This window comes from Molossus molossus, unplaced genomic scaffold (assembly GCF_014108415.1).
Source record: "Molossus molossus isolate mMolMol1 unplaced genomic scaffold, mMolMol1.p scaffold_m16_p_17, whole genome shotgun sequence".
NCBI classification, from domain to species: Eukaryota; Metazoa; Chordata; class Mammalia; order Chiroptera; family Molossidae; genus Molossus; species Molossus molossus.
The window spans coordinates 60,961,029-61,105,207 of NW_023425352.1; the positions used below are offsets into that span (position 1 = coordinate 60,961,029).

Consider the following 144,179-nt stretch of genomic DNA (forward strand, 5'->3'; position numbering starts at 1 on the left):
GACCCAAATAAACAAAATCAGAAAAGAAAGAGAAATAACAACTGACATCACAGAAATACAAAGGGTTATTAAAACATACTATGAACAATTATATGCCAACAAATTGGACAATCTGAGTGAAATGGAAAAATTTCTAGAAATACATAGTCTCCCAAAACTGATCCGGGAAGAGATAAAAAACTTAAACAGACCAATAACAACTAAAGAAATTGAAGATGTAATCAAGAAACTTTTCACAAGCTTCACAGGGAAGTTTTACCAAACATTCAAAGATATAACACCCATTCTCCTCAAACTATTAAAAAAAAAAAAAATCCAAGATGATGGAAGAATTCTAAACTCATTTTATGAGGCCAACATAATTCTAATTCCAAAACCAGAAAAAGACACTACAAAGAAAACTACAAGCCAATATCCCTGATGAACATAGATGCCAAAATTCTTAACAATATATTAGCACATTGGATCCAGCAATACATCAAAAAAATATTCATCATGACCAAGTGGGATTCATCCCAGGGATGTAAGGCTGGTACAATATTCACAAATCAATAAATGTGATATACCACATAAACAAAATGAAAGATAAAAACCATATGATCATATCAATAGATGCTGAAAAAGCATTTGACAAAATCCAGCATCCATTTCTGATAAAAATGCTCAGCAATGTGGGAATAGAGAGATCATATCTTAACATAATAAAGGCAATATATAAAAAAAACCTACAGCCAATATTATACTCAGTGGCAAAAACTACAAGTATTTTCTTAAGAACAGGAACCAGACAGGGATGTCCATTTTTCCCCACTGTTACTTAACATAGTACTAGAATTCTTAGCCACAGCAATTAGACATTAAAAAAATAAATAAAAGGGATCCAAAAGAGGAAGTAAAACTATCATTATTTGCAGATGACATGATACTGTACATAGAAAACCCTAAAGACTCTATCAAAAATTTACTAGATTTAATAAATGAATTTGACAAAGTTGCAGGATACTAAATTAACATCAAGTAATTGATGGTATTCTTATACACCAATAATGAACTCACAGCGAGAAACTACAAAACAACCCCAGTTACCACTGCAGCATAAAGATTTAAGATACCTAGAAATAAACTTAACCAATGAAGTAAAAGATCTATTCATAGGAAACAACAACAGGATATTGAAAAAAGAAATAGAGGGAGGTGTAAAAAAGTGGAAGCATATACCTTGTTCTTGGATTGGAAGAATTAACATCATTAAAATGTCCATACTACCCAAAACAATCTATAATCCAATGCAATCCCCATTAAAATCACCAATGCCCTATTTCAAAGAACTAGAAAAAATACTTCAAAAGTTTATATGGAACCAAAAGAGACCTAGAATAGCCAGAGCAATCTTGAAAAAGAAGAACAAAGTAGGAGGGATCACAATACCAGATATCAGGCCATACTACAAAGCAATAATAATCAAAACAACCTGGTACTGGCACAAGAACAGGCAAATAGATCAATGGAACAGAACAGAAAACCCCAGAAATTGACCCAAGTCATTATGCTCAATTAATATTTGAGAAATGAGTCAAGAGCATACAGTGAATAAAGATAACCTCTTCAATAAAGGGTGTTGGGAGAATTGAACAACTACATGCAAAAATATGAAGCGAGACCACCCAACTTACACCATACATGAGAATAAACTCAAAATGGATAAAAAACTTAAATGTGACTCATGAATTCATAAAAATCCAAGAAGAACATGTAGGCAACAAAAATTTCAGACATCACATACAGCAGAATTTTTACAGATACAATGTCTAAGGCAACAGAAACAAAGGAAAAAATGAACATATGGGACTACATCAAACTAACAAGCTTCTGCACAGCAAATAAAACAACAACAACAAAGAAAAAAAAAAAAAACAACCATCAAAATGGAAAGGGAACCCACTATATGGGAGAGCATAATTGCCCATGATACATCTGATAAAGGGTTAATTTCTTATACAACTCAGCAAAAGGAAGACAAAGAACCCAATTAAAAAATGGGCAGAGGACCTAAATAGACACCTCTCCAAACAGGACATACAAATGGCCGAAAGACATATGAAAAAAATGCTCAACATCATTAATGATTAGAGAGATGCAAATTAAAATGACTGAGGTATCACCTCACACCTGCCAGAATGGCTGCTATCAACAAATCATCAAACAACAAGTGCTGGCGAGGGTGTGGAGAAAAGGGGACTCTAGTGCACTGCTGGTGGGGATGTAGACTGGTGCAGCCACTATGAAAAACAATATGGTATTTCCTCAAAAAATTTAAAATTGATTTGCCATTTGACCCAGTGATCCCACTTATAGGAATATATTCTAAACGTCCTGAAACAGAAAGAATATATATACCTCTATGTTCATAGCAGCACTATTTACAATAGCTAAGATCTGGAAACAGCCCAAGTGTCCATCAATAGATGAGTGGATAAAAAAGCCGTGATATATATTTACAATGGAATACTATGCAGCTATAAGAAAGATCTCTTATCCTTTCAGATGACATGGAGGGACCTGGAGAGTATTAACCCAAGTGAAACAAGTGAATCAGAGAAAGACAAATATCACATGATCTCACTTATTTGTGGAATATAATGAGCAAAGCAAGCTGATGAACAAAATAGACCCAGAGACATAGAAGTAGGGTAAAGATTGACAAACTCAGAAGAAGGGTTGGGGGGAGGGAAGAGATAAACACAGAACTTATATGCATGTACAATATGTGTAAACATGGACGTAGAGAATAATGCTGGGGTGGGGACTGGGAGGAGGGTGTCAATGGGGAAAAAAGGAGAAACATGTAAATAAATAAATAAATTTTAAAAAGATAATGATGAGCCCTATTGATTTATGTGCCAATTAGTCATTAAAGTTTGATGATTATTTGGAAAATTGGTTAATCTCCGAAAATATAAGTAGGTTGCAATATTGAGCAAATAGAGAAAAATTTTACCCATAAAGAAATAAAGGAGATACCACCTATCATGGGAGATTGGACTATCGAGTAAACCAGCTCTTGGGGTGCTTTCTAGCTATAACTTTATATCTTTGCCTGACCCACAGGGACTTTTACTTAAAAGGTGCAGCAGTGATGGTATAGTGTACATAACTGTCATGGTACCCCAAGATCATCAATAGTCTTGAGGAAGAAAAACTAGATTAAATTATAATCTAAATTTTCCCCAACTGTGTGGCTTTAAGGAAATTAACCTCTATTAGTATGAGCTTTCTTATATAAAAATAGAATAGTAATTATATAAAAAAACCCTTAAGTTTAAATAATGTGATTTATGTGACTGGAGATGTATTCAGTGCACAGCCTGGAATGGAAACATTGTAAAAACAGAATCACAAGCTAAATGGATAGAGAAGTTTAAAATTGCTGAGGGAATGACCTTAAGCACATACCTGCTTATTGGGAAATCATTTGGTGGTCGGGCATTTCTTATCATGAAATGTGCAGTTCTTGAGAAGAACGTTTCCCAGGTTTCCTTCCATTATTATCGGTTCCATGGAGTTGGGTTTTACCTCAATTCACAGCACCAGCTGTCTTGCATGGCAACAATACCTTGATGGGCCTCTAGTCTCCACTAGCTCTGAGGATTTCTTTAGAAAAAGACTATGTCTTATTTATGTATTTATTATTATTTTTTAATTCTCAAGACTTGGCACACAGATTCTTTTTTTTTTAATTCTCACTAGAGGATATTTTTACATTTGTCTTCAGACAGAGTGGGAGGGAGAGAGCGAGAGAGAGAAATATTGATGTGAGAGAGAAACATCGATTGGTTGCCACCCACATGACCCTAACTGGGGCTGGGGACTAACCACAATCGAGGTGCGTGCCCTTGGCTAGAATTGAATCCGGGACTCTTTGGTCCGTAGGTCAATGCTCTAACTACTGAGCCAAACTGGCCAGGGTGGCACATAGATTCTTCATTATTTGAGAAAGAAATAAATATTGGAAAATTTAAAAATAAGCTCTTATTCTTGGAGCTAACCCACCTATACATTTTCATTAGTCTAGAGGGCATGCAATAATTGCTCAATTAAAAAAGAAAGAAATGAAATGGATGGCAGGCAAAAAATATAAATATTTCCATAGAAACATGTCACTGTACTTAGTGACCTTGAACTGAGTCTAATGATGTGGGATTTAATCAATGCAGATAAATAAACCCTTTATAAAGCCTTGTGCCATAAGGGTTTTTTAATAGATATGCACATTGACCAGGGAAAGGGACTTCCCCTAGTAATTAACCTAAGCTCTGGATTTTGTTGGTGCAAACACTTTGCAGTTGTTAATGAATTTTTAGGCTGAGGGGGGATATATAGGGAGCAGATGAGAGGCCCTGGCTCTTGGTGATAAACATTAATAACAGACATGAGAATCTGGTGGAGTGATATAAGTCCTTCTTCAATCTAAACTTGGTAATTAAATGTGGACTACCTTAACTGCTTAAACAGAATGTTACTAAATGCCAGATAATCATTTAATTCATTTAAAAAAGTAAATTACATCAACAACAAAATCTTCTCCTTGCATGAGAAACTGAAAAGGGCCAAGGTTAACTATTAATGAATGCACACATTATGTGCTCAGTAAACATTGAATTGGCATTTTCTTCGGTCTTGTTTCCTGGGGAAGTGGGCCAGGTAATACAGCTGTCAGTGAAGTGAAGGGAACTGAGAAAGAGACTTCTACTGTTTTATTTTTTTCTCCCAAATATGTTATTTTGATAAGAACATTAGTTCTTCAGAATGCTCTTCCAAACTATTTCCCAGGTTCAAAGAAGTTTGGAGAATATTTAGTACTAAAACTGTCCTTTTATAATGTCCTATGGATTTTATTTTTGTAAAATAATTATTATAAAAGCAATACTGGCTCATTTTTGGAAGAACCAAGAGGCTTCTGATCTTCAAAAGACTTCAATTTCTTCCTAACTGATGAATGGCCCTCAAGAACAGAAAACAGCTAGGCCTGGCAGGCATGGTTCAGTTGGTTGGGTGTCCTGAGCACTGGAAAGTTGCCAGTTCAGTTCTGGTCAGGGCACATGCCTAGGGCTCAGTACCTGGTGGGAGTTGTGCAAGAGGCAGCCTATGGATCTGTGGATGCTTCCCTCTCACATCAATATTTCTCTCTCTAAAAAAAAAAAAAAAAAAAAATTAGAAAACAGCTATCAACAGCCACACTAGGTTTTTTTATATTTCAGATACAAACCAAAATACAGTAGTTTGGCCGATAGCACAAGTGTGGAGTCAGTCAACCTGCAGCAAATCCTGGCTCTTCCACTTTCTGTGAGACTTTAGATAAGTTGAAAGACAATTAACCTCTCTGTAACTCAGTATCCTTATTAGTAAAGTCGGGAAAATAATAACACCAATTTTATAGAGCATTGTGAAAATTAAATAAAATAAGTAAAGGTCTTTAAAATATTTAATATATAATGGACCTATTTTTGTGATAGTACATATATATTTATTTTATTGGTTGTAACAGTTACATAAAACTTAATTTTATGACATACTGTAATAGTCTAGTGATTTTTAAAATATAATCTGAAGTGGAATAGGTCTTTTAAAGCATGGCATGAAACTCATGCAGCATCAAAGAAATAACTGCTAAATTTGACTACATACAAATTAATATTTGTGAACAAGAACAAACCACAAGAACAATGTTTGAAGACAAATGGCAAAATAAGAAGAAAATTGTAATTTATAGTAAAAGACCTAACTTGTTTAAAATATAAAGAACTTTTTAAAATAAGTGAGATTAACCTGATTTAAAAATTAGTAAATACTAAGACCTTCTGAAATATATAGACACACACATTGTCAATTTACAAATGAGAACTATAGGCACTATCCCTTTCCTATAAAATTAGCAATATTAGAAGTTTGTTAATATACAGGGTCAATGAGTATGTATAAGAAGATGAAAATATTAATGCACTCTTTGTAGATGTAAGTTGGTTTAATTTTTGTTGAAGTGCAGAATGTGAATTTGAATTAAAATGAGCATGCCCTTCCAATGAAGAATTCCACTTTGGGGACTCTACTGATTTAATTACATGTTTGGCCACATGAACAAAGGTTATGTGTAAGCATGTTGTAGTGGTTTTTGTGCTCTGAAAGAACTGGACATGGCCCATGTAAATTCTGAAAGGTTTTGTAGTAAAATAACAAAACAAAACAAAAACCTTTAATTTTTTATTTTTTTTAACTGGAATTTACTAAATGTTAGCCTGTTGTGGCAGAAATTCAGTGGGTGGGAAGAGACAGACTGCACGCATTTGGAGGACTAGACAAGGACTGTTTAATGCACACTGGTGCTGGCCCAGAGGACTCACCTCCAAAGGCTGAGCCCTGAGCTCGGGTTCCAACCCCATTTATACATGATAAGCCTCTGGGTATTTGGGGCTTTCTAGTTCCTCTGTAGTTTAGGCGGTTGGTGGATATAAGGAAATTACAAAAGCTAGGGTGGGGTCTCTGCACTGCCTTAGAGGCTGTACCTGGCTTGCCTTCTCATTCCCCCCTCTTGATTCTCAAGCTGCACCTAGCAGACTTAGAGAATATCTTGGACAGAGAGCTTCCTTAGTGCCATGTGAAGAAGAGGGGCAATGATCTCTCTGACTGCTTCCTGCTGAAATAGGGGCATTGAAGGGGAGGGATGCAGAAACTAAAGTTCTTCACTGTTCAGAGGCGAGTAGTTGGGGATTATTTGAAGCATCATGTGGAGCTGTATTGTTTCTAAGTGAGAGGAAATGAAACAGGTTAGCATGTTGAGAATACAAGGGCCAAGCAAAAGCTCTATAAAAATTATTAAAAGAGGACCAGCTAATGGGAGTAACCAAGATAGCCAGTATTTGTTCCTTTAACTGCTGGGCCATGTCTCTAGCTATCTCTAACTGTATAACATAAAAGCAACATTCCCGTTTAAGAAGAGGCATATTACTCCCTTTTCAGGAATTGGCAGGTCTAACCCCCTTCTATTTTGTAATACTACTGCTGCTAAGGATTCTAAGGCTACTAAGGATAGAGTCCAGTGCTGGGATCAATCCAGCAGGTGATGATCACCCATTGTTCTGGCAGAGTCCTCATGTGCTTGCCATAGACTGATTCGTAGGTTTCACTGTCATCTTAAGGGTGACCTGCAGAGGATTGTTTTGGCTGATGGTCACTCTCCAGGCAGGTTGGTTGTCATGTGGCAGGTGAGCTGCCTTCACCCATAAGTGGTGGATCCAGGTATTCAGACCTGCAACCTTGAGAGCTGTGGGAGTATAACTAAATAGGGCCCTCTCCAGGTTGGTTTGAGGGGTTCCCTTTACCGGTCTTTTATCCAGACTCGGTCCTCTGGTCTGTGGGTATACAGTTATTCCCAGGGAAATGGGTATTCTATCAGTTACCCACTTATGTACCTCAAGAATAGTTTTTCCTAGTCCTTGTAGTTGTTTTTGGATTTCCAAATTTCCCAGTTCTTTCATATCCCCTTTGAATTTGATCAGTGGGGGACGTCTCTCATCTAAGATTTCAAGGGGAGAACTTGATCTTTGTCTGAAGAATACAACATACTCTCAGGAGACCTAGGGGCAGTATATCAGGCCAGGGCAGTTGGTTTCTTGACATAGTTTTGCCATGGTACGGGTCCAATTCATGAATTCTACTTTCTCTGAGCTCTGCAGCTGGTAGGCCTTGTGCAAATTCTACTGGACACTTAGAGTTTTAGCTACCTGCTGTACTATTTCTGCTACGAAGCCTGGGCCATTGTCTGATCCTATAGTCAATGGCATTCCATACCCCAGGATGATGTCTCTCAGTAGAGCTTTGGTTACTTCTCTTGCCTTTTCCATATGTGCGGGGTAAGCTTCAACCCAGCCCAAGAAAGTACAGATGAAAACCAGGAGATATTTATTTTCTCTACTGGGTCTTATTTTCAAGAAGTCTACCTTTAGATCTTCAAAGGGTGCTTGGCTATAGCACTGGATTCTAGTGAGCCTGGTGGGGACTTGTCTGGTGTTGTTTTGAGCACAGAGGAGACAGCATTGGGAGATTGAGGCACAAAGAGATGATAATCAAGCAATCAGGTAGTACCAGCTTAATAAGTCTTCTAGGGCAGTTTTTCCCAGATGGGTGAGTTCATGTTGTTGGAGGACTAACCAGTGGGCTAATTATTCTGGCACATAGATTCTGTGGTCTGGGAATATCCACTATCCTTCCTTCATTGTATTTTCTTCCTCCTGTTGTGCCCATACTTCTTCCCGGGCCATGTGCAGTCCCAGGAGGAGAACTGGACACGCCTCCAGAGCTTCAAAAGCAGTCACTCCAGAATCCCCAAGGGCCCCAGCCTGTGGGATCTGAAGTCCTGGAGCTGGTCCACATGGAGGCAGCGGCCACCCATGCAGGCTTGTGAAGGCCCACACGGGGTGTCATTGGCCCACAGTGAATGCTTGGTCTGGCACATGGCATGACCATTGAGATGCCCAGAGCACCAGAGGGCAGCACAGGGTGGCAGCAGCTTTGGACAGTGGTGTGAGTGAAGCCCAAAGGTCAGCTGGCACTGGTGGTCTGTGTCATAGTCTTTGCCAGGGAAGTGACATGCAGGGGAGCCTCTGGCTTGTCTAAGAGACAGTGCTCATAGCCATTGTAAGCAGGCACTGCAGGGGGACCAGGGCTCCTTGGGATCCACATGAGCCATCACAGGAGCCGTGACATGACTAGAGGCACTCCCAGGCCTGTTCAGACCAACAGAGGATTTGAACTGTCTGATTAGAGCCCGTAGCACAGCTCTGAGCCAGGTCACACACAGTGCGCTCATCAGCCATGCCCGGGGTGTCACAGGTAGAGACCCCACACAGGTCTTGATGGGTAAACAGAATGGCTGGGTCCAAGTCCTTAGGGGTGTTGAGTCCTTACTGCCAGGCACAGAAGCTGTGCAGGGTCTGGGCGGCACTGGGTCCCACCTGGGGCCCTCCCTCTCCTGGTCCTAGAACCACTAGCAGAGTCACCATCAAGCTGACAGGGTTGCGGATGCTCGGGTGCTTGAAGGCCTTGGCTGTGGCTGCCATGACTGTGAGCAGGTGGCGCTTTGGTCCTGCGCCATGAAATGCTGCCATCTTGTCCTCTGCCACCACCAGGGTCTCCACAAATCTACTCAGGGAAGCAAAGCACTTGGCTCTTGGGAGGTTAGACCTGGAGTTCCCAGGAGGAGTCTTGACACTGCACATGGGACCTGGGCTGCTGGTGCGACTCTTCCGGCATAGGTTATGAACCCAGGCCCCCAGCAGAGTAAGGGGTGGTGCCTCCCTCCAGTGGCTGGATGTGGAGTTTGCTCTCCCAATACTGCAGCACCCCTAACAGGGCTCTCTCGACCCAGTGCAGAGATACCACTGTCTCTGGATCTCTGTTGTTGGTACCAGTGAGGTAGGTGCCCGGCTCCGCCCCACCCCGCAGCTCAGATGCCTGGCCCAGGTACTACACTGTCAGCCCCTCGACCCACACGGGTCTTGCTCCAGCTCTAGCAACAGTGTCTCCCCAAAGGCAGGCAAACGGTACCACAGCCTAGCCTGGATGTCCAAACCAGGCAGGATGCCACCGTTGAGTTTCTTGGGAAATACAATCTCCTCCTTCTGGGGGAGGGGGCCAGTCAGTCTCCCACAACCAGGTCAATTTGCTTTGAAAGATAAGCTACCAGTTTCTGCCAAGGCCCAAATTCCTGGGTTAGGACTCCCAGGGACATCCAGGACTCCTAAGGCTGGTGCCTCCATGACCTTGGTAAATGCTTTTTCAATCGGGGCCCCAGACGAGGGGTGCCTGTTCTTCTCCTTTTAGGGTGTTATATAAGGGTTTTGCCAGTTCTGAAAATCCGGGTATCCATTCAACAGAACCCTGCTGCTCCCAGGAATTTGCGAATCTGCCCACGGGAAGGGGAACCAGAATAGCGCAGGCTGCGTTCCTTTCAGCCCCTAGCATTCGTTTGCCTGGGGTGATCTTGAAATCTAAGTCTTGCCTCGAGTGGCTGGGTGGAGCAAAAGTTCCTGGTTTTCCTCGCTGGTGGTTTAGGGTACTCACTTTTCTGCCTCCTGCATGCCTCCCACTGGGGATTGGGCCCACAACCTGGACATGTGCCCTGGCCAGGAATTGAACTTCTTGGTGCGTGGGGTGATGCTAAACCACTGAACCACACCAGCCCAGGGAAGGTCACAGTGGGGAACAGCAGATGCGATTGGGCTCCCCACAGTCAGCTGCCTATCCAGGCCCTCCTGGGATGTGGGTCCAGCTGGGACATGGCAGGGTGCTAAGCTGGGAGAGATTGAGGATATCTGGGCATCATGTCCTTCGCACCCTGGCTTTGTGGAAAGCTCCTCTCTGCAGCCTGGGGCTCAGACTAGTGCCAGAGTCAGGGGCAGAGTTTCAGAGGGGCTGGGGACCTTCAGACGAGATGGAGAAAACTTGCCCTTGGCTTGGGAGAGGTGCCTAGTGGCCCGGCTCCTGCACACCCTCCTCTCCTGCATCTTTGTGTCTCCCTGCTGCTGTCTCCCTCAGCTCCTCTGGCCTCTCTCTGTCTGCCCCAAACTCTGGCTTTGCCTCTGTGCCTTTGTCTCTCCTGCCTTCTCCCCTGTCTCTGTGTCTGCAGGTCTCCCTGAGAGTTCCTCATCAGGTAACGCTTCTCATGCCCAGGCTTCTATGTCTAGATGTCCAGCTGGTGCCTGGGTCTGGAGCCACTTTCTGGCTTCTGTGATAATCCACTGCAGTCGACCCAGTCTGGAAGACTGCTACCCCCTCTAATGGGGTCCCATCAAGGCTCATTCTCTGTGGACCCCTTGTTTCTTGCAGTGGTAATTGCATTACTGCCAGGGGTTTTGGTCTCTGAGTCACTGACCTGAGACATCTTCCCACTGGCTGCAGTGGCTGGTTGTGGGGGTGAGATGGATGGAGGTGGGCTGTCTGGCAGGTGAGGTTCCCCATTCTTAGGTAGTGGGGCATATGACAGTGGCAGTGGAGGGGCCTCTTCCGAATCCCCTTGTAATATAGAAGGTCGTTAAATTCGCCGTGAAGTCTTCCTTTAACTTTGCACCGTGAGGACCTTACACTGTCCCTGACTAGTAACACAGAATTGGACCCAAGGAGGCCTGATTTGGGCTATTTCCAACCACTGGTTTATGTATGGCTACTGGTCGGATAGCTAGAGTCTCAGGTGACTACCCCATACATGGCCTGGACTGTGGGGACATCACGGGTGCCTTCAGAGGGCATTCACACCAAAGGTGGGCCATTCTAATTCACAGAGGGTGCGCAATTTAATTGGGGTCAATTTGACCCCATAATCTCTTGAAAACCCCATTAAGATTCTTTATCATACATTCCAGAACAGTGGGTTTAGAGGAACTTCCCCCCATAATGATATCTAAGATGGTTAAGCAAACCTCCCAGGGAACTGTGTCATGAGACAAACAAAAGGAAACCCTTATTTTGTCTGCCTGGCCACTCCCCTTGTGGGGATTTAGGTGCCTCTTGGCATTGGCAGGTCAGTATAAACCCCTGACTCGGATCAGGTTCACTGGTGGGGACAAATGTCCCTGAGAACTTGATACTTCCCTTAGCCATATAAGGTCATCATGGATGCACAAGTTGGGACTCATGCAGGCTCCATAACAGTTGTTATAGAGCACGGTCACTCACATACACACACAGAATTTAAACTTCCACCTAGGAATTCCCTATCCTGTGTGGTGTCTGTGCCACCGGAGAGGTGATCAGATTTTTCTTCTGCCTTAGAGGTGAACCTGAACTCGGTCCTGGGTCCCTGGGGGACATTTACTGATCTGATGTCCTGGTAGGCTTTTCTATCCTCACCGGAGTTTGTTCGAGCACAGTGGTGGCCGACTACAGTTGGCTTGGTGAGGGTCAGGGTCCAGTGAAATCACTGGTGATGCACCTTCCTTTCCATCGTGGGGCCCCAAAATAGTTGCTCCTTCCACCGGCTTCTGACAGCAGTAGCTCAAGGGGCCAGCATGGCTGTCAGCTTCCCAGCCAACGCACCAAGATGTGACAGAAATTTGGTCAGCGAGAAGAGACAGGCTGCCTGCACTCGGAGGATTAGAAATGGACTGTTTAATGTGCACTGGTGCTGCCTCAGTGGAGTCACCTCCAAAGGCTGAGCCCTGAGCCTGGGACCCAGCTGCCTTTTATTCAAGATAAGCTTCCGGGTATTTGGGGCTTTCTAGTTCTGCTGTAGTTTAGGCAGTTGTCAGATGTAAGGGAATAGCAAAAGCCAGGGGTGGGGGTCTCTGCACTAAGTGGCTGCACCTGGCCTGCCTTCTCAGGCCAATAAATCCTCATTTAGGCATACTACTCATTACAGTCCATTAGGAAGTAGAATTCTGTAAAACACATTTTAGAAAATGGGGCTTTTATAATGAAAATTCCTCAACAATGACCACATGCTGTGATTTTGAGAGTTATACTCAGGAATGTACTCTAAGAGGCTGGGACTCAGCCTGGAGGCACCCATTGGTGCTATCTCTGTTTCTGGAGGAAGTTCTGCTCATGGAAGAAAGAAAGAAGAAATTTTTTATTGAGCTGTGGTGTGGGTACAGGAGATGTGTGTATGTGTATCTTTTGGCATAATCCTTGGGTTTGGAAGTTAGTGATTCTGTGGATGGTTGTCCATTGGCCCCAAGAAGTCTGATAGGAGAAGGTAGGGCCCAGACAAGGGAGAGTGCTGTGTTTGGAAATCCTGGTAAGAATACAGCCATATATACCAGTCTTCGTGGGAAAGAGTACAGAGGAAACTACTCTAGCAGGGACTATATATTAGACCTCTCACAGAGGAGTATAAGAACCAGGGACTAATCAGTTTCTACCGCTTGAGTCTGAGAAAAAAAATCTAGGCTGAACTAGCATTCTTTACGTTCCCTGGGGGTAGGAATATAGGGCTTGGGGCAAGTGAGACCGCTGAGGATTTAAGTGCCTGCCACAGGGTAGGAGGAAGAAGACAAAGCTGTGTGAAGAGCCAAGCAGGCCTTGCAGACTTTGGGCTTGCACAACAACCTCTGAATAATGTTTTTCTTTTGGAAACTAGTAGCTTTCATACTTCCTATTTTACTTGCATTGCTGAAATTATGTTCTCTGCTAGATATGGATACCTATCAATAACGGCCGATGCGGTGGGTTATAATTGGGTGCGTTCAGCATTTAAATGGTCTCTTTTCAGTTCTGTTATTCTACCTTTTTGGAAATTTCCCTGTATAGGCAGGGCTTTCCCCTGTGCTTCCCATGGGGATGAACTTGTAGATCACACTCAACCTTGAAGGCAGAGAAACAAGGTGCTGCAGATTCTACTCAGGTGCTGTTTGTTTAGGAACTGGCTACACTCACCACTGCAGAACTATCTCCTGTTTGCGGGGGATTCATCCCCTTGGCTCTCACTTCTTTGCAGATTCAAATGGACAGTTCAAACAGACTGCTTGCAGAATTTAGGCCCTTGTTTCTGACTCCAAATTTGATGATCTAATTGCTGCATCACAGATTTTAAATATGAATGTTTCCAGATATACATGATTAAAATTCAAAACACATGCAAATATCATATTAATCAAGACAATGAAGCTTTTTCTTTGAAAGATAAAAAAGCAGATATATTCTGTGTGTTTCTCATGGTTGCAATAATAGCTATACTAATGTTTATGTCAAATCTCAAAGGAGAACAAATAGTCTAGCTAATGGCGTGTAACAAAGAATCTCCCAGTGTGAAATACAATAGGACTTGTTAGTTCATAATGTAGGGCACCTGGGGAAAAATGGATTTGCATTATCTGCGATGAGCTGAGCTGCTATCTTTTAAATAGCCATAGCATAGCAGTTGCTTTGAAGTGAACATGCTTTAAAACCAATACCCTATAAAGTTTTATTTTGTGGATGTAAAGTTTCTGTAATGAGAAGACAGTTTGGTGTATTTATAACCTCCAATTGCAACAGATCAATTTGATGTGTGAGTATACCCTATATGCCAGTGTGTTATGTGTATGAAATTGAGAAGGGAGTAGTTTTCACCTGATTGGATAATTAAATTGAGTCAAATCATGAAACTTTATTTCCAGACTCTAGGTATTTCAAAGTCACCATTTTAAATTTGAAAATTTAACTTCAGAGATCTTGTAAAAATCATTTAATAGATTCATTTGATCTTGAATAATGGCATATGAGTGGTTTTATTTTCTTTGAATCACATTTAAAAAGGCCAAAATGATGAAACATTAAAATAAAAAATATCACTCTTATTTCCTTACTTGGGATGATCTTGGTGACATAAAGCTGGACTCAAAAAAAAACTAACTACAGTGCTATTGTTAACAGATCAGGAAAGGCTTCTGTATGACATACACTTTTTTTTTTTTTTTTTTTGTATTCAGCACCTAGATCAGCACACACTGATCCTTACTTGAAATGATACCTCATATATGTAGAGACAGAAAACAGTCCTTTTCTTTGTTATGGTTTTTCTACCATTTATGAGAAGCACCTGATAATTAAACAGAGCTTGCTTGTTCCTCTGCTCTACACACAGATTAGGGATGTGCTCAAGGCTGCATTCTCTCCCACCCCCTTTTTGCTGCTGTTTTAACTACTGGATGATTGCACCAAAGAGTATCTAATTAATAGAAAGTTTCCTTCCCCCACCCCTTCAGACAAGCCTTTCCCTTTTGAACGCTTTGTAACTTTTGCTCTAAGCATGTTTTTCAGGCTGGAGAAATAGACACCTCCTTAGGACAGCTGCCTGCTGTCTCCTAGAAAGCAAACAAACTGTAACTTCTTAAAAACCACTGGCATCTGGTCAACTTCAACACAATCCCCCTTCCTGCCACAGCTGCTGTTTACTCCCTAAAACCCTAGTTAAAAGAGCAGCTCTCCCTATCTTTGTTACCCTTATACTGCCAATCAATGGATGGGTCCTTTTCTTCCTTTGGAAAGTAAAATAAATTTTCTCTCTTTCTACTCTTAATTGTGAATTCTTTCACAAGCTTATGTCACTGGAAAATCCTAACAATATGCATTCCTTAAAATTTATTTATGATAACTGAATTTAGTTCATGAATAAAATCCAAAGTTTCGCTCCTGGATGAACTTTGATAAGATAATGCAATGGGTTTTTATCTCTCCAGAATTTTTTTTTTTTTTTAACTTTTGATTCTTTTTTTTTTTTTTTTTTATTGATTACTTTTTGTTACAAATGATTCTCCTTTTTTCCCTCAGTGATTCCCCCCTCCCCCTTCCCTCCCTGCCCCTTCCCCCGATTGTTGTCCATGTCCACTGTTCATGCCTACATGCATATAAATTCTGTTGTTCATCCCTCTCTCAGCTCCCCACTCCTTAGGGGATTGTCCTCAAACTGTTATGTTCATTATATTCCAGAAATCAGTGAGATCATATGAAATTTGTCTTTCTCTGCTTGGCTTGTTTCACTTAGGATGATACTTTCCAGGTCCCTCCATGTAGTCTCAAAGGATAAGAGATCTTTCTTTCTTACCGCTGCGTAGTACTCCATTGTGTATATGTACCACAGCTTTTTAATCCATTCGTCTACTGATGGGCACTTGGGCTGTTTCCAGATCTTAGCGATTGTAAATAGTGCTGCTACAAAGATGGGGGTACATATATTCTTTCTGATTGGTGTTTCAGGCTTCTTAGGGTATATTCCTAGAAGTGGGATCACTGGGTCAAATGGGAGTTCAATTTTTAATTTTTTGAGGTGACACCATATTGTTTTCCATAGTGGCTGCACAGTCTGCATTTCCACCAACAGTGTACTAGAGTCCCCTTTTCTCCACACCCTCGCCAACACTTGTTATTTGATGATTTGTTGATGGCGGCCATTCTGACCAGTGTGAGGTGATACCTCATTGTTGTTTTGATTTGCATCTCTCTGATGATTAGTGATGATGAACATTTCTTCATATGTCTCTTAGCCATTTGTATGTCCTGTTTGGAGAGGTGTCTATTTAGTTCCTCTGCCCATTTTTTAATTGGACTCTTTGTCTTCCTTTTGTGGAGTTGTATGAGCACTCTATATGTATTGGAAATTAACCCCTTATCTGATATATCATTGGCAATTATGCTCTCCCATACAGTGGGTAGCCTTTCCGTTTAGATGATTGTATCTTTCGCTGTGCAGAAGCTTTTGAGTTTGATGTAGTCCCATGTGTTCATATTCTCCTTTGTTTCTATTGCCTTAGGTGATGTGTCAGTAAAAATTCTGCTGCGTATGATGTCTGAGATTTTGTTTCCCACAGTCTCCTCTAGGATTTTTATGGATTCATGAGTTACATTTAAGTCTTTTATCCATTTTGAGTTTATTTTGGTGTAGGGTGTAAGTTGATGGTCTAGTTTCATTTTTCGGCAAGTAGCTGTCCAATTTTCCCAGCACCATTTATTAAAGAGGCTGTCCTTACTCCACTGTATGCTCTTGCCACCTTTGTCAAATATTAATTGAGCATATTGCCTAGGGTCCATTTCTGGGTTCTCTATTCTGTTCCACTGGTCTATATACCTGTTCTTGTGCCAGTACCAGGCTGTTTTGATTATGGTGGCTTTGTAGTATAACCTGAAATCTGGTATTGTGATCCCTCCAACTTTGTTCTTCCTTTTCAAGATTGCTGTGGCTATTCGAGGCCTTTTTTGGTTCCATATGAACTTTTGAAGTAATTGTTCTAATTCTTTGAAGTATGCCGTTGGTATTTTGATGGGGATTGCGTTGAATCTATAGATTTGCTTTGGGTAATATGGACATTTTAATGATGTTAATTCTCCCAATCCATGAACAGGGTATGTTCTTCCACTTTTTTATATCTTGCTCTATTTCATTTTTCAAAGACCTGTAGTTTTCTGCGAATAGGTCCTTTATCTCTTGGTTAAGTTTATTCCTAGGTATCTTAATTTTTTTGCCGCAATGGTAAATGGGATTGTTTGCCTAGTTTCTCTTTCTGTGAGTTCATCATTGGTGTATAAGAATGCCATCGATTTCTTGACGTTAATTTTGTATCCTGCTACTTTGCCAAATTCATTTATTAAGTCTAGTAAGCTTTTGGTGGAGTCTTTGGGATTTTCTATGTACAGTATCATGTCATCTGCAAATAATGACAATTTCACTTCCTCCTTTCCAATTTGGATCCCTTTTATTTTTTCTTCCTGTCTGATTGCTGTGGCTAAGACTTCCAGTACTGTGTTAAATAGGAGTGGCGAAAGTGGGCATCCTTGCCTTGTTCCTGTTCTTAAGGGAAATGCTTTTAGTTTTTGCCCATTGAGTATGATGTTGGCTGTAGGTCTTTCATATATGGCCTTTATTATGTCTAGGTATGATCCCTCAATTCCCACACTGCTGAGTGTTTTTATCAGAAATGGATGCTGGATTTTGTCAAAGGCTTTTTTAGCATCTATTGATATGATCATGTGGTTTTTATTCTTCAATTTATTTATGTGGTGTATCACATCTATGGATTTGCGCATATTGTACCAGCCTTGCATCCCTGGGATGAATCCCACCTGGTCATGGTGGATAATTTTTCTGGTGTATTGCTGGATTCGATTTGCTAGTATTTTGTTCAGGATTTTGGCATCTATGTTCATCAGGGATATTGGCCTGTAGTTTTCTTTCTTTGTTGTGTCTTTTTCTGGTTTTGGAATTAGAGTTATGCTGGCTTCATAAAACGAGTTTGGCAGTCTTCCTTCTTCTTGAATTTTTTGAAATAGTTTGAGGAGAATGGGTATTAGTTCTTCTTTGAATGTTCGGTAAAACTCCCCTGTGAAGCCATCTGGGCCTGGGCTTTTGTTTGCTGGAAGAGTCTTGATTACATCTTCAATTTCTTCTGTTGTTATTGGTCTGTTCAAGTTTTCAATCTCTATCTGATCCAATTTTGGGAGGCTATGTGTTTCTAAAAATTTGTCCATTTCGCTTAGATTTTCGAATTTGTTGCCGTATAATTTTTCATCGTAGTTGTTAACGATCTTTTGTATTTCTGTAGGGTCAGTTGTTATCTCTCCTGTTTCATTTCTGATTTTATGTATTTGGGTTCTCTCTCTTTGTTTCTTGGTGAGTCTAGCTAAGGGTCCATCAATCTTGTTTATCTTTTCGAAAAACCAGCTCTTTGTTTTATTGATCCTCTGGATTGTTTTTTTGGTCTCTATGTCGTTTATTTCTGCTCTGATCCTTACTATTTCTTTTCTTCTACTTGCTCTGGGGTTTTCTTTTTGTTTACTCTCTAGTTCTTTAAGTTGTGAGGTTAGGTAGTCTATTAGAGATTTTTCTTCTTTTTTGAGGTAGGCCTGTAGTGCTATAAACTTCCCTCTCAGAACTGCTTTTGCTGCATCCCATAGATTTTGTATTGTTGTGTCCTCATTTTCATTGGTTTCCAGGAAGTTTTTGATTTCTTCCTTGATTTCCTCGGTGACCCATTCATTGTTTAATAACATTCTATTTAGCTTCCATGTGTTAAAATGTCTTTGTATGTTCTTCTTGCAATTGATTTCTAGTTTCATACCATTGTGGTCTGAGAAGATGCTTGTTATAATTTCAATCTTCTTGAACTTGTAGAGACTTAGTTTGTGCCCTAACATGTGGTCTATCTTTGAAAATGTTCCATGTGCACTTGAGAAGAATGTGAATTCTGTAGTTTTGGGGTGTAGTTCTCTGTAGATATCTATTAAATCCATTTGGTCTAGTGCTTCATTTAGAGTCTCTGTTTCCTTGCTAATTTTTTGTCTAGAGGATCTATCCAGTGATGTGAGCGGGGTGTTGAAGTCCCCTGTTATGATTGTATTGCTATCGATTTCTCCTTTGAAGTCCTCCAGAAGATTTTTAATATATTTTGGTGCTCCTATATTGGGTGCATATATGTTTATCAAGGTTATATCTTCCTGTTGGATAGATCCTTTCAATATTATGTAGTGGGCTTCTTTGTCTCTAGTTATGGCCTTCAATCTGAAGTCTATTTTATCAGATATCAGTATTGCTACCCCAGCTTTTTTTTCTTTTCCATTTGCTTGAAAGATTTTTTTCCATCCCTTCACTTTCAATCTATGTGAGTCTTTTGTTGTGAGGTGGGTTTCTTGTAAACAGCATATAGATGAGTCTTGCTTTCTTATCCAATCAGCTACTCTGTGTCTTTTTATGGGATCATTCAGTCCATTTACATTTAAGGTGGTTATTGATATGTACTTATTTATTGCCATTTTTGTTTAGTGTGGTTCTATTTTTCTTCCCATTTCTCCTGGTAATTACAGCAGTCCTTTTAACATTTCTTGCAGTGCTGGTTTGGTGCTAATGTACTCCCTTAGCCTTATTTTGTCTGGGAAGCTCTTTATTTGACCTTCTATTTTGAATGATAGCCTTGCTGGGTAGAGTAGTCTTGGATTCAGATCCTTGTTTTTCATGACCTTGATTACTTCATGCCATTCCCTTCGAGCCTGTAATGTTTCTTGTGAGAAGTCAGCTGAGAGCCTTATGGGGGTTCCTTTGTAGGTAACCTGTTGCTTATCTCTTGCTGCTTTTAGGATTCTCTCTTTGTCTTGAATTTTTGGCAGTTTGATTACTATGTGTCTTGGTGTGGGCCTGTTTGGGTTCTTCTTACTTGGGGCTCTCTGAGCTTCTTGAACTTGAATGCCTTCTTCCTTCACCAAATTAGGGAAGTTTTCTGTCACTATTTCTTTGAATATATTCTCTAGCCCTCGCTTACTTTCTTCTTCTTCAGGGACTCCTATGATACGAATATTATTACGTTTCCAGTTGTCCCACAATTCTCTTAAGCTCTCTTCTTGTTTTTTAATCTTTTTTTCCTTTTGGTTTTCTGATTGGTTGATTTCTTCTAGCCTGTCTTCTAATTCACTGATCCGGTCCTCAGCTTCCCCTACTCTGCTTTTTAGACCTTCCAGTGTGTTTTTCATTTCTGATATGTCATTCTTCATTTCTTCCTGTTGGTTTTTCATTTCCAGATGGTTTATTTTCAACATTTCTATGTCTTTACTCATGTTGCTCATGTCCTTACACATGCTGTTGAGCTTCCGCAACATCATGGCTCTAAATTCTAGTTCTGTTAACTTGCTTAACTGCACCTCATTTATTTCATCTTCTGTAGAGGTCTCTTGATCTTTCATTTGGCTTTTGTTTCTGTTTCTCACCATTTTCGTTATCACAGTGGGCTTTGGAGTCTGCCAAGTTTTCCCAGTGGGTTTTGGTGTTTTGCTGTTTGTGGCTCCCTCTCCTGGGTTTGGATGCACCAGGGAGGACCCACTTTAATCCCGCCAAGTCCCCTGTTCTCCGGGAGTCTGTGTGGCTCCAGCGGAGAGTTTAGCAGGCTATAGCGTTAGGAGGGCCCATGCAGGGTGGCAAGGGAGGCGGTGGGAATAATTTCCCGCCGAGTTCCCTGGTCCCGCCCAGTTCCCTGGGGTCTGCGAGTCTGTGGCTTCAGCGGCTACAGAGTTTCCAGGGCCATGCACGGCAGGGAGGGAGGCGGTAGAATTAACTTTCCGCCGCGTTCCCTGGTCCCACCGAGTTGCCTGGGGTCTGCGAGTCTGTGCGGCTTCAGCGGCTACAGGGTTTCCAGGCCGTGCACGGCGGGGAGGGAGGCGGTAGAATTAATTTTCCTCCGCATTTCCCGGTCCCGCCGAGTTCCCTGGGGGCCAGGAGTCTGTGCGGCTTCAGCGGCTACAGGGCCTTGCACGGCAGGAGGGGAGGCAGTAGAATTAACTTTCCGCCTAGTTCCCCGGTCCCTCCGAGTTCCCTGGTCCCGCCCAGTTCCCTGGGGGCCAGGAGTCTGTGCGGCTTCAGCAGAGAGCCTAGCCTAGCCGGCTACAGGGTTTCCAGGCCGTGCACGGTGGGAAGAAAGACAGTAGAGTTAACTTCCCCTCTAGTTCCCTGGCCCCTGCCCAGGCCGCTGCGGACCCTGGGCTCTTGGTCCCCTCTCCGGTCCTCGCAAGCCTACCAGGACTGAGTGGGTGTTTCTGGTTAAGTGGTCCTCCAAGGTGTCCTTCAGCTGCCCTTTCCTGACGGTTTGCCTTTGTTTTCGTTGTAAATCCAGTTTGGTCTTGGGAGACGGTCTGGGTCCCTCCATTCACTTCGCCGCCATTTTCTCAGTCTCTAACTTTTTTCTCTCCAGAATTTTTGACTGTTCAGGTCCTATAGATTGGTTGAATATGTACTATGAAAGGATTTGGGGGTTAGAAAGACAGTTGAGGAGCACTGATTGGCCTAGTAACACTCTCAATGCCTGTTCATAAATATAACGCTACTACATTTCTTGGTCAGGAAGTAGTTGGGACTGTGCTCACCTAGGAAAAATTTCTAGCACTATATTTGTAAATTTAATCAAGTTGGTAAAAAGCTGGGTATTTAGAAAGATAAGCTTTGGGATAGGCCTGTAATACCCACTGTATTTTTAACAGTTTATTTTATTTATTTTTTATTTATTTTTTATTTTTATCCTCACCCGAGGATATTTTTCCATTTTTTGTACAGATAGAGTGGGAGGGAGAGAGAGGAAGGGAGAGAGAGAGAGAAACATCGACGTGAAGGGACACATCGAGTGGCTGCCACCCGCACGACCAACCAGGGCCGGGGACAAACTGCAACCGAAGTACGTGCCCTTAGCAGGAACCGAACCTGGGTCTCTCCGGACCGCAGGCCGACGCTTTAACCGCTGAGCCAAACTGGCCAGGGCTATTTTTAACAGTTTAAAATAATTTTACTAAGATATATTTTGGAGTTCGTCTATCTGGATCACTTTCTGCAGTTACTACATGCTCTTTCAAGATCTTCTTAAAACTATAAATTTAAATGTTTTATTTCTTTATTTTTCTTTTGATTTTTAGCCACTGGAAGGGGAATGGGGCCCTGGTAATATCCTGAGGCCCCCATTCAATTGATCATAATGGGTTTCTTCTCATCCTCCTCATTTATCCATTCTTTATGTCTAATTTAGAATACTATTGAATCCATTCATAAACTACATTTCAGGGAGAGTGTATTGATCTACTTTGGTATAATTATTCTGCTTATGATGATCCATACCAATTCTAATTTTTTTTTATGTTTGTTTCTTCTCCATGACAGGGGATACATAGAACTTCTGAACCTCAGGTGTAAAGCTATTGATTACAAATTATTTAATGTGGTCTCTAACGTTATTAACCTATGAGAGAGCCATCCCTTTAAAAGAGCATATTCTGGATTGTGCCAATTCCCTTGTCATGGATTAGAAACATGAAGAAGACACAAAATTTGTGTTTATTCCTGAGTGCAGAAACCTTTACTTCTGTTCCTGAGCATGAAGATTCAAAGGGTTTTTACACTTTTGGTATCCAGTGTATGTTTGCTAAAGAATTTTGGTGGACATTCTTTATTGGTTTATGAATGTTTCCTTCTATTTCCAGTCTACTAAATTTTTTTCTTTTTAAAATTTATTTATTTATTTTAACTCATCTTTATTGTTGAATGTATTATAGATGTTCCCCCATTTTTCCCCATTAATTTCCTCCTCCCCAATCTCACCCTCCTCCAGCCTTCCCCACACTATTGTTTGTGTCCATTGGTTATGCATATATGCATAGAAGTTCTTTGGTTCATCTCATCCTTCCCCCTTCCCTTTGAGGTTCATCAGTCTAACAACCAATTTGTACCTCTTAATTCCTTCATCTTTTTTACTCATCCTCCCAGCCCCCGCCCATCTGGCAAACAGCAAAAAGTTCTCAGTATCTATGAGTCTGATTCTGTTCTACATGCTCATTTTGTTTGTAGATTCAATTGTTGATAGATAATTATTAATTGCCATTTTATTGTTTGTATTTTTGTTGTTCTTCTCCTTCAAGAAGACCCTTCAACATTTCATATAATACTGGTTTGGTAGTGATGAACTCTTTTAGTTTCTTCTTGTCTGGGAAACTTTTGCTATGTCCATTGATTCTAAGTGATAGCTTTGTAGGATAGAGTAGTCTTGGTTGTAGGTCGTTGCTTTTCATCACCTTGATTATCTCTTGCCACTCCTTTTCTGGCCTGCAAAATTTCTGTTGAGAAATCAGCTGACAGTCTTATAGGAGCTCCTTTGTAGGTTGCAGGTTGCTTTTCTCTTGCTACTTTTAAGATTCTCCCTTTGTATTTAACCTTTGGCATTTTTATGATGATGTGTCTTGGTGTGGACCTTGTTTGATGATGTGTCTTGGTTCATCTTGTTTGAGACTCTCTGTGCTTCCTAGACTTCTATGTCTGTTTCCTTCACCAAGTTAGGAAAGTTTTCTGTCATTACTGTTTCAAATAGGTTTTTAATTTCTTGTTCTCTCTCTTCTTCTTCTGGCACCTCTATGATGCAAATGTTGGCACACCTGAAGTTGTCCCAGAGGTTCCTTACATTATCCTCATTTTTTTTGGATTCTTTTTTCTGTTCTGATTGGGTGTTTTTTGCTTCCTTATATTCCAAATTGATGGTTTGCTTCTTGGCTTCACCTACTCTACTATTGATTCCCTGTAAATTATTCTTTACAAAGGATGCACTAACTAAAATAAAGAATAATTTACAGAGAATCAATAGTAGAGTAGGTGAAGCCAAGAAGCAAAGTTAGTGCATCCTTTGTTTCTGACTGGTCCTATTATATGTTGTTGATGTTCTCACTAAGTTCCATAGAGGTCTCCTTAAGTTCCTTTAATGTCTCACCAAGTTCCTTGAGCAACCTTATAATCTGTTTTCTGAACTCTGCCTCTGATTACTTATCTCATTTTTTTTTGTTCTTTTCTTTCATTTAGGACATGGTTCTTTGTCCCCTCATTTTGGCTGCTTCCCTGTGATTGTTTCTATGTATTAGATAGAGTTTCTATGTCTCCTAGGCTTCATTGGGTGACCTATTGTTGTAGCTGTCCTGTAGGGTCCAGTGGCACAGCCTCCCTGATCGCCTGATCTGAGTCCTTAAGGTGCACCCTGAGTGTGGATTGTACACCCTTCTGTTGTAATTGAGTCTTGATTGCTGTTGGCACATGGATGGGAGGGATTTACGCAGGCTGCTCAGTTGCAAGGACTGGCTGTGCCCAGTGACCACTGGCCTCTGACTACCTTGGAGGATCAGATGTGTAGGGGCCCACCACACAGAGCAAGGTTTACTTCAGTAGGGTTCTGGTACCCACTGACTCCACTCACTGAGTGTGTCTGTTGTGGAGGTGGTTGGGTGGTGGTGTTTCAATGTGGTCTGAAGCTTTCCACTGGGTGTGCTGGCTCTGGGGCAAGGTCAACCACTGCCTGTGTTCTATCCCGGGGCCACCATGCTTAAGTTACAAAGTGATCTGCCGATGGCTGCTTCTTGTGCTGGGCTTGGAGGTACCCAGGAAAAGCCAAGTTGTGAACCAAGGCTGGCTGCTTCTAGTGCCAGTCCTGGGGCCACTTAATGAGAAGTATGGGGCTCGCTGAGACCAGATGCTGCTTGTTTGAGAGATTTTAGGAAACTCTGAAGCAGGATCCAAGACAGGCCAATCCTATGGTAAAGCCTATGGAAACAACTTGGGTGGGCCCAAAAGCTAGGTGGGGCAGGGCCTCAGGGAATCACCAGGGTGAGACAAACAGTGTGAGCCAGGTTGCTAGAGTTTCAGATATGGAGGCTGTCTGACGCCCCAGGGAAGGGCTCACCAAAGGAACTTGAGTCTCCGCCAGAACGTCTGTCCAGGAGAAGGTCGCCTCTCCAGCCCTCGTCCCCAGGCCAAAGAGCTCAGTCCTTCCCTGTATGTCTCTGGCGCCCATCAAGCTGCCTCCCCTCAAACCTCAGAGGGAGTGAGTCTTAGGAAGTCCATGCACAGGCCCTTTAAGAGGAGCTGCCTGGGGCACCAGCAGCCTCAACCTCCCTTAGCCTCAGTTCCCGCTGGTTTTACAGCCATAAGTGATGGGGACTTCTCTTCCTGGCACTGGAACCCTGAGCTGGACACCTGGTGTGGGACAGGGACCCCTCATTCCTCAGGGAGAACCTTCCCAGCTGAGGTATTCTCCTGATTTTTATCCACCACACAAGGGTGAGGGACCAGCCCGTCCACTTCGGCCCTCCTACCACTCTGAATGTGCTGCTTCTGCTTCTTTAATTTCATAGTTGTAGGACTTTCATTCAGCTCATTGTCAGGCAGTTCTGAATGATGGTTGTGTTGTAGTTTAGTTGTAATTTTGATGTGATTGTGGGAGGAGGTGATACCGCATTTAGCTACGCCGTCACCTTGACTGGAAGTCCTTCTTTTTCTTTTCTTTCTTCCTTCCTTCCTTTTTAAAATATAATTCTCACCCAAGGATATATTTATTGATTTTTAGAGTGAGGAAGTTGGGGAGAGAAACACTGATGTGAGAGAGAAACACTGATTACTTACTGTATATGCCGTGACCAGGGATTGAATCTGCAACCTTTTGGTGTCTGGGACGACATTCTAACCAACTGGCCACCTCAACCAAGGCTAAACATTTCTTTATAATAAAATGCCTGAGGGCTAATTTGTTTGAATAGTCTTTCTTTAGACATGAAGATAATATCATTTTCCTGTTATTTCTTTAATTATATTGATAGATTTTCTAAAGCTAAATCTGCACTCCTGGGATAAAAATTGCTTATGGATATGCCCTATTATAGTTAAAACACATTGCTGGGATCAAGCTATTAATTAATATTTTATGGTACTTGTTTCTAAGTTAAGTTTGGTCTATGGTTATGTTTTATTATTGTCTTCATCAGTTATATTGAGGTTGTATATGAGACTCATAAAACAATTTGGAAAACTTTTTCTTTAATTTTAGATTGTGGAATAATTTTTATAAAATTGTTATTATTTGTACCTTGAAAGGTTAGTGAAATTTTTTGATCCCATGCTTATTCAGTGATAAGGGAGATTTTTATTACCAATTTCATTTTTTCAATAGTTAATAGATTATTGAAGCTTTTATGTTTCTTCTTGAAATATATAATTTTATTTTTATTAAACATTTTATTTCATCTAAGTTTCTAAACTTATTATCATGGAGTTGCTCACTATATTCTTTTTTTCTTTTTTACACCTCAAGTGTATATGTCTAGTTAAGTACTATTTTCCTTCCCAATATACTTTATTTTTTATTTATTTTTTAATTTTTTTTCTTTATTGACTCGAGAGAGAGAGAAAGGGAGAAGGATAGAGAGAGAGGAACATTGATCAGAGAGAACATTGACTAGCTGCCCCCTGCATGCCTCCCACTGGGGACCAGGCCCACTACCTGGGCATGTGCCCTGACCGGGAACTGAACCAGAGACCTCTTGGTGCATGAGTTCAACCACTGAGCCACACCGGCTGGGCTACTTTATTTTTTATTGACATTTTTTATTCATCACACCTGCCAGATATTTATTTTATTATTTTATTTATATTTATTTTATTAGCCTTTTCAATGAACATTTTTCACGTAATTCGGGAGATTCTAATATGGACTGTATATTAAATGATTTATGGAATTATTCTTAATACTTTGGCCATGATGATGGGTATCCTGGTTATGTAGTTGAATGTCTTTATGTCCAGGAGATGCAGGCTTATGTGTTGAATGAAATATCACAATGTATTAGAGAAGGAGAGTCAGAGAGAGAGAAAGGGAGAGGGGGAGAAGAGAGAAAGAGAGAGAGAGAGAGAGAACACAAATGGAGCAAATTTTTATAAGGTTCAATGAAGAATCTAAATTGATATGTATTATATTTGCAAATATCTAATAAACCTCATCTTAAAAATGCCACTGGTACAATATTATATTTATGCCGTCTATAAATGAATAAACTTTAAATATTAATTCAGTGATTCTTTGTCATTAGGGTAATTTTTAGCTGTTAGCAACAATCCCATATAACAGTGATTTTAAGTAAGATACAGAATCATTTCTCATGTAAATGACATCCAGAGGTAAGTAGTTAGGGCTATTCTGATTACTTCACCATCACTTTTATCTTCCTGCTTCATCATTCTAAACATAAACATATATTGGACCATTGCCATGTGGGCTTCAGGAATCACATTAACATTCTAGACAGCAAGAAGAAAAAAGAGGCAAATTCAGATATGCCCTCCTTTTAGGACAACTTCTTGAAGACAATTCTACTTAGATCTCAATGTCCAGTACTTAGTTATATGGCAAACAGTATTACTTAAAAGGAAGGGTGACTAATGTAGTCTTATTCTCAGCTCAAATGTACCAGCTAATAATCAGGTTATATTATTACTAAGGAAGATGATGAAAAATAATACTGAGGCAAAAGTATCAGTTTTTCTTTTAGATTGTTATGATTATTATAAAGATACAGGAACTGTCTTTTACCACTTGCTGTATGTGGTCATATTTCTGGCATTGATAGGAATAAGCCACCTTGTTTTAAGAACTGAAGAGGGACTTTCTCCCATTTGACTACCGGATTTTCCTGAAAATCTTTCTGGTGCACTGATTGTGATCTCTTTCAAATCCTTCCATTTTATAAATCTAGAGTTCACATAAAAACCTTGCTGTTTTGCAAATTGTCGAAAATTGATTATTACAAATAAAAATGTTTTTGATTCCATGAGAAGAAATTTAATTTTCTTTCCATCATTTTCTCTTTGTCTAATTTATTGTTTATTTTACTTTCTTTAATTCCTTTTGTTTCCTCCTTAAAGAGTCTTTTCCAGTCTCCCTTGAATCAATTTTTCCCATTTGCTCCTATAAAGTCTTCCCATATGGGAGTTTATTTCACTATATGGAACATCATAACATGGAATCCATTTGTGCAATGCTTTCTCCTGATTATTGAGATTTGTCAATGTTAGGATCTTTTTTTCTTTTTAATGAAAATTAAGTGTTTCATGTCTTCTTTAAGTCATTAGTTGTTTTTGCACCTCCTAGGATGAAAGTGAATGATTGATGGTGAGGAAAAATATTGATGATTATCAGAATAGCTACTGTACTGTTTTGTTCTCCTCAGAAATAACACATGTAGGTGAGACTCACAGCTGCAGACTGAAACATCTCCCCAAAGATGAGCAGGGATTTAGCAGTTCAGAACTGCAGCGCAGCGTGGCCATTGGTCGTGGGCATTGTTTCAGCATACACCTAGAAATTAGTGGTACTTTAATTGAATAGCCAGGAAAAAGTATGAGAGGACCTGATAACTTTTTAAGGATGTTTCTCAGTGTTTTACTGTAACTCCTGGATTCCTTAGAGTCAATGCACAGGGTAAATTAAAAATTAATTAATTAAATATATTTATTTTTACTAATAGTGAAACAAAAATTTCTATAGCACTATGTTCTTTTCAAAGTGTTTTCATGTCAATTCCTATATTTCATATTTTTATACATTAATGTGTCATTGTCACCATTTGACAAGGAAAACAGCAGCCAAGGAGGTTCAGTGATTTATTGATGGGTGGCTGTCTTAGTTTATGCTTATTTTCCTGGAGTTAGTGTCCCTGTTTACTCTCAGAGGTGCCTAAATCTGGACAGTGAATACGCTAGCCAATGGGATATTTTTGAACTGCTTTCACCCAGTTGCCCTTGTACTAACAAAGGTCTTGAGGAGGCAGTTTCATAAATGCACTAAAGAAAAAACTGATAACCAAGAAACTTGATATGCATAATTCAACATTGAATTTATTAAGCTCAAAATCATGAAGACATATGCTGATTTAGTTTTTATATGTTGTGTTTTTGTTTTTATTTATGCTACTAGAAATTGGATTTGAGGCATTGAGATGAAGAGTAAGAGAAGAGCAACTTGTTATAAAGATTGAGAACACAGCTTATTAATTTTGTTCATTGCTTTGTCTGCAGCAACTAGCTCAGTGTCTGATCTGGCATACAGTAGGCACTTGGTAAATATTTGTTAAATGATTGAATGAGTAAATGAATACAAAATACAAATCTTATTTTGGGTGGAGATTATTTATAATGAGAGGCAAAACAATTACTATGTAAATTAGATGACAACAAATATGAACACTTTAAATTTAGTGAAATATTTGGTCTTGTAAATTTGGTGGAGTATCTGATACTAGACCTCCTTGCTGGTATAAAATATGTCAAATTTTTTTTTTATCCTCACCCGAGGACACTTTTTTGCATTTTTATCTTCGGATAGAGCGGGAAGGAGAGAAGGAGGAAGAGAGAAAGAGAAACATGGATATGAGAGACATATTGAGTGGCTGCCACCCACACAACCCCAACCGAGGCCGGGTACAAACTGCAACTGAGGCACGTGCCCTCAGTGGGAACAGAACCCAGGCCTCTCTGGTCCATGAACCGACCTCTAACCTCTAAGCCAAACCAGCCAGGGCTAAAATATGTCAATCTTTCTACCATATTAATTTCTGATGCTTTCAAAATTGAAATGTGGAACAGTTATTTTCAAGTTGGTATGGTTTAGACATTTGAATAAATAAGATACCAATTTAAATTGCCTATGAATGTTTACAATGCTTGTAAACATGGTACTTTAGTTGGAATTTTGTATGGGCACTATTTATTTTTCAAAGAGAGCTCCAATAGCATGGGCTTTCCTTCAATAACAATGTGTCTCATGATACCACAGACAAAAGCATAGGGAAAGAATGGGATTGAGTAATCATAAAACACTCACAAATTAAATTATTTTGTTATTTTAGGGAAAGCACTGGAGATTATAATTAAAACACTGACCCTAAAAGTGAAAGAGAAAGTAAAACATTTGGTCTGATATTGATGAATGTTTTATCAACCCAGGTAGAAGCTCACTGTATGCGTGAGCTTTTTAAACAGTAAAGGGAATAGAGATATGAATGTCATAGTAGCCTTCATGTATATACATATATTCCCTAATTGTCTCGTGTTTAGTTAGAACTTAGGCATACATTCATTTGCACCTGCTGTTAGAAATGAGAGCAATGATGACAGGAGCCAGGGGATGTTTTTCGCATCATATCTGCATGTTAAAAATGTGCTTAGAGACTATGTAAATAAACTTTCCAGAAGCTTCCCAGAGTATTTCCACTACTGGTGCATGTCCAACTGAATGCTTTTCTTTCCTTTATTAAAAGTTTTGGCAAAAACTTTTGGCTATTATTTCTTTTCTAATGCATATGAATGCATGGATTTAGTGAATGAAGCCACATGTTTTCATTTGGGTAACTTTGATGGAGAAGTATGTTTCTTTCTGCTTTGACTTAGACTTGAGGGCCATTGATGACTTTGAGAAGACACTTCTCACAGCTGGCCTCACAGTTACAGCTTCTTACTGACTTTTGGAAAGACAACCACAGGCTGGCTCATTCACATACATTATCTTCCACATTATCCTCATGAGCTGGACACTGTTGCCCCTGTTTTAAAATTAGGAAGAGATTTCTAGAAGTAAAGTAACTTGACAAAGTCTTTGTAGCTGGTAAGGGGCAACACATGAATTCTTACTCTTTCTTACACTTAAGAATCTTTGAAGAACTTCACAAAACAGCTGGTTTTAAAATTGTGTTAAGAGAATTTGCTTTATATATTTTCTTCCACATAGATGGAGAAGTTCATGGGAGGTGAGAGGCTGCTTTACTCATTTGTACTACACTTTGTGTTCCGACAGTGCATTGGTAGGTATCTGGGGCGGTGGCATGTTCTACGGTGAAGGCATAGAAGGAGTTGCTCCCAGGGCTGGAAGGGAGAGTTCTGTTGTGCACTCCTCTTGATATTCGTCTCATGCACGTTCTCTCCAAGAACTCTAGGTGACCATGAGGTAAGACTGATCTGCAGTCAACCCAGGGCCTGGGAGAGGAAAGTCCCTTCCTGCCCTGATAAAGCCTAAGGGTCTTGTGAATTAGGTCAGCTTTGCAGGGAACATTTAGTGAAGACTATTTAGAACCCTCAATTCTGACTGTAAACATGGTAAGAGTAGGGAGAAGGGTGCCACTGTTAGTGTGAGTGGGGTCATTCATTGCAGAATGTTTAATGGAGGAGCTAAGCTTAATTTTTAAATAACATGTTTATAGCAGTTAGGGCCTTTCCACCCTGTGGGCACTGAGTCTGGGCAAATTGCACGGGATCTCCTGCACTACTTCTACAGCAGGTTCAGACGGAGGTGGGTTCTGGCATCTTGATCTCAGACCACTACTGTTGCAAAAGCCCCATGACTTGTGCTATGAGAAGGGTATTTTTTTTTTTTTTTTCAGGAAAGAGGAGCTTTCCAGAAAGGTAAGGAGAGCAGGAAGAAAGTAACGTGGGCCAAGATGATCCTCATATTTCTGAAGGACACGTGGAATGGGTCTATTGGGAAGTCACAGGACCTGAGGTTGGATAGACAGGGCAGGGCTCCTCTCATTGGAAACATCGTGCATTATCATTGTGCACTTCAGTGTTCCCAGGAATGACACATTCATTGTTCCATGCCCTACTTCTGGAAGGCTAGCATCACCTTATACCTATACAGTGCTTTAAATTGAAGTGGTTTTAAATATACAAAAGTAATGATAATTGCAAAAATGTATAAGGTTCTAGTTGTATATGGAAAGTATCATACTCTGTGCTGTCCATATGTTGTGTAATAAAACCTTGAGAACAACTCTGTGAGTTAGGTAGTGTTATCTTCTTTTATAGAGGAGAAAATTGAACTCCAATTAATATTCACCTCAACATTTGGTTTTCAAAGCATGCATTTTTAGAATGATGCAACAAAGACCTGGCACAGGTAAGATATGGACATAAGTTTCCAGTCTCTAAGTACACTGTTTCCATTGCTACATAAACTCAAACATATTCTGAGGACAAAAAATAGAGGGGCAGATATGAGCTCTGGTTTTTGAGGATCCAGACTTGAATGTCAGATCCACTATTTTCTAGCTGCAGACCTGAGCAAACTAATTCACTTCTCTGAGTCCCAATTCCTCATCTGTTAAAATACAAGTAAGTATAGAACTTTCTCAAAGGGATGGATAGATGAAGTCCTATAGGGCATTTAAAGTGCCTGACACATAGTAGGTACTGAATAAATGTAAGCTCTTTAACATATCATATCATTTTTATTTCTATCTGAGGACAACTTTGAGTCTAATTCAAGATGAAATGAATCTATTTAGGAATGGCTCAAAAAAGACCTGGAAAAGTTTGTTTTGCATTTTCAAGTCTTTTGGAATAATTTATTGATTTTAGTTGTCTCTTTCAACAACAATAGGTTTGTTTATACATTCTTTTAAAAATAAAATTAGTTACACCTAAGGTAAGGTACAATGTTCATGCTTTTCTTATTGTCCAACTCATTTTTGAGATAAAATTTTCAGATGGAAAATTTTGAGAAAATTTTCTCAGATGTGAATTACAAATAATGGCAATCTGAGATACAAAATACAATCTGAGATACAAAATACAGATTTGCCAAATAGGTTGTGAACTAAAAATGTAGGAGTAGTATATTAAGTAAAATGTTATATTTTTGAAATGTATTGAAATACATAGTTGCTGGGGGATTTTAAGGTAGACTGATTAAGATTTCAAAAATGAATAGTCTCTTCTAAGAAAATGCAGTATGTTAGCATTATAAAACAATTAGAAAAATAAAAAGGAAGGAAAATGTGTATGTGTGTTCATGTGTGTAGGTGTGTATTAGTATAACAGATTCAATCTCATTAACTGGGATGTACCAAGAAGTTTAGAATTATTCCTTTGTAACTGTTCATATTTTCTGCATGAGCTCCATCTCATCCCCCACACCAGTGGGTGGGAGGGAGGAGTTAAGATACAGAACACTTGAACTTTGTCTAAATTTATAACATGTGTTCTTTGCAATCACTTAAGTTGTCTTTTAAGGAAAATTAGTCTCTGCTTGGATGACTCGGGCAAATGGTTATTCTCATGCTTGCTTTTTCCAAGGTCACTTCTAGAATTATTGAGGGTAGCTGGATAGTATTTAGATGATATGACTGTGAAGACAGAAGAAGTGGGTTCCTTCAATGTGCACAATATTATTTGGATCATATTATTTGACTACTATGGAATGAGCAACCAGGACTGATCCCTCTCTGGGTGACTCTTGTGTCATAACCAGTTGATCTGACTTTTTGAGGATATTTGATGGAACTACCTACCATACTCAACAGTCATCATTATTTACCCCTGGATGCAAATTCTCCAGATCTTGATGAGTTGTGCCTGAAGCCAGGCTTCTTTGGCCTATCAACACTTTTAGTACCTCGTGCCCCCTCACGGATTAGAGGACACGGCTGGGTCTCTTGCATGTGCATTGAGGCTATAAGGGACCAAGAGTTCTGCCTCAGTTCACCCATCTTCTAGACCGTGGGCTTATACTGGGTTGCATTGTCTACATGCAGGTCTCTTCTTGGGAGACTTAGGGCTGGCCCCTCACAATGTAAATTGGCCTGCTGCTGTCAAACTTCTCCATACTTACTTGGATGTGTTTAAATGCTTCCTCCCAGTCCTCCAACATTTCCTTGCTTGTGTGGTAGGACAGGCGATGCGAAATGACTTCTCACAATTTTTTTCTCTTCCTGTCTGCCTTATCTTTGTAAAATCCAAATGCAATCAAAAGTTATTTTTCTCTTATTTCCCCTTCTTATCTGGTTTTGTCTTCCCCAGGTCACTTCTTCCTTTTTCTAACTGTAGACTAAAAAATAAATGAATGATAAACAAGACATAGGAGAGAAAAGTCTATTAATTAATAATAGAACAGGAAGCATTTAAAAATACCTCACCTGATCTCTCTCTTTCTCTCCGTCTCCCCCTAGGAACAAATATAATAAAAAATGATATGGACCTATATGATAAAAAACAGAACACTAATTCACTTTACAAATAAATCTAGAGAGATTTTATTTTTCTGAATTCTGAAAATGCTGCAATTTTTTGATACAGCCATATTTGACCTCATGCCCCCCCACCAAGAATTATCTATGAATTCCATGTAAAACATAGACCTAATATGCTTATTTACGTGATTTCTCATAATTGTGGAATTTCTAAGCATAAAATTAGAAGAAGAAAGTATATATTTTGCAGAAATTATTAATACATTTGATCATATAAAACTTAATATATCATAAAACACTTTAAATTTGAGACAAACTACAAATTGGCAACATACTGTTATAAAATTTTTGACAAAGAGTTATTTAAAAAATCTCATGCAGAATCTTTATCAACCAATGAAAGACTAAAACCCAGGAAAATTAGTAACAGTCACAAAAGGGAATTAATAAAATTTGAGACACAAATGACAATAAATTAATACAACCTTGTTCATGTCATTAAGATTCAAATAAAATTATATTTATTCTAAGATATTCTAGATTGCAGCGTGTCAAACAGATAGTCTTTACTACAGTGCTGTTCTTCTCTGCTGTAGGGTGTAGACAGTGTCATGACAATATGTTAACCATTGTCTAAACATGCTTTTAACCTTTTTACCGATAATTACACTCCTAAAAAATGTATCTAAGGAAATCATTTGAAATATGTACAACTATATTTCCACATTTCTATTTCTTACAGCATCTAAGAATAATCCCAAACTGGAAATGTCCAAATTATCAAACATCGAGATTGGTTAAGTAAACAGATATATCCATATAATAGAATACCATCTAATCATTAAAAATGCTGTTGTAGAAATGTCAACATACTAACAATATATTGTTTAGGTGAAGAAAATAGGTAATAAAAATATGACATATTGGAAAGATGGGTGTGTGTGCATGTGCTGGTGTATCTCCTATATATTAAAATAGCATCCTACTATGCAGCCGTAAGAAAGAGAGATCTCTTATCCTTTGAGACCACATGGAGGGATCTGGAGAGTGTTATACTGAGCGAAATAAGCCAGTCAGATAAAGACAAGTACCACATGATCTCATTTATAGAACATCATTAACAAAATAAGCTGTTGATTAAAATAGATCAAGAGACAAGGAAGTAGGGAACAGACTGACAAACCTCAGAGGGATGGGGGTTGGAGGGTGGTGGGAAGGGATAAACCAAAGTACTTAATGCATATATGGACACAAACATTAGTTTGGGGAAAGAAGAAGTGGGGTGGGAGTGGGGAGGAGGAGGTCAACGGGGAAAAAAGGAGACATCTAAAATACTTTCAACAATAAAATAAATAAGTAAATAAATGTGAAGAAATAACAACAAAAATAGCATTCTGTTATTCCTCTCCTGACTTGTGTCTGGAGGTTGGTTCCTCCTGTGAGTGTCCTGAAAGTCACACGTGAGCATGGTAACATCAGTATTTTTCATCTGGGTTCCCTGGCACTTCTCTGCACTGGGACTCAGCCTGTACCACTGCTTACAGCCATCCTGTGGGTGCAGCTCCCAGCTCCGCCTGAAGCCAAGTCTTTAGAAGAAGCTCTGAGAGGCGAGTGGCCAGGGCTTTGTTGGATCCCTCCACACCTGTGGGAATGATGGAGAGCCTGTGCCTGGCCTTGATAAGCTCAGAGCTCCGTGCTACCCTCAGTCAATTTATCTCAGCAGTCACCTGGGCAGCCCGCCTCAGACGTGACAGCTAGAGAGAAGCTAGCTGTCATATGGGGCCAACAGATATTTCAGAGGGTGATACTTATGTTGTCCTTTTAGCCCCTGCAAAGAAAAGGGGCAGAGAGTATTTTCTTAAAGCTGAGTAGACTATATGTTAATATCACTGTTAAGCCTCCTTAAATGAACAATCCTTAAAACTATAGTGGATTGAGGGTCCACTATTTAGTGAGAAAGGCGGTATCTTGACCATAATATTTCTTTATTTAAAAACAAAAGTATTTTAAAAACTATAAACCTATTACATTAAAATACCAATGTAAAAATTATTCTGCATTTATTATCAAGAATGTACTTAAAAATTTGGACTTATGTGGTATTATCACCTCTGGTAGCCACTACTTTTTTAATCCTATGGATAAAAGTAAGTGAATTAAGCAAATTCTGAAAATTACAAAATTGTAATAGGGTTTTTTTGTTCGCCTTCTATGTGATTGCTTTTAAATCACAAATTAGGTGGTAATTTTAAGAAGTGCTCTGGAATAGAAAAGCTTAATCAGGAGAGTACTAGTTGTCCCTTAATTGGTGACTCTTGACAACTCAATTTTTCAGGTGTAAGGGACATTTCAGAATAAGAACATATTTGTTGGAAGGACACACTTGTGCATTTAATTACTTAAATTTTAAACTAAATTTTTGAGTTTATTTCCTGCTCTTATCAAAGAGTGCCAGTACTATGGGTAATATGATGGGTCAATTTGCACTGATGCTTTTCTTTTCTTTTTTTTATTGGCACCCAGAGAGAGAGAGAGAAATAAAACCCTGTTTGTTAAGCTAAAAAATTACAAGGAAACTATGTTATGAATTTGAATCTATATTGAAGAACTTCATAATTTTGGACAATTCAGTAAGACCTTAATTTCTTCAATATTTCCTTATTTGCTAAGTGACAGTCTAAAAGAGAAATTAATGAGAAACTTTATCTGAAGTGTTCCATAATGTCTATATTAAATTAGATGCCACTTAAATTCAGAATATGTTTTCCAGTTATTGTTTTTATTATTATTGACTGTAAAAATGATGAAACATAACATCCTTGAATTATAGATGTGTATAATTTAGTTCAGCTTTTTAATAAAAATGCTTGAGCATCTGCTAGGCATCCAACATTTTTTATTTGCTCTAGATAGAGCATGCTATATATAGAGTGCTTAAGTAGGCGTCATTTCTGTTCTAGAGAGACTTATGCTCTAGTAGATAGGACCTTAGAGATTTTTCTATTCCATGGTATAGAGGAGGAAATTATTTGATTCCCTTAGTGAAATATGGCTCAACAAGAGTGTGGGTCTTCCATTATCGCCTGTCAATGAAGGAAGGGGTGTTAGGGTATGGTGAAGAGTGCATCACCAGCCTAGCCATAGAATAAATGACCCATTAAGGATTAGAGAACACCTAAATGGCCATTCATTTTTATCTAATATCCTAACATAATTTCTGGAAAGAAGAAACAATGTGGTCAAGAGAGGAAAGAGGAATCAGAAAGACATTGCTTCAGATTCTTGCTCTGTACTGTACAAGCATTTTATGTTCAGGGCAAATGACTAATGTTTCTGAACATCAGTTGTCTCATCTGTAAAATGGAAATAATGCAAAGAGGATGAAATGAAATAATAAACTAAGAGCAACATCTTAGCTCCTTGTTCTTAGTAGGTGTTCAAGGAGAGAAGCTGAGCTAGGGGGGTTGGAAAGACTGATGTCTGGATACGAGGAGATGAAAAGAACCTTGCTCCTGGGTAAAAGAAAAGAACAAAAGGCCATCAGGTTATCTGTATGGAAGATCATGTGATCAAAGACTAGATCAGAGATAAGAACTCAAAATAAGAAGGATTTCCAGAACCTTCTCACTTCCCTGCATTGGTTTCTATCACCTCTTCATATTCTTCTCCATCTCTTTTTTTTCCAAGGGAACAGCAATGAATGTGTTGAATAATTACATTCTGTGCATTTGTACTTCAAAACAAGGAAGGAGAATGGATTGGTGAAGAGGAAAATATAAAGGAGGCGCTGAGTGTAGAATAAAAGTAAATGTAGCGACTGAGACAGAAAGGAATGTGGCCTGAGGCTTCGAAGCAAGAGGAAGAAAGTGAGCTGAGAGACCAAGAGGCCAGGCCAGTGGCTCTAAGCAGTGGCCTGCTGGGGACCCTGAGGTGGCAGGATTAGAGAAAAAGCTGAAACTTCTCTTCGAGCTCTGACCCCACCTGCAAGGCTTCCATGCCTACATTTCTGAGGAAGCTGAAGGGAAGTGATTCCCATTCCAAAAGTAGAAATGTAATAATCATGTAAAGCTACAGGTCGTATCCAGAGTAGAAGGAGGTATAGAAGTGAAAGAAGCCACCCAGCCTGAAGCTGCCGTAACGGCTGTGGTGTCAGCCTAAAGGTTTCATAGTTTTATCCCGATAAGTGTAATTCTAATCACTAGGCTTTAGTGCAAGTGCAAGAACTCTGCTAAGGTTAATAAACTGCCCCATTTCTATGATACATGTAAAACATTTATAATTTTTACTAATCACCTTAATGTCCAAAGATATATACATGTCACTAGCAGAAGCAGCCCTCAGTATGCTAAATAGATTATGACAATTGCCTTATTTAGATGAGTAAGTGATTCAGATGAAAGGAAGTAGCAGACCAAATTAGAAATTGTTAATTGGTCCATTAGTGGTTTGAGGGAGAAAAAAATGCTTATTCTTGAAACTGTTTTTCTACTTGACTGTAGGAGGAAATTCAATTTCTCTAAAATGGAAAAAAAAAAAAAAAAAAAAAACATTCAAAGTTGTTTAAGTAGAAAAATTAGAAACTGCTTTCTATGTTTTTTGTTTTCTTTTTAGAGGTAGATATGTCTCAAGTTTTTAATCTGATGTAGATATGGATATACTGATTGTTATACTGATTCACATAATCCATTGATCTTTACATTCAGTGCTCTGCTCTCCCCATCCATCCAATGTTCCCAGCTGAACCAGAATAAACCACCTGCCCACACTGGTAGAAGAAAGGGAGAAAGTGTATGCAGGGATTAAGGTTTCAATCCTGAAGATTCAAAGACTGGGTTGAAATTCTGGGCCTGTTGTGTACTTGCTATGTGATCTTATATAAGTTATTGAATCTTTCTAAACCAGTTATTCATAGATAAAATGAGGTAAAATAATAGTGTTGTTGAGGATTATGTGAGATAATACTTGTAAAACACTTACACATTATCTGGTGTTTGATAAGCACTCAGAAATATTTTTGTCTCATTATTAATAATCTTGATGATGATAATTATGTTAATAGTGAAAGGTTAGTGGTAAAATCCAACAATAAGAAAGCAAACAACCCAATTTTAAAAGGGGCAAAAACGATCTGAACAGATAACTCATCAACGAAGATATACAAGTGGCAAATAATGAAAAGAAAGATGCTCTCCACCATGGGACATCAGGGAAACACAATTAAAACAATGACTACACACATATTAGAAGGGTGAAAGTCTGGAGCACTGACAACACCAAACACTGGCAAGGATGTGGAGCAACAGGAAATCTCCTGCTTTGCTTCTGGGAACACAACCTGGTACAGCAACTTTGAAGAGTTTGGTAATTTCTTATAATACAGAACATAAGCTTACCATATGATCCAGCAACTGCAGTTATTGGTATTTACCCAAATGATTTGAAAACTTATGTCCACACAAAAACCTTCACACAAATGTTTATAGCAACTTTATTCATAATTGCCAGTTAGAAGTCATCAAGGTATCTTCAGTAGGTGAGTGAATAAACAAGGCTTGGTACATTCACACGTGGAATGCTATTCAGTGATAAAAGGAAATGAGCTATCATGCCACGAAAAGACAGAGTGGAATCTTAGGTGCATATTACTAAGTGAAAGAAGCCGATCTGAAAGCTACGTACTGTATGATTCCAAGTATATGACATTCTGGAATGAACTAAGCTATGAAGAGATTAAAAATCAGTCATTATCATGGGCTTGGGGAAAGGAAGGGATGAATAGGTGGAGCACAGGGGATTTTTAAGGCAGTGAAACTATTCTGTATGATTGGTGCATAAATATCATCATACATATGTGGAAACCCATAGAATGTACAACAAAAATGAACCCTAATGTAAACTATGGGCCTTAATAAATATAATAATAAAATATCAGTACTGTCTCATCACTTCTAACAAATGTATCTTACTAATGCAAGATGTTAATAAAGTAGGAACTGCGTACATGAGGAAAGGGGTGAGGGAGTATATAAAAACTCTCAACTTTCTCCTCAATTCAAATTTTCTGTAACCCTAAAATATTTTAAAATATAAAGGCATTAATTTAAAAAAATACTAGGGATAAAAACAAACAAATTATAAAAGACACTTGTATTCAAAGTATAAAGAATTTGACTAGTATCTGACTTCTCAAAAACAATGTCATAATGCTTTCAAACTTGAAGGAATATGATTTCAAATGTAGAAATGCATACTGGCCAAACTGTCACCTATATATGGATAGATTAAAATCATTTTGAAGCACAAGACTAAAAAAGATTATTGGTTTTATGATCAAAGTGTGTAAAATATAAAGTGAAGCAAAAAGCAGAACACATTGCTACTTTGGGAGAGATTTGGAACTGCTTGACAGAGAGCCCTTATTCTTGGAAATGAATAGACAACTCACAAATGAGTAAGTGTGGGACATACTGGTCAAAAGGAGTGGAAGGAAAATGACATTAAGAATAAAGACAATTGCTAGAGGGGAGGGGGATTGAGGGGCTAGGTGATAAAAGTGAAGGGATTAAGAAGCACAGATTGGTAGTTACAAAATTGTCACAGGGATGTAAAGTACAGCATCGGAAATATAGTCAGTAATATTGTGGTAACTATGTACGGTGCCAGTTGGGTACTAGACTTATCAGGGGATCACTTTATAAGTTATATAAATGTCTAATCACTGGGTTGTACACCTGAAACTATAATATAATATTGTACATCAACTGTAAAAAATTAAAAAATATTTTTAAAAATGTATGTAAAAAGAAATAAACATTCTGGAAACTACCATTAGTTTCATATGGCTGTGATTTAGAATAGTAATGAGGGGGTGTAGTGAGGATAAAGCTAAGATGTAGAGTGATCCATGCATGAGGACTTGTAGGTCCCGCCAAGCTTCTGAATTCTATCGTTTAGACTAGGGGTTGACAGATTTTCTAATGGCGATATATATATTTGCCTTTGTAAGCTGCCTTTAACTCCTTTCTTCCTCTATTCTAAGTTTTGTTAATTTTTTTATTGCTTTAAAAATAAATTTTGATGATTGTTTTGTTTCGTTAATTTTAGATTTAGGACTATAAAAGTAACTTGTATTCAAAATATAAAGACTCTGACTCATATCAGACTTCTGAAAAACAATGTCATAATGTTTCCAAAATTGAGGGAATAGGATTTTAAATGTAGACAGTGACATCTCCCACTTCAGAAAGTTAGAAAAAAATAGTTCCCCAGCACATTCTTCCTAACCCCCCGCCACCCTCTTCTATGGTGCCACTTATTTACATTAGTAAGTTTTACTTAAAATCAGTTTGATAGCTGTAGTAAATCCTTTTACACGTTGCCTATAACTTGACTCTAAAAGTAAAAATCAATAAAAAGCAGCATTTCAGAATTCTGATGGTGTATAAAGAATTCTTTACTATCTTAGCCCATTTGGAATACTATAACAAAAATCCCAAAGCCTGGATTGCTTGAACAATAAACATTTATTTCTTATAGTGTGGAGGGAGAGCAGGCAAAGATTAAGATGACAACAAACACAGTCCCCTGGGGCCTGCTTCTTGGTTCATAGATGGCCGCCACCCTGCTGTGTCCTCAAGTGGTAAACAGAAGAAAAGTCTCTTGGGTCTCTTTTGTAAGGACACTAATCCCATTTATGTGGGCTCCACATTGAAGACTGAATCACCTCCCAGAGGCACCAACCCCCAAATATTATCACATCAGGGATTAGGCTTCAGCCTATGAATTTTGAGGAGATAAAAACATGCAATCCATTGCAATTACAAACCCAAATAGGATGAAAGATTCAGAAAGAGTGAAACATAAATCTGTACCTTCCCCCATTCAAAGAAAAATGTTGTAAGTGAATTTTCTTTTTATTGAAATATATAAATTGCTTGTTATGTAAAAATCACGCCATATTTCAGTTTCCCTCATATTTGTGCTAAGACTTCATTATATGTACATTTTCTTTTTTCTTTCTAGAGTTTTTATTTGCTTTGTTGTTGTTTTCTAAAAACAACAAAAAATGTATACTTTGCTATATCCCGAATTTATGATCTCTTTCGTTCTTTCTTTTTTTCTAAAAGCAGACTTACACGTGCAGCACCTCATCTGGATGTGTCTGGAGTCTTGGAAGCTTGACTACCCTACATTCTCCTACAAATGGACCTTGTGAGCTTGTTTTGCATGTTCTAGCAGGGGAGCACAGCTACTCTTATACACTTGACAGAAGACTCCCCCCCCCCCCCCCCGGGGGTGAAGGTCATTCTCTTCCACCTAGTGCACAACAGCTTTGGGAGGGATGCACATGGATAGGTGAGGGAGGAGAAGGACACCTGCCTAGCCAGCCAGATCAGCCAAATCAACCCTGGAAATCAATGGGGTGACAAATGTCGGAGCCATATAGCCCTCACATCCTATGATCTGTTTCACAGAATACATTTTCTCCTTGAAAAAATGCTTTCGTCCTGGCCAGTTTGGCTCAGAGGTTAGAGCATCAGCCTGTGGTCCAAAGAGACCCAGGTTTGGTTCCCGCTAAGAGCACGCACCTCAGTTGCAGTCTGTCCCTGGCCCTGGTTGGGTTGTGCAGGTGGCAACCACTTAATGTGTTCCTTTCACGTCAATGTTTCTCTCTCTCTCTCTTTTCCTCTCTTTCCCTCCCACTCTATCTGAACGAGAAACGGAAAAATGTCCTTGGGTGAGGATTAAAAAAAAAAAAAATGCTTTCCATAGCCACCTGATCCCCTTTATATAGTACATGCTGATTCTTCTCGGACTCATGACAAAGCTATCTTCCAGAGACTTTCATTTAATTTCTTCTTGAATTTTGTACCCCACATATTTTTTCACCCTATTTTTAAGCTTATTTTTTCATGTTATTTTTAATAACAGTTGACATTTAATACTATTTTATATTAGTTTCAGGTATACAACGTAATGGTTAGATGGTTATACAATTTAGGAAGTGATCCTCCTAGTAACTCTAGTATCCATCTGGCACCATGCATAGTTATTATAATATTACTGACTGTATCTCCTATGTTGTACTTTACAGCCCCTATTTTGTAATTAACAATTTATACTTGATCCCCACACCTTTTTCACCCAATCCCTCATTCTCCTTCCCATCTGGCAATCTTTGGTTTGTTCTCTGTGTCTATAAGTCTGTTTCTGTTTTGTTTGTTCATTTATTTTGTTTTTTAGATTCCACATATAAGTGAAATCATGTGTTATTTGTCTTTCTTTATATGACTTATTTTACTTAGCATGATACACTCTAAATCCATCCATGATGTAACAACTGGTAATATTTCATTCTTTTTTATGTCTGTCGTATATACATACCATTGTGACTTCTTTATTCACACTTACATTGATGGACACTTGGGTTGTTTCCATATCTAGGTTATTGTAAATAATGCTGCAATAAACATAGGGGTGTACATATCTTTTCAAATTAGTGTTTTGGGTTTCTTTGGATATTTACATAGAAGTGGAATTCCTGAGTAATAAGGTAGTTCTATTTTAATTTTTTGAGAAATCTCCATACTGTTTTCCATAATGGCTGAACCAATTTGCAATCCCACTAGCAGTGTGTGAGGGTTCCTTTTCTCCACATCCTCACCAATAGTTGTTTGACTTATTGATGTTAGCCGTTCTTACAGGTCTGAGGTAGTATCTCATTGTGGCTTTAATCTGTATTTTTCTCATGACTAGTATCATTGAGCATCTTTTCATATATCTATTGGCCATCCTTATGACCTCTTTGAAGAAGTGTCAATTCAAGTCCTCTGCCATTTTTAATTGGATTGTTTCTTTTATTGGTGTTGACTTGTATGTGTTTTAAAATAAATTTTGGATATTGACCCCTTATCAGATATATCCCTGATGAATAGCTTCTTCCATTTAATAGGTTGTCTTTTGTTTTGTTGATGGTTTCTTTTGTTGTGCAAGACCTGTTTAGTTTAATGGAGTCCCACTTGTTTATTTTCTCTTTTGTTTCCCCTGCCCTAAAAGATAGAGCAGAAAAAACCATTGCTAAGAGTAATATCAAAAATTTCACTGCCTATGTTTTCTTCTAGAAGATTTATGGTTTCAAATTTACATTTAAGTCTTTAATTCATTTTGAGTTTATTCTTGTTTATGATCTAGGTGGCCTAGTTTCATTTATTTTGCATGTATCTGTCCAGGTTTGCCAGCACCATTTATTGGATAAACTGTATTTATCTTATTGTATGTTTTTACTTCCTTTGTCAAATTTTTATTGACCATGTAGGCGTGGATTTATTTCTGGGTTCCCTATTCTATTTTATTGATCTATGTGTCTGTTTTTATGCCAGTACCATGCTATTTTAATTATTATACTTTGTAGCATAGTTTTATATCAGGTGGAATACTACCTCCAACTTTGTTATTCTTTCTCAAGATTGCTGTAGCTATTCTGAGTCTTTTGTGGTTTTATATAAATTTTAAGATTATTTGTTCTAGTTCTTTAAAAAAAATGCCATTGTATTTTGATAGGGATTACACTGAATCAGTGGGTTGCTTCTGATATTATTTTAATGTTAATTCTTTCTATCCATAAACATGGCATATGCTTCCATTTGTTTGTAACTTCTTCAATTTTTTTCTTCAATATCTTATAATTTTTCAAGTACAAGTTTTTTACTTTCTTGGTTAATTTATTCCTAGGTAATACAATTGTAAATGGGGTTGTTTTCTTAATTTCTCTTTGTGAGTGTTCATTATTGGTGTATAAAAATGTAACCAATTTCTGAATATTAATTATGTATCCTGCTATTTTACAAAATTCATTTATTACTTCCAGTAAATTTTTGGTGAAATCTTTAGGGCTTTCTCTATATAATATTATATCACCTGAAAATAAGGACAATTTTACTTCTTCCTTTCCAAATTGGATGCCTTTTATTTATTTATTTTTTCTGATTGCTGTGACTAGCACTTCTAATTGTTGAATAAAAGTGGTGAATGTGAACAACCTTGTCTTGTTTTTGATTTAAGGAAGATGCTTTTACCTTTTCCCCATTTAGTATGATATTAGTTTTAGGTTTGTTATATATGGTATTTATTATGTTGAGTTATGTTCATTCTATTCCCACTTTGTTGAGAGTTTTTATCATAAATGAATGCTGAATTTTTCAAATATTTTTCTACATCTATTGATATGATTATGTTATTTTTATCTTTCATTTTTGTTATGTGGTGTTATCACATTAGTTGACTTGCAGATATTAAACTATCCTTACATCCTAGAAATAAATTCCACTTAATCATGGTATATGATTATTTTAACGTATTGCTTAATTTGGTTTGCTAATATTTTGTTTAGAATTTTTGAATCTATGTTTATCAGGGAAATTGACCTGTAATTTGTGTGTGTGTGTGTGTGTGTGTGTGTGTGTATAATGTCTTTGGCTTTGCAGTCAGAGTAACACTGGCCTTGGAAAATGAGCTTGGGGGCCTTTCCTCCTCTTCAATTTTTTGAAATAGTTTGACAAAGATAGGTGTTAGTTATTCTTTGAAATTTTGGTAACATTCACCTGTGAAGCTATCTGGTCCAGGACTTCCGTTTGTTGGGAGTTTTTTTGGTTTTTGCTATGATTTTGTTGTTAGTAATCAGTTTGTTGAGATTTTTTATTTCTTCTTGATTCTGTCTTGGAAGATTTTACACCATTGTGTTTGGAGAAGATGCTTGACATGACTTTAATCTTAAATTTAATAAGACTTGTTTTGTAGCGTAATGTGGCCTATCTTGGAAAATGTTTTATGTGCAATTGGAAACAATGTATATTCTGCTGCTTTTTGGTGAAATATCTAAAAATATTACTTAAATACACCTGGTCTAATGAGTCATTTAAGGTCACTATTATTTTGTTGATTTTCTACCAGGGAGATCTATTTATTGATATCAATGGGAGTTAAATTTCTCTACTAAAACTGTATTACTATCACTCTCTCCTTTTATGTCCATCAATATTTGCTTAATACATTCAGAGCAACAAAGAAAAAAATGCAAAATGAAAGAACAAGATAATTCTGCAGTAGATGAAATAAATTACATGGAATTAGGCAAAATATAAGTGGGAGAGTTCAAAGTAATAATCATGAGGAAGCTCAACAGCATGAGTAAAGATATAGAAACATTGAAAACCAACGAATTAGAAACGAAGAATGACATAGCAGAAATAAAGAACACATTACAAGAAATAACCAGCAGAGTAGAGGAAGGTGAGGACTGGATCAGTGAATTAGAAGACTGGGTATAAACATCACACATTGAGAACACCAAAAAAAATTTAAAAACAAGAAGACAGCTTAAGAGAACTGTGGGACAGCGTGAAATGTAACAACATCTGAAAAATAGGAGTTCCAAAAGAAGAAAATGAGCAAGGATTAGAGAATATATTTGAAGAAATGGTGATAGAAAACTTCCCTAACTTGGTGAAGCAAAAAGACATACAAGTACAAGAAGCACAGAGAGCCCTAAGTAAGAAGAACAGAAACAAGCCAACACCAAGACAAAATAATTAAAATACTGAATATTAAAGACAAAGAGAGAATCCTAAAGACAACAAGAGATAAGGAACAATGGAGAAAAACATGGTGGTGGAGTGAAAGGAAGTTACATAGACCATCTCCCAGGACCAAACTGGAATTACAACGAAAATAAAGACAAATCGTCAGCAAGGGGCAACTGAAAGGCACCTTGGAGGACCACATAACCAGGAACACTGACTCAATCCTGGTAGGCTTGTGAGGATGTGAGAGGGGGTTGGGAGCCCACAGTCTGGAGCGGCCTGGGCTGGGACCGGCAGCAGCCTGGGCTGGGACCAGCGGCTGCCTCAGCTGGAAGCTGCGGCCTTGTCTGAGACCTGTGGCCTCGGCTAGGACCTGCGGCGGCCTCGACTGGGTCCTGTGAACTCGGCTGGGTGCTACACCCTTTCTGGGAGCTGCCACAGCTTTGGCCACCCTTAGCTGGGAGTGGCGCCCTCGGGTTAAAGTCCCAAGTGGCTCCACGGCGCACAGCCCAGACAGAGGCTAAATTGGCAGCAGTCACTCACCTTGGGCTCTGGCAGAGGGAAGGCAGACTGGACTGGAACTGTGTGGGGACACTTGGGATTTGGATGGTGCTCAGAGCTTTTGCTGAATGCAGCCACGCAGGACTGTGGTCATCTTACTCCTTCCTAGGGCCTTGGGGAGAGGCGGCAGCCCCTCCCTCAGAGATTCAACCCCACCCGGTGGCCATTGAAATGCTAATTGAGGCCCATTAACAACCAGCATCTGCTCCTCCCTCAGGAAATCCTCTTACACTGAGCACATAAAGGAGTTTTTCAGTCAACTCAGAAACCAAGGTTCTTCAGGTGACCACTACTAACAGCCACCAGGCAAAAACCTAGAGGATAACTACCATTCCCTGGGCTAGAAACTCTAACCAGGAAAGTTAGGACGTGACAGTGGTGTTTAAAGTGGGTCCTCCATGCCTCCTTCAAACCCAGGACAGGGAGCCACAAACAGAAGAATACCAACACCTACAGGGAAAATGTGGCAGGCTCCAAAGCCCACGGTGATAGCCAAAATGGTAAAAAACAGAAACAAAAGCCAAATGAAAGAACAAGAAACCTCTACCAAAGATGAGATAAATGAAGTACGGTTAAGCAAGTTAACAGAACTAGAATTCAGAGCCATGATGTTGAGGAAGCTCAACAGCATGTGTAAGGACATGAGCACCATGAGTAAAGACATAGAAATGTTGAAAATCAACCAGTTGGAAATTAAAAACCACCAAGAAGAAATGAAGAATGACATATAAGAAATAAAAAACACATTGGAAAGTCTAAATAGCAGAGTAGAGGAAGCTGAGGACCAGATCAGTGAATTAGAAGATAGGGAAGAAAAAAAATCAACCAATCAGAAAACCAAAAGGAAAAAATAATTAAAAAACAGTAAAACAGCTTAAGAGAACAGTGGGACAAGTGTAACCATAATAACATTCACATCATAGGAGTCCCCAAAGAAGAAGAAAATGAGCAAGGGTTAGAGAATATATTCAAAGAAATAGTGACAGAAAACTTCCCTAATTTGGAGAAGGAAGAAGACATTCAAGTTCAAGAAGCACAGAGAGCCCCAATAAGAAGAACCCAAACAGACCCACACCAAGACACATAGTAATCAAAGTGCCAAACTTCAAGACAAAGAGAGAATCCTAAAAACAGCAAGAGAGAGAAGCAAGAGGTTACCTACAACAAAACCCCATAAGGCTCTCAGCTGACTTCTCAACAGAAACACTACAGGCCAGAAGGGAATGGCATGCAGTAATCAAGGTCATAAGAAACAAGGATCTGAATCCAAGACTACTACCCAGCAAGGCTATTATTCAAAATAGAAGGTCAAATAAAGAGCTTCTCAGACAAAAAAAAAGCTAAGGGAATACATTAACACCAAACCAGCACTGCAAGAAATGTTAAAGGACTGCTGTAATTAGCAGGAGAAATGGGAAGAAAAATAGAACAACACTAAACAAAAATGGCAATAAATAAGTACATATCATTAATCACCTTAAATGTAAATGGATTGAATGCTTCCATAAAAAGACACAGAGTAGCTGATTGGATAAGAAAGCATGACTCATCTATATGTTGTTTACAAGAGACCCACCTCACAACAAAAGACTCACATAGGTTGAAAGTGAAGAGATGGAAAAAAATCTTCCAAGCAAACAAAAAGGAAAAACAAGCTGCGGTAGCAATACTCATATCTGATAAAATAGATTTCAGAATGAAGGCCATAACTAGAGACAAAGAAGGCCACTACGTAATATTAAAAGGATCTATCCAACAGGAAGCCTTGATAAACATATATGCACCCAATATAGGAGCACCAAAATATATTAAAAATCTTCTGGAGGATTTCAAAGGAGAAATCGATAGCAATACAATCATAGCAGGGAACTTCAGAACCCTGCTGACATCACTGGATAGATCCTCTAGACAAAAAATTAGCAAGGAAACAGAGACTCTAAATGAAGCACTAGACCAAATGGACTTAATAGATATCTACAGAAAATTACACCCCAAAACTACAAAATTCACATTCTTCTCAAGTGCACATGGGACATTCTCAAAGATAGGCCACATGTTAGGACACAAACTAAGTCTCTACAAGCTCAAGAAGACTGAAAACATATCAAGCATCTTCTCAGATCACAATGGCATGAAACTAGAAATCAATTGCAACAAGAACATGCAAAGACATTTGAAAACATGGAGGCTAAATAGCATGTTATTGAACAATGAATGGGTTACCATGGAGATCAAGAAAGAAATTAAATCTTCCTGGAAACCAATGAAAATGAACACAGAACAAAACAAACTCTATGGGATGCAGCAAAAGCAGTTCTGAGAGGGAAGTTCATAGTACTCCAGGCCTAACTCAAGAAACAAGAAAAGTTTCTAATAGACCATCTAACCTCACAACTTAAAGAACTAGAAAGCAAACAAAAAGAAAACCCCAGAGCAAGTAGGAGGCAGGAAACAGTAAAGATCAGAGCAGAAATAAATGACATGGAGACCAAAAAAACAATTCAAAGGATCAATGAAACAAAGAGCTGGTTCTTTGAAAAGATAAACAGGTTTGATGGACCCTTAGCTAAACTCATCAAGACAGAAAGAGAGAGAACCCAAATACACAAAATCATAAATGTCAGAGGAGAAATAATAACTGACACCACAAAAACACAAAGGATTGTGAACCAATAGCATGAACCATACTACAGCAACTAATTCTCCATCTAAGCAAAATGCCCAATTTTCTAGAAACACATAGTCTCCCAAAACTGAACCGGGAAGAGATAGAACACATGAACAGACTAATAACAACAAACAAAATTGAAGATGTAATCAAGACTCTCCCAGCAAACAAAAGACCACGCCTGGATGGCTTCACGGAGGAATTTTACCAAACATTCAAAGAAGAACTAAAACCAATCTCCTCAAACTATTTCAAAAATTTCAAGAAGGAGGAAGACTTCCAAATTCATTTTATGAAGCCAAACCAGAAAAGACATTACAAAGAAAGAAAACTACAGGCCAATATCCTTGATGAACATAGATGCCAAAATCCTGAACAAAATACTAGCAAATAGGATCCAGCAATACATCAAAAAAATTATCCACCATAACCAAGTGGAATTCATCCCAGGGATGCAAGGCTGGTACAATATGCGCAAATCAAAAAACATGATACACCACATAAATAAAATGAAGAATACATGATCATATCAATAAATGCTGAAAAAGCCTTCGACAAAATCCAGCATCCATTTCTGACAAAAATGCTCAGCAGTGTGGGAATAGAGGGATCAGATCTCAACATAATAAAGGCCATATATGAAAGACCTACAGCCAACATCATACCTAATTGGAAAAAACTAAAAGCATTTCCCTTAAGAACAGGAACAAGTCAAGGATGCCCACTTTTGCCACTCTTATTCAACATAGTATTGGAAATCTTAGCCACAGCAATCAGACAGGAAGAAAAAATAAAAGGGATCCAAGTTGGAAAAAAGAAAGTGAAACTGTCATTATTTGCAGATGACATGATACTATAAGTAGAAAACCCCAAAGACTCCATAAAAAATTTACTAGATTTAATAAATGAATTTGGAAAAGTAGCAGGATACAAAATCAACATCAAGAAAGCGATGGCATTCTTATACCACAATGATGAACTCACAGAAAGAGAAACTGAAAAAACAATCCCATTTACCATTGCAGCAAAAAAATTAAGATACCTAGGAATAAACTTAACCAAAGAAGTAAAGGACTTATTTGCATAAAACTACAGGCGATTGAAAAAAGAAATAGAGGAAGATATAAAAAAGTGGAAGCACATACCCTGTTCATGGATTGGAAGAATTAACATTATTAAAATGTCCATTCTACCCAAAGCAATCTATAGATTTAATGCAATCCCCATCAAAATACTAACGGCAAACTCCACAGAATTAGAACAAGTACTTGAAAAGTTCATATGGAACCAAAAAAAAAAAAACCTCGAATAGCTACAGCAATATTGAAAAATAAGAACAAAGTAGGAGGGATCACATTACCAGATTTCAGGTTATACTACAAAGCGACTTTAATCAAAACAGCCTGGTACTGGCACAAGAATAGGCAGATAGACCAGTGGAATAGAACAGAGAACACAGAAATGGACCCAAGGCAACATGCTCAATTAATATTTGACAAAGGTGGCAAGAGCATACAGTGGAGTAAGGACAGCCTCTTTAATAAATGGTGTTGGGAAAATTGGACAGCTACATGCAGAAAAATGAAACTAGATCATCAACTTACACCCTACACCAGAATAAACTCAAAATGGATAAAAGACTTAAATGTGACTCATGAATCCATAAAAATCCTAGAAGAAACTGTAGGAAACAAAATTTTAGACATCGAATGCAGCAGAATTTTCACTGATACATCACCTAAGGCAATAGAAACAAAGGAGAAAATGAACACCTGAGACTACATCAAACTAAAAAGCTTCTGCACAGTGAAAGATACAATCATCAAAACGGAAAGACTACCTACTGTATGGGAGAGCATAATTGTCAATGATATATCAGATAAGGGGTTAATTTCAATATATATAGAGTTCTCATACAACTCAGCAAAAGGAAAACAAAGAACCCAATAAAAAAACGGGCAGTGCCCTGGCCGGTTTGGCTCAGTGGTTGGAGCGCCGGCCTGCGGTACAGAGAGACCAGGGTTTGGTTCCCGCTAAGGGCACGTGCCTTGGTTGAAGTTTGTCCCCGGCCATGGTTGGTTGTGTGGGTGGCAGCCACACATCGATGTTTCTCTCTCTCTCTCTTCCTCTCTCTCCCTCCCGCTCTATCTGAACAAAAAATAGAAAAATGCCCTCGGGTGAGGATAAAAAAAAACAAACAAACAAAAAAAAACGGGCAGAGGAACTAAATAGACACCTCTCCAAACAGGACATACAAATAGCTAAGAGACATATGAAGAAATGTTCAACAGCACTAATCATCAGAGAGATGCAAATTAAAACAACAATGAGGTATCACCTCACACCTGTCAGAATGGCCGCCATGAACAAATCATCAAGCAAATGTTGGTGAGGGTGTGGAGAAAAGGGGACTCTAGTACACTGCTGGTGGGAATGCAGATTGGTGCAGCCACTATGGAAAACAATATGGTGTTACCTCAAAAAATTAAAAATTGAACTTTCATTTGACCCAGTGTTCCCATTTCTAGGAATATACCCCAAGAAGCCTGAAACACCTATCAGAAAGAATATATGTTTCCCCATGTTTGTAGCCACACTATTTACAATATCTAAGATCTAGAAACAGCCCACGTGTTCAACAGTAGACAAATGGATAAAAAAGCGGTGGTACATATATACAATGGAGTACTATGCAGCTATAAGAAAGAAAGATCTCTTATCCTTTGAGACTACATGAAGGGACCTGGAAAGTATTATCCTACGCGAAACAAGCCAAACAGAGAAAGAAAAGTATCATATGATCTCACTTATTTGTGGAATATAATGAACATAACAGTCTGAGGAATGGGGTAGTCCCAGAGACGTGGAAGTGGGGTACAGAATGACAATCCCCAGAAGAGGGGTAGTGGGGGAGAGATAAACCACAGAACTTATATGCATGTATGCATGAACAATGGGCATGGACAACAAAGCTGTGGACAGGGCAGGGTGGGAAGGGGGGTGGAATCAGTGGGGGTAAAAGGAGAAACATCTGTAACAAAAATAAATAAATTAATTAATAATAAATAAAAGAGAGATAAGGAACAGGTTACCTACAAAGGAACCCCCATGAGGCGATCAGCTAACTTCTCAACAGAAACACTACAGGCCAGAAGGGAATGGCATGAAGTAATCAAGGTCATGAAAAACAAGAATCTGAATCCAAGACTAATCTATTCATCAAGCTATCATTTAAAACAGAAAGGAAAACATCTTCCCAAACCAAAAAAAGGGGGGGGGGGAGGCTAAGGGAATATATTAGTACCAAACCAGCACTGCAAGAAATGTTAAAAGGAGTTCTGTAATTAGTAGAAGAAATAGGAAGAAAAATATAACCATATAAACAAAATGGCAATAAATAAGTACATGTCTATAATAACTTTAAATGTTAATGCATTAAACATTCTGGTCAAAAGACAGAGTAGCTGATTGAATAAGAAAATATGTCTCATATATATGTTGTTTACAAGAGACCCACCTCACAACAAAAGACTCACATAGGCTGAAAGTGAAGGGATGGAAAAAAATCTTCCAAGAAAACAAACAGAAAGGAAAAAAGAGCTGGGGAAGCAATACTCATACTCGATAAAATAGATTTCAAAATGAAGGACATAACTAGAGACAAAGAAGGCCACTACATAATATTGAACGGATCTATCCAAGAGTAAGATATAATCTTGGTAAATATATATATGCACCCCAATATAAGTGCACCAAAATATATTTAAAAACTTCTGAAGGACTTCAAAGGAGACATTGACAGCAATAGAATCATATTAAGGGACTTCATCACACTGACATCACTAGATAGATCCTCTAGACAAAAAATTAACAAGAAAACAGAGACTCTAAATGATGCACTAGATCAAATGAATTTAATAGACGTCTACAGAGAATTACACCCCAAAACTGGAGAATTCACATTCCTCTCAAGTTCACATGGGACATATTCAAAGATAGACCACATGTTAGGACACAAACTAAGTCTCTACAAGTTGAAGAAGATACCTTGTTCATGGATTAGAAAAATTAACATCATTAAAATGTCCATACTACCCAAAGCAATCTATAGATTCAATAAAATCCCAATTAAAATACCAACAACATATTTCACAGAACTAGAACAAATGCTTCAGAAATTTATATGGAATAAAAAAAGACCCAAATAGCCCCTGCAATCTTGAAAAAGAAGAACAAAATAAGAGGAATCACAATACCAGATATCAGGTTATACTACAAAGCCATTGTGATCAAAACAGCCTGGTACTGGCACAAGAACAGGCACCTAGATTGATGGAACAGAACAGAGAATCCAGAAATTGACCAAAGTCATTAAGCTCAATTAATATTTGCGAAGGTGGCAAGAGTGTACAATGAAGTCAAGACAGCTTCTTTAATAAATGATTTTGGGAAAATTGGACAGCTACATACAAAAAATGAAACTAGACCACCAACTTTCACCATACACAAGAATAAACTCAAAATGGATGAAAGACTTAAATGTGACTCGTGAATTTATAAAAATCTTAGAAGAACATGTAGGCAACAAAATTTCAGACATCACACGCAGCAAAATTTTCACTGATACAACGTGTAAGGCAAGAGAATCAAAGGGAAAAACGAATACATGGGACTACATCAACTAAAAAGCTCTTGCACAGCAAAAGAAACAGCCATCAAAATGGAAAGGGATCCCACTATATGGGAGACCATAATCACCAATGATGCATCAGATAAGGGGTTAATTTCCAAAATATATAAGGTACTTATACAATTTAACAAAAGGAAGACGAACCCAATTAACAAATGGGCAAAGGACCTAAATAGACACCTCTCCAAACAGGACATACAAATGGCCAAGAGACATATGAAAAAATGCTCAACATCACTAATCATCAGAGAGAGGCAAATGAAAGAAAATATGAGATATCACCTCACACCTGCCAGAATGGCTGCCATCAACAATCATCAAACAACGAGTGCTGGCAAGGGTGTGGAGAAAAGGGGGATCTAGTACACTGCTAGACTGGGAATGCAGACTGGTGCAACCACTATGGAAAACTCTATGGTGTTATCTCAAATAATTAAAAATTGACCTGCCATTTGATCCAGTGATCCCACTTGTAAGAATATACCCTAAGAAGCCTAAAAGACCAATCAGAAAGACTACACATACCCCTATATTCATAGCAGCACTATTTATAATTGCTAAGATCTGGAAACAGCACAGTGTCCATCGGTAGATGAGTGGTTAAAAAAACAGTGGTACATATATACAATGGAATACTATGCAGCTGTAAGAAAGAGAGATCTCTTATCCTTTGAGACAACATGGAAGGACCTGGAGAGTATTATCCTTAGTGAAACAAGCCAATCAGAGAAAGACAAATACCACAAGATCTCACTTATCTGTGTAACATAATGAGCTAAATAAGCTGATGAACAAAATAGACCCGGAGACTTAGAACGGAGTACGGTTCAGTTTGACAAACTTCAGAGGAGAGGGGAGTGAGAGAGGGATGAGATAAACCAAAGAACTTATATGCATGTATGCATAACCAATGGACATAAAAAACAATTCTGGGGGGTAGGGGTGAGACTGGGTGGAGGGTGTCAATGGGGGAAAAAGGAGAAACGTGTGTAATAAAAATAAATTTTAAAAAATTGGGAAAAAAAACAACCTGTGATAAATAAATAATAATTTACAAGGAGTCAACAGTAGAATAGATGAAGATGAGAATCAAATAAGCTATTTGGAATAAAAAGGCAAAAAACACTCAACTAGTACAGCAAAAAGACAACTTCAAGCATACCAACATTCATATCTTGGGGATGCCAGAAGAAGAGACAGAGCAAGTAATTGAAAACTTATTTGAAAAAATAATGACAGAAAACTTCCCTAAATTGGTGAAGGAAATAGACATACAAGTCCAGGAAGTGCAGGGAGTTTCAAACAAGATGAACTCAAAGACACCCATGCCAAGACACATCATAATTAAAATGCCAAATGTGGCCGGGCCAGTTTGGCTCAGTGGATTGATTGTTGTCCCATGGACTGAGAGGTCTCAGTTTGATTCTTGGTCAGGGCACATGCCTGGGTTGTGGGCTGGATCCTCAGTAGGGGGCATATAGGAGGCAGCCGATCGATGTTTCTCTCTCACATCAATGTTTCTATCTCTCCCTCCCTCTCTCTAAAAAATCAATGAAAGCATTAAATAAATACATAAAATGCCAAAGGTGAAAGACAAGAAGGTAATCTTAAAAGCAGCAATAAAAAGCAGTTAGTTATCTGCAAGGGAGCTCCCATAAGACTTTTAGCTGATTTACCAATAAAAACTTTGCAGGCTAGAAGGCTCTGGCAAGAAATATCCAAAGTGATGAAAATATGGACCTACAATCCAGATTACTCTACCCAGGAAAGCTATATTTTAGAATTGAAAGATGTATAAAGAGCTTCGTGGACAAGAAAAAGCTAAAGAAGTTCATCACCAAACTAGTATTAAAATAAATGTTAAAGGGTCTTCTTTAAGAAGAAGAAGAAAAAAGATAAAATATATGAACAGAAAAATGAAAAAATGGCAATAAATATGTATTTTATAATTGAATTTTAAAAACAAAATAAACCATTAAACTCAAGGATACAGAGAACATTTTGATGGTTGCCACATGGGAGGGGTTAGGGAGGATGGGTAAAAAAGGTGAAGGGATTTAGAAGTACAGATTGGTAGTTACAGAATAGTTATGGGGATATAAAATACAGCATAAGGAATATAGTCAATAACATTTTAATAATTATGTATGGTGTCAGATGGATATGAGATTTATTGGGATGATCAGTTGGAAAGTTATATCATGTCTAATCACTGGGGTCTAGACGTGAAAATAATATAATATTGTATGTTAACTATAATTAAAAAATTAAAGTTTCTCCTCAAATCATTCCACGAATGTATGCAAATGAGGTTAATCTTTGGTCTGCCTAGTGTAAAAATACCTTTTAGAATGCATTTTGATATTTTGTTTTAATGCAGAATCTTAGATTTAAAATCTGTCTCATTTAGGTCCTTGTAGAGAATTTTACATTGTCATCTGTATCCCATTCTGTATCACCTACTATGGACTTCTAGAACTTGTTGGCCTATAATATGTACACTGATGTGTTTTGTCCTTTGTTTGTTTTATTAATTAGTACTTATCCTTTTCCTTATGCATACTCATATATTTCTACAGGTTTGGGACATTTTCTACGATTATCTTTTAACAATTTTTCTCCCTCCATTTTATTTTTACCTCATTTTCTAGAATTCCAACTTATCACCTTATGGTCCCATTTTGAGTCCTTTGTTTATTTCCTTTATCTTTTCCTCACATTTTCTCGTCCTGCCACTTGTTCCACATTACTGAAGATTTCTACGACTTGTCTTCACTGCTCTTTAAAAGTCAGATTTCAAAGTGTTTAATTTCCCCAAATTCAAGTTCTTCAGTTTTTCTTTTACTTATAGCATTTATTCTGATTTTAGTGATACTATATCTCCTTGAATTGTCTGGAAACAATAAAAAGTAAATTCTTATCTTTTATTTTAAGTTGTAGGGGAAGGAATTTTTAAACTTCTTCCCTTCTAAAATCTTTGACTGGTCTACCAATTAAATTGTCATAAAATAGATTAACTGGAGAAAAACAATTTTAATTTTGTACATACAAGAGGTCATAGAAATATAAGACTTTATTAAATGACAAAGCAGGCCACTTTTATCCTTTTTTAAACAAGAAAACTATTTTTTTTTTTGAAGAATTGACACAGGGATTTGGGTTTGGTATAGCAAACTAATGAAGAAGTAACAAAGTTTATTTATATAGTCTTGGACCTGAATTCTGTCTCTCTGGTGATGAGAATGCTGTCTACTCTCTAGGTGCAGGGCGTGTAGCCTTCACACGGGCACTTTACTTCCTGCTTTCAGGGGGACAATGGGTGGGCAGAGTGTTCTTGCACAGGCTGCTTCCTAAGTAAATTTAATTCAAATTAATCAGAATGCCATTGTGGCATATTCGGGGGCAATGTGCCCCAAACCCCATATTTCCCTGAAAATATATTTCTTCCTGACTTAGTTTCTCTCTCTCTTTTTAATTTATTTGTTTTCTCTGATAAAAGTTGTCTCCTTTACTTGATGATTATTGATTATGTTTTACTTTAGAAGGAGTGAGCTAGGAATTGCAGGCCTTTACAAATACTAGAATAAGAAGGTTTTATTCTTACAGTAGCCAATTTAGTTCTCCACAAGCATTTTGTTTAATTTCTTAAGAAAAGACCCTTCTTAAAAAAAATTTTTTTTTTTGAGGTATATGTGAGGTATATGTGCTCATCATTCCATTTGTGGTGGACATGGTTCAGGGACTACAGTATTGTAGAGTTTGAATTATCCTCTGTCTTCTCTAGCTTGCATACTTGAGTTGTGACTTTCTCTTTTTGGTTTCAAATATAAATACATTTTCATTCATTTTTTGTCTTTTAGAAATTCTTCTTAACTTCCATATGATGATGATGATGATCTCGCCCATTCCATTCCTTTTATGGGTTAGTTCCATTATGAATTTTTTTTTTTTTTTTTACTGTTATTTGATTAGGGTCTCATAATGGAGAAGGGGCAAATGTTTGTGCTCAGTCTACTAACTCACACCAGAATTTATGTAAAATTAATAACCTGCCTTCAGTATTTTTAATGCTGTGTAGCTTAGCTCATGGCCTAGATTATGGTTAGGGTATCTTTACTGTAGACACACTTTCAACGAACTCCAATGGTCCCATATCCTTTTGTTCCCATTTTGAAATTCTGAAATTAAATCTCCTCTGAAGTTCTAAATGGGTGGAGAGGTGATGAAGGTGGGAGTGACCTAATGTACAAAATCATTGTATTTCAGAATGTCAGGTCAATCTCGTTTGAATAGGATGTATAAGTCAAGACTATAAGTGCAAATGTATTATTTAGTATAATGAAAGTGTTGCCTAAAAAACAAGTTAAAAATATTTGTCTCTGGAAGTGGGATTATGTGTGGTGTGGTGAGCTGAGAATGTATTGCTATTGATTATAAGTTCTCATGTACTTTTTTAGTTTTTATTCATGTACTTATTTAAATGTTTTATTTTTAGTTTTTTTCTGATGGTCATATGTTTAACTTTAAATAATTTGCTTATGATTTCCCCCCCCCATTTTCTCAGCATTTGATATTATCTACTAATTCTTTATTAGCAAAGAGGAAAAGTTGCCTTACCCTGACTTTTTGGTCTCTCCTCTTCCCAGACATTAAGGTACATAAAAGGATATCCATGCATTTAGTAGTTGTTATTGTTGCTTTCTGCCTCTTTCTCTTCGTCTTTTTCCATTGCTTTGTCTTCTTTTCTCCTCCTTATTCTTCTCATCTTCCTCCTCCTCCTCCTCTTCTCTTCCTCCTTCTTCTACTCCTTCTTCTTCCAATTCTTCTTTGTTAATGCTGTAACAGAACACTATAAATAACAAGAAAGCCATAATACAAATATGACACAAAATATGTGGACTGATCTAAAGCAATGTAGCGGATGCTGGGGTTTGCTGGCTAGATCCTTCTTCAGGAAGGAAGCACGCCCGCCCCCAGTTCTGGGTGTTGACTGCAATGGATTATAGCTGTGTCAATCTCCATTAATTACTTGGGGTCTGAGCACTGCTTTGTCAAGTGTTCCACCTCCTCCTAGATCAGCCCACATTTGAAGACTATTCTCTGAGAATACAAAAAAGCCACCTCCCTTGTCTAGATTTGAGATGACTCTGAAGGACCATCCCAGCTCCAGAATTCCCTGTGGGATAAGCTAAGGCCTATGGTACAACTACATCACATTTTAACTTCTCATTTTGCTCAGTCCTGGTTCCTTTAATGCTTTATAGGAGTTGACCCCAAGAGCACTACCCCATGAACTCCCTGCATGTAAATTTTCATCTCAGAGTCTATTTCTTGGGGAACTACACATATTATATTGAAAGTCATAAAAGAAAGTGTTGGAAAAACTAAGCACAGAAAATGATAAAAGTAATTCCTCTGCATTAGTCTTAGGGAGGGTTCGGAATGCTTTACATTATAAACCACTTTATTATATTTATTTTTTGCCACATTAAACAGAAAATAATATTTAGGGTTGTTGAACTTTGAGAAGAACAAACTAAATGTAGAGAGAACTTATGATTCAATATGAAAGTTTCAGAATTACAATCATCATCTAGATTGTATTAATTCCCTTTGAAATTATAGAAAATGTCGGCATTAGAAACCATGTTAAAGATTTTACAAAACTTATTTTCTGTAGACTTACCAGAAAAGTATATTGAGGAAAGAACTAATGCACTAAGACTAATTTTATATGGAAGAAAAGACCACTTGAGAAATATTTATAATTTAATAAATATTTATTGAGCACTGACTGTAAAAAATGCTAATATGTGTATATGGGTGGATGGGCGATTGGCAATAAACAACTGGACCTATAATATGTCAAATGATGATAGGTGTTAGAAAAATGAAAGGTAGTCTGTGGCTGAAACAGCCTCAGAGAGGAACGTTGACCAAGGGACAGATTTTTGGAAGAAATTATTTGCGTGCTCTTGGGGAGGGCACTGAAGGCTGCATGCTAAGGAGGACGCCACAGCTCCTGCCTGTCGGAGGGACAGAGCATCGCTTTGTGCCTTGATGGTAAACTGAGAAAAACAATGCTATGGCAAACTGTTGAAATATCTGTTTCCTCCCTATTTCACACAGGGGCTTAGAATTCCAATAAAGAAAAGTAAATATTGAAACTAACTTATTATTTCATAAAGCTTGAAAGTTGTGGAAAGTCTCGATCTCTGAAAGAAATTATCTCTGAATCTCTGAAGGATCAATCATTTTATCGATTATCTCAGATACTCATAGACGCTCTCCATGTTCTTGTCTGTAAAGATGGGCAAAAAGAGGGAAAAGTTACCAAAGAGAAAAACATTTCCTTAAATTATAAGAAGCAAGGTGACTGACACAGTTGAAGTGGATACTACAGTAAAAGAAGAAAATGTGAGAAAGTTTAATTCAAATGGGTAAAGAAAGCAAGAGAAAAGATTGTAGTGAATAAAAAGTGAAAAAATCTGACACCTAAAACGTTTGCTTAGAAATGTAAAACATGGTTTCCAAAAATTTAAGGTAAATTAATGGGAACAGAGGAAAGCAGGTTAGATCTGCAGGAAAGCCCATTATAAAAAAGACAAAGGAAGAAATTCTCTCAGGTTCAGAAGAAAAGAATTAGGTAAATAAATAGGAGACAGAGTTTAAATGACCTGGAGGACATATTCAATTTTCTTCATTTATTTGTTATTGGACTCATAGAACAAGAAGGAAGAAAAAATAAAGAATAAAAACAGAAATTTATCGAGTGCCAAACCCTGTTCTAAACAAGTACCCATAAGTGCGTACTTGCTTAATTGTTATAACCAACGTATAGTGCAATGCTATATTTACCTCCCTGTTAACAGTTGAAGAAAGCTAAGAACAAATTCCATAATTTGTCTATGGGCACAGGACTCAGAAAAATGAAGCAAGGATATAAATCCAGGATTTCAACCATGATGCTGTATTGTCTGAAAATTAAATGAACTATAAAACAAAAATGACTCTGTTTTATCTTTACCAACAGATTGGAAAGGATTTGTAAGTAACTTGATTGCTTCTCATTTGGCTTGAAAGGATAGATGTATCACGAGATTATTTTAATGTCACGTTTATTTTCTTCTGGTACTTTATGGTCATATATTGCATTGTTTTCTTTTTAATCCATCTGGGCTAAATGTTAGTACATGGCTAAGATAAAGATAGAATATAAATATTTCCACATAATTAAATTATCACAGCCTATTTTTTTGAATTTCATGATTTGACCTGTTATCTATAAACACTAAACTTGATAAATTCATATTCGTGCTTATCCTGAGTGTACTTTATAATTTAAAATTTTCTGTTTATCTACTTGAGATTTTAAAGTTTATTATCATAGGGTTGTATATAGAGTTCTGTTTTACATATAACAATTTCCTCAGCATCTGTGGTTATATACACTTTAAAATTTGTCCAGTTTGGGTTGTTTATTTAGGATTGACAAAAATTTTGGCAGAAGGCACATGAGGGATTATTACCTACTTAATTGAAATGAAAATGAACTGAGTACTGGAAGGAATTTCCTAAAACTTTTCAGAAAAACCTTTGCGTGAGATTCTGCATAGTTCCCTGTGCTTGGCTTCTCTTTCCCTCCCCCTGTATTTGGGCCATGGTGCTTGTGGGCAGCATTCTTTGCCTTTCTCCAGTGTCAGTATTGTAATCATGGCGTCTGGACAAGCTCCAGCTTACTTCTTCATGGTCAGATACAAGCGACGGCTGAAAAAGATGTTTTCCCCTGGATTTAAGCCACGGGCAAGCAAGACAGCAGTGCTATTCAGGATCTTTCCCAGGAGAACTGGAGCTTGCAAGACATCGGCGTGGCTGGACAGCGCAGTGCCTCACCTGGTGTCTGTAGCCTCACGCAGCTCTCACAGCCTCCCTGTTATACTGCAGGTGTGGAAAGTCCCCTGGAGTTGAATGTCTGTGAATACTTAAGCCTATTTCTTGGGGAGAGGAGCTATTCCTCTCAGCAGCTATTCCTCTGTAGACTTCCTAGGCAAGGTCCTGTGATTAAGCATTTTATAAGGGAGTTCATCCCTTCATCATTATTATCAACAAAGACCCTGAATGGATAATGGTTGGAAATCAGCAAAACAAATTACAGATGTTTTTTTATTTACCATGGGGTTACATTTCTACAAACTCATCATACGTTGAAAATATTTAAGTTGACAATGCATTTAACACACCTAACCTACCAAATGTTATGGCTTAATCTAGCCTACCTTAAATGTGTGCAGGACACTTGACATTAGCCTACAGTTGGGTAGTTACTATATCTTGAGCTTCATCTCAAGAGTAATTACCTTCCTCTTCCTCTCATCAGAAGTAGGAGACATAGATAGATGTTTTACAGATATGATGGGATGAAAAACACATTATATACTAGTAACACAGTACGCTGGTTTTGGTTGTTTTCCCTTACGATCATGGGTGACTAGGAGCTGAGGCTCACTGCCAGGACCCAGTATTACAAGTACCACATAAAACTAGTAAAAGGCCAAAATTTGAAATTCAAAATACAGTTTTTACTGAATACATGCCACACTTACATCATTTTAAAGTAAAAAAAATCGTAAGTAGAACCATCCTAAGTCGGGGACCATCTGTATTCTAGAGATATCATATTTAGAGATATCAGAATTTTGGTTCCATCATTTCTGTCCCGCTGGTGCTATTCCTGTGGTTACGGTTCATGGCAAAGAGTACTTTTCAGATGTGATTAAGGTTACTAATCAGTTTGTCTTAAAATGAAAAGATTATCCTGGATATTTGGGTGTGCCCAATGTAATCACGAGCCCCTAAAAGCAGAAAAGGAAGGCAGAGAGAAGTGGTAGAGAAATACAAAACACAAGAAGGATTTGATGTACTGTTGCTGGCTTGAAGGTGCAGGGGACCCTGTGTCAAGGAAACAGGGACGGCAGTCCTGCGATTGCAAGGAACTGAATTCAGCCAGCCACCGCTGACCTTGGAAGAGGAGCTCGCCCTCATTTGAGAACTGTAGCTCCTGCCAGTATTTTGCTTTCAGCCCTTTGAGACCCAGAACCTCTGTGAGATAATCGATGTTTTTTAAGCCTCTCAATTTGTGTTAAATTTGTTATGGCAGCAATAGATACATATTACATCTTATGAAATACCGTATCTTTTTAAAAATTATGTTAGAAATAATCATGTAGTGGAATTACAAAACTAAACTCAAATTATGACTGATATATGGAGGAAATGTACTTAATTTTTATTTTTAAAATTGTTATTTTTTTTATCTTCATCCTAAGATATGTTTTATTGATCTGACAGAGAGAAACATCAATGTGAAAGAGAAACTCCCATCGGTTGCCTCCCGTATACTCCCCGACTGGGTACCACCCTGCAACTTAGGTATGTGCACAGATCGAGAATCAAGCCTGCAGCCTTCTGGTGTACAGGATGATCAGGATGATGCTCCACCCAACAGAGCCATCCAGCTAGGGCTGTACTTAATTTTTATCTATAACTTATACAGCCTTGTCTCTCCAGTCCCCACCTACAGGTTACTGGGAAGAATGCCCTATGTTTAGTCTGGTGTTAAGCCTAGTCCAGTCTGATAACTAAAATGATTACTGTTTTATTAAGAAACTCAATTTCTGTTACATTTTCTTCTCCTCTTGCTTCCCCCTCTAAAATGCTATGTGTTCGAAAGAACACCAGAATGAATGATTTTGGAAAAGTCATGACATTGAAGGAAGTAAAGGTCCTCTAATCTTTGTGGTGAGTTTTAATTTTTTTTTTTTTTGATCCTTACCCGAGGATCTTTTTTCATTTATCTTCAGATAGAATGGGAGGGTGAGAGAATGAGAGAGAAACATTGACATGAAAGAGACACATTGATTGGTTGCCTCCTGAACAACCCGACCAGGGCTGAGAATGTGCCCTTGATGGGAATCGAACCCATGACTCTTTGGTTCGAGGGTGGACGCTCTAACCACTGAGCAAAACCAGCCAGGGCTGTGATGACCTTTAATGTATGCTAGTCTTGGGGACAGTGTTCCTTCTGCCTAGATCCTGTGGTCCTGCTAGCATTCAGGACAGAACATCTTGGCTATTCAAACTCATGTTCTTCTCTCTCAGATGTTTTAGTTCTGGCAATTCTTTCTGTTTGACTTTGCAGCCCCCCCCCCCCCCCCCCCCCCATGTCTCTCCCTGGCCAGAGTAAGACTCTTCAAGATCTGGCTGTGTCTCTACTTTAGTTTAGTTCAGGGAAACCGCATTGTAGTTACTGCCAGGAACCCCTCTTGCTCTCTTTCTGACACATCCTTCAACAGGCTCTGTAGCAGGACTTGCAATATTCTGGAGCCTGGTCTGTATCACATAGAAACTAAGGGTGGCCCAGGAAAAGCCAAATCTCTCTGGTGTCAGGCCATGGCCAAGCCTGAAGTAAAACAAGCATATATATATAAGTGTGCTTGTCTTAATCCTGTTTTGTCTTGCCTTTCTCCTTTCCTATTGTTAGCATAAGTAGGGAGCTAGTGAAGGAAAGGAGCAAATGGAACTGGACATTAAGCCTGATTCACTAGGGGGCTAAATTGGACATTAAGACTGATACTAGGAAGCCACAGCATTCATAGCCTCCCCAGGGGACAGCCACATCCTCCACCAAGGAGACTTAATCCCGAAAATGGGCAGGAAGAATTGGCTACTGGTCATTACCAGGAATTACCAAGGGATACAAACAGCAGGAGAAATTCCTTGGCCGGGCGCATGTACAGTGGTAAAAGCCAAGATGCACAGGAAGAGAGGTAAGCACATGCACGGTAGAAAACAGATGATGCAGTCAAACTTTGAGGCCTAGGCAGCAGGGGCCAAAATGGTGACATAAAGGGGCAGAGTCAAGCCTGGAAAACCTGGGGGAAAGACTGGATGGAGGCAAAGACAAGCTCCTGAAGCCAGCGAAGCATTATGAAAGAGATCAATTAGTTTGAAAGAAAGTCTGCCCTTTCCCAAGCTGGAGGTAATATAATCAAAATGTAACAAAGGCTCCTCTCAGTAGTATGTGTTCATTCCTTGTTTGTTTGAGGGTGTTTTTTCTCTGTAGCAGGTGCGTGGAGGCCCAAGCACATCCTGAGTGCTGGCCAGAGTGCAGAAACTGCTGGACTCAGGGAGCCCAGGTTGATGGCGTTACAGTTCTGCATCCTGACTTTCCTGATGGACACTCACATTCACTAAGTCCAGGACTTCTGCAGGGAGACAGAGCTAAGCCACCTTGATATGGCTGAGACTTTGGGCACCTGGAAGCAGTCCTTTATTTTTGCTCAAATAGATCTTACCACTACACCTCACCTCATCCTTCTTATGGGTGGGTCCTCAAAACGCTTTTCCCCTTACCCGTGGAAGAGCCCTATGCCCACTGGTGACACTATTACATCTCCTATGTTATATCCTCCTTTTATCATGAAGGAAGCATTCTGAATTTATTGTCTCAGGTGGAAGACCTTCTCTGCCAAACTCTGGGAGGGCTCTAGAAGTGTGCATCCTTCAGGCATACTGGCTACAATTTCAAATGACAGAAGAAAACGTTTGAAAATCCTGTCTCAACAGCACTTGCCTCACCAGCTAATTTTCTTATGGCAAAGTCTTAGTTTTCTTGTTAAAAGCTGATTACTGCTTTGTTCTTTCCTTTTTAATTTCTTCTGAAACATTTGTTCAACTCCCTGCAGGAAGATGAATAAGGTAAGAAAGGAGTATATTAATAACATTAAAAATATAAGCACATTAAAATAAGTTATGATTATTATAAAATGATCATATCATATTACATAAAAAAAGAAAACTTACAAAGCAGCAAGTAAACTATAATGATATAAAAACATGAAAACCTGAACACTAACATGTTAACTTCAGGTGCACAGTAGTGAACTTGTAGAGATTTTGAATTTTTTTGTGTGTCTTTTCTGCAGGGAATATAAAATACTTGTATAATTGATTAAAAAGGCATAATATATTTACAACATAAGATACTTAATCCACATAGTCTTCATTCTTCTCTCTCCTTTGTGTTCTAAGTGATTCTCCTAGTTTCCCATCTCTGGCTCTGAAGTGCCAAGTAGATTAATCTTGGCTCTACTCAGCGATCTCATGCAGTCTGAAGTTCCAATTCAATGCGAACTTAGAAATTTTCGACATGATTTCATGGCCCTGTCAGAATGTTACTATTTCCAACTTTTCTCATCTCTTGAATTGCATAATTTTTGTAGGAATTTATTTGGCTTTATATTATTTTAATATTTGAATAGCCAAATTCTTATAGCTCAGATATATTTTTCTTAAATAAGAATCTAATTCATTGTTTCAAATATCCAATATTGTGTCACTTCTGGCTACAGTCAGGAGACAGGCAATGTACCAGTTATTTGAACACAGCTAATTTAATACAAAGAACTGTTAACTATGGTCAGGTACCAACCACATAATGACATTTTGGTTTACAACAGACTACATATGTAAGGTGGTCCCATAAGAATATATTGGATCCCTGGCTGGGTGGCTCAGTTGGTTGGAGTGTCATCCTGTGCACCAAAAGGTTGCAGGTTCAATACCTGGTCAGGGCACATACCTAGGTTAAGGTTCAATCCCCAGTTGGGGTGCATATGGGAGGCAACTGATTGGTGTTTCTCTCATCGATGCCCCTCTCTCTCTCCCTTCTTCTCTCTCTCAAATAAAAAAAAAAATCCTTGAGTGAGGATTAAAAACAAAAAGAATGTAATGGAACTGGAAAATCCTATCAGCTGGTGATGTCATAGCTGTTGTAAATCACATTGCTATGCATTACTCACATATGTGTGAAGAAGCTGGTATAAACAACCCTACTGTGCTGCTGGCCGTACAATATAAAAGTACAGCACATACGATTACAGTAGTAAATGATACCACCTATGTTTTTGTAAGTGCACTCCATGATGTTCGCACACAGGAATGAAATGCCTAATAGTGCATTTCTCAGAACATTTTCCTATTGTTAAGTGATGCCTAACTGTAAATACAATAGTGTTTACTAGGAAACTGAAAAGGTAAAAAGCTAACTGTAAAGTATAAATGTAGTAGCAGTCATGAAAAACAACTCTTCATCCTAGGGCTGAGGGAAAAGAAGTCTGGATTATTAAAATTTAGTAACTCAGAGGAGGATCCTCACAGAGCTTAAACTCAGACCTCTGAAGAGGGAGTACTGGCTAGTTGGTGCTGATATCTCTGAAGTCCGGGAGTGATGAGTCTGGTTTTGTAGGAGATAGAATAACTGCAAACAGGGTGGAGCTGCTGCCACAGCTGCTTCCAAAGCAAAGAAGCAAGATTGAGTTTTGCTCATTCAAACAATAGGCAGTCCAGAAGCAGATCTGAAGGAGCAAATCTCCTCCCCTTCCTCCAGCCTTGCAGTTCCTCTACTGCTCTCTACTGGCAGAGCCTAACAAGGGCGCGCTGGCAAAGCAATAAAGGGGTTTGTAGAGTTTCAGCCTGGGCTTTATTGAACAAAGGTAAGAAGAGTCAGTGTGTTGAAAGAGTTACTTAGTAACTGGCACAAATATAAAATAATGGCAATATTTATGTTTAAATAAAATAAAAGAACTACCCGGCCGGTGTGGCTTAATGGTTGAGTGTCGACCCATGCATCAAGAGGTCTCCAGTTTGATTCCCAGTCAGGGCACTTGCCCAGGTTTTGGACCCGATCCCCAGTGGGGGGTATGCAGGAGGCAGCCAATCGATGTTCTCGCTCATCATTGTTTTATCTCTCCCTTCCTTTCTCTCTAAAATCAATAAAAAAAATAATAGAAAGAAGAAGAAAGAAAGAAAGAAAGAAAGAAAGAAAGAAAGAAAGAAAGAAAGGAAGGAAGGAAGGAAGGAAGGAAGGAAGAAAGAAAGGAAGGAAGGAAGAAAGAAAGGAAGGAAGGAAGAAAGAAAGAAACCATCTTAAGTTTCAAATGTCTTTCATAGAAAAAGAGTGTCATGGGCAAATAGATAGCTGTATGTTTGTTTGTTTGTTTAAACAGAAACTTCTTGAATAAGTGAACAAATGAATGAATAATAAAATAAATGAGTAGATGAAAGGATGAAGGATGAATGACAATCAAAACCTCCTAAAAGTTTTCCCTCAGTTCCTACAGGAACTCCTTTTCACAGAGTTTTTCCTGGTGGGATTAGCATCAGTCTGGAATCTTAAATGCTTTAATCACCATATGTCACTTCTACAGACAATCTTCAATTCTGGGTTGTAGTCATACAAAGAAACAGATATTTCATTAAAATTGTTTTGGTCACATCTGTTTCTCACAAAATCACAGGAAGATACTTCAGGTCCTATTCTAAACCACACAAGATAGATTTTGTTACTAAACAGAAATAAAATGAATGAGAAAGAAAAAGGAATAATGTCCTTTTTAGAGTAGACAAAGATTTGTTACTGACCTGCATGACTTATTTTGCAGTGAGACCTCAGGTTACAGGCTGTGGTTAAAACAAATTCTGTGGCAGTGGAGAAAGCACAAATAATGGGCTCATTGGAATAAAAAATTCTAACTTTCTTTATAAGCTCTAGCTAAATTGACTTTCTACTCATTTCCAGGAAATATACCCAAAGCCTTAGGACAAACTGATAAAGAGCTTCCTTTGGCATTTACTCATTAAAAAGGTGATTTCCTATAAAATCAAGTAAAGGATAAAGCATATTGACTATTACTTAGAGGTTTTAGCAAAATGAAAAAAATCTTGCCTGTGTGATTTGTTGCTTTTGTCTATGCAACTCAAGTTGTCTAAGAGATTCTTTACTTTGTAATAATAAGTATATGCATATTCTGGAATTGGTGCTAGACTTTAAAAGCTTTAACTAGCAAATGAAAAACAAAAACCAAATCTAAAAACTCCCACCACACGCCAAACCAAACAACTCTTGAGATTTAACAAAAATAGGTATAAGAAGTAAATTAAACTTAACTTTACTCCTAAATCAATAGTAATAAAATAGTTTCTTGTGAAAGCACACAAAAAAGGTGTAGGAATCTCTCGGTGAGATAATTTCTCAAAGTGAACAAAGAAATAAATGCAGTGAGAGCATGGGTTATGCCTTAGTAACTCAGCATATTTATGGAAGGTAAATTGTGTTTGTAAGTTTTACACACAGGAGTAAAGATTTTGATTTTTTTTCAGATTATTTAGGTGTGTTCTTTTTTAAGACTTTGATTTTGTTAGTACTGATAAATTAAGCAAATCATCTCTCAAAGAAGGAAGTGCTATTATCTTTCTAAACCTATTACCAGTCCAGAAACAATTGTGTTAATAAAATTTCAGGCCCCTTAGTATTAATTAACAAAATTTTTCATCCTTTAATACTAATTTCTATTCTCTAATAAAAATAATAGTCAGTAGCATCCATTAATGGTCTTACTAAGAACTAGACTCACTTCTAAGTGTTTTGCGTAATAACTTCATTTAATTTTTATATCATTCCTCATTCTATAAATGTTTATAGAATGTCTACAATGTCTATAGGTTCTGATCAACCACTGTTAAGACAAAAAAAGAAAAGAGAAAGAGCTCAGCTGGTGTGGCTCAGTGGTTGAGCGTCGACCCATTCACCAAGAGGTCGCCAGTTTGATTCCTGGTCAGGGCACACGCCCAGGTTGTGGGCCTGATTCCCAGTGAGGAGCATGCAGGAGGCAGCCAATTGATGTTCTCTCTCATCGATGTTTCTTTCTCTCTCTCCCTTACTCTCTCTAAAATAATAATAATAATAATGATAATAATAAAAATTAAAAAGGAAAGACCAAAAAGAGAGAAAGAAAAAACCCCTAAACCTGTGCCTGACCTTTATACGTAGAGTTTCTGATCTGGTCCCTGGCTTGTGAAGTGGTGTGAGATACGGAAAAAATATGTTGGTCTCTGTTTCCAGTTTCCGGAACAGAGCTCCCAAACCCTTCTCAGTTCCTAAAAGGTAAGAGCACTAGGATCATCTTTTGTTCTAATGTAGTCATATGCTGCATAACAACATTTTGTCAACTACGGACAGCATATATGATGGTGGTCCCCTAATATTATAACGGAGCTGAAAAATTCCTATGGTGTAATGACCATGCGGCCATTGTAACATTGTAGGGCAATGTATTAATTACGTGTTTTTGGTGATGCTGGTGTAAACAAACCTATTGCACTGTCAGTTGTATAAAAATACAGCACATACAATATATACAGCACACAATACTTGATAGTAATAACATACAACGATGTTACTGGTTTATGTATTTACTATGCTATAATTTTTATCATTTTAGAGTGTACTTTTTCTAATTATAAAAGTTGGCTGTAAAACAGTATATCATTTTCTGCTGCAATAGCCTCATACATCTTGTGTTTACTGAGTCTATTGATTGGGTCATTTTCTCCTGTGCTTATTTAATCTCACGTTGTTTTGTTTATCATGGCCTTATATGTACAAAAGCCACTGCTAATATTGCCAGTAAGAGGCCATGTTGAGTGATTGACCTGAAAACTAAATTAAAAATGATTAAGGACTATGAAGGTGAAAAATGAGCAATAGTTACCGCTCCCCAGCTAGGTGTGTTCCAGTCCACCACAGCTCTGATCTTACAAAACAAGAACAAAGTGATGGAAGCTATTCAAGGATCTGCTTCATTGAAGGCAGCACAGTAACAGCAATTCGAGAAGTGCCTATATCAGATGTAAAGAAACTTCTAATGATTTGTATTGCAGACCCAATATAGAAGCGTACCCTTCTCAACACCATGATGATCGTGGCCAAGACAAAAAGTTTCCAATGTTGAAAGAAACGGCTGAACCCAAATACGATGTTGAATTTACTGCTAGCTCTGGGTGGTTTAAACGATTAAACACTCATTATTCATTACATAATGTGAAAGTGAGTGATGTGTCTGCCAATGCTGATATGAGGGCAGCTGAGAATGTTTGAAAACTCTAGATAAGCTGGTTATGGAGGAAAATTACTTGCCAGAAAAGATATCCAATATGGATTTAAACTTTGTGTTGTGGAAACAGATGCCTGAAAGGACTTTCATTCATAAGGAGGTCAAGTCAATACTAGGTTTCCAGGCTTTTATTTACTTATTAAAATTTTTTTGATCGATTTAAGAGAGAGAAGAAGGGAAAGAGAGAGAAATATAGAAACATCAATGAGAGAGAACATTGATTGGCCACTTCCTGCATGCCCCTGACTGAAGATTTGGCCCTCAACCTGGGCATATGCCCTGACCAGGAATCAAACTGGTGACCTCTTGGTGCACGGGTCGACACTCAACTACTGAGCGATGTCAGCTGGGCAGGCTTCCAGGCTTTTAAAGACAAAATAACAGCCTGGCTTGGGTGCAAATGTTGCAGGCTATGAATGGAAACCCTTGTGATCTGGCAAAGTGGAAACCTCAGGGTCTTCAAGCAGATCGATAAGCATGAACTGCCAGTGTGCCACAGGATCGATAACACGTCACGGGTCACCCAGTTTCTCTTCCAAGAGCCATTCTAAATTGCCAGTGAAATGAAGAAGCACTTTTTGGAAAGTAACATAATGTTCCTGGCTATTTTTTCTTTACTGGTAATCTTTTTTTTTTTTTTTATCCTCACCCGAGGATATTTTTCCATTTTTTGTACAGATAGAGTGGGAGAGGGAGAGAGGAAGGGAGAGAGAGAGAGAAACATCGACGTGAAGGGACACATCGAGTGGCTGCCACTCGCACGACCAACCAGGGCCGAGGACAAACTGCAACCGAAGTACGTGCCCTTAGCAGGAACTGAACCCGGGTCTCTCCAGACCGCAGGCCGACGCTCTAACCGCTGAGCCAAACTGGCCAGGGCTTTACTGGTAATCTTTATCCCAATATCAAATGGGTGATTTTCCCTCCAAATGCAGCCTATTTGATCCAATGGATCTGGAGTGATAGCTATTAAGTGATAGTTATTAAGGCCTGCTACCTGAGGAAGTAGGAAGACAATGATGCATTTCTGGAATAGAACAAAACCTATGATGGCATCAAGAGCTTTGCTTGGGCTTAGGGTGATGTCACCAAAAGTGTATGGATGACATCTGGAAGAAAACTCTCAAAAGATTTGTCTGTGACATAAAAGGATTTGTCAAAGATGAGGACGTTGCAAAAATTAAGAAGGCTGTTAGTGAGATACAACTTTAAACTGGTTGTGGATGGGATGACATTGAGGAGTTCCTAGAGGTGGTCCCTGAGGAATTGACTAATGAGTTGGAACAGAAACAGAAAAAATTTTATTGAGATAAAATTCACATCACACAAAATTAACCATCTTAATGTGTATAATTTCATGTCACTTAGTACATTCGTAAGATTGTGCAACCAACACCTATCAAGTTCCAAAACATTTGCTCACCACCACAAGCTCCTTAAAATGTTTGAAAACATAAACCTCAACACTGAAAGGTTTTTATTAATAGAAAATAATTTTCATGGTGCATTATCTGCTTACAAGTAAATCTATGATAAAAGAAACCAAGCAAACCACCATGGACACATTTAAAAAAGAGTGACACCTTGCCAAGAAGAGCCCCAATTAAAAGGAGAAACATCTGTAACAAAATAAGGGGGGAGTAGGGAGAAGGGTGTCAATGAGGGAAAAAGGATAAACATCTATAACAAAAATAAATTAATAATAAAAAAAAGAAGAGCTCCAATGATGTCCTTCAGGCGGTGTTCCAGAAGAAGGCATCGTTATCATAGGAAGTGAGCATTCCATGAATGTTATTGTCCCTGAAGACCTTCCAGTGGAACCAGGTGTGGAGGTAGAAGACAGTGGTATTGATATTGGCTCTGTAAATGTAGGGTAATGTAAGTGTTTGTGTCTTAGTTTTTAACAAAACAATTAAAAACATTAAAAATAAATTTAAAATAGAAAAAATCTTATAGGATATAAAAAGAAAATATTTTTGTGCAGTTGTTCAATATGTGTTTTAACAAGAATGGAAATGGCAAGAAATTAAAAAGTGTATAAAGTATAGCTTAGTTACACTCAGCTAAGGTTAATTTATTATTAGAGAAATAAAAATATAAAAAAAATAAATTTATGTACCCTAAGTGTATATACAGTATTTATAAAGTCTACAGTAGTGGACAGTAATGGACTAGGCTTTCACATTCACTCACCACTGCCTCAGCCAGAGCAAGTTCCAGTCTTGCCAGCTCCATTCATGGCAAGTGCCCTACACAGGTGCACCATTTTTTATCTTTTATACTGTATTTTCACTCTACCTTTTCTATGTTTAGATACACAAATACTTACCATTGTGTTTTAATTTTCTACAGTATTCAGTATGGTAACATGCTGTACAGATTTGTAGTCTAGGAGTCTAGGAGCAATAGGCTATATAGATCATATAGCCTAGACATGTAGTAGGCTATACCATCCTACACTTTGTGCAAGTGCACTCTCTGATGGTCACGCAGTGAGGAAATCACCTAGTGACATTCCCCAGAATATATCCCTGTGCTTCAGTGATGCGTGATTGTGTTTTATCTTTGAGCTTGGTTCCTGGCATAGGGCTCCTAGATCCCTTGGAATTTCTTGGGTGATAAGACTATCTTTTGTTTTAAAGAGGTAACTCTGGTTGGGCTCCTGTATTGGGGCTGGTCATCAGAAAGACTGTCATTGTTAGAAGCTTTTTCACCCCACCATCATTCTTTAGAGTGGGGAGAGGGGCTGGAAATTGACTTAATAATTGATCATGCCTACATGAGGAAGCCTCCATAAAAATTTCAAAGATATGGGATTCGAGAAACTCCAGGTTGGTGAACACAACCGCATGCCAGTAGGGTGACATACCCCAACTTTATGTGGACAGAACTATACTCAGGACCATTCTAGACCTTGATGTGTATACTTCAGTTGGCTGTTCATGAGTGTTCTTTATAATATTTTAAAATGAATTGATAAATGTAAGTATTTCCTTAAGTTCTTTGAGCTGTTCCAGCAAAAAAATCAAATCCAAGGGGGAGGAGGTCATGGGAACCTCTTATTTGTAGCCAGGTGAACAGAAGTTGTGGGGAGCCAGGGTATCTACTACATGTAATTGGCATGTGATGTGACTGAGCCCTTAACTCGTAAAATTGTATGTTATCTCTAGGTAGATTGTGTCAGAATTGAGCTGTAGAACACCCAGCTGGTGTTACAGATTTGCTTGGTGTGGGGGAAAACCTCACACTTCTGGTGCCTAAAGTGTTCTAAGTGTAGTAGTTGTATGAGAAAAAAATAAAGGAGATACACAAGAGGAAAGACTGAGTTAGTTTATATATATATTTAGACAACTTTTATTTTATTTTTTAATTTATTTTTCCAGGTTTGATTTTCTTTTAATTTTTACAAAATCATTTTAAATTTTACACACTTTTAAATTTTAAAAAAATTTGTTTTTGTTACAGATGTTTCTCATTTTTCCCCCACTGACACCCTCCTCCCATTCCCCCCACCCCATCCCCAGCTTTGTTGTCTATGTTCATTAGTCATACGTATATGCATGTAAATTCTGTGGTTTATCTCTTCCCCCACAAACACCTTCTCCTCTGAGGCTTGTCAGTCTGTACCCCACCTCTATGTCTCTAGGTTAATTTTGTTCAGCAGTTTGTTTAGTTCATTATATTCCACAAATAAGTGAGATCATGTGATATTTGTCTTTCTCTGCTTGGCTTGTTTTATTTAGCATAATACTCTCCAGGTCCTTCCATGCCATCTCAAAGGATAAGAGATCTTTCTTTCTTACAGCTGCATAGTATTTCATTGTATACATGTACCACAGCTTTTTAATCCACTCATCTACTGATGGCCACTTGGGTTGTTTCCAGATCTTAGCTATTGTAAATAGGGCTGCTATGAACATAGGGGTATATATATTCTTTCTGATTGGTGTTTCAGGTTTCTTAGTGTATATTCCCAGAAGTGGGATCATTGGGTCAAATGGAAGTTCAATTTTTAACTTTTTGAGGTAAAACAATTGTGTTTTCCACAGTAGCTGCACCAGTCTGCATTCCCACCAGCAGTGTACTAGAGTTCCCTTTTCTCCACACCCTCGCCAACACTTGTTGGCACAAGAACAGGCAGATAGATCAATGGAACAGAATAGAGAACCCAGAAATTGACCCAAGACAATATGCTCAATTAATATTTGACAAAGGTGGAAAGAGCAAACAGTGGAGTCAAGACAGCCTCTTCAATAAATGGTGTTGGGAAAATTGGACAGCTACTTGCAAAAAAACGAAGCTAGAACACCAACTTACACCATACACGAAAATAAACTTAAAATGGATAAAAGACTTAAATGTAACTCGTGAATCCATAAAAATTCTAGAAGAAAATGTAGGGAACAAAATCTCAGACATCATATGCAGCAGAATTTTCACTGATACAACACCTAAGGCAAGAAAAACAAAGGAAAAAATGAACACATGGGACTACATCAAACTCAAAAGCTTCTGCACAGCAAAAGAAACAACCATCAAAACGGAAAGGGATCCCACTGTATGGGAGACCATAATCACCAGTGATGCATCAGATAAGGGGTTAATTTCCAAAATATATAAAGTACTCATACAACTCAACAAAAGGAAGACAAAGAACCCAATTAACAAATGGGCAGAGGACCTAAATAAACACCCCTCCAAAAAGGACATAAAAATGGCCAAGAGACATATGAAGAAATGCTGAACATCACTAATCATCAGAGAGATGCAAATTAAAACAACTACGAGGAATTACCTCACACCTGTCAGAATGGCCGCCATTAACAAATCATTAGACAACTTTTATAATTCCACATTTACTGAAGAGAAAACAAAGTTCCAGAAAGACAAGTTGTCTTGCTCAAGGCAACCCCATCGAAGGTGTAGGAACCAAAGCTTAACTCAAGCTTATGTCTGAGGCCACTGTGTTGGTGAACTGTCTTAAACGATGCAATTCTCCTCCCAGCTCCACCCAAGTCTCACCCAGCCTTGGTCCCACCAGCTGCACGTTTTCTGAACTCACTGTGATGCAAGCCTTGAGCTGATGCTGTGTGTTGGTTTATATTGAGTACCCACCTGTCTCCTCATTGGATTCTCAGCTTCCCAGGGAAGTTGTCATTTTAGCATGTCATATTCACCTTTCACCCCACTACTAACTTTGTGCTTATTAACACTGTCTAATGAGGAGTAAGGCTATTTTATTCTTAAAACAACAGAAATTTATTCTCTCACAGCATCTGAAATACATATCCCTGAGCTGAATCAAGGTGTTAGTGGCCAACACTTCTTGTGGAAGCTCTGGGGGAGAATCTTTGCCTTTTACAGCTTCTGGTGACTACTGACATTCCTTCACTTGTGGCTACATCACTCCAATATAGCCTTTGTCTTAAAAAAAAAAAATCAACTTTAAAGGCTTGATTTTTAAAAGTGGTTTTAGATTCACAGCAAAATTAAGATAAAGACACAAAAATGTCCCTTATACTCCCTGCCTCCACACATGCATGGCCTCCCCCATCAAACTGGTACCTTTGTTGTAACTGATGAGTCTCCATTAACACTTATAATCACCTCAAATTCATAGTTTACATTAAGGTTCAGTTTAGTGTTATACATTTTATGAGTTTTGATAAATGTATAATGAATGGCTTGTATTTGATATACCCAAACAGAGTATTTTCACTGCCCTAAAAATCTTTTTTTTTCTTTTTTTTATTTTATTTATTTATTTATTTATTTATTTTTGTTACAGATGTATCTCCTTTTTTTCACTGTTGATACCCTTTTCCCAATCATGCCCCCACACATTACTGTCTATGTCCTTGTTTATGCACACATGTGTATAAGTTCTGTGGTTTATCTCTTCCCTCCCACAACATCCACCTCTTCTGAGGTTTGTCAGTCTGCACCCCACTTCAATATCTGTGGGTCTATTTTGTCCCTCAGTTTGTTTTGTCCATTATATTCTGCAAATAAGTGAGATCATGTGATACTTGTCTGTCTCTGACTGGCTTGTTTGCTTAGGATTATACTCTCCAGGTTCCTCCATGTCGACTCAAAGAATAAGAGATCTTTCTTTCTTACAGCTTCATAGTATTCCATTGTGTATATGTACCACTGCTTTTTTATCAACTCATCTATTGATGGAAACGTGGGCTGTTTCCAGATCTTAGCACTTGTAAATAGTGCTGCTATGAACATAGGGGTATATATATTCTTTCTGATTGGTGTTTCAGGCTTCTTAGGGTATATTCCTAGAAGTGGGAATCACTGGGTCCAATGACAAATCAATTGTTAATTTTTTGAGGAAACACCATATTGTTTTCCACAGTGGCTGAACCAGCCTGCATTTCCACCAGCAATGTACTAGAGTCCCCTTTTCTCCACACCCTCACCAGCGCTTGTTGTTTGATAATTTGTTGATGGTGGCCATTCTGACAGGTGTCAGGTGATACCTCGTTGTTGATTAGTGATGCTGAGCATTTTTTTCATATGTCTCTCGGCCATTTGTATATCCTGTTTGGAGAGGTGTCTCTTTAGGTCCTCTGCACATTTTTTAATTGGATTCTTTGTCTTCCTTTTGTTGAGTTGTATGAGTACTATATATATTTAGGAAATTAACCCCTTATGTGATGTATTATTGGCAATGATGCTCTCCCATAGAGTAGGTTCCCTTTCCATTTTGGTGGTTGTTTCTTTTGCTGTGCAGAAGCCTTTTAGTTTGATGTAGTTCCTGTGTTCATTTTTCCCTTTGTTTTTGTTGCCTGAGGCATTGTATCAGTGAAAATTCTGCTGCGTGTGATGGCTGAGACTGTTGCCTACATTTTCTTCTAGGATTTTTATAGATTTACAGATCACATTTAAGTCTTTTATCCATTTTGAGTTTATTCTTGTGTATAGTGTCAGTTGGTGGTCTAGCTTCATTTTTGTGTGTGTACCTGTCCAGTTTTCCCAACACTATTTATTGAAGAGGCTGTCTTGACTCCACTGTATGCTGTTGCCACCTTTGTCAAATATTAATAGAACATATTGTCTTGGGTCAATTTCTGGGTTCTCTATTCTGTTCCATTGATCTATATGCCTGTTCATGTGCCAGTACCAAACTGTTTTGATTACAGTATCTTTGTAGTATAACCTGATATCTGGTATTGTGATCCCACCTACTTTGTCCTTCTTTTTCAAGATTGCTGTGACTATTAGGGGTCTTTTTTGGTTCCATATAAACTTTTGGAGTATTTGTTCTCGTTCTCTGAAATATGTCATTGGTATTTTGATAGAGATTGCATTGAATCTATAGATTGCTTTGGGGAGTATGGACATTTTAATGATCATAATTGTTCCAATCCATGAACAAGGTATATACTTTCATTTTTTTATATCTTCCTCTATTTCTTTTTTCCATGTCTTGTAGTTTTCTGCGAATAGGTCCTTTACTTCTCTGGTTAAGTTTATTTCTAGGTATCTTAATTTTTTGGCACACTGGTAAATGGAATTGTTTTTTTTTAGCTTCTCTTTCTGTGAGTTCATTATTGATGTATAAGAATGTCATTGATTTCTTGATGTTAATTTTGTATCGTGCTTCCTTGACAAATTTGTATATTAAATCTAGATTTTTGATGGAGTCTTTATGATTTTCTATGTACAATATCATGTCACCTGCAAATAATGACAGTTTCACTTCCTCCTTTCCAATTTGGATACCTTTTATTTTTTCTTTATGTCCAATAGCTGTGACTGAAACTTCCAGTACTATGTTAAATAAGAGTGACAAAAGTGGGCATCCCTGTCATATTTCTGTTCTTAAGGGAAATGCTTTTAGTTATTGCTCATTGAGTGTCGTCTGTAGGTTTTTCATATATGGCCTTTATTATGTCAAGATATGATCCTTCTATTCCCACATTGCTGAGTGTTTTTATCAGAAATGGGTGCTGGATTTTGTCAAATGCTTTTTCAGCATCTATTGAAAATATCATATGGTTTTAATCTTTCATTTTGTTTATGTGATGTATCACATTTATTAATTTGCGAATAGTACTAGCCTTGCATCCCTGGGATGAATCCCACTTGGTCATGATAAATAATGTTTTTGATGTATTGCTGGATTTCTTTTGCTAATATTTTGTGAAGGATTTTGGTATCTGTATTCATCAGGGATATTGGCCTATAGTTTCCTTTCTTTGAAGTGTCTTTATCCATTTTTGGAATTAGAATTATGCTGGTCTCATAGAATGAGTTTGGAAGTCTTCCGTCTTGGATTTTTGCAATAGTTTGAGGAGAATGGATGTTAGATCTTCTTTGAATGTTTGGTAAAACTACCCTGTGAAGTCGTCCGGGCCTGGGCTTTTGTTTGCTTGATTACATCTTCAATTTCCTTAGTTGTTATTCTGTCTTTTCCCAGTTTAGTTTTGTAAGACTTTGTGTTTCTAAAAATTTGTCCATTTTGCCTAGATTGTTCCATTTGTTGGCATATAATTGTTTATACTATGTTTTGACAATTCTTTGTTTTTCTGTGGTGTCAGTTGTTACTTCTATTTTGTTTCTGATTTTATTTATTTGGGTCCTCTCTTTTTGTTTCTTGGTGAATCTCGCTAAGGGTCCATCAATATTGTTTATCTTTTCAAAGAACCATCTCTTTGTTTTATTGATCTTTAAAAAAAATTTTTTTTTTTTTAAGTCCTATGTTGTTTATTTCTGCTCTGACCATTACTTTTTTTTTCCCTTTTACTTGCTCTGGGTTTCTCTTTTGTTTACATTCCAGTTCTTTAAGTTGTATGGTTGAAAAGTCAATTAGGAATTTTTCTTGTTTCTTGAGGTAGGCCTGTAGTCCTATGAACTTTTGTCTCAGGAGTGCTTTTGCTGCATCCCATAGAGTTTGTGTTATGTGTTCATCATCATCGGTTTCCAGGAAGTTTTTAATTTCTTACTTGATCTCCCTGGTAACTCATTCATTATTTAATAACAATGAATTTAGCCTCCACATGTTTGAATATTTTTGTGGATTTTTTGTTGTTGTTGTTGTAATCGAGTTCTAGTTTCATGCCATTGTGGTTTGAGAAGATCTTTGAGAAGGTTTCAATCTTCTTGAATTTGTAGAGACTTACTTTGTGTCCTAACATGTAGTCTGTCTTTGAGAATGTCCCATGTGTACTTGAGAATAATGTATATTCTGCTGCTCTGGAGTGAAATTTTCTGTACATATCAATTACATCCAACTGATCTAGTTCATCATTTAGGGACTCTGTGTCTTTGTCAATTTTTTGTCTAGAAGATCTATCCAGTGGTGTCAGTGGGCTGTTAAAGTCACTTGCTATGATTGTATTGCCATTGATCCTTTGAAGTCCTCCAGAAGTTTGTAAATATATTTTGGTGCTCCCATATTTGGTGTGTATATCTTTACCAGGGTTATATCCTTTTATTGGATTGATTCTTTTAATATTATGTAGTGACCTTCTTTGTCTCTTATTATGGCCCTCGTATTGAAGTCTATCTTGCTTTTTTTTTCATTTCCATTTGCCTGGAAATTTTTTTTTTTTTCCCATCCCTTCACTTTCATCCTATATGAGTCTTTTGTTGTGAGGTAGATCTCTTGTAGACAGCATATATATGGGTGGTGTTTTCTTATCTAATCAGCTACCCTATGTTTTTTTTATTGGAGCATTTAATTAATTTACATTTAAAGTTATTATTAATAGATACTTATAGTTGCCATTTTAATTTTATGCCTTTCTCTCTCTCTCTCTCTCTCTTTTTTCTTCTTCTTACAATAGTCCTTTCAGCATTTCTTGCAGTGCTGGTTTGATGGTGGTAAATTCCTTTAGCTTTTTTTTTTGGTCTGTGGAGCTCTTTATTTCTCCTTCAATTTTGAATGATAGCCTTGCTGAATAAAGTAGTCTTGGATTCAGACCCTTGCCTTGCATTACTTTGTACACTCCATGCCACTCCCTTCTGGCCTGCAGCGTTTCTATTGAGAAATCAGCTGACAGTCTAATGGGAGCTCCCTTGTAGTTAACTTTCTGTCTTTGTCTTGCTTTCTTTGTCTTTAATGTTTGCCATTTTTATTATGATTTGTCTAGCTGTGGGTCTTTTGGGGTTCATCTTGCTTGGGACTCTCTGTATTTCCTGAACTTGTGTGACTTTTTCCTTCAGCAAATAAGGAAGTTTTTTGTCATTATTTCTTCCAACAGGATCTCTATTCCTTTTTCTGATTCTTCTCCTTCTGGTACCCCTATGATGCAAATATTGTTGTTTTGTATTGTCCCAAAACTCTCTTAAACTTTCCTCCTGTTTTTTAATTTTTTTTTCTCCATCTGTTGCTCTATTTGGGTGTCTTTTTCTATCTTGTCTTCTAACTCGCTGATTTGGTCTTCAGCTTCTTCTAATCTAATATTGAATCTTTCTAAGGTATTTTTCATATCACCTATGTTGTTCTTTATTTCCTCTTGATTTTTATTCATATCTTCTACCTTTTTAAATTGATGTAGTTCCTGCTGAGCTCTTCATAATTCTCATTAAGTTGCTTGTAGTTCTCACTGAATTGTTTGAACACCCTTAAAATCATTGCTTTGAATTCTTTATCTCACAGATTGCTTTCTTCCATTTCATGTAGTTCTTTTTCTGGTGATTCCTCCTTTTCTCTCACTTGAGTGTTGTTTTTTTGTGCCAGCATTTTAGCTGACTGTTACTTCTAGACCTGATGAGGAATGTTGGGATGTGTAGGCAGGTCGGTGTGTATCAAGTAAGGTTGCTGTGCCTCCCAGACTGTTCTGGTGCATGGCACCTCTTGCCTGCTCTGGGTCCTGAAGGACTGACTACTGGTAGCTGGTATTGGTCTGTCCTGGTAGGCAGTGCTGCTGCACTGGCGGGGTCCCACTGGTGCCACAGGCAGTTGTATCATGCGAACCCCACTGGAGTCGCTGGTCCTGCTGCCAGTGGCTGGGGAGCGCTGCTACCTGATTGGTTTCAGCTCCTGCTCATCCACTGCTGATGCTGTTGGGAATGGGTCTCAACTTCCGATCTGTGCTGCTGTTGCCTGGGGATGGGTGTCTGCTCCCAAGTGTCTGTTGCTGGGGTGGTGCTTGGCTCCCAGTGCTCGCAGCTTCCACAGCAGGCACCTTTTCAGCATTGCTACTGTGGACTGGTCTGTGTTAACACAGTGGGGTCCACTGATCTGATGGTGCGAGGTGCACTGGTGGGCTCAGGTTGCTGGGCCCTTGCTGCTCCCACTGTCTCCTCCCAGAAAAGGTCAGGAATCTTCCAAAATAGCGGGGCCTCCTAGCCACAGCACGGGAAACTTCTGCTCTGTGTTTCTGCACTGCTTGAGGTTGCCTGTCCACACTTACATCCACTCACACTCTCACACACTCAGCCTTGCTTTGGTCTTGCCTGCCACCATCATAACTGTCTAAAAGTATTTTGTGCTTTACCTATTTATTCTTCCCCACCTCCTAATTCCTGAACCCTGGCAACCACTGATCTTTACTGTCTTCATAGTTCTGCCTTTTCCCGAATATCATATAGTTGGAATCATTGGCTTTTATTTCACTTAGTGCTATGCATTTAACTTTTGTCCATGTCTTTTCATAGTTTAATAGGTCATTTCTGTTTATTACTGAATAATATTGCATTATATAGATGTACACAGTTTGTTTACCACCTACTGAAGGATACATTGGTTGCTTCCAAGTTCTGAATTATGAATAGTTTCTATAAACATCTACGTGCAAATACAAGGAGCACAATTGATGGATCATTTTGTAAGAGTGTGTTCGGTTTTATTAGAAGCTACCAAAATATCTTCCAAAGTGATCAGACCATTTTACATTCCCAGTAGCAAGAAGTGAGTATTTCTATTGCTTCACATTCTTACCATCATTTGGTATTGCAAGTGTTCCAAATTTTGGCCATTCTAATAGGTGTGTAGTGGTATGTCATCATTGTTTTAATTTTCATTTCTCTGATGACAGAGACAAGTTCTAATGCACTTATTTTTCATTTGCATGTCTTCTTTGATGAAGTCTTTGGCCCATTTTAAAAATCTGTGTTTTGTTTTTTTTTTTCATTGAGGTTTAAGGGTTCTTTGTATATATATATATATTTTTTTCATGAATTTTTATTAATTTTTTTGTTACAGATATTTTACCTTTTTACCTCATTGGCACCACCCACCCCACCCCACCTCCGCCCCGTCCCCAGCTTAGTTGTCCATGTCCATTGGTGATGCAAAGATGCATATAAGTTCTGTGGTTTATCTCTTCCCACCCCCCCACCCCCATCCCCTCTTCTGAGGGATGTCAGTCTGTGCCCTACTTCCATGTGTCTGGGTCTACTGTATTCCTCAGACTGTTATGTTCATTATATTCCGTATATAAGTGAGATCATGTGGTATTTGTCTTTTTCTGCTTGGCTTCTTTCACTTAGGATAATACTTTCCAGGTCCCTCCATGTCGTCTCAAAGGATAAGAGATCTTTCTTTCTCACCGCTGCATAGTACTCCATTGTGTATATGTACCACAGCTTTTTGATCCATTCGTCTACTGGTGGACACTTGGGCTGTTTCCAGATCTTAGCTATTGTAAATAGTGCTGCTATGAACATGGGGGTACATATATTCTTCCTGATTGGTGTTTCAGGCTTCCTAGGGTATATTCCCAGCAGTGGGATCACAAGGTCAAATGGAAGTTCAATTTTTAATTTTTTGAGGTAGCACCATATTGTTTTCCATAGTGGCTGCACCAATCTGCATTCCCACCAGCAGTGTATTAGAGTCCCCTTTTCTCCACACCCTCGCCAACACTTGTTGTTTGATGATTTGTTGATGGCGGCCATTCTGACAGGTGTGAGGTGATACCTTATTGTTGTTTTAATTTGCATCTCTCTGATGATTAGTGATGTTGAGCATTTCTTCATATGCCTCTTGGCCATTTGTATGTCCTGTTTGGAGAGGTGTCTCTTCAGTTCCTCTGCCCATTTTTTAATTGGGTTCTTTGTCTTCCTTTTGTGGAGTTGTATGAGCACTCTATATATATTGGAAATTAACCCCTTATCTGATACATCATTGGCAATGATGTTCTCCCATACAGTGGGTTGCCTTTCCATTTTGATGATTGTTTCTTTTGCTGTGCAGACGCTTTTTAGTTTGATGTAGTCCCCTGTGTTCATTTTCTCCTTTATTTCTGTTGCCTTAGGTGATGTATCAGTGAAAATTCTGCTCCATATGATGTCCGAAATTTTGTTGCCTACATTTTCTTCTAGAATTTTTATGGATTCACGGGTCACATTTAAGACTTTTATCCATTTTGAGTTTATTTTTGTGTATGGTGTAACTTGATGGTCTAGTTTCATTTTTTTGCATGTAGCTGTCCAATTTTCCCAACACCATTTATTAAAGAGGCTGTCTTTACTCCACTGTATGCTCTAGCCACCTTTGTCAAATATTAATTGAGCGTATTGCCTTGGGTCCATTTCTGGGTTTTCAGTTTTGTTCCACTGGTCTATATGCCTGTTCTTCTGCCCGTACCAGGCTGTTTTGATTACAATCGCTTTGTAGTATAACCTGATACCTGGTATTGTGATCCCACCTACTTTATTTTTCTTTTTCAAGATTGCTGTGGCTATTCGGGGTCTTTTTTGGTTCCATATGAACTTTTGAAATATTTGTTCTAGTTCTATGAAATATGTCGTTGGTATTTTGATGGGGATTGCATTGAATCTATAGATTGCTTTGGGTAGTATGGACATTTTAATGATGTTAATTCTTCCAATCCATGAACAGGGTATGTGCTTCCACTTTTTTATATCTTCCTCTATTTCTTTTTTCAATGACCTGTGGTTTTCTGCAAATAGGTCCTTTACTTCTTTGGTTAAGTTTATTCCTAGGTATCGTAATTTTCTTGGCGCCATGGTAAATGGGATTGTTTTTTCAGTTTCTCTTTCTGTGAGTTCATCATTGGTGTACAAGAATGCTGTCAATTTCTTGACGTTAATTTTGTATCCTGCTACTTTGCCAAATTCATTTATTAAGTCTAATAGATTTTTGATGGAGTCTTTAGGGTTTTCTATGTACAATATCATGTCCTCTGCAAATAATGACAGTTTCACTTCCTCCTTTCCAATTTGGATCCCTTTTATTTTTTCTTCATGTCTGATTGCTGTGGCTAAGACTTCCAGTACAATGTTAAATAAGAGTGGCGAAAGTGTACATCCCTGTCTTGTTCCTGTTCTTAATGGAAATGTTTTTAGTTTCTGTCCATTGAGTATGATGTTGGCTGTAGGTCTTTCATATATGGCCTTTATTATGTCGAGATATGATCCGTATATTCCCACATTGCTGAGCGTTTTTATCAGAAATGGATGCTGGATATTGTCTAATGCTTTTTCAGCATCTATTGATATGATTATGTGGTTTTTATTCTTCATTTTGTTTATGTGGTGTATCACGTTTATTGATTTGCGAATACTGTACCAGCCTTGCATCCCTGGGATGAATCCCACTTGGTCATGGTGAATAATTTTTTTGATATATTTCTGGATTCAATTTGCTAATATTTTGTTTAGGATTTTGGCGTCTATGTTCATCAGGGATATTGGCCTGTAGTTTTCTTTCTTTGTAGTGTCTTTTTCTGGTTTTGGAATTAGAATTATGCTGGCCTCATAGAACGAGTTTGGAAGTCTTCCTTCTTCTTGAATTTTTTGAAATAGTTTGAGGAGAATGGGTGTTAGTTCTTTTTTGAATGTTCGGTAAAACTCCCCCGTGAAGCCGTCTGGGCCTGGGCTTTTGTTTGCTGGGAGAGTCTTGATTACCTCTTCAATTTCCTTAGTCGTTATTGGTCTGTTCAAGTTTTCTATCTCTTCCGGGAATAGTTTTGGGAGACTGTGTATTTCTTGAAATTTGTCCATTTCGCTTAGATTGTCGAATTTGTTGCCATATAATTGTTTGTAGTAGTTGTTAACGATCTTTTGTATTTCCGTGATGTTGATTGTTACTTCTCCTCTTTCATTTCTGATTTTGTGTATTTGGGTTCTCTCTCTTTGTTTCTTGGTGAGTCTAGCTAAGGGTCCATCAATCTTGTTTATCTTTTCAAAAAACCAGCTCTTTGTTTCATTGATCCTTTGAATTGTTTTTTTTTGTCTCTATGTCATTTATTTCTGCTCTGATCTTTACTATTTCCTTCCTTCTACTTGCTCTGGGGTTTTCTTTTTGTTTGCTTTCTAATTCTTTAAGTTGTGAGGTTAGACAGTCAATTAGAAATTTTTCTTGTTTTTGAGGTAGGCCTGTAGTGCTATGAACTTCCCTCTCAGAACTGCTTTTGCTGCATCCCATAGATTTTGTGTTGTTGTGTGTTCATTTTCATTGGTTTCCAGGAAGTTTTTAATTTCTTCCTTGATCTCTTCGGTGACCCATTCATTGTTTAATAACATGCTATTTATCCTCCATGTGTTGAAATGTCTTTCCATGTTCTTGTTGCAATTGATTTCTAGTTTCATGCCATTGTGATCTGAGAAGATGCTTGATATGATTTAAATCTTCTTGAACTTGTAGAGATTTAATTTGTGTCCTATCATGTGGTCTATCTTTGAGAATGTCCCATGTGCACTTGAGAAGAATGTGTATTCTGTAGTTTTGGGGTGTAATTCTCTGGAGATATCTATTAAATCTATTTGGTCTAGTGCCTCATTTAGAGTCTCTGTTTTCTTGCTAATTTTTTGCCTAGAGGATCTATCCAGTGCTATCAATGGGGTGTTGAAGTCCCCTGCTATGATTGTATTGTTGTCGATTTCTCTTTGGAAGTCCTCCAGATTTTTAATATATTTTGGTGCTGCTATATTGGGTGCATATATTTATCATGGTTATATCTTCCTGTTGGATAGATCCTTTCAATATTATATAGTTGCCTTCTTTGTCTCTAGTTATGGTCTTCATTTTGAAATCTATTTTATCAGATATGAGAATTGCTACCCCAGCTTTTTTTTGCTTTCCATTTGCTTGGAAAATTTTTTTCCATCCCTTCACTTTCAACCTATGTGAGTCTTTTGTTGAGAGGTGGGTCTCTTGTAAACAACATATAGATGCGTCATGCTTTCTTATCCAATCAGCTACTCTGTGTCTTTTTATGGGAGCATTCAATCCATTTATGTTTAAGGTGATTATTGATTTGTAGTTATTTATTGCCATTTTTGTTTAGTGTGGTTCTATTTTTCTTCCCATTTCTACTGCTAATTACAGCAGTCCTTTTAAAATTTCTTGCAGTGCTGGTTTGGTGCTAATGTATTTCCTTAGCCTTTTTTTTTTTTTGTCTGGGAAGCTCTTTATTTGATCTTCTATTTTGAATGATAGCCTTGCTGGGTAGAGTAGTCTTGGATTCAGATTCTTGTTTTTCATGACTTTGATTACTTCATGCCATTCTCTTCTGGCCTGTAGTGTTTCTTGTGAGAAGTCAGCTGAGAGCCTTATGGGGTTCCCTTTGTAGGTAACCTGTTGCTTATCTCTTGCTGCTTTTAGGATTCTCTCTTTGTCTTTAATTTGTGGTGTTTTAATTACTATGTGTCTTGGTGTGGGCCTGTTTGGGTTCTTCTTACTTGGGACTCTCTGTGCTTCTTGAACTTGAATGCCTTCTTTCTTCACCGAATTAGGGAAGTTTTCTGTCACTATTTTTTTGAATATATTCTCTATTCCTTGCTCATTTTCTTCTTCTTCGGGGACTCCTATGATGCGAATATTATTATGTTTCCAGTTGTCCCATAGTTCTCTTAAGCTGTCTTCCTGTTTTTTAATAGTTTTTTCCTTTTGTTTTTCTGATTGGTTGATTTTTTCTACCCTGTCTTCTAATTCACTGATCCGGTCCTCAGCTTCCCCTACTCTGCTTTTTAAACCTTCCAATGTGTTTTTCATTTCGGATATGTCATTTTTTATCTCTTCTTGTTGGTTTTTAATTTCCAATTGGCTTATTTTCAGTGTCTCTATGTCCTTACTCATGCTGTTCAGCTTCCTCAAGATCATGGCTCTGAATTCTAGCTCTGTTAACATGCCCAATTGCTGCACATTGATCTCATCTTCGGTGGAGGTCTCTTTCTCTTTCATTTGGCTTCTGTTTCTGTGTTTCACCATTTTGGCTATCACTGTGGGCTTTGGAGCCTGTCAAGTTCTCCCTGTGGGTGTTGGTGATCTGCTGTTTGCGACTCCCTCTCCTGTGTTTAGATGAGCGAGGGAGGACCCACGTTGAACACCACTGTGAAGTCTTACTTTCCTGGTTAAAGTTGCCAGCCCAGGAAAGGTACTGTTATCCTCTAGCTTTTTGCCTGGAGGCTAGCAGTCTAGGTTACTTGATGAGTTTTGGGTTGTCAGTTGATTGAAAAACTCCCTCTGGTGCTCAGCCAAGGGGCTTTCACGAGGGTGGGGCAGATGCTGGTTGTTAGTGAGCCTCAATTAGCACTTCAATGGCCCACAGGGTGGGGCGGATCTCCGAGGGAGGGGCTGCTGCCTCTCCTCAGAGCCCTGGGAAGGAGCAATGTGGCCACCGTCCTGAGTGGCTGCACTCAGCCAAAGCTCCGAGCACCCTCCAAACCCCGAGTGTCCCGACACAGCTCCAGTCCAGTCTCCCCTCCCTCTGCCGGAGCCCAAGGTGAGTGGCTGTGGCTGTTTCAGCCTCTGTCCCGGCTCTGCGCTGTGGGGCTGCCTGGGAGTGTAACCTGAGGGCTCCGCTCCCAGCTAAGGCCGCTGCTGTTCTGTCGACTGTGGGCTACCAGCCCCCGTCTGGCACCTTCGCAAGCCTACCGGGATGGAGTCAATGTCCCTCGTTGTATGGTCCTCGCAAGCTGCTTTTCTGTTGGTTTTTCCCGTCGATTTGTCTGTGTTATAGTTGTAATTCCAGTTTGGTTCTGGGAGACGATCTGTGTAGCTCTGTTCACTCCGCCGCCATTTTTTTTCTCCTCTTTGTATATTTTGAATAACAGTTCTTTATATATGTGACTTTTGCAAATATTTTTCTCAGTCTTGTGGCTTGTCTTCTCATTCTCTTGAATGAAAGAGCCTTCACAGAGCAATAGATTTTAATTATTATGAAATCCAGTTTATCAGTGATTTTTTTTTTTATGAATTGTGTCTTTGGCGTTACGCTCATCGCCATACCCAAGCTCATCTAGATTTTCTCCCATGTGATCTAGTAGTTTTATAATTTTGCATTTTAAATTTTGGTGTATTATCCATTTTGAGTTAATTTTTATAAAGGGTTTAAGGACTGTGTCTAAATTCTTTTTCTTCCTTTCCATGTGGATGTCTAGCTGTTCCAGCACCATTTGTTGAAAATTTTGTCTTTATTTCATTGTATTGCCTCCTCTTCTTTCTAGGAGTGGTCCATTGTGGAATATTAGAAAGAATGCCAGATATGAATCAGAGTAAAAGCATAGGCTGTGGTATTAGGTGGACTGGTCTTGAAATCGCACTTTGGCCTCTTGCATCTGTAAGAACTTAGGGAGGCCATTTAGACTTAACTATTAATATTTATGCTGATGTTTATGTGTTAGTATGCAATAAAAATAATTTATGTATTAAATTTACTTTTTCAACCATGGCTTATGAAACACACACCTTAGGCTGACTGGTGATGGACACCTATCTACCCTGAATGTCACAGGGGTGTGTAATAGTACTATTTAGTATAGTGCACAGATCACTGTACTGCACTGGTTCTCAGTGTCATAGGGGACATGGACATAACAGCATTGGCAGCATCTGGGGTCTTGGTAGAAGTGCAAAAATCTCTGGTCCAGCTATCAGGATGGAGCCCAGCAATCAGTGGTTAAATCAGTCTTCAAGGTCATTCTGATGTACTCTTATGTTTCAGACTCACTGCTGTACTGGAACCTGGTCTTTGTGACTTTGGGAAAACTACTCTCACATTCTGGTAATCAATTTACTCACCTCTAAAGTGGTTATTAAGGCTTCTTCCACCTTTGACAGTTTGTAACTTTGCTCTTAAGAACTGCTAGTAAATTTATTAATAACTTATGTCATGCACTTTGCCAGCTGCATTACATACAAAAAATTTTTAAATCATAAAAAATCTATAAAATCTATAACAGATTTAGTCCACTATGTAACTTGTTTAGGGATATTAAAATAGTTCATTGGGAAGTTAGGGCACCAAAGATGCCAGTCTCCAAAGCTGTGGGCTTCATCACTTTGCTACAGTAACCCATGGAAATGGGTGTCAGCATTGCTGATCCATTTGCTTCTTATTCAGAACACACAGTCAGGATCAATGTGTTCTGGGTTTTACTCAATGGTCTTTCACAAAATTTCCAGTAGATTAAACTAAGGCTGCTAGCAGAAGTTTCCAATGGAGAACAGATGTAAACCAATCCAAAATAGCTCTGTTTTTTGGTTGTAAAACCCTTCATTTTGTGTAACATTTCTCCCTACTCCAAAGTAACTTTTTTTTTTGTCTGATTTTGCACAATATGGAGCAGTGTAAATATTCAGATATTGCTATTTAAGATATTATTTTAACTTGATATCATTCAAAAACTACTGAAAAGTCAAATCTAATCACAATTTTGAAAACAATAAGGCAAATTCAAAGGATATATTCTATCAAATGTCTTTAGGTAAAGTATATAGAGGTGTCATTTGCTTAGAAATTTCAATTATGGTTAAGACCCACAGATCTTTTTTTCAAATGAAACAAATAGGCCCTGGCCAGTGTGGCTCAGGTGGTTGGAGAGTCATCCCATACACTAAAAGGTCATGGGTTCGATACCCAGTCAGGGCACATATCCAGGTTGCTGGTTGGATCTGGGTGGCTATTAATCAATGTTTCTCTCTCATATTGATGTTTCTGTTTCTCTTTCTCTCTCTCACACTTCCTTCCTCCCTAAAATCAATAAAAACATATCCTCAGATGAGGATTAAAAAGTAATAATAATAAAATAAAATGAAACAAGTGGTATTCTCTCTCCATAATCTTCTAGGTAGGTTTGGCTAGTGTTAGGCAGCCCTTTGACAATCCTTTTTATACATTTCATAATATAGTATACATAACTTTGAATGAAAATAGAGAAAACCTGGATTTGAGTTTTATGTCTTCTAAGTCTTTATTCCTTATCTGAAAAATATTTTTTAAATCCCTGTTTATTTCCCAAGGGTTTAGTGAAAAGCTAGTATGATAATATTGAAATACTGTTATTTATAAGTATGCAATTTTTTAAATCTTTGATACTTTATGTGTAAAGAATCTACAACTTAAAAGTTGTTATAATATAGCAAATAATTTTACCAGTGGATACAGCACAGTCTTTGGCACAAAAAAGGAGCAAAATACATACTTCAGTAAAATATTAAAATGGAATAAATGGATTGTTTTTTCTCTCTTTTCTTTTTTAAATCTTCACTCAAGGATATATTTTTATTGATTTGAGAGGTAGAGAGAGAGACAGAGAAAGAGAGAGAGAGAGAGAGAGAAAGAGAGAGAAAAACATCAATGTGAGAGAGAAACATTGATCGTATGCACCCTGACCAAGGATCAAACCTGAAACCTAGGTATGTACTCTGACGGGGGATCAGATCCACAACCTTTTTGGTGTATTCAATGACACTCTAACCAATTGAGCTACCTGGCCAGTGCTAAATGGACTCTCTTTATGTTAATCTCTATTTCCTCTCTTTGAAAACATTTTAGTTTTTTTAATTGATGTGGCTATTTTTAAATTTTTAAATTGATTTTTAGAGAGAGGGGAGGGAGATAGAGAGAGAGAGAGTGAGAAACACTAATGTGAGAGTGACACACTGAGTGGCTGGCTGCCTCCTGCATGCCCCCACAAGGGATCAAGCCCATAACTTGGGCATGTGCCCTGACCAAGAATGGAGTGGCAACCCCTCCATGTGTAGAATGATGTCCAACCAACTGGCCAGAGCAAAAAACATTATACTTTTTAATAGAACTTTACCTTTTGTGCATGTTTGTTTATGCTTGTTTTCTTATTTAGAAGTTTTAACAATTTAAAAATATTTACGCATTGCTTACTATGCTCCAAACTCTGGGCTAGTTACTTGGAAATGAAGAGCTTACTGTTAAGAGATGCAATCAGACTCATATGTAAAAATCCAATTATGAAAAAGTATGGTAATTCCTATGATAAAAGTTATTGTTAAACAAATGGATTTTAACTGAAACATAAGTGTCATAATCAATAGAATCAATAGAATTTGTTGAGTGAGTGATTGTGGGAGATGAGGGAGAAGAAGAAACCAAGGATGATCTTGACTTGGAAAGCTGTGTAGATAGTGGTTTCATTCAGTGGGATAGAGATTTTGAAGAATAGTAGGTTTATATGAGAAAGTGATGTGTTCAGTATAGAATACAATTAGTTTGAGGTGTCTTTAAGACACCCAAATAGAAATGCTAATTGATAAATTGATTTTTATGAATTGAGTTCCCGAAATAGAGGTTTTAACTTGGGGATTAGAATTTGAGTTGTCAAGATATAGATAATATTTCCATCTTCATAGTATGACAGTTATATAATTCCCTTCAGGGAGAAAATATACTTGAAATGTGTGCATCCATGAGCATTTTTTGTCAACATTTAGGGATTCCTCTTTAAAGGGACTTGATAAGTACGCTATTCCAAGAATAAAGTCTGAATAGGGTTGATCCATCATCTTTCATCACTCAAATGTGAATATATATAAGGGCACAGCTGAAAACTTATTCAAAAGAGATGAATTAGAGTCACACATGCCAAAAAGAGAAATCTTAACCTCCTCTACTAAAAAGCTTCCCCTTTATCACAATTCAGCAAGATGAGAGAAAATAGGGCTTAACAAGCAAATAAATTGTTCAGATGCTGAGGGAGTAAAGCTGGGTTGATATTTTAATTTGAGTCCTACAATTATAGGTGCTGATAGCATTTCGTGACACTGTGCTGATTCTTAATAATCAATATTTAACATAAATTTAATTTTAGATTAGTTATTCTTGAAGACAATGTGAACAACTTATACAGTTTGACTAGTTGGTCTGTCTGAATGTCAGCCCTCCCTAGGAAGTCATCCTTAGCTAGGAAGACAGATAATGAGTTGATAATATAGTTGAGAAACTGTAAGTTGGATCCAGCAGCTTACTCTAAGAAAGAGTTTTAGAAACTACTCAACTTGTCATTAGTCTTTTCTCCATCAACTGCCAACTGATTTAAGTATTAGACACTAAGAAGAAAATTTGAACAACTAACAAAAATTGAAGAGGTGCTCAATGTTCCTTATAATCAAAGAAATGCAATTCAAAAGAAGTAGGTCTCATTTTATACTCAAGATTGTCAGAGATTGTATTGTTAGATAATTCTTGATGTCAGCCAAGAGATGGAGGAAAGACAACATTACTGTTGTTGAAAGTGTGAAGATGTCCAGCAAACAAAAGCCCAGGCCCAGATGGCTTCACGGGGGAGTTTTACCGAACATTCAAAGAAGAATTAATACCCATTCTCCTCAAACTATTTCAAAAAATTCAAGAAAAAGGAAGACTTCCAAACTCGTTTTATGAAGCCAGCATAACTCTAATTCCAAAACCAGAAAAAGACACAACAAAGAAAGAAAACTACAGGCCAATATCCCTGATGAACATAGATGCCAAAATCCTGAACAAAATACTAGCAAATCGAATCCAGCAATACACCAGAAAAATTATCCAACATGACCAAGTGGGATTCATCCCAGGGATGCAAGGCTGGTACAATATTTGCAAATCCATAAATGTGATACACCACATAAATAAAATGAAGAATAAAAGCCACATGATTATATCAATAGATGCTGAAAAAGCCTTCAACAAAATCCAGCATCCATTTCTGATAAAAATGCTCAGCAGTGTGGGAATAGAGGGATCATATCTCGACATAATAAAGGCCATATATGAAAGACCTACAGCCGGCATCATACTCAATGGGCAAAAACTAAAAGCATTTCCGTTAAGAACAGGAACAAGGCAAGGATGCCCACTTTCGCCACTCCTATTTAACACAGTACTGGAAATCTTAGCCACAGCAATCAGACAGGAAGAAAAAATAAAAGGGATCCAAATTGGAAAGAAGGAAGTGAAACTGTCATTATTTGCAGATGACATGATACTGTACATAGAAAACCCCAAAGACTCCACCAAAAGTTTACTAGACTTAATAAATGAATTTGGAAAAGTAGCAGGATACAAAATTAACGTCAAGAAATCGATGGCATTCTTATACACCAATGATGAACTCACAGAAAGAGAAACTAAGCAAACAATCCCATTTACCATTGTGGCAAAAAAATTAAGATACCTAGGAATAAAATTAACCAAAGAAATAAAGGACCTATTCACAGAAAACTACAGGTGTTTGAAAAAAGAAATACAGCAAGATATAAAAAAGTGGAAGCACATACCCTGTTCATGGATTGGAAGAATTAACATCATTAAAATGTCCATATTACCCAAAGCAATCTATAGATTCAATGCAATCCCCATCAAAATAGCAACGGCATACTTCACAGAATTAGAACAAGTATTTCAAAAGTTCATATGGAACCAAAAAAGGCCTCGAATAGCCACAGCAATCTTGAAAAGGAAGAACAAAGTTGGAGGGATCACAATACCAGATTTCAGGTTATACTACAAAGCCACTATAATCAAAACAGCCTGGTACTGGCACAAGAACAGGTATATAGACCAGTGGAACAGAACAGAGAAACCAGAAATGGACCCAAGGCAATATGCTCAATTAATATTTGACAAAGGTGGCAAGAGCATACAGTGGAGTAAGGACAGCCTCTTTAATAAATGGTGCTGGGAAAATTGGACAGCTACTGGCAGAAAAATGAAACTAGACCATCAACTTACACCCTACACCAAAATAAACTCAAAATGGATAAAAGACTTAAATGTAACTCATGAATCCATAAAAATCCTAGAGGAGACTGTGGGAAACAAAATCTCAGACATCATACACAGCAGAATTTTTACTGACACATTACCTAAGGCAATAGAAACAAAGGAGAAAATGAACACATGGGACTACATCAAACTCAAAAGCTTCTGCACAGTGAAAGATACAATAGTCAAAACGGAAAGGCTACCCACTGTATGGGAGAGCATAATTGCCAATAATACATCAGATAAGGGGTTAATTTCCAATACATATAGAGTGCTCATACAACTCCACAAAAGGAAGACAAAGAACCCAATTAAAAAATGGGCAGAGGAACTAAATAGACACCTCTCCAAACAGGACATACAAATGGCTGAGAAACATATGAAGAAATGCTCATCATCACTAATCATCAGAGAGATGCAAATCAAAACAACAATGAGGTATCACCTCACACCTGTCAGAATGGCCGCCATCAATAAATCATCAAACAACAAGTGTTGGCGAGGGTGTAGAGAAAAGGGGACTCTAGTACACTGCTGGTGGGAATGCAGACTGGTGCAGCCACTATGGAAAACAATATGGTGTCACATCAAAAAATTAAAAATTGATCTTCCATTTGACCCAGTGATCCCACTTCTAGGAATACACCCTAAGAAACATAAAACACCAATCAGAAAGAATATATGTACCCCCATCTTTGTAGCAGCTCTATTTACAATCACTAAGATCTGGAAACAGCCCAAGTGCCCATCAGTAGACGAATGGATCAAAGAGCTGTGGTACATATACACAATGGAGTACTATGCAGCTGTAAGAAAGAAAGATCTCTTATCCTTTGAGACTACATGGAGGGACCTAGAAAGTATCATCCTAAGTGAAACAAGCCAAACAGAGAAAGACAAATTTCATATGATCTCACTTATTTGTGGAATATAATGAACATAACAGTTTGAGGAATGGGGTAGTCCCAGAAACGTGGAAGCGGGGTACAGACTAACAATCCCCTAAGGAGTGGGGAGGTGGGGGAGGGATTAACCACAGAACTTATACGCATGTATGCATGAACAGTGGACATGGACAACAATCTGGGGAAGGGGCAGGGAGGGGGGGGAGGGGGGAATCAGTGGGGGAAAAAAGGAGAATCATCTGTAACAAAAATTAATCAATAAACAAATAAATAAATAAATAAATAAAAAAGAAAGTGTGAAGATACCTTGGTTCTGAAGGGCAATCTAACCACCTCGAGAAATTATGTGTGAGTATTCCATACAAGCCAGGATTCTACTCTCTCAGGTCAGTAGTCAGACTGTTACGGAAGACTCTGAAAGGAGACCGGAGGAAGCAAAGAGGTTCCTTTATTTATGCATGCAGACTCAGAGGAAGGAGTCTCCAAATTCTGGGCCTCTGAGCTGCAGGGCATGCCAAGCTTTATAGAGGGCTGGGCAGACATTCTTTAGATGCAAGAGCCATAAGCAATTTACAGAAGCAGGAAGCAAAACGTCTGGTTATCTCTAGGAGACAAAAGGGTCTAGTTATCTAAGCAAAAGGGTCTAGTTATCTCCGGGGAGGCAAGACGGTTTAATTATCTCCTGGGAACTTGCTTTTTCTAAAATGGCAGTTTACTTTTTCTGTCAAGACAAGGGCAAGAACATTTATCATGTGTAATTTGAGATGGACAACAGAGGTGCCCACATCCATGGTAATGAATGACTAAATGTGATGCCTGGACAGAAAGCCACATGGACAGATATTAAAATACAATATTGTGTGAAACTATTACAAATAGAAAAAGATCTAGCATAATGTTTTTTACATAAATTAAAATATTTAAAAGAAAAATATGATATATATGTGTATTTATTTATTTATTATTATTTATTGATATTTTTAAATTTTATTTTTGTTACAGATGTTTCTCTTTTTTACTCCATTGACACCCTCCACCCCATCCCTATCACCCCATCCCTGGCTTTGTTGTCCATGTCCATTGATTATGCGTAAATGCATATGAGTTCTGTGGTTTATCTCTTACCTCCCCCCACCACCCCCTCTTCTGAGGATTGTCAGTCTGTACCCTACTTCCACGTCTCTGGGTCTACCCTATTCCTCAGACTGTTACGTTCATTATTTTTCACAAATAAGTAAGATCATGTGGTATTTGTCTTTTTCTGCTTGGCTTGTTTTGCTTAGGATAATACTTTCCAGGTCCCTCCATGTCATCTCAAGGGATAAGAGATCTTTCTTTCTTACAGCTGCATAGTACTCCATTGTGTATATGTACAATAACTGTTTTATCCATTTGCCTACTGATGGACACTTGGGCTGTTTCCAGATCTTAGCTATTATAAATAGTGCTGCTATGAACATGGGGGTACATATATTCTTCCTGATTGGTGTTTCAGGATTCTTAGGGTATATTCCTAGAAGTGGGATCACTGGGTCAAATGGAAGTTCAATTTTTAATTTTTTTTGAGGTAACACCATATTGTTTTCCATAGTGGCTGCAACAGTCTGCATTCCCACCAGCAATGTACTAGAGTCCCCTTTTCTCCACACCCTTGCCAGCACTTGCCAGGATTTGTTGATGGCGGCCATTTTGACAGGTGTGAGGTGATACCTCATTGTCGTTTTAATTTGCATTTCTCTGATGGTTAGTGATGATGAGCATTTCTTCATATGTCTCTTGACCATTTGTATGTCCTGTTTGGAGAGGTGTCTATTCAGCCCCTGTGCCCATTTTTTAATTGGGTTTTTTGTCTTCTTTTTGTTGAGTTGTATGAGTACTTTATATATTTTTGAAATTAACCCCTTATCTGATGTATTATTGGCAATGATGCTCTCCCATACACTGGGTTGCCTTTCCATTTTGATGGTTGTTTCTTTTGCTGTGCAGAAGCTTTTGAGTTTGATGTAGTCCCATGTGTTCATTTTCCCCTTTGTTTCTGTTGCCTTAGGTGATGTATCAATGAAAATTCTACTCCATCTGATGTCTGAGATTTCGTTGCCTACATTTTCTTCTAGAATTTTTATGAATTCACGGGTCACATTTAAGTCTTTCATCCATTTTGTGTTTATTTCTGTGTATGGCATAAGTTGATGGTCTAGTTTCATTTTTTTTTACATGTAACTGTTCAATTTTCCCAACACCACTTATTAAAGAGGCTGTCTTTACTCCACTGTATGCTCTTGCCTCCTTGGTCAAATATTAATTGAGCATAATGTCTTGGGTCCATTTATGGGTTCTTTGTTCTGTTCCACTGGTCTATATGCCTTTTCTTGTGCCAGTACCAGGCTGTTTTGATTACTGTGGCTTTGTAGTATAACCTTATATCTGGTATTGTGATCCCACCTACTTTGTCCTTCTTTTTCAAGATAGCTGTGGCTATTTGGGTTTTTTTGGTTCCATATGAACTTTTGAAGTATTTGTTCTAGTTGTGTGAAATATGTTGTTGGTATTTTGATAAGGATTGCATTGACTCTATAGATTGCTTTGGGTAATATGGACATTTTAATGATGCTAATTCTTCCAATCCATGAACAAGGTATGCACTTCCACTTTTTTATATCTTCCTCTATTTCTTTTTTCAATGTCCTGTAGTTTTCTGCAATGGGGTTCTTTTCTTCTTTGGTTAATTTTATTCCTAGGTATCTTAATTTTTTTGCTGCAATGGTAAATGGGGTTGTTTTTCAGTATCTCTTTCTGTGAGTTTATCATTGGTGTATAAGAATGTCATCAATTTTTGATGTTAATTTTGTATCCTGCTACTTTTCCAAATTCATTTATTAAGTCTAGTAGATTTTTGATGGAGTCTTTAGGGTTTTCTATGTATAATATCATGTCATCTGCAAATAATGACAATTTCACTTCGTCCTTTCCGATTTGGATTTCTTTTATTTTTTTCTTCATGTCTGATTGCTGTGGCTAAGACTTCCGGTACTATGTTAAATAGGAGTGGTGAAAGTGGGCATCCCTGTCTTGTTCCTGTTCTTAAGGGAAATGCTTTTATTTTCTGCCCATTGAGTATGTTGTTGGCTGTAGGTCTTTCATATATGGCCTTTATTATGTCAAGATATGATCTCTCTATTCCCACATTGCTGAGCATTTTTATCAGAAATGGATGCTGGATTTTGTCGAATGCTTTTGTGGCATCTATTGCTATGACCATGTGATTTTTATTCTTCATTGTATTTATGTGGTGTATCACATTTATTGATTTGAGAATAGTATACCAGCCTTAAATTCCTGGGATGAATCCCACTTGGTCATGGTGAATAATTTTTTTGATATAGTGCTGGATCCGATTTTATAGTATTTTGTTCAGGATTTTGGTGTCTATGTTCATCAGGGATATTGGCCTGTAGTTTTCTTTCTTTGTTGTGTCTTTTTCTGGTTTTGGAATTAGAACTATACCAGTCTCACAGAACAAGTTTGAAAGTCGTTCTTCTTCTTGAATTTTTTGAAATAGTTTAAGAAGAATGGTTGTTAGTTCTTTTTTGAATGTTCGGTAAAACTCCCCCATGAAGCCATCTGGGCCTGGACTTTTGTTTGCTGGGAAAGTCTTGATTACCTCTTCAATTTCCTTAGTTGTTATTGGTCTGTTTAAATTTTCTATGTCTTTCCTGTTCAGTTTTGGGCGTCCATGTGTTTCTACAAATTTGTCCATTTCACTTAGGTTGTCGAATTTGTTGCCATATAATTGTTCATAGTAGTTGTTAACGATATTTTGTATTCTGTGGTTACTTCTTCCCTTTCATTTCTGATTTTGTGTATTTGGATTCTCTCTTTTTGTTTCTTGGTGAGTCTAGCTAAGGGTTCATCAATCTTGTTTATCTTTTTGAAAAACCAGCTCTTTGTTTCCTTGATTCTTTGAATTGTTTTTTTTGGTCTCCATGTCATTTATTTCTGCTCTGATCTTTACTATTTCCTTCCTTCTACTTGTTCTGGGTTTTTTTGTTTGTTTGTTTGCTTTCTAGTTCTCTAAGTTGTGAGGTTAGATAGTTTATTAGAATTTTTTTTCTTTCTTGAGGTAGGCCTGTAGTGCTATGAACTTCCCTCTCAGAACTGCTTTCACTGTATTCCATAGATTTTTGTGTTGTTGTGTGTTCATTTTCATTGGTTTCCAGGAAGTTTTTAATTTCTTCCTTGATCTTTTTGGTAACCCATTCATTGTTTAATAACATGCTTTTTAGCTTCCATGTGTTCGATTGTCTTTGCATGTTTTTGTTGTAATTGATTTCCAGTTTCATGCCATTGTGATCTGAGAAGATGCTTGATATGATTTAAATCTTCTTGAACTTGTGGAGACTTAGTTTGTGCCCTAACATGTGGTCTATCTTTGAGAATGTCCCATGTGCACTTGAGAAGAATGTGAATTCTGTAGTTTTGGGGTGTAATTCTCTGTATATATCTATTAAATCCATTTGGTCTAGTGCTTCATTTAGAGTCTGTGTTTCCTTGCTAATTTTTTTTTTTAGTCCTCACCCAAGGACATTTTCCCATTTTTTGTTCAAATAGAGGGGGGGTGGGCATTGATGTGAAAAGGACACATCGAGTGGCTGCTACCCACACAACCCAATTATGGCCGGGGACAAACTGCAACTGAGGTACGCGCCCTTAGCAGGAAGTGAACCCGGTTCTTTCTGGACCGCAGGCAGACGCTCTAACCACTGATCCAAACAAGCCAGGGCTCCTTGCTAATTTTTTGTCTAGAGGTTCTATCCTTTGATGTCAGCGAGGTGTTGGAAGTGCCCCGCTATGATTGTATTTCTATTGATTTCTCCTTTGATTTCCTCTAGAAGATTTTTAATATATTTTGGTGCTCCTATATTTGGTGCACATATGTTTCTCAAAGTTATGTCTTTCTGTTGGACAGATTCTTTCATATTATGTAGTTGCCTTCTTTGTCTCTAGTTATGGCCTTCATTTTGAAATCTATTTTATCAGATATGAGTATTGCTACCACAGGTTTTTTTTTGCTTTCCGTTTGCTTGGAAGATTTTTTTCCATCCCTTCACTTTCATCCTATGTGAGTCTTTTGTTGTGAGGTGGGTCTCTTATAAACAACATATATGTGAGTCATGCTTTCTTTTTTTTTTAATCCTCACCCGAGGACATTTTTCCATTTTTTTTTTTTTGCACAGATAGAGTGGGAGGGAGAGAACGGAAGAGAGAGAGAGAGGGAAACATCGACGTGAAAGGGACACATCGAGTGGCTGCCACCCGCACGACCAATCCGGGCCGGGGACAAACTGCAACCGAGGTACATGCCCTTAGCGGGAACCGAACCCGGGTCTCTCCGGACCACAGGCGGACGCTCTAACCGCTGAGCCAAACCAGCCAGGGCGAGTCATGCTTTCTTAACTAGTCAACTACTCTGTGTCTTTTTATTGGAACATTCAGTTCATTTACATTTAAGGTGATTATTGATATGTACTTATTTATTGCCATTTTTGTTTAGTTTGGTTCTATTTTTCTTCCTATTTCTTCTACTAATTACAGCAGTCCTTTTAACATTTCTTGCAGTGCTGGTTTGGTGCTAATGTATTCCCTTAGTCTTTTTGTTGTTGTTGTTTGGGAAGCTCTTTATTTGACCTTCTATTCTGAATGGTAGCCTTGCTGGATAGAGTAGTCTTGGATTCAGATCCTTGTTTTTTATGACCTTGATTACTTCATGCCATTCCCTTCTGGCCTATAGTGTTTCTGTTGAGAAGTCAGCTGAGAGCCTTATGGGGTTTCCTTTGTAGGTAACCTGTTGCTTATCTCTTGCTGCTTTTAGGATTCTCTTTTTGTCTTTAATTTTTGGCAGTTTGATTACTATGTGTCTTGGTGTGGGCTTGTTTGGGTTCTTCTTTCTTGGGGCTCTCTGTGCTTCTTGAACTTGAATGCCTTCTTCCTTCACCAAATTAGGGACATTTTCTGTCACTATTTCTTCAAATATATTCTCTAACCCTTGCTCATTTTCTTCTTCTTTGAGGACTCCTATGATGTGAATATTATTACATTTCCAGTTGTCCCACAGTTCTCTTAAGCTGTTTTTCTGTTTTTTAATTGTTTTCTCCTTTTGGTTTTCTAATTGGTTGATTTTTTCTACCCTGTCTTCTAATTCACTGATCCGGTGCTCAGTTTCCTTTACTCTGCTGTTTAGACCTTCCAATGTGTTCTTTATTTCTCATATATCATTCTTCATTTCTTCCTGGTGGTTTTTAATTTCTCATTGGTTGATTTTCAACATTTCTATTTCTTTACTCATGGTGTTGATGTCCTTACTCATGCTGTTGAGCTTCCTAAAAATCATGGCTCTGAATTCTAGCTCTGTTAACTTGCTTAATCGCTCCACACTTATCTCACCTTCATTAGAGGTCTCTTGTTCTTTCATTTGGATTTTGTTTCTTTGTTTCACCATTTTGGCTATCACAGTGAGCTCTGGAACCTGACAAATTTTTCCTGTGGGTATTGGTGTTCTGCTGTTTGTGGCTTCCTCTCCTGGGTTTTGATGAGCAAGGGAGGACCCACATTAAACACCAATGTCAGGTCTTACTTTCCTGGTTAAAGTTGCTAGCCCAGGAATGATTTAGTTATCCTCTATCTTTTTGACTGGAGGCTATCAGTAGAGGTTACTTGAAGAGCCTCGTGTTCTCAGTTGAATGAAAAACTCCCTCAGATGCTCAGCATAAGGGGATTTCCCGAGGGTGGGACAAATGCTGGTTGTTAGTGAGCCTCAGTTTGCATTTCAATGGCCCACAGGGTGGGGTTGAATCTCTAAGGGAGGAGCCACCACCTCTCCCCAGGGCCCTGGGAAGGAACAAGATGGCCACCTTCTTACGAGACTGCAACTCAGCAAAAGCTATGAGCGCCCTTCAAATCCGGAGTGTCCCCACACAGTTCCAGTCCATTCCTCCCTCCCTCTGCCAGAGCCCAAGGTAAGTGGCTATGGCTAGTTTAGCCTCTGTCCCGGCTCTGTGCTGTGGAGGTGCTTGGGAGTTTAACCCGAGGGCACTGTTCATAGCTAAGGTCACTGCTGTCTGTGGGCTCCCAGCCCCCCTCTCGCGCCTCCACAATCCCACCAGGATCAAGTCAGTGTCCCTGGTTATATGATCCTGGCAAGTTGCTTGTCTATTGCTTTTTCCTAATGATTTGTCTTTATTTTTGTTGTAATTCCAGTTTGGTCCTGGGAAACGGTCTGTGTAGCTTCTGTTCATTCTGCTGCCATTTTAAAATTTGTGTGTATGTATATTTAAAGAGAGATTACAATTAGATATATATAAATATAAGTGACCAAATTTCTCTTCAAATGAAGCTTTACCAAAATCACACATCAAGCAAGCATCTTTGAGTGGTATCCTCTAAAGAGGGAGGAGTAGTAGGGACAGGGATGAGGGAGAATACAATCACATTCAGTCATCAGGGGCCTTAATATAAGGAGTGTGATTAACTCAACTCTCTGTATCAGATCCGAATAGAAAGAAAATAAACAGAAAAAGGGAGAAGGGAGGTAGGAGGGAAGGTCAGAGAAAGACACAAAGAGAGGTAGATATGAAGATTGGTATACAGGAAGACAGCCATAAAGAACAGGAGTATGGTAAGCAAAATAATATGCATTTTTTTCAGGCTGTGAAATCTACATAAAAATTAAATTTAGTTTCTTAAAAATGTAGCTATGAAAATTTTGTGAACAAAGTTAAAAAGCAATGCTGGGAAAAATATTTGCAACTATATTACAATCAGGATTATTTTCTTTGGCATATTAGAAAATTTTATAAACTGACAACACAATATCAAAAACCATTTATAGTACAAGTAGAACAATAATTATAAATATCTAATAATTACATAAAGTTACCTAAATTTAATTAGAATTAATGTAATTTAATTACTGAACAAAACCAGCAATTTGTTTTGTTCACCTATTAAATTAGCACAAAGTTTCACAATGCCCACCACTGTAAAATAGAAGGATTTTGGAAATGTCATATATTGTTGAAGGGATATAATTGATATAGTCTCATTTAAAGGGCAATTTGGCCATATCAATCAAAACTTATGATGCATATTCTCTTTGACATCATGGAAATTTTCTTATATATTTGTGAACACATATGTAGAAATATGCCCCCCACTAGGGATAGAGTTCACACCCTGGGCATATGCCCTGACTGGGAATCAAACCAGTGACCTCTTGGTGCATGGGTCAATGCTCAATCACTAAGCCACACCAGTTGGGCTGCAACGTTATTTTTAATGCTAGAAACAACCACTGAAACATTAAATTTTACCAATAGAATGCCAGTTAAATTAATTATGATATATCCACTCAATAACATATTCTGTTTGTGGTGAGATGAAAGGTTTCAATAATATTAAATGAACAAAGAAAAATGCAGAACCATGTATATCTTAAATTTGCATTTATATGGAAAAAAAAGATGTCTTTCTCTTGTCTTCAAAGAGAAAATGATTTCACTAATATGTGGAATCTAATGAACACAAAAAACCTACCAAACAAAATAGAAACAGACTCATAGATACAGCGAACAGACTGACAGCTATCAGAGGTGAAGAGTGTTGGGGGGCTGGGTTAAAAAGGTAAAGGGAATGAGCAAAAGAAAAAACAACAACAAAACCCCCCCCCACAAAAACTCATTGACATAGACAATAATATGGTGATTACCAAAGGGAAAAGGAGGTAGGGGAAGGTAGAAAAGTGTAGGGGGTGGTGGAAGGAGATTTGACTGGGGTGGTGAACACACAATACAACGTACAGATGATGTATTATAGAATTGTACACCTGAAACATATAAAATTTTATTAATCAATGCCACCCTAATAAATTCAATTAAAAAAGACGGAAATGTGTAACATGTTATACATGAGAACATGTAATTGTTATTGATGGAGATGGGATCTGAGAGAGATTCTTTAAACTGCTTGAATTCTTAAATGCTTTGTTATTTTTATAATGATAAAAGCATTGTCATTGTAAACATAAACAAAAAATATTTATTGGTATAGAGAACCACTCTCAAAATATTCCTAAGTAAAAATACCATGCTACAATAGTAAATATTTATTATTCTTGCTATTCATGTATATATAGACACATACAGTTCTGAAAAGCTAAATGCCAACATGTAAACACTGATCATTTCTGGGTGACGAAATGTTTGGAAGCTTTATTTTTCTGCTCTGCTCTGTCTACAGATTAAAAAAAATATATATATATACAATATATATATATAATTTTGACATGATGCAAACAATTATATATATTTTTATATAAGTATATATAAAAGATTAATATTTACTATCTGTTAAATGTAAAATTAGCTAATTAAGTCTTTTTAATTTTCAACCCTCTACTATAAAATTTTATTAATGTTTAAATTGGAAAAATGACATATTCTGGGTTAATTTCAGCTTTGACAATTCCTACCCATATGAAATTAGTCTTATTTAAATGTTTTTTCTGAGCCTTTGTTTGCTTATCTACAAAGCTTAGAATCAAATTAAAGACAAATATGCAAACTTTTTGACAACTTTGTCAACTCTTACAAATGTTAGTCATTAATGTTATAAACTTTTATGAGAGCATCATATTCAATGATAGTTGAAAATATTTCATAAGTTAGAAAATGAAACAAAGATCCTGATGCAATTAATTATTCACTGCATTGCTACTCATTTTCAAAAGGTATTCCTGCTCCACCAATGCCTTCTGTCATCCTTCTGGCAAAATGTAAATGACTTTAACTACCTCATCAAAGTGTTGTTTACTTCTGTTTTCATGCTCAGCAGTGTCGGAAACAATTTGTTTAAGCTAACAGAGGATCAATTAATTTTCTCTGAATTAAGTGGATTAAGATTTACTAATCATTGCTTTTATCTAAAATAAATATTTTCATGACTTTCATATTTTTTCCTTGTCTTTGGTAAACGTTTAGTTTGGTTCTCTATGGTTGGGAGAGTGTAAAGGGGGTTTGAAAATGCACCAGTGAGCTCCTTAGCAAACTCACCTCTTTCCCTTTGCTTCCCATTTAATATTGCTTCTATGAAACTATTTCTCTATCTAGAAACAGTTTACTAGATCCTTTTTTGATGTCGGAAAAGTTAGTTAATCAGAATTGAAGTTTTAAGATTTATGTCTTCTTGGTGTTTGACTTTTACAGGACACTTAAGGTTCTTTAAAACATCCCTGAGTTTAAGGACCCCTGAGTGCCTTCATACAAATAGTGACTTTCAAGTGCTAATTGACACACTCTGCATATAACAGGATGCCAAGACCACCAGATTAGACACCCAAAGAGACACATCAAAAGCTGTCTTTTAATGGAGCTCCCATACACTGTTTGCTGGGAGTGCAAATTGGTGCAACTTTTCTGGAGAATAATTTGCCAGTCATTATCAAAATTTCAAATCTACGCTTTGAACCAGCAACCTCATTCCATAGACTATGTCATGTGGATAATCAGTCATAAATTAGCCAGAATATACATAAATATTATTTAAAACATTACTTGTATTAGCAAAATTATAAACACAACAAAGCTTTCCAGTGTATTGTGATAATGAAGAAATATTCTTATTCTTAGGAGATGTGAAGATCTCTGGAAGAAATATAACAAAATGTTCCTATGGTTAAATCTAGTTGATGAATCTATGGATGTTAAAGAAAAAAAAATTCGGTGATGTGTTAAAGATGGTAAGGCAGACTTTATTCAGGACCATCATGATAGGTGTGGGGATAGCTAAAGTGGGATATTAGTAAAGCATGAGCTAGTGAGAATTTATAGCCACAGAGTTGGGTGGGAGTCACAGGCTGGAAAATTCCTGAGTAAATTTTAAGGATACAGAGATGGAGAAGGGGTGTTCTGGTTAAACCACCCTAACAGGATTCTTGCTGACAACAAACTAGGGTGATCAGATAGCACCTGGGGGATGGTGGAGAATAAGGAACCTGATTGGTTGTGGAGGGTGATCAGATATTGAGGGCTGGGGTTTATTGCTAAAACTAGATTTTACAAGAAGTGGAGAGATGGTTCTGAGAAGAGGTTCAAGAGCCTGACTAAAGTTTAATCAAACAAACAATCTTTTTCCGTGTTGATTGTACTTACTATTTCTATTTTTCTTCATGTTGAAATCTTTAACAATATAAAGTTAGAAAAGATGTGCATTGATAAACTAAATATGGTCTGTCTACAAAATGGTATAGTATTCATTATTAGCAAAAAAGAAAAGATGTTTGTGCTGGTAGTAAACTAAATATTAGATATATTTTCAAGTGAAAATGATAATTGGCAGCAAAATATTTGTATCATGATCCATGCAGAGCATTTGAAAAGTCACTTTAAAATGCTGCTCTGGAGCAGTCGGAAAGCTAGATAAAGTAGCCACAGCATGTGCTTGGAAGCAAAGAACCACAGCAGGAAAGGAGATTTAAGGTTCAAGATCTCAGGGAGAAGAGAAACCTGGAGAAGTAAGATGACATTTGTAGCTGCTTTTTTCATTAGGACATTTGCCTCTTCTTGGCACTGTGCAAGTAGTTGAGTTTTAAGTACAGAGTAGGAAGAAGCTTGCAGCTAAGAGAAAGAAAAGTCAGGAGAGTCTTTGGCAATCTCACAGGGCCAAAGAGACTAAATGGAAGTTTAGGGATAGGCAGACAGGACATCGGGTGAGGCAAGATCCTGATGAAAACTGAGGCATAGAAAAGTATGACCAATGTGTGACCAGTTTTGTCCCTGAGGCTTTTGCCAAATTCTTAAACTACACATTATTGAGGTATAATATACACACAGAAAGTGTGAAAATTCATTAAATTGCACACTTAAAATATGTGCACTTCCTGTGTGTTTATTATAATACCTCAATACAAATCTTAAAAAATCTGTGAAAACAAGAAAGAGTGGCACCAGCTGGGTCCAGAATCAAAGTATCAGAGTTTAAACACTAGTTCTGGCATTTGTAATTGATGACCACAGGCAAGTAATTTAATTCGCTCATGCCTCAGTTTCCTCCTTGTGCCATGAGGAAAAACTGAACACTTCGTGGGGTTGTTGGGAAGATGAAGTAAATTAAAAATGGGAAGCACTCAGAGCAGTACCTGGCACATCCCATGTACTGGTGGAATATTTGTCATTATTCAATTTGTTTGGTAACCTATATTTTTATTTAAATAATATTTTTGAAATATCTTTCCTTATTTGCTTACTTCTTAAACATTTACATGTTCAAGGGAGCCTTCTGATTTCCAGAAATTTCTGCATTCCCATTGTTGGAACATTTAAAATTGGTTGAAGAAGGAGACCAAATACTGGGCTTATGACCTTATTTTATTTTATTAAAAACTTTTTTTTTCTTTATTGATTTTAGAGAGAATGGAAGAACGAGGGAGAGAGATAGAAACATCGAAGAGAGACATCAATTGGCTGCTTCTTGCATGCCCCCCACTGGGGATCAGGGCCACAACCTGGGCATGTGCCCTGACTGAGAATCAAACCAGCGACCTCTTGGTGCATGGGTTGATGCTCAACCACTGAGTTACACCGGCTGGGCATGACTCTATTTTAACCCTAGATGTTATTTCTTTTCTTTTGTTTCTATGCACTACATATTTTTTTTCTCTTCCTTCTTTTTCTTTTTGGCCTGCTTATTTTCATGGGTTCCTGTGTTTCATTCTTCTTTTTTCCAAATTCATCTTAACCTGCTCTCACTGATTAGGTGACTGTAGACCCAATTTATTAGTAATAAATTTATATGCTTTTTGTAATGTTCCATTTTTGTTTCTTCCACCCACAAATTATTTTGGTAAAAAAAATATATATATATATATATTTTTTACCCAGAGTAATAGCTACTTTTGCCCTTAAATTTATGTTTCCCTTCTTTCCATGTGCACTCTAGTTCTTTTATGCCAGGAACTCTCACTTCTTGAGAGTTTCTCTACTTCTATTTTGATTTATCTCTTACTTTAACTTTTTAAAAGGAGGAATACCAGCAGATTATTTATGTTCTTTTCTATATAAAAATGTATTCTTGCTGTCTTAATAGTAACCAGAGTATAGGAACATGATATAGTTGGCTATTGAATTCTTAGGTCATAGTTTCTCTGCAAACCTCTATAATTACATTTGTTCCATTTTTCTTCTGGCATTTGATTTTTCTTTATCTTCCTCAGTGATATACAAAGGCCTTTTCATGTTAACTCTGAATGGTTGGGAGGTATATCTTTGAATGTACATGTTGCAGCTGCTCAGAACATCATTATTCCCCGGGTGACAGGGAACTCAACTTGTGTAACTTTGAAGCATCTACAATAATATATGCATTTCCTGCATCCATTTGAAGTTTCTCTAAGCTTTGTCCCTGGGGTTGCTCTGGGCTGCAGGGCGTGGATTTTTAGCTGGTCTTTTAATTCTTGTTTCCATTTTCCAAGATCTGCTCTGGGCTTTTGTCTGAGACTCCATCCAAACTGAGACTTCCAGTCTTTGGGTTCCTGTTGTCTCCTGTCCTATGGACTGGACTCAGTTTTGTTCTCTGTTTTGGGATCCTGGGCTCAATCTCCGTTTCTGCTATTCTTCATCTCCATATTCATTATTGAAATGGGATATTGAAGTCAACAATTATTATTGTTGAATTGCCTATTTGTATCTTTAATTCTGTCAGTTTTTGCTCACGTATTTAGGTACTCTGTCATCAGGTGTATATGTGTTTCTTATTCCATCACAGCACAGGCTCAGCTCTTCAGTGAGAAGTGACCTTACTGCCTGAGCATCAGTTTTTATCACCTGTAACATAGGAATATTAATGGAAACACCCAAAGGAGGAGCATTTCTGTCCTTTTAGGCTCACCTGGATGAATCAACAATTGGAGCATTGGCTGGAGGAGGGACTGTATTCCATAGTGAAACTATGCATATTCTTAAAAACAGCACAGAGGCATCTCTCTTAATCCTGGACAAATGAGACAAACCCAGATCTCTCATTAGGGTTACCATATTCAGAACAAAACAAAAAAATCAGTAAATATGAATACTTTCTGATGGCTCATGCATATGCACTTTGGGGCAAAATAAGAACATTACATGGGCATATTTAAATTAAAAATTATTCATTGTTTATCTCAAATGATAAATATATAAATTATATAACTTTTTTTTACTTCTATTTCCTTGATATTCTTTCTTTAATAGTTACTTATTTTGCAGAATTTGATGATGAAATTCCTTGAAATTATAGTCTATGTTCAATTTACACTGTGACATATCTTCTATAATGTTCACATACAATTTATTTGATTCTTTTGTTCATTCAACATTCACTAATAAGAAAATACATCCAACATTCACCTCATGAGCTGGTCACTGAACAGTTATAGTTTGTAAACTTGACCACTCTGAGAAAGGCCTTTTAGTTAGATGTGCTGAAGTATAAAATGTCATCTTTCAAGGCATGAATTCCTTTTCCATTCTTTAGAATTACGTGATACCACTTGATCGGTGGCTTTTAAAAATATTTTCACTAATAAAAAAAGCATTATTGTCCATTTTTATTCCCTTATTCATCAATACTGTGTATTATGAATCCACTTATTCTCCTATTAGAAGAGTATTTAGTGACATCCACATAAAATAATTAAAATTTTTAAGAGATAAAATCCATTTGAAAAGATAGTCATGGCAAATACTGTAATAATTATTATCTTCAAATCAGAATTTCTTTTCCTGTTCACAAACAATGTCATGCATATTAAGAACAACCTTAACAGTTAAGTGGATACATTTGTCATCAATTCTTTCTTTAACTCATCCGCTACGTTGCATAAGCAATAAAAATTTTTTCTGCATTGTGATTGCTTGCAATCACAGCCACATCAAAAGACAGTGAGACATTTAGATCATTTCTGTAATGGTAAATGGATCAATTTTATATTTTTAATTTTTTCAGTAAATTTTTGTCCAGGCACTTGAAACTTTACTTGCAATTTTGGAATTCCAAAATACTTATGGTAATAGTATGCTCAAATACTCATTTGAGCTGAAAGACTGATAATAATATACAGCATGGAAAACTATTACAATTTCTGCTGTTTATCTTCTTCATCTGAATTTCTTTTTAGCAAAAAATTTATTTTATCATTTCCTTTGGAAGTAGTTGAGGAAATCATATATCTCGTATACTCTCTTATACTTAGCTATTAGTATTTTCGGGCTTATATTTGACTTGCCAATTTTCCATACTTAATAATGACTGCATACTGTTCAAAGAGCCATCAAAGGGCATTTTGCTCATTTAATAAATGAATATGGTTTATAAAATTTATCAAAAAATTTACACTTGTGTTTTGGCATTTGAAGCTTCAAATATACACACACAAAAAAAGTAGTAGTAACCACCCCAAATAAAAAAGAGTACTAATTTCACTTCTTCAGTGTATTTTCCACTTGTAAATCCAAATTTCTATTTAACAGTAGATAGGGTGCTGATGGTGAAAGGATCGAGACTGTAACCAGTAAACTCAGTCACTGATGCAAAATAAGGTGAATTTTCCTATCGTCTACAAGTAAGAGCTGTACTTGGTAAATAAACATAATCTTTTAAAACAAAACCAGAACCGATCTATAAGATTTTGGGAAGCCTGGTGTCCAGGGATTGGTGGATTTTTAGAAGCAGAAATGTTTAGGGATTGGTGGATTTCCCACTTGTGTTAGTGTGGTCACTGGATCAAGGCTGTTGTTGACAGGCTGACTTTCAGGACTATGGTCCCTGGAGCAAAGCACTTGGTAATTGGTTACTGTCTAGAAGTGTGAACTTGTCTCTGACTGGTTAACTTTCACAAACTAGTCATTAGAGTGAGGCTGTGGCTGATTGGTCAATTTCAGTGTATGTGTATTGTTCAGAAATGTTCTCTAACAGTGGTTACTACTTGTTCATGATTCCAAACTTTGGTATTTTTCTTTCTTGAGTATAAAAAAATAAGTACTTTTAAGTCTTATTCTCCCTCCTGTCTACTCCCATAACCCCACTTTTTTGGTGTTCCTGTGGCCAAACCTGCAGGAGAGATATGAGGTCTTCATTTGCAGAGATATGATTCTCAGCTAGTGTTGCTGTTTAAGTGATTTAAAGGCCAAAAGCTGTAGCAGAAAAGTATCTTTAATTATTGAATTCTTGTAATTTGTTGAAATAAATCTAATTACAGGATATTTAGGGCATCTTGACAAAGTCAATATAAGTTGTAGGACAAATCTTATGGAGGGTAAGTCCTGTATGTACAGAACGCTTGCTGACTTATCTCTGATGGCAGAGCAGAGATGTGCTTTCCTGAGAGCACCCTCCACCCAGCCCGACCTCCAAAGCCAGAGCACACTGAGCCTGCTCTCTCGCTCTCCTCCAGCCAGAGCAGGCTGGCGTGAGTCACAGGGCTGGGAGAAGATCCTCCTCTATCTCAAAGGCACCTGTAACCTAAGGGCTTCCACCAGGTGAGCATGACATTTCAACCTCAACCTTAATTATGGAAGACTTTCTCAAGTGTGTACTGCTCTGAACCAATATATTCTGCTGTGCCAATCACACTCTTTTTTACTTAACGAGGGTTTTAGTTGTTATTTCATTTTAAATTCTTCACATTAAAAAATTACATTTAGTTTCCTTCTTCTACTTGTCTTTCAATTTCTTTTTCTTGAATCTGCTGATTTATTGGCTAATCTTGCATTTATTCTGTTGAGTCCATAGTCCATTTTTGCTGTGTGTGCATTTTTCTTTCTTTCTTTTCTTTTCTTTTTTACAGTGAATATCTAACTAGTTCCTATTTCTAGTTTGAATCCCTTTAGAAATATTTTCTTTCAGGTTATATTTTCCTCCATTTGTGATTATTTCTGTTCTGAACACTCTTTAATAAACACTTGTCGCATTTTTAAAAACAAAGTGAGGTGCATTTTTTAAAATTATGCTTTCCCCCCTCTATTACCAACTAAGTGTGTTGTACGTGTCCTCTCTGGTTCTGATTCAGCTTTCTCAGTGGAGCGAGCAAAGAGCTGTGCTCCATGCAGGCCTGTAGGGGACCATTACCTTGGCACAGTTTATTTTGTATGTTTATTGAAATTGCTGCTAAGGGTCCAATTTTCTATATACAGATTATATTTTGTCCTGCCTCCATTCCAGACACACTGCATGTTCCCAGACCTTCCTCTCCTTTCTATCATATAGAATCATTTCCCTACTCGCTCCTTTATTTCAACGAACAAGTTACATTTCATCCTGGTATCTTTGGTACAGGTGCCAGAGTCATTTGGGGATGTCCATGGCCATCAGCTCTATTTATCATTGCCCTTGAGTCTCAGTAATATAAAGATATGCCAGGGAAATGACCAGTTCTCTGTGGTCTTCTATATCACAAAATATAATTCTTCCACGTTCGATGGTAGCTGTTCATTCTCTGTGACACAGCTCCACATTTTCCCCCCTCAAGTGAGTTGTTTCTTTAGGTTTTTTGCTGTAGTTATGGTTCCACTTGTCTTTTATCTGGGAAAACTATCTCAAATTTTCTCACCCATGAGTAAGACCTTTCACCTAATTTTGGGCGGTTGACAATTTCATAATTTTTCTATTCCAGTGAATATTTTAGTAGGGATCAAAGACAGTTCAGATCCTGTGTTCTCAGAGGTATAAAATCCAGACAGTTCTATTGGCATTTCATATTACTACAAAAACTAAATGAGTTATTTGAAGAACAGGTAGTTTGTCATAAACTTTGTAACTCTTCCTTTACGTTAATTTGGTATTTTCTATTTATTTTCTCTCAGCACTGATCTTAAAATATTTAAAAAGAAAACGCCTTTTTGTTTTTTTCAGACAGGGCTGTAACTGTCCCACTGTGTGGCAGGCTGCGGAGGAGCGGAGCGCAGGCGGAAGGTGCTGCGGCAGCAGGTGTCTGCGGCAGCAGGGGGCGCCGAGCCGGGCGGGGCCAGGGGGACACTGTGATCTAAGACGCGCCGTCGGGTAATCGTAGACGTGCCTGTGATAGAGATTTACATAAGGCACGGGCCACTTTCTCCGTAAGGGGGCAGATAGTAAATTTGTTAGATTTTGCAGGCTGTACAGTGTCTGTCAAGATTCAACTGTTGCTGTTTCACAAAAGCAGCCATAAAACAGTATGTAAGCAGGGGGTGTGGCTGTGTCCAAAGGCAGTGTGATTACAAACAGAGATGGTGAACCAGATTGGGCCCCTGGACCATAGGTTTCTGAACCCTGATCTAAATGATAATCTTTGAATTATGACTAGTAATTAATTAAAATAATGTTTGAATATTAACAGGACTTAGAAAGCAAATATTGAATATTACTATTGGATAGGTTAAATTGGTACAGCGAGAACAGGGATTATACATACATGTTGTAAAATATATATATATGTATATATATATAAATATTCTGATATGATATTCCGATACTTTTTTTCTCTGTACCTAGCTCTAGCTCCAAGCCCCATGCCTGGCATATACTAGGAATTCAACAAATATTGGCTTTACAAACGAGTAAATAAACTGCATTACTAATCTACTCTTCTCTTCTTTGTGGTTCACATTACTTGGAATTATTACTGATATATCTTTCTTGCTTTTCCCTTATCTAAATTTAATTTGTGGTTCCCTTAGGTACTCAAAACACTTTATTCTAAGACACACACACACATGAACATTACTTCTATCCCATCCTGTACATTTCCTGTTACTGAAATCTGTCTTCTCATTTCCTTAGGTTCTTCTCTTGTTATATCTCACCTCAGTCTCTCTACCACACTCTGTCCCTGAACCTCAGTATATGTTTGGTGCAGGAATTTTCCTACATTATTGCCATACAGATATAGAACAAACTTTCTTTCAGTTTTCAAAATCCTTGGATTGTTTTTTAGGCCTTCTGCTATCTATAAACAAATACTCATTACGCTTTGTCCTCAAAGCATGAAATGCCATTCGTTCTACTTCTGTGAATAAAATGCCAATTTTGTGCTTTCGAGGTCCAGAAAATGCCTTCTCTAGGTAGACCATGCAACCCTCAGGTATTTCTCATCTTTATTGTCGATCCTTTCCAGCTTTAATGACATTCAGCTTTCTCCCATGGCCATCTTTAATCCAGAGAAATTATTAATCACATAGGCTTTTCCTCAGTCTACCTCGATAGCAGAATAAACTCGATTGTTTCTTCTTGACTTGCTTACTGCTTTGGAATGGGTATTTGCTGTCTTTACCATCCTATTCCCTGAACTGTTCTTGTGGTCTGGCCCCTCCCACAAGTAGGAAAAGACTGGGCTCCGGGCTTTTAGGCAGTATCCTGGCAACAAGCTCTTGGTTGACCACTCCACATAGTAAATGTTCTTTCCCAAAATTATGTAAAAGCTGATCTCTCTAGGATGAACTGCAATGTTTCCAGTTAGATCCGGGGCTTCTCAGACTCTAGTACAAGAGACATCACCATCAGCATCTGCCTAGAGTCTGCATAGATAAAGCTGTTGGCTTAGAAGAGTCAAGTCCATACAGGATACTTCCTCCAACAAATGTCAAAATGATTACTTCGAAGACCCTTATTGTTTCTGAATTAACACATGGATTGAGCTTTAAGGAAGCCACTTCACACCAGCACCAGATATTTGACTGTCTAAATATGTTAATTGGTATAATTTGGAAATCAAGGCTGATCCTTAAAGGTATGTACATGCCCCTCCAAGGGTGTAGGGTGTCTCCATAAAGACAGCATTCTGTTCACTCTGAGGAGTACTCTGACTGCCCAAGGATCCCTGCTCAGCCTGCCTGAGGATCCATTCTAATATCTGGATCTACCTGGTCTATCTCAGCCCCTGATCCCGTTTGCATTCCAGGCAGGACCCCAGCAGTAATATTTCAGGGTGTTTTCCAAACTTCTTTGGGAGACATACAGTTTCCTATTAGGCTCTTTGGGGTCCAAACATGGATAAGTAATTCCCTAGCCTTCTGACTGAAATGATCACTTGGTGATAACTCCTTGCTTCTTGGTACTCAGCTGTGATTCCTCCTGAAGGGTCTGGGAAGTGGCTCTGAACATTTAGTGTGCCCCAGAATCCCCTGGAGATCTTGTTAGCAATGCATGTAAGTAAAGTCCAGGTCCAGTTTGAGTGGGGTGGGGCCTGGGAGTCTGCATTCTAACAGTCCCTTAGCTGATTCTGATGGAGGTGGTCCAGAGATCTTACATTTAGAAATGCTGGGCTGTGGAATATGCTGATTCATAGGCCCCAACTAGTGAAAGATGGAGCCTTTAGCAGTGCAAAGGCAGGCACAGGCAGAGGTTCTGGATCTTTACTGACTGAGTAAATCCCATGTGTCGTCTTGGCATCTTTAGAAGCAAACAGTATTGAGAAAAGATCTGAATAGTTTGCCCTCCCCTATTCCACATGTGAAAGGATGGTTGCACCCACTCTAGTGGGTGAGGGTGACTTTTCCTGGGGGCATGAGCCTTGCACATGAAAGAGATTAAGAGACCTAAAGAGGAGTTAAATTTTCCTGTTTTAGGGTATGACGGTTCTTTTTTTTAAATTTATTTTTTTAATTTTATTTTTGTTACAGATGTTTCTCCTTTTACACCCCATTGGCACCCTCCTCCCCATATTCCCGCCCCATCCCCAGCTTTGATGTCCATGAACATTGGTTATGCATGCATGCATATAAGTTCTGTGGTTTATCTTTTTCCACCCCCCCAACCCCCTCTTCTGAGGGTTGTCAGTCTGTACCCTACTTCCATGTTTCTGGGTCTACCATATTCCTCAAACTGTTATGTTTATTATATTCCTTACATATGTGAGATCATGAGGAATTTGACTTTTTCTGCTTGGCTTGTTTCACTTAGGATAATACTTTCCAGGTCACTCCATGTTGTCTCAAAGAATAATAGATCTTTCTTTCTTACAGCTGCATAGTACTCCATTGTGTATATATACCACTGCTTTTTTATCCATTCGTCTACTGATGGACACTTGGGCTGTTTCCAGATCTTAGCTATTATAAATAGTGCTTCTATGAACATGGGGGTACATATATTCTTCCTGATTGGTGTTTCAGGCTTCTTAGGGTGTATTCCTAGAAGCAGGAACTCTGGGTGAAATGGAAGTTCAATTTTTAATTATTTTAGGTAACACCATATTGTTTTTCATAGTGGCTGCACCAGTCTACATTCCCACCAGCAGTGTATTAGAGTCCCCTTTTCTCCACACCCTCGCCAACACTTGTTGTTTGATGGTTTGTTGATAGCGGCCATTCTGACAGGTGTGAGGTGATACCTCATTGTTGTTTTAATTTGCATCTCTCTTATGATTAGTGATGTTAAGCATTTCTTCATATGTCTCTTGGCCATTTGTATGTCCTGTTTGGAGAGGTGTCTATTCAGCTCCTCTGCCCATTTTTAATTGGGTTCTTTGTCTTCTTTTTGTTGAGTTGTGTGAGTACGCCATATATTTTGGAAATTAACCCCTTATCTGATGTATCATTGGCAATGATGTTCTCCCATGCAGTGGGTTGCCTTTCCACTTTGATGATTGTATCTTTTGCTGTGCAGAAGCTTTTTAGTTTGATGTAGTCCCATGTGTTCATTTTTTCCCATTGTTTCTGTTGCCTTAGGTGATGTATCAATGAAAATTCTGCTGCGTACAATGTCCGAAATTTTGATGCCTACATTTTGGTCTAGAATTTTTATGAATTCATGGGTCACATTTAAGTCTTTTATCCATTTTGAGTTTATTTTTGTGTATGGTGTAACTTGATGGTCTAGTTTCATTTTTTTTGCATGTAACTGTCCAATTTTCCCAACATCATTTATTACAGGCTGTCTTTACTCCACTGTATGCTCTTGCCAGCTTTGTCAAATATTAATTGAGCATATTGCCTTGGGTCCATTTCTGGGTTCTCTGTTTCATTCCACTGGTCTATATGCCTGTTCTTGTGCCAGTACCAGGCTGTTTTGATTACTGTGGCTTTGTAGTATAACCTGATATCTGGTATTGTGATCCCACCTACTTTGTCCTTCTTTCTCAAAATTGCTGTGGCTATTTGGGGACTTTTTTGCTTCCATATGAACTTTCGAAGTATTTGTTCTAGTTCTGTGAAGTATGTCATTGGTATTTTGATGGAGATTGCATTGAATCTATAGATTGCTTTGGGTAGAATGGACATTATAATGATGTTAATTCTTCCAATCTATGAACAAGGCATGTGCTTCCACTTTTTTATATCTTCCTCTATTTCTTTTTTTCAATGTCCTGTAGTTTTCTGCAAATAGGTCCTTTACTTATTGGTTAAGTTTATTCCTAGGTATCTTAATTTTCTTGCCATGATGGTAAATGGGATTGTTTTTTTAGTTTCTCTTTCTGTGAGTTCATCACTTTTGTATATGAATGCCATCGATTTTTTGATGTTAATTTTGTATCTTGCTACCTTGCCAAATGCATTTATTAAGTCTAATAGATTTTTGATGGAGTCTTTAAGGTTTTCTATGTATAATATCATGTCATCTGCAAATAATGACAGATTCACTTCTTCCTTCCAAATTTAGATCACTTTTATTTTTTCTTCATGTCTGATTGCTGTGACTAAGACTTCCAGTACTATGTTAAATAAGAGAGGCGAAAGTGGATATCCCTGTCTTGTTCTTGATCTTAAGTGAAATGTTTTTAGTTTCTGCCCATTGAGTATGATGTTGGCTATAGGTCTTTCATATATGGCCTTTATTATGTCGTGATATGATCCCACTATTCCCACATTGCTGAGCGTTTTTATCAGAAATGGACGCTGGATTTTATCGAATGCTTTTTCAGTGTCTTGATATGATCATGTGATTTTTATCCTTCATTTTGTTTATGTGGTGTATCACAGTTATTGATTTCCCAATATTGTACCAGCCTTGCATCCCTGGAATGAATCCCACTTGGTCATGGTGAATAATTTTTTTGATATAGTGCTGGATCCGATTTGCTAGTATTTTGTTCAGGATTTTTGCGTCTATGTTCATCAGGGATATTGGCTTGTAGTTTTCTTTCTTTGTAGTGTCTTTTTCTGGTTTTGGAATTAGAATTAAGCCAGCTTCATAAAATACACTTGGAAATCTTCCTTCTTCTTGAATTTTTTGAAATAGTTTGAGGAGAATGGGTGTTAGTTCTTTTTTGAATGTTCAGAAAAACTCCCCCATGAAGCCATCTGGGCCTGGACTTTTGTTTGCTGGGAGAGTCTTGATTACCTCCTCAATTTCCTTAGTTGTTATTGGTCTGTTCAAGTTTTCTATGTCTCTCCTGTTCAATTTTGGGCGACTGTGTTTCTAGAAATTTGTCCATTTCACTTAGATTGTCGAATTTGTTGCCATATAGTTGTTTATAGTAGCTATTAATGATCCTTTGTATTTTTGTGTTGTTACTTCTCCTCTTTCATTTCTGATTGTGTGTATTTGGGTTCTCTCTCTCTGTTTGTTGGTGAGTCCATCAATCTTATCTTTTCCAAAAACCAGCTCTTTATTTCTTTGATCCTTTGAATTTTTTTTTTTTTTTTTTTGTCTCTATGTCATTTATTTCTGCTCTGATCTTTACTATTTCCTTCCTTCTACTTGCTCTGGGGTTTTCTTTTCTGCTATCTAGTTCTTTAAGTTGTGAGGTTAGACAGTCAATTAGAAATTTTTCTTGTTTCTTGAGGTAGGCCTGTAGTGCTATGAACTTCCCTCTCAGAACTGCTCTTGCTGCATCCCATAGATTTTGTGTTGTTTTGTGTTCATTTTCATTGGTTTCCAGGAAGTTTTTAATTTCTTCCTGATTTCCTCGGTAACCCATTCATTGTTTAATAACATGCTATTTAGCCACCATGTGTTCAAATGTCTTTGCATTTTCTTGTTGCAATTGATTTCTAGTTTCATGCCATTGTGATCTGAGAAGATGCTTGAAATGATTTCAATCTTCTTGAACTTGTAGAGATTTAGTTTGTGTCCTATAATGTGGTCTATCTTTGAGAATGTCCCATGTGCACTTGAGAAGAATGTGAATTCTATAGTTTTGGGGTGTGATTCTCTGTAGATATCTATTAAATCAATTTGGTCTAGTGCTTCATTTAGAGTCTCTGTTTTCTTGCTAATTTTTTGTCTAGAGGATCTATCCAGTGGTGTAAACAGGGTGTTGAAGTCCCCTATGATTGTATTGCTGTCGATTTTTCTTTGGAAGTCCTCCAGAAGATTTTTTTTTTATCCTCACCTGAGGATATTTTTCCATTTTTTGTACAGGTAGAGTGGGAGGGAGAGAGAGGAAGGGAGAGAGAGAAAGAAACATCGACGTGAAGGGACACATCGAATGGCTGCCACCCGCACGACCAACCAGGGCCGGGGACAAACTGCAACCGAAGTACGTGCCCTTAGTGGGAACCGAACCCGGGTCTCTCCGGACCGCAGGCCGACGCTTTAACCACTGAGCCAAACTGGCCAGGGCCAGAAGAATTTTAATATACTTTAGTGCTCCTATATTGGGTGCATATATGCTTATCAAGGTTATAACTTTCTGTTGGATAGATCCTTTCAATATTACGTAGTGGCCTTCTTTGTCTCTACTTATGGCTTTCATTTTGAAATCTATTTTATCAGATATGAGTATTGCTACCCCAGCTTTTTTTTGCTTTCGGTTTGCTTGGAAGATTTTTTTCATCCCTTCACTTTCAAACTATGTGAGTCTTTTGTTGTGAGGCACATCTCCAGTAAACAACATATAGATGACTCTTGCTTTCTTATCCAATCAGCTACTCTGTGTCTTTTTATGGAAGCATTCAATCCATTTACATTGAAGGTGATTATTGATATGTACTTATTTATTGCCATTTTTGTTTAGTTTGGTTCTATTTTTCTTCCTATTTCTTCTACTAATTACAGCAGTCCTTTTAACATTTCTTGCAGTGCTGGTTTGGTGCTAATGTATTCCCTTAGCCTTTTTTTGTCTGGGAAGCTCTTTATTTGACCTTCTATTTTGAATGATAGCCTTGCTGAATAGAGTAGTCTTGGATTCAGATCCTTGTTTTTTATGACCCTGATTACTTCATGCCCTTCCCTTTTGGCCTGTAGTGTTTCTTGTGAGAAGTCAGCTGAGAGCCTTATGGGGTTTCCTTTGTAGGTAACCTGTTGCTTATCTCTTGCTGCCTTTAGGATTCTCTCTTCGTCTTTAATTTTTGGCCTTTTAATACTATGTGTCTTGGTGTGGGCCTGTTTGGGTTCTTCTTTCTTGGGGCTCTCTGTGCTTCTTGAACTTGTATGCCTTCTTCCTTCACCAAATTAGGGAAGTTTTCTGTCACTGTTTCTTCAAATATATTCTCTAACCCCTGCTCATTTTCTTCTTCTTTGGGGACTCCTATGATTCGAATATTATTATACTTCCAGATGTCCCACAGCTCTCTTAAGCTGTTTTCCTGTTTTTTTAATCTTTTTTTTGTTTTGTTTTCTGATTGGTTGATTTTTTTCTACCCTATCTTTTAATTCACTGATACGGTCCTCAGCTTCCTCTACTCTGCTTTTTAGACCTTCCAATGTGTTCTTCATTTCTGATATGTCATTTTTGATCTCTTCTTGGTGGTTTTTAATTTCCAATTGGTTTATTTTCAGCATTTCTATGTCCTTACTCATGCTGTTGAGCTTCCTCAAGATCATGACTTTGAATTCTAGCTCTGTTAACATGCCTAATTGCTCCACATTGATCTCATCTTCAGTGGAGGTCTCTTTTTCTTTCATTTGTCGTTTTTTTCTGTGTTTCACCATTTTGGTTATCACTGTGGACTTTGGAGCCTGTCACGTTTTCCCTATTGGTGTTGGTGTTCTGCTGTTTGTGGCTCCCTCTCCTGGGTTTAGATGAGCGAGGGAGGACCCACGTTAAACACCACTGTCAAGTCTTACTTTCCTGGTTAGAGTCGCTAGCCCTGGAAAGGTACTGTTATCCTCTATCTTTTTGCCTGAGGCTAGCAGTCGAGGTTACTTGAAGAGTTTTGGGTTGTCAGTTGATTGAAAAACTCCCTCAGGTTCTCAGCATAAGGGGATTTCTTGATGGTGGGGCAGATGCTGGTTGTTAGTGAGCCTCAATTATCATTTCAATGACCCATAGGTTGGGGTTGGATCTCGGAGGGAGAGGCCTCGGAGGGAAGGAGCAAGATGGCCACCGTCCTGTTTGGCTGCAACTCAGCAAATGCTCTAAGCGCACTCCAAATCCAGAGTGTCCCCACATAGTTTCAGTCCAGTCTGCCCTCCCTCTGCCAGAGCCCAATGTGAGTGGCTGTGGCTTTTTTAGCCTCTGTCCTGGCTCTGCGCTGTGGAGCTCCTTTTGACTTTAACCTGAGGGTGCTGCTCCCAGCTAAGGCCGCTGCTGTCTGTGGGCTCCCAGCCCCCCTCTCACGCCTTCGCAATCCTACCAGGATTGAGCCAGTGTCCCTGGTTATACGGGACACTGCTTTTCTGTTGCTTTTTCCCATCGATTTGTCTGTGTTATAGTTGTAATTCCAGTTTGGTTCTGGGAGATGATCTGTGTAGCTTCCATTCATTATCCTGCCATTTTGGAATCCTCGTATGATGGTTCTTGAAGATGTTTGGGACTTTAGAGGATAGAAGTGGGACACTTTGGAATTCAGTAGATCAGAAGCACAGGCTAGGCAGGGCTCTATGGGAGCATAGAGACGTCTGTGTTAGAAAACCTTAGGATAATTTTCTTTGCTTTGGAAGAGCACAATATTTTTTCTTATAACTGGTCACTGAGCTTGTTTGGCCTGACTATGCCACTGATTGCCCAGTCTTCCTGTATATGGGTTATAGATCTGGCGGTCCTGAACAAATTATGGAAGCTGTGGTCTGATATAGGGTATCTAAAGATTGCCTATAATGCTTGTAGTAACAGGTAAATAGGCAGTTTGATCCAAATCGTGGCACACTGCTTCATGTCCTGATTGCTGGGTAAACTGTAGCAGGGTGGAGGAAAGGGAGAGAAGCTGAAATATGGAGTTAGAACACTTTCACAAGAGTCAGGTGAGCAAAAGGTGAATAGACTTGGTTAGACGTGCTTGAAAAAAGTCTTGTTGGCAGGCAAAGCTTATTATCTAAAAACTGCTCAAGCTGAGTATTATGAAGTCTTAAATCAGGAGAATAGAGAGTTCTGAAAATACAAAAAAAAAAAAAACAGTATAGAGAACTGACTTGAATAACATCCAGGGAATTGGTATCCAGGAAGTTGCCAGCATGGACTGCTATGGCTGGGGGTTCCTGTGTGTAAGACAGGGCATGATGTAGGCACCGTTGGCCAGGCTAGATCTGGGGGAATGGTACAGAGTGCAGGAGGCTGAGTCCTGACCTTTGGTTAGCCTGGATTCTATAGATTGGGCAGAAGGAGTGTAAGGGGTGGGTGCAAACCAGGGAGTGACGCACTTAGGTCATGTCATTCAGTTTTGTAATTGAAGCAATTTTTCTGATACACATTGACAGTGAACTTCCTCCCCATTTCCACTTGTTTTAACTCTTCTCATTGTCTGCTTGTTGGTCATTTTGTCTCCCTAGAGTATTCCAAAGAGTTCTAGGGTCTACAGTTCTTGTCTTGTTAGTTTTCTTACAGTGTATAGCTTCTGAGAACAAAGTCCTCATAGATGTACAGCCCCATCTAACTTCACTTCCAGCCTCTGTCATGTTGTGGTTTACTGCTTACTGTAAATCTCATGAAAATCGCTTGCAGTCTTTCATCAGCTGCTGCTCTTCATTCGTTCAGCACTGACTTATGGGAGGTGACTTTTTTTATTCACTGCTGGAGTTCACCTTTTCCCTCCTTTGCTTCACTAATAAATAGAAAATGATATTTATATGTCTAGGGGGACACCTGGGATCTGAAATTTTGATCTCCTGAGCTGAGAGCTAAAGTGTTAAACCCATGTGTAAATTTTGCAATCATATTGCAGGTCTTTTAGGACAGTTTCTTCCCTGAGAGACTTGAAGGTTATCTTTTGAGGAGCCAACGGAAGGAAATTATGTTTGGATAATGGTAAACTTTTATTTCTCCCACTGGAGCCCCAAAGCCAATAATCGCAGTCTTTTACTGGGGAGTTGAACCTGGTTTTGACATGGGCTTGATCCTAATCTGTGCGGTGGGAAGAGCAGTGGGTTGTGTGAGTAGATGCCTGCAGACATGTGGTCCGTTGTTTGATTAAACTAATGGACTGTATCTCTGCTCTATATGAGGATTTGCTCAAGTGTGAGAAATTCAAATATTAATAAGAAAAATGTGTTTTGGGTGTGGAATATATTATATTATACAGTGATACCTCGGTTCTCGAACATAATTCGTTCCAGGAGGACGGTCGAGAACCAAATTGTTCGAGAACCGAAGCAATGAAACCCAATAGGAAATAATGGAAACTGGATTAATTCGTTCCAAGCCCCAGAAAATGCCTATTTACTGGCCTAATTTGTATATAATATGTAGAAAAACATAAGTCTCAACAAGAAATAAAAGTGTACAGTATGTCTAAGGGTTAAATTCAGTGTAAAGCATGACTCTCTCCACAAAGCGTGACTCTCTCTCTGCACTCACACTGATGACGCGAGCAAGGCGCGCTGGGCCGAATGAACGCCATTCAGCTCAACTCGGCTCATCTCGGAAGTTCGAGTTCCTAATATTTGTTCGGATTCCAAGACAAAAGTTTCTCGAATCTCCTGGTCGAATACCGATTTGGTCGAAATCCGAGGCGTTCGAAAACCGAGGTATCACTGTATTCCATTTATTCATTTTTTTTAATATTTTGCAACAGTGAAAATAAGTGAACCAAAGTGACATGTACCAATATGGATAAATTTCAAAAACAAATTTTAGTGAAAAATATATCTTCTATTAGATGAGATATATAGGATAATTAATTTGTATAAATTTTTTAAATAAGAAAAAGTAAATATTGTATTATATAGGGACATTTTAACATATGATAAAATGACCCTGGCTGGTTTGGCTCAGCGGTTAGAGCATTGGCCTGTGGTCCAGAGAGACCCGGGTTCAGTTCCTGCTAAGGGCACATACCTTGGTTACAGTTTGTCCCTGGCCCTGGTTGGGTTGTGCTGGTGGCAGCCACTCGATGTGTCCCTTTCATGTAGATGTTTCTCTCTCTCTCTCCCTTCCACTCTATCTGACAACAAAATGGAAAAATGTCCTCAGGTGAGGATAAAAATAAATAAATACTAAATAAAAAATTCATTAAAAAATATGATAAAATGATATAAATATAGAATAGGTTGATTATAAGAAGATCAGAAAGTAGTTATCTTGATGGGAGAGTGTATGAGATTCAGGAAAGTTTTAAAGGGATTAATATGTTGAATTTTTAAGTTTGGTAAGGGTGAACATAATATATTTTATTGTTAGAATATAAACTTTTTTAAGAATGGCATTTTCATAATAAAATTAAGAGGCTGGAAGAGCTGTGATTTTTGTTTGTGTTTATGGGACTCATAGCTGACAGGCTATCAGATATTATTAGCTGTGGACAGGGGAGGACAGCCAGAGTCATCAAGGAAACTTAAAGCCTGAAGGTTTCCCTTTGAACCTTTGCTACCAGTGTGACCTTTGTTAGGCCTCTTCACCTTTGGGCCTCCATCCCTTTACTGCATAAATCAATACTCCCTTTCTCCTCTTCTCAGACAACCCGAGTCCTGGCAATAATGGTTAAAACTTCTGCAATATCATGATAATATATCACAACTTCTAAAAGCTTGTCTTAAAAATGTGTATATTTCCCAGGAATATACCCACCGATCTCTGCTGATTTTAAACAAACAAATAAACAAACAAACAAACAAAACAATTCCATTCTAGTTGAGTCCATTAATAGTTTCTAAAACTTTGAAATTTTTGGTGGCAATAGCATCTAGATTGATGCACAAACCATCTGTCTACAGCATTCTCTTCCTCCTCTGTTTCATGACCAACCTGTGACTAATTTCCTTCATCAATCGAGGACTTTAATGTCTTGTTCAAAGTATTTCTCCTTACCCTAACCTCTGCCTTTATTGTCAGTGACTACATCATCTAAGAAGATGAAATATATAATAATCTGGCTTAAGTTTCTTTGAACCTTGGTCTCCTCACCTTCATCAAAATTTCTCATTGCATTTCAGCCACTCTTCCCAATAGTCTCTTCCTAGGGATCATATTCCAATTCTTCTCTCTCCTTTGCTCAAATACCCTCTACTTCATCCTCATTGAGACCTCCAATTACAGACTCCACTGCTTGATTACAATCTGGTACAATCCTTTGGTTTTCTTTTGCCACTATTCATTTGGATTCTGTGGTCCATTCTATGATCTGGTAAATACCTTCTAGGCATTGCCTCCTTCCATCATTCCATATGTTTGGCAAAACCCACAATATGTATCTTCATATGTGGAAGTGTTGTAGCAGAGAGAACAGTATATGCAATACCCCTGAGTAGGAGGTTCAAACCACACAACTGCCTAACCACGCATGTGAACCTTTAGCTCAGCCTCAACCCCTAGCCACTGTAAGAACCTACCAGCTTCCTTTATCTCTCAAGACACTTTTTAATAAATCGAGAGAGGCCTACTCTGCTCTCCCCAGAAGGTTTCATTGTATAGATAATAAATCTTTTTATATCCTCTTTGTGTGTGTGGTGTCATCATTCTCAATGCCTGAACCAAATTTTGGTTGGAGGTCCATCTGTGTCTGTAAAGGAGCCACAAAGCTTGATCCAGGAGGGGACACATGGTGTGGTTTCTTGCAGGTCATGAGGTAGGTATTGGACTTTTTTTCCAGACTATGTCAGGAGTTCAAAATGTTCACTTGGATTGCTTTAGGAACATTGGCTGTAGTGATGTAAGGATAAAAACAGCAAGAACACTTATGAGGTAATTGCGTTAGTTCATTTGAGAAACGGTGGTTTGACTTAAAATGGGAACAAGGTATATTTTGAATGTTTGAGCCAAGAAAATTAGATAAACACTACAGTAGTGGGGGATATTGGAAATGGAGCAGTTTCAAGATTAGGGATAGTGTAATAAAGAGTTTTTTGCAAATTGAATTTGAAATGCCTGCTAGATGTCTAAATAGAGAGAAAGAACCTGCAAATGAACAGAGATGTCTAAAGGTCAGAGTTAGGGGGAAATTCTGGGCATAGGCTAAAACTGGCTGAAAGTTGCTTATAAAGGCAGTGACATCTATCCAAAGGCTATTTACATATAAAATTACAGCCTAACACATGCTAATAACATAAATTAATTTCTTTTGTGACTACATTCTTGTGACTTTCTGACAATGTTGTAAAAAGATGTACTCACAAATATTTGAGGTCAAGTTTAAAATTCTCAGTGACTTGTCTTGATATTAATTTGACTATGTTTTTTGACTTTCTCAATTATCTTTTACAAGTTAAGTTTTTAAAATAAATATCTATATTTAAAGGCTTTAAAATTTAGCTCCATGCTAAATCTACTTGTATTAAAAGATAAGTAATAGCTATAGTGCCCATGAAAGTAAAGAATCATAGAAAAAGTTTATGGAAAAGAAAAACTCAAAGCCCTCTATTTCTCAGAGTTTTCCTTTCCATTACTATTGTCAATTAATTGTATAAAATACTATCTAAATTATTAGGTGTTCTATGATTATGATCTCTAATATATCTCCCCCTAGGGAGTTTAAAGTATTTACTCCTTTTTTATAATTGGCAATACCATGCTATTGTATTAATAAAAAGTATCATCTTTTCCTGTAGAATGTCAACTTAATATAATAGAATTTAGACTAAGAGTGAAGAATAATTAATATCACCTTCTCAGAAAAAATGTACATTGACTGATTCTGCAGCCCAGATAGTATAGCTCTGTCTGTTTTTTAATTTTAAAAAGTCATGGACTCTTCACTTTGTCAATGTAAAAAATGTCCAAACCCCTAGAAAAATTTTATGAGTTTATTTGAGCCAAACTGATGACAACCTCCAGGAAGCAAAATGTCAATGGATTGAGAAAATGCTCTGGAGAGTGGCAGTTTTACAGCTTCTGTATACATCAGAATCAAAGGAGGAAACAACAGGGTTACAAAAATCCACTGGTGATAGATTAGTGATGCAGGAGAAAACACAATGGGATAATCTCTGAGACTGGGTAAAAAGTAAAACAAAGGGACACATACTTCTTTTACATTGGTGGTTATGGAACCGTTAACATTTACAGCATATAGAGATGACACGTGGGGAACAAAATAAAAATGAAGGATTCTGTGGTCCCTGCTTTGGTGGGAGGCTGTGCCCTGACGGGTCTGGAAAAGGAGATTATTCTGCATTCCAGCAGTATGTTTTCTTAGATGCAAAAAAATCTAATAGACAGGCTCACTTTGGGTAGAGATTAATCTTTGTCAAGGAAGCTACAGGACTAGGATGTGACTACCCTCCTTGATCTACTTTTAGTCAGGTACTTTTAGGTTCAAACCATCCTGTGTGGTTCCTTTCTGTCTCTGAGCTTTTAGGACCTGACATGCAGGCCTTCCCTGAACTTGTCAGGTTTAGTATTTGGCCCCTTTTTCATTCACAACCTATACTCTTTCTTCTTGATGTGGCAAATATCCAAAATCAATATCCAAAATGAGAACAAAAGTTGTGGGGATTTTTGATGCCCAGGCCATCTGGGATGAAGACTGGTTGATACAAGGGTAGCTCTTTGTTCTGTTTTTATGTACATGTTCTACTGTTTCAGGCGAATGAAAGGAAGATGGTCATTTAGAATAAAAGACAGCAGTTTGTTTCAAATCTATTTAAATTTATTAGTACTACCCATGAACGTGCCTGTGTCTTATATATGAAGCTCACATCATAAGGAATCCTGTTAGGACAGTTATTACAATGTACACACTCTTTCCTGTTCTAGTCTTTGCTAAGAATTTAATTCAGTATTCCCACATATGTGGAAATGAATATGATATAGTGACTGTATGTTTATTTTCTGGATTTCTGGAAGTCTTAACAAAGTATTGACAAAGAAAATGTTAAATGATTTAACATTATTGGAAATTGCATGCATTACAAGAAAAAAACTGTCACATAGGTCAGGCAATACAACAAACCAGTGAGTTTTAATGTAAACCAACTATAGCATTGTCCTCATTACTCTACAAAGTGCAAGCAGTTAAGAAGAGCAATGGGACTTTAAGGAATAAAGAGGTCACATTTGTGACCAAATAGATTTAAAATATCCTAAAGGCTTATCTTTTGTCATAAAAGAAAACCCCCACTCTCACTAACTGGATGTAGCTCAGAATTATAATTATGTTTGATCAAAACTCTAAATATAAAACTGTGTCAAATAAATAAATAATGCTAAATCATAAAATCCATGAAATCATAACCTTACATAGGTCTGAGGACTCAAGGGTTTCATCAGAGGTGAGACGGTGAACCTTCTGCAGACAACCCCCTTAGGCAGTGCAGAGACCCCACCCCTGGCTTTGGTAATCCCCTTCCATCCTCCAACCGCCTGTACTACAGCAGAACTAGAAAGCCCCAAATACCCGGAATCTTATCATGTATGAAAGGTAGCTGGAACCCGGGCGTGGGGTTTAGCCTTTGGAGATGACTTTGCTGGGCCAGCACAGATGTGCATTAAACAGTCATTTTCTAATCCTTCGAGTGCAAGCAGTCTGTCTCTTCCCGCTAACCGATTTTCCACTACAATGGAGGAAGAAAAACCAGTTCTTTGTTGGCCAATTCATGACTCTGACAAAATCATCTCTAAAAATTTAGACAACTTCTGTTCTATTTGCTTCTAGTCAATCCCACATGTAAATAATAAAGGCTGAAAATCTCATCTAGACATAATTCTTAAGCTTGAAGACTAATTTAAAATATAATTATTGCCCTCTGTGTATTGCCTATTTGTCTTTTCTTAATTTCATAATGAAGATATATAAAATGGGTTGGGTCAGAAGGATCCTCTTAATCTAATTATTGATACTGGGCTGTCTCCTATTTTTGACAGATGAATATTAATGAGAAATTCCAGGAATGGATTGATGCTACAATTTTATCTCCTAAGATTGTCTTTTCAGAGTTAGTAATCATATCTATCAGTGTGTACTAGACAATGCCAAATTATGCCTGTTGTCCCAATTAATTACTAATATCCTTTCATTTTATTCACAAACCTGTTGAATGAAATGACCTGGTTTGGACACTGAATCATATGATCATCTCATTTCTAAGTTGCTTCTTATAAACAATTCAGTTTAGGACAGTTTTGCTTGAGGTTATCACTTTCTTATAAGAGGTTTTCTAAAGTGGCTATGAACCTCAGTATATACAAACATTGTCACTTTTAGCCACCTCTTCCTTTAGAGTTTGGATCAACAAGCTGAGCATGCTTATTCTGCTTGTCTTCCTGTCTCTGCAAATCTGGGTTACCAGATTTTCACTTTGCAATTCCTGTGTCCAACCACTAAGCCAATGCTAGATAGTTTGTTTTATTTTGGGAGCACCAATTTCTCATCTAAATTTCTGTATCATTAAGGATAGATTTGTAGCCCTGGTTGGTTTTGCTCAGCGATTAGAACGTCAGCCTGCAGTCCAGAGAGACCAGGGTTCGGTTCCTGCTAAGGGCATGTACCTTGGTTGTGGTTTGTCCCCGGCCCTGGTTGGGTCATGTGGGTGGCAGCTGCTCGATGTGTCCCTTTCACATCAATGTTTCTCTCTCTCTCTTCCTCTATTTCCTTCCTGCTCTATCTGAATAAAAAATGGAAAAATGTCCTCGGGTGAGGATAAAAAAAAATTTTTAAAAAAGAGGATAGATTTGTATAACAAATAAGTCTAAATTTATAATGACTTAAAGTTCTGTTATTGATTTGGCTCCTAAAAATCAACCTTCCTACCGATCTTGAAAAGAATACAAAAAAGAAAAACAAAATTAAAAATTAAGAAATCAACTACATGAAGGCAGTTGAAAATGGACATCTTTAAGAAAACAATCAATTTAAAAAAAGAAAGAAAATGAACAAAAGCAAAACGTTTTTGGAGGGGAGTACACACTTGGAAAGGAAAAACTTCACAGGCCCTGGCCGGTTTGGCTCAGCGGTTGGAGCGTTGGCCTGCGGTCCTGAGAGACCCGGGTTCGGTTCCCGCTAAGGGCGCGTACCTCGGTTGCAGTTTGTCCCCGGCCCTGGTTGGTTGTGTGGGTGGCAGCCACTCGATGTGTTCCTTTCACATCGATGTTTCTCTCTCTCTCTCTGTTCCTCTCTCTCCCTCCCACTCTACCTGAACAAAAAACGGAAAAGTGTCCTCGGGTGAGGATAAAAAAAACAAAAAACAAAAACAAAAAAAACTTCACAGGGTGAGTTCCCTATTTTCTTAGCTTTTAGCATGAAAGTTGTCCAGAGTGAGTGGGACAGTTGAGGCCCCAAAATCTGTATAGAGGACAAAAATTAAATTAGAGCAACACAGTAGCTGGAAAGTGAGGACAGGGAAAAGGAGAGAGAGAGAGGAGGAGGAGACCCAAACGCTGTGTTGATTCTCCCAAATCTCTGCATGACCCCATGACCTTGGATACCAGGGCAGATTGCAAACAGCCCAATTAAGCATAAGGAACTGACATGAGATTTGAGGTGCTGCTTAAATAGTGTTTCCAGTTTGAATCTATATGAAGTCATTGCCTGTTAAAATGAACAAACAAAAATAACATTTTTTGAAGAATTTACCAAAATTCCTTTTCCACAACATGTATTCCCAATGTCTAAGATATGACCCAAAATTACAAAGAAGTAGAAAAATGTAAAGCAGTGTCAATCAAGAGAGAGAGAAAAAAAAAACAAAACAAACATTCAACAGAATCTAACTGTGAGATGACTCCAATGGAATCAGCAGAAAAAGATGTAAAACTAGATGGTCAGTGATATAAAGGAAAACATATTCATATGGAAGCAAAGGAATATAAGCCTGATGAAAAGAGCCACCACACTCTTTCTAGCTCTGAACAATGCAGTGTCTGAATTAGAAATTTACTAGACAGTCTTAACAGGAGAATGGAGCTGACAGAGAATTGACCCATGACTGTAAAGAAAGATCATTAAAAATGATCCAATCTGAAGACCGGAACCAACATGGTTTAACAAAAATGGTAAAGGTTTGGGAACTTGTGGGTCAATATCAGATGTTCTATCACATGTGCACGTTTGGCCCAGGAAAGAAAAGAAAAGAAAGGGGCAGAAAAGAATATTTGAGCCCTGGCCGGTTTGGGTCAGTGGTTAGAGCGTGGGCCTACGGTTCAGAGAGACCCGGGTTCAGTTCCCTCTGGGGGCATGTACCTCGGTTGCAGTTTGTCCCCAGCCCTTGTTGGGTTGTGTGGGTGGCAACCACTCAATGTGTCCCTTTCACGTCAATGTCTCTCTCTCTCTCTCTCTCCTACTCTATCTGAACAAAATATCAAAAAATGTCCTTGGGTGAGGATTAAAAAAAAAGAAATTTGAAAGAATAATGACCAACTGAAGACAGCAAGTATTCCTCCTCGCTACTGGGAACTTGAAGCATTCAGAATTGAACAGTAAGAGAGACAGTGCTTAATCCACAGGCAGCATGGGCACAGAACACAGGCCTACAGTTGTATCATTTCACAGGATGCTTTGCCTAGCAGGCTGCCTGATAGAGAACATACCAGAAGAAAGCAAAGTTTTCTGTGGAAATAAATTCATTATGGCTTGATACTCAAAGACTATATTTTATGAAAGTGCATAAGCAAAGTCTTAGCAAGTCCTAATTCACCCTGACGTGGTTTGGTACAATTGATAAGGAGATGCAGAAGGGAATTCAGGAAGAGTGGCCTTGCCTTCCATCCAGAGGTGTGAAGAAGCACCTGGCTCTCAAAGCGCTTGCAGATCCAGTAGATCCATGCATTAGAGGGGAAACAGAGTTCCAGAACTTTTTTCCTAAAAAGAAATTTCACCTCTATGTCTTCCTCACCATCATATCAATTTTAAAACATTATCAACATCACAGGAAGTCATCTTAATTATTACTAATTAAGATACATGGGTGCAATTTATTTTCCTATTTACTATGAAGTTATTTTTTATTTTTATGAGTGGAATACATTTATAAAGGTAAATATTTTCATATGTTTAATTTCCATCTTTCCCTCTACACCCTACCTTATTTTTAAGTTCTTAAACTCTCCTATCATTTATGAGAACGTGAAATGTTAGGAACCTCACCCTAGGGTTTGGGGAGTGATCGCAATATTCTTGTACTTCATTTGGAAGTATCATGCCTCTTTACAATAAAACCATGGGGAATAGAAGGGGGAAAATAGACTTTAAGATGTTCATTTGTTTGAACAAAGCTTCTAGCATCTTGCTGCTCAAAATATGGTTTGTAGACCACCAGCAGCAGCATCACCTAGGACCTTGCTAAAAAAGCATAATCCCTGGCCCCACTTCAAACCTCCTAAATCAGAATATCTGATAGATATCCCAGGCAATAATATGACACGTTTTATGAACTGATGCAAAAGATAAGATGTAGGAAGAGATAGGACAGGTGTTGATTATGAAAGGGAGATAGCAGGAAGGCCCTTGTTGAGCATTTCTATTCTTAGAAAGACTCGTTTGTAAAAGGTCTGTAGTGTTTTTAAAAAATTGGATGACTTGAATTAAAATAAAGAGTCTTATAGTAAGCAATAGAATATTTCCTTGATCTCAGCATTGTTGGTGCTTCCTACTAATGAAGTCCTTTCATGTTCATAATGTTCACTTACATATAATTTTTTTTCAAAGAAGAATTCAAACAGCCCTGGCTGGGCTTCTGGTGCACTGAAAGGTTGCCAGTTTGATTCTGGGTCAAGGCACATGCTCAGGTTGTGGGCTCCATCCCTGGTAGTTGACATGCAGGAGGCAGCCAATTGATGTTTCACTCTCACATTGATGTTTTTCTGTCTCTCTCTCCCTCTCCCTTCCCCTAAAAATTTATTTTAAAAATCTAAAAAAAAAGAAAGAAATCAAACAAACTCCAACATTACATGCACACATGTGCATGTACATGCACCATACACACAAATAGACAGTACTGATTAAAATGAATCTAGTCATATCTCTGGCTGGGTGGCTCAATTGGTTTTAGTTTTGTTCTGTACACCAAAAGATTGTAGGTTTGATTTCTGGTCAGGGAACATACCTAGGTTGAGGGTTTGGGAGGCTGCCAATTGATGTTTCTCTCTCACATCGATGTCTCTCTCTATCTCTCTCTTCCCCTCTCTCTAAAAATCAATATACATATCCTTGGGTGAGGATTAAAAGAAGAAATGGATATAGTCACTGACGTCAGATACAAAAGTACTGCTAATGCATAACTAGGTCAATGAGCATAACCTAGACTTCCAAAATGTGAAGCTGAACTTGTATTTCAGAGCTTCAGACAATCAATGCCCTGTTTTGATTCTTGCACTTCCTTTCATTAATTCTGGGCCAACACATGCCCCACTCTAATTAGTCTGTCTTTAATGGAGGCAGTAACTGAATGTCAATACCAGGTAGGTCACTAAATGCCACTTCTGCTGTTAAAAACCAGGAAAACAGCAGAGAGAGCACACCAAAGGCAACAAGAAATATGGAACAGTGAGAACATGGGGGAGGAGGAGGTGCTGCTAATGAGTGATAATGAAATGAAAGAGGCCAAAGTCTGTTACAAGCTCTGAAGTTAATAATAACCTTATCTTTCATTTAATGAGAATAGGAAGAGTCTTTAGAGGAAAGGTAAGACTGTGATGTTAGAAGCAAAATGATATAGGTTAGAGAGAGACCAAGGGCTTCTTTGTGATAGTGTAAATTAAGAATGAATAGAAGGGGCAAAAAAAATATGCTTAAGATTTTTTTATTCTTAGTCTTTTTCAACCACAGAATATTTTAAAAAGTGTTTCAGTTATGACTGAGTGAATGTTTGCTATATGCTGCGTGCAAGCGTATTTTGGAGTACAGTTTGTTTTCACAAATTTAATTAATTCGTCTTTTACAATGTCCTTGTCCACACCTGTTGCCATATTTACATTTTACAAACAAAAAAAGTAGTGGTATAAATATTAGGGAGAAAATGTTTGTGAAATGAATTATTTCTAATTAAAAACATCCTGAGCATATGTGGTGGTTCCTGATTATTTACAAAGATTTGGTTATGTCCATTCTACTACTCTCAATAGAATATGGAATCTTTCAATTGGAAAAAATGTCCATCATTTGCTACAATAATACCCAACAATGCTCTATACATAGTAGGTCCTCACTAAATGTGTTTGAAATTTATATACTTATCAATGTTCATTTTAATTATGAAAATATTATTTCAGTGTTTGTCACAAAACTTCTTTAATTGACTATGAATCTTTGCATTCCAAAATTAGCCATAGAGATTATGAAAAATTTCTTATAAAGTATATTTATAGACTAATTATTATTTGACTATATTAATTTAGAGTTTTTCTGTATGGATTCATTGATTTGGGATATGAGATGGCAAACAAAATTTTATAAAAAGAAAATCTTTTCATTAATATTTCCTCATGGATTTTCATGACTGATGCCTAAGTAGTGAGACAGAACTTCTTTGAATGTCTTAGAATTTAAATATCTGTGCTGTGAGGATTTTAACAATACCCAAGATTATTTTTCCTGCCTTTAAACAGGTATACAAACACTAAGCATAGAAATGTGTTTCTAAGCTTCCATAAATACCACAATAATTCTGCTTATATGTAAAAGTCATCTTTGAAAAGATTTGCCTAGCATATAGTAGTATCTCATTAAAATTAGTCAAAGTAGCCCTGGCCAGTTTGGCTCAGCGGTTAGAGCATCGGCCCAGAGACCAATGAGTCGGAGGTTCGATTCCAGCCAAGGGCATGTACCTTGGTTTCTGTGTCCCTGGCCCTGATCGTGTTGTGCAGGAGGCAACCAGTTGATGTGGCTCTATCACATCAATGGTTCTCTCTGTTTCTTTCTCTCCCTTTCTCCCACTCTATCTGATGATAAATAGAAAAGTATCCTCAGGGGAGGAGTCAAAGCAATAGATCTATAAATATTTTCTTCAATTATCCTTGTACATTGAATTCAGCTTTGTAGTTTCCCATTTGCACACAGAAGTTACAACATTAAATATATGCCCAGGTCAAGAGTTACACACTAGGATCCTATAACCTGATCCTTGCTTCTGAAGTGATCTCCAATCTAATATACAAATAAGACTCAAAATCAAGAATTAGGGAAGAAGCATGACATAGGTTTAGTAGGTTAATTGCATTGATGGTCTTAATTAATGTTGCCTCTGTGTTCATGCTTTTGTCTTATAACTAAAAATTTCTCTCATTCTAACTTTGTACTGACTTTGTGACTTGCTTCAGGAATAGAATGTGATAGAAATGATAAGGTGCTGGTTCTAAGTCTATGTCTCAAGAACCTTGCATCCTTCTGTTTAGATTCTTCTTTTCTTGCTCATTCTAGTCTTCTTTCCACACCATGTGAACCATGCCTGGACAACCTGGAGGATGACACACATGGAGAAAAGCCAAGGTGGCCCAACTAAAAGTCACTTTATTTTTATAAATAGATGAGTCCTTCCCAGACAAGCTGAAGTTTACCACAGATTTAGGGAACCACCTGGAACCAGGAGAATCTTCCAGCTCCTAGGCAAAATTTCCAAGCAACAGAATCATAAACTAAAAAAATGGTTTTTGTTTAAGCTTAGAAGTGTTTTATACAGTAGGTTAAGAGCTGTGGGCCTTAGATGTTTGCCAATCTTGCCAAAACTTATTTCCTTATGTAGAAACACACTACCCTTATCAAATTGTTGGGAAGCTGAAATGTGCACTTGATGCATTGCCTTAGATACACTTAGTAACCAGCAATTACTATTACTAATGCTATGCTTGCTACTAATATTGCTGCTGATGCATTACTAGTATGATTACTAATTCTACTCTATTGCAATGAGCCAAGAGCTATATTAAATAGTGATAATTTAATATGCTATGAAAACATGGAGAAGGTTGTAACTTAGCTGTCCCTTTAGGTGCTTAGAAAGGCTCAACAGAGGTGGTTACATATAAGCAGAGTCTTAGAGGTACTTTCAAGTCTAAAGAGGTATTGGAAAATGCTAGCAAAAGAATGGTCTATATTAATAGGGAGACAAAAATCGATTTTTTCTAATATTTTACTTGACAAAGAATTTTCAAAAACAATATTTTATCTTCATAGCATCCTTTTACAGCAGAAATTTTTTCTTTATTATATGTTTTGGAAGTGGAGGTTCTAAGTTTATGTGCATTATTAAGGCCATTCGGTTTTAAAATCATGGAGCTGGACTTAAATCCAAGCCTTTTGACTCCAACAAAAGTCTATTTTACATGTATTACAATGCCTTTTCTTATACTATATTATTTCCCTAAATCAATTAGAAGTATTATAAGTTTATAGAGGAAGTATTCAAATAATATTGTCAGCATGCTTATGAAAATATATCTTTTAATTCAGAATATACTAAATCTCTAGATTTTTCAACTATATGACAATGAATCAAAGATCTCACCATAATCAGATTAATATTGAGAATTTATGTATTTTGTATTTATTTGAGAAAGAGACAGAGAGAGAGAATACATCCCATAATAATAGCAGTTTTGCTCAGCCGGTGTTGCTCAGTGGTTGAGCATTGACTCATGCGCTAAGAGGTTGCTGGTTCAATTCCCGGTTAGGGCATATGCCCAAGTTGTGGGCCAAATCCCCAGTGGGGGTTGGGGAACATACAGGAGGCAGCCAATCGATTTTCTCTCTCATTGATGATTCTATCTCTCTCTCCCTCTCCCTTTCTCTCTCTCTAAAATCAATAAAGAAAAAAAAAATAATAGCAGTCTTTTGTCCTATCATATTAAAAGATTTTCAGTTCTAAGAAACAAATTAGGACTTCCAGTCAAGATAGTGGCATAGGTAAATGCAATATTGCCTCCTCCCACAACCACATCAAAATTACAACTAAACTGCAGAACAGCCATTCTTCAGAACCACCTGACATCAAGCTGAATGGTAGTCCTACAACTACAAAATTAAAGAAGAAGCCACATCGAGACTAAGAGAGGAAGTGAGAGGGAGAGAGAGATGGAAACATCGATGAGAGAGAACATCAACTGGCCACATCCTTCATTGGGACGAGAACTGGAGGGCAGATTTTTCCTGAACAGACTTGCTGTAGGAGGCCCTTGTTCCTTTGATGAGCCCTTCCCCCATGAAGCTGGCAGAGCGTTGCCATATCTGAGACTCCAACAACCTGACTCACATTGTTTCCCCTGCCCTGGTGATTCCCTGAGACCCTGCCCCACCCAACCTTCAGGCCCACCTAAGCTGTTTCCAGTGGCTTTACCATAGGATTGGCCTGTCTTGGATCCTGATTCAGATTTTCCTAAAATCTCTCAATCAAATAGCATCTGGTCTCAGTGAGCCCTATACCTCTCATTAAGTGGCCCCAGGTCTGGCACTAGAAGCAGCTCACCTTGGGTCACAACTTGGCTATTCCTGGGCACCTCCAAGCCTAGCACAAGAAGCAGCCATCTGCAGATCACTTTGTAGCTTATGCTGGGTGGCCCCAGGTAGAACACAAGCAGAGACTGACCTTGCCCCAGAGCCAGCATATCCAATGGACAGCTTCAGAACACACCTCGAAGCACCACCACCCAACTACCTCCACAACTGGCACACTCAATGAGTAGACTCAGTTGGTACCAGAGCCCTGCTGAAGTAAGTCTTGCTCTGTGTGTTAGACCCCTACATAGCTGATCATTCAAGGTAGTCAGAGGCCAGTGTGCACAACCAGTCTTTGCAGCTGATCAGCCTGAGTAAATCCCTCCCATTGACATGCCAATAGCAATCAAGACTCAGTTACAATAGAAGGGTGTACAGTCCACACTAGGGATGCACCTCAAGGACCCAGCTGGGGTGATCAGGGAGGTTGTGCCACTGGACCCTATAGAACACCTACAACAATAGGCCACCCTATGAACCCAAGGAGATGTCGCAACTCTACATAATACATAGAAACAAACACAGGTAAGCAGCCCAAATGAGGAGACAAATAAACATGTCCCAAGTGAAAGAACAGAACAAAATTTCAGGAAAAGAACTGAACAAAATGGAGATAAGCAATTAATCAGATGCAGAGTTCAAAACACTGGTTATAAGGATGCTCAAGGAACTTAGAACATCAACAATATAAAAAAGAACCAGTCAGCCCTGGCCAGTTTGGCTCAGTGGTTAGAGCGTCGGCCTGCGGTCCAGAGAGACCTGGGTTTGGTTCCCGCTAAGGGCACATACTTCGGTTGCAGTTTGTTCCCGGCCCTGGTTGGTCGTGCGGGTGGCAGCCACTCGATGTGTCCCTTCACGTCGATGTTTCTCTCTCTCTCTCCCTTCCTCTCTCTCCCTCCCACTCTATCTGTACAAAAAATGGAAAAATATCCTCGGGTGAGGATTAAAAAAAAAAAAGGACCAGTCAGAAACGAAGGATGCACTAACTAAAATAAAGAATAATTTACAGGGAATCAATAATAGAGTAGGTGAAGCCAAGAAGCAAACCATCAAATTGGAATATAAGGAAACAAAACACACCCAATCAGACCAGCAAAAAGAAAAAAGATTGAAAAAAATGAGAACAGTGTAAGGAGCCTCTAGGGCAACTGTAATCACACTGACATTTGCATCATTGGGGTGCCAGAAGGAGAAGAGAGAGGGCAAGAAATGGAAAACCTATTTAAAAAAATAATGACAGGAAACTTCCTTAACTTGATGAAGGAAACAGACATACAAGTCCAGGAAGCACAGAGAGTCCCAAACAAGATGAACCTGAAGAGGTCCACACCAAGACACATCATCATCAAAATGCCAAAGGTTAAATACAAAGAGAGAATCTTAAAAGCAGCAAGAGAAAAGTAGTTCATTACCTAAAAAGGAGCTCCCATAAGACTGTCAGCTGATTTCTCAAAAGAAACTTTACAGGTCATAAAGGAGTGGCAAGAGATATTCAAAGTAATGAAAAGCAATGAGCTACAACTAAGATTACTCTACCCTAAAAAGCTATCATTTAGAATCGATGGACATATCAAGATTTTCCCAGACAAGAAAAAGCTAAAGGAGTTTATTACCACCAAATCAATATTATATGAAATATTGAAGGGTCTTCTTGAAGAAGGAGTAGAACAAAAATATGAACAATAAAATGGCAATAAGTACATATCTATCAACAATTGAATCTACAAACAAAATGAGCAAGCAGAACAGAAACAAACTTATAGATACAGAGAACATTTTGTTGCTTGCCATATGGTAAGGGGTTGAGGGATGGGTAAAAAAGATGAAGTAATTAAGAAGTACAAATTGGTTGTTTGACTCATGAACCTCAAAGGGTAAGGGAGAAGAGGAGTGGGATGAGATAAACTAAAGAACTTCTATACATATATGCATAACCAGTGGACACAAATAGTGGGGGAAGGCAGAAGGAGGGCAGAGGATTGGGAAGGAGGGGGATCAATGGGAGAAGAAGAGGGGGATATCTATAATACATTCAACAATAAAGATAAGTTTTAAAAAAAGGAACAAATTAGTTAAAGCCATGTGAATTTAGAATGACTGGAGAATTTAGAATGACCGGAGTATCCTTATTTTCTTTCACTGAAAACATGGGAGACTTTGAATTATTTTCTTTTTTAAAAAAAAATCTATTTATTTATTTTTGTTACAGATGTTTCTCCTTTTACCCCCCCACACTGATTCCCCCTCCCCCTCCCTCCCGCCCTGTTTCCGCTTTGTTGTCAATGTCCATTGTTCATGCACACATGCATATTAGTTCTGTGGTTTATCTCTCCCCCACCAACCCCTCTTCTGGGGATTGTCAGTCTGTACCCTACTTCCACATCTCTAGGACTACCCCATTCCTCAGACCGTTATGTTCATTATATTCCACAAATAAGTGAGATCATATGATACTTTTCTTTCTCTGTTTGGCTTGTTTTGCTTAGGATGATACTCTGCAGGTCCCTCCATGTCATCTCAAAGGATAAAAGATCTTTCTTTCTTACAGCTGCATAGTACTCCATTGTGTACATGTACCACAGCTTTTTTATCCATTCATCTGCTAATGGAGATTTGGGCTGTTTCCAGATCTTAGCTATTGTAAATAGTGCTACTACAAACATGGGGGTACATATATTCTTTCTGATTGGCGTTTCAGGTTCTTAAGGCCCAGGGAAAGATTTAAGTTCACTTTTTTGACATCCAGGAAGACCTTTCTGACACGTAATAAGAGCCTATTTGTTAATAACTGGGATGCATTCTATGACTGAAAGCTAAGTAGAAGAGTGTATTTGTAGCCTATTAACATCTTTTTTAAAGACTCAAGCAACATAAAATCACAAAGTCCAGTTTCTGATATCAGGATTTCATTGCAAATCCCATTTAATGTGGTTTTCTAGTTTTAAAAAATGTTATTTTACAGGTCATTACTTGGTTGTCTGCCTTTAGGCCAAGGGTGGCCCTGAGGGAACAATACATTCTGATGGAACTTTGGCTTACTAAAAGTCTCTGAATTATATTGATAATTGTCCCAGGTTTATGTAGATTATTTTGTCATGTTTAAATGAGTCTCCAGCATAAGCCACTGAAAGCTGGGCCAGAGAGCTGGGCTAACTCTGCCACATGATATGTAGTTGGACTGACAAAGCAGCATATTCTCTTGTGTTTATAAAAGGTATTGTAGACTAAATTTCATATCTTGGTTTCTGCAGCCCAGATCTTGTTCCTGAGTTCTAGCCCCCATATATCCAATGATCTACCGCCACTCAAAAAGCCCATATTCACCACAAATTTTGCATGAGCTAACTAACCCCCCATTTGGTATCTGAAAGATAGACCATTCAATAGAAAAATGAGCAAAGAATTTCATTGGTCACTTCACAAAAGAGGGCATTCAAATGGAAAAAGGTGTTCATCCTCACTTGTTAGTTATGAAAATATAAATTAAAACCATAATGAGATACAACTATGCAGCTACCAAGCTGGCTAAAGCTAAAAAGAATGAAAATACCAAATGCTGGTGAGGATATGGAGCTATGGGAACTGTCATGTACTTCTGCTAGAAATGTAAATTTTTGCAACCACTTTTGAAAAGTGGTAATTATTTGCTGTTTTGTTTAATATATTCATAGTCTATAATTCAACAATTCTATTTCCGATAGAAATAAAAAATCTTGTTGTATATTTGTGCAACAAGATGTATGTGCAAGAATGTCATAGCAGAATTATTATAATAATTCTAAATTAAAATCACTAACTAGTAGTTCTTTAATTTATGGATCTTCATAAGATGCACTGTACAATGCTCAATTGTTATGTCATTTGAAGACATAAGTTATACCTGTTTACTGAGCTAGAAACATAACACTACACTGTTTCACTTTTTTAAATGCAACCACTGTGCTGAAATTTCTTTTATCATTAACACTTAAAATAATAAAATAGGCTTTATTTGTTAAAAAGTTACTCGAATATCCATCAACAGTATTTAATGTAATACATTCATATAATGGACTCCCACATAGTGATATAAATGAACAAACCACAGTTGACCCTTGAACAACACAGTTTTGAACTACCACTTATACACAGATTTTTCTCAATAAATATACAGTTGGCCCTTCATATCCCCAGGTTCTGCGTCAGAGATTCAACCAATCGCAAATGAAAGCAGTATTTTTGATCTACAATTGGAATCCACGTATTTGGAGGGCCAACTTAAGTTATATGTGGGAGTGAGCAGTCATTAGACTAAAAAAAAAAAAGTGATGACGCAGAAACCAGTATCAAGAATAAAACAGTGACTATCACTGTGAAGATGAGGAAAGGATAGCAAAAAAATACTATGAACACCTATGAATATTTCTATATGCATCAATTTAACAACTTCGTTAAAGTGAAGAAAGTCTTTGAAAAGCACAAACTACCATGAGTTACCCTATATGAAATAGATTATTTGAATAGCACTATAACTATTAGGGAAATTAAATTCATAATTAAAAACTCCCCAAAATAAAAAATAGGCTCATTTTCACTAGAAAAGTTTACTAAATGTTTAGAAGCGAATTAACTCCAATTCTACACTATATTTTTTAGAAAGAGAATGAACATGCCCTAATTTAATTAATTTATTTGTTTATTTTTATTGGAGAGAGAGAGAGAGAAAAGGAGACAGAGATTGAGAGAGAGAAACACCAATGTGAGTGAGAAACACCGATTGGCTGCCCTAACCGGAGATCAAACCAGCAACTTGGGTATGTGCCATAACCTGGAATTAAACCTGCCCCCTCCTGGTATATGGGGACAGTGCTCTAACCAACTGAACCACATTGGCCAGGGTGCTAATTTATTTTATAACACCAAAATAATATATCAAACCATATAAGATCATATTAAAAAATAACTGCAGACCAATGTCCCTCATACAAAATGATGCAAACTTTCTTAACACAACATTACAAATATAACTGAGCAATTTATAAAAAAGTATTTATTCACCATGACCAAGTGAATTGTGTTATAGTGATGCAAGGTTGTTTAAATATTTAAAAATCAATCAATGAAATTTAACATATTAACAGGCCAAAGAAGAAAAACAGCATGATATTCTTAACCAATGATAAAGAACATTTAACAAAATTCAATATGTACTCATTATTTTACTTTTGTTTTTAATCTTCATTCAAGGATATTTTTCCATTTATCTTAAGATAGAGCGGGAGGGAAGGAGGGAGAAAGAGAGAGAGAGATAAACATTGGTGTGAGAGAGACACATTGATTGGTTGCTTCCCACATGACCCCAACCGGGGCCGGGGACAAAC

At 37.9% G+C, this 144,179-nt stretch overlaps 1 pseudogene; it reads right to left on the bottom strand.

Annotated features, from left to right (window-relative positions):
• Positions 1-8,266: 8,266 nt before the first annotated feature.
• On the bottom strand, positions 8,267-115,281 carry LOC118632097 (annotated as a pseudogene).
• Between the last annotated feature and the right edge of the window lie 28,898 nt (positions 115,282-144,179).